General features: G+C 39.5%; 2 protein-coding genes across 2 annotated transcripts; both read left to right on the forward strand.

Annotated features, from left to right (window-relative positions):
- The first annotated feature begins 3,690 nt into the window (after positions 1-3,690).
- LOC124284143 (eukaryotic elongation factor 2 kinase-like) lies at positions 3,691-52,235 on the forward strand. The gene is given in 13 exon segments (XM_046720200.1): positions 3,691-3,841; positions 11,823-12,448; positions 17,167-17,204; positions 34,578-34,749; positions 35,516-35,562; positions 35,564-35,660; positions 37,251-37,511; positions 38,498-38,734; positions 38,978-39,100; positions 39,842-40,030; positions 40,275-40,399; positions 40,840-41,018; positions 43,832-52,235. Coding segments are annotated over 12 exon segments (1,977 nt in total). The 5' UTR covers positions 3,691-3,841; positions 11,823-12,049; the 3' UTR covers positions 43,942-52,235.
- A 3,606-nt stretch (positions 52,236-55,841) lies between these two features.
- Positions 55,842-71,505, forward strand: LOC124284144 (NACHT and WD repeat domain-containing protein 2-like). The gene is made up of 12 exons (XM_046720201.1): positions 55,842-56,304; positions 59,550-59,586; positions 59,922-59,983; positions 60,243-60,295; positions 61,265-61,323; positions 62,103-62,234; positions 63,966-64,168; positions 65,114-65,281; positions 65,824-66,010; positions 66,817-66,971; positions 67,488-70,346; positions 71,067-71,505. The coding sequence occupies exons 2-12, from the start codon at positions 59,556-59,558 to the stop codon at positions 71,286-71,288; spliced, it is 4,131 nt and encodes a 1,376-aa protein (XP_046576157.1). The 5' UTR covers positions 55,842-56,304; positions 59,550-59,555; the 3' UTR covers positions 71,289-71,505.
- Positions 71,506-144,179: the final 72,674 nt, after the last annotated feature.

Genomic DNA, 144,179 nt, shown 5'->3' on the forward strand with positions numbered 1-144,179 from the left:
GACGCTTTTAGCAATATTCCAGCAATATCACGGCGGGGGGACACCAGGAATGGGCTTCACACATTGTACCCATGTGGGGAATCAAACCCAGGCCACCGGCGTGACTATCTAACGATTTAACCACTGTGCTACAACACCACCCCACACAATCCTTGTGTTACAATATCAGGTAGGTAGCTTGCGCAAACATTACAACCCCCGTGAGTGGGCCGGGTTTTACGCCGCTTATAGCAATATTTCAGCAAAATATCACGGCGGGGGACACCAGATATCGGCTTCACACATTATACCCATGATGTGGGGAATCGAACCCAGGCCTTCGGCGTGACGAGCTAACGCTTTAACCACTGGGCTACCCCACCTCCCCTTACAACCAGAGCGCTACAATATCAACACAATTGCAATCTACTGATTCTCGGCAGCCTACAGGCTTGGTTTGCGTGGCTAATAGCTTTAATTGTCCTAAAATACTCAGTGAACCCGAACTATCACGTTCACTACGTATCAATAAAGAGTTGGTGTGATGGTTAAGGCAGTACAAGCATCGTTGAAGCTGTTTGACTGCAATATGTAATTATCGCGTCTGGACCAGACAGTTCAGCGAGACATCAGGAATGTCGAATTACGCAACTTGTATATGATAACATGCTATCAACCAAGTCACTGATCATGACCCAGTGGTATCTTATCACAAGTCTGGGTTAGTGGGCATCTATATTGTTACCCAGAATCTCCACTGACTTCACGCTGTTAGGGTGTATATATGTGCAAGGCAAGATATTTTTTTTTTATAATTGATAATTTTTATTTCCTGCTTCACCTGTTACAGAAAAGGCCGTAGAGCCAGGGAACTCTAAGGTCCTTTGCAAGAAGGTTAATTGATCACAAGAAAAACAGGATTTTTTTCTAACAAAGCACAAAACAACAACACCAGACACCACAACACATTCACTCACCAATCACACTTACAAGCTTCAAATATTTACATTAAGTTTAAGTTCAAGTCCATTCAGCCTATATTTTTCATTAGGGAACAAGAAGAAAGAATTCAGAAAATCATTTAAAATTTGCAAAATCATGATATAACATCCACTTTTTATAAAACTTATCTTGTTCACTTTTACTGAAGGATATATTCTTTTCAATAAAATACCTATCTTGTAAATAATGTCTAAAATGTTTAAAACTAAGAGTAGTTTTTAATACCTTACATTTATATATGAAGAATTTAGCTAACAACAATATTAAATCAAACACATCATCAGTATATACATTTGTTCTCATTCCAAACACAGTAAGTTGCAGGTCCAATTTCATGTTGTGAACATGTTGACATTTATCATTCAATAATTCTAGAAAACATTTCCAAAAAGCTTGCACATGTTCACAATACCAAAACAAGTGGGGGATTGTTTCAACCTCACATTGACACAAGGTACATAAGTTGCTTTCAGCTAATTTGATCTTAAATAGAAATGAATTAGTTGATAGAATGTCATGTATAATCCTGAACTGAAACCATTGAAGTTTAGTAACCCTTGTAGTCTTTAAAGGTTATACAAATATTTTTTCCCATTCAAGTTCAGCAAGCATACAATCCTCCCACTCATTCATGAATTTTAAGTTTACATCAGATGCAGTCAAAACATAGTAATAACACTTAATTTTCGATTAACTGTATTACCATCTAACTGCTCAAAAGAAGTAGGTTTCATTATCTTTAACTTAGTTTGATACCTTTTAATAGCCATGGTAAGACCATTATAATGGAGAAAATTTATGTCAAGTTCAAAAGTGTTCTGAAATTCCTCGAGAGTACGATATGTTCCGTCTAAATTGATAAAATCACGAATCTGACTAACTCCTCTTTCAAACCAAGCAGAACAAAAAAACCCACTTCTTTACCAATTTGTAAGTGCTTGTTATAATAGATTGGTTCTGTGATGAATTCATCAAATGAGCATGGTTGATTCTTATGAGCAAACTTGTCAAAATCAGAAATACAATCAAGCCAAAATTCATTCTTAATATCTTTGGAGAGTGTACCTGGAAAGAATGACTAAATACAGCTAAATTTTCCATTTTGGGGGAGGAAGCATAGCACAAACATTTCCATTTGGATACATAGCCAATATCCAACAACTTTCTCATCCAAGACAACTTTAAAGAACTAACATAAGAAAAAGCTTCAACCATACCAAGTCCATCAACCATACCAAGTCCACCCTCTTTAACAGGCTTACAAGCACCCACTCTCTTGATCTTATCAGGTTTACCACTCCAGTGAAATTTAAATAGTACTTTATTTAATCCATGCAGGATGTTTCCTAGGGGGTTTTGGGAGGGTAAGAAAGAGATAATTCAATTTTGAAATCAGTAATGATTTTATAATAGCAATTCTACCAAGTGGTGTAATTATTAATTTTCATCCACCTGTTGATAATTAACTGAATCTCAGATAATTTATTTTCAAAATTCTTTCGATCCATAACATTTAAATCTGTTGAAAATATTACACCCCGGAGCTTAAAATATTCTGGATTCCATTGTATGTTCAAACAAGGTAAGTATCTGATTGAACTGTTCTTTCTGTGCAAGGCAAGATATACTCATGGAAACAAATAAAGGAACATACGAAAGTGCAAGGTTTCCTATACTCTTTTCCGGGTTTCTTGTCATGCTTTATATTGCACTGTGGGTGAAAATCTGGAAATAAATAAAGGAACACTTCTGCTTTCATGTTTTCCCTTATACGTTTCCATGAGTATTGATATCTTTGAACTGTTAAAATCAATTTAAGAACATATCCTAATCTCTGGAGGGTACAAGTGGCCATATTTTCTAATCCGTCACAATGGGAACATTCATAAATTAATACAAGTCCATCACTTCAAATTCCAAATGTATGTCAGATACAACAGAAGATTTATTATGTATAGGACTGTACCAATTTAGTATGAGAATGTGACAAGATGGCGTTTGGTAGTGACATTTAATTTCCGAAACAGAGTAACAGACACAATTCAATAAATAACATAGGAAACCCATGAGTATTAAAATTAAAATTTCTTCATTTCAGCTGAAAACGCTGAGTGCAGTTGCCATTTAAAGCTGTAATTAGAATTTGGGTGACTTACTTTGCTTTGGAGATCGGAGATCAGGCTCGCTGACTTGGTCGATGCATGTCATGGAATCCCACTTGCGAAGCTCAATGCTCATGATGTCAGTCACTAGATTATGTCATCCAGACGCGATTGTTTACATTCCGCTGTTATATATATAACTGGAAACTTGCTGAAACTTGTTAAGCAACAAATAAATAAATCCGTTTGGGATGCGGTTATCTTTGGTTTAAGAAGCTTAGTTCTATCCTCTAAATAGTTTGTTTTCGTGATTCAAGTTCCATATACTTTTTGTTTTGGGTGGACAGTTTATTTAATGATTTTTAATTCAATTGATACGACAAGATAACCCATTATCATTGATCACGCTAACCGCACGTTGTCCTTTAGACCGTCCGTCAGCAGAACAGGAAATCTGGTCTGACCCGAAAAGGAAATGACCCAATGATTATAGACCTATTTTTACACCAATCTGTTTGTCGGGTGGCAATGAAAAGGACACTGAATACTGTAGCAAAATACAATACATGCAGTCACTCGTGACATTTCGCAACTGCACGGGCCTGTCTGCCGCAACGAGTGCAGGCTGCATGTTCTAGAACAGATGTGATTATCTGAAGGACAATAGGTTGACAAGTTGACCACACCCACCGCCATCTGTAACAATTACGGAAGTAAGACATATGTATTTGGACTCGAGTATCCGTAGCTTGACAGAGGTAGGAACGTATTTTCTAGACGAGAGAGAGAGAGAGAGAGAGAGAGAGAGAGAGAGAGAGAGAGAGAGAGAGAGAGAGAGAGAGAGAGAGAGAGAGAGAGAGAGAGAGAGAGAGAGAGAGAGAGAGAGAGAGAGAGAGAGAGAGAGAGAGAGAGAGAGAGAGAGAGAGAGAGAGAGAGAGAGTATTTATTTTGTCTGATCGCTGCATGATTAGTGGTGATAAGCACAGTATAATAAACGCTCCGCATTACGTTGCAATGGTATTTTTAAACCTTACCTGACGGACACACTGTATTCCAGGTGAACTACAGTAAGTATTAGATTTGTTTTGTCGAGGCCAAAAGAGAGAGAAATAGCCGTTGTTGTACACCAAGCCAAGAACTTGTGACAATTACTGTTTAGTACACAGAACATTTATTTTCAGGTAATATTTTCATACCATTTAACTTTGTATCGATACCGTCGGTGGTGAATTATGTACATTTCCCACTACACACGAAATCCTAGTCTATCTCAAAGTCCCTGAACCATTATTTTTCGTTCTATCCAGCTTTTGCTATAAGCCCTAAATGAAGCAAGTCTAGATCTTCCTCAGGTTCGGAATCTCCCAACTCACGGGGGGCTACTTTTTAATTTGAAAGGTGATACACTCCATTACATGATCCTTCAGCCACACAACACATACATGTCGGTATATTGTCACTGTTTTCACACTAGTACACGTTCTACTCTGCACGTAAGGCATTTCTGCATGAGCTTCTTTTCTATATATAGCAACGTACACAATCCGCTTTTTGATCAATACCAGCTTCTGCTCATATACCTGTAAACTGTACTGCGTATTTAATACACACATGCACGCACAAACACACACACAAGCACAAACACATTAATTAGATTATAAAATGCAAAGACGATCGGTGCAGGCAAGAAAAGCTAGTTGAAGTAAGGCTTTGTTGATATTTACCTTCTGTCTGTGTCTTGGACTTTAGTCAGTTGGAAATGTCGAGCATATATATACCATATGTCGCATGCTGGGAAAATTGAACAAGGCCATACGAAACACCCGCACGCGCTTGCACGGTCACACACGCACGTGCGTCACTCTATAAATTTCTAAGATGCTTAAAGATCAAAGGCACCGGCAGTACTTTAAAAATATCAGACGATAAAGTACACATTTTGTCTTACGTCACACTGTAATGACGTCACTACGCCACGTTAGTCCACCCTGTTGGAATCAAACGTACCGTAACCGACGTCACGATGCATGTCAGTTGTCATTTCTTAGTACAGTCTCTTATAGTACAACTGGCTCCCCGTTTCTTGGTTTGCAGTTGCCTCTCTATGCCGACGTTCTTCGTGATTCAACTGTACTGTAGTTCAGGGCAAAACTGTTATTACACTGTGGGATTTAGAGCGAACTGTACATCTATTTCTAAGCAACGAGTCGTTAGAATATCGACACTATATTTCGGTTTCATGGTTAAACCCCTCACTTCATGGGACAGCAGTTGAGCGCTTGAATCATACTGAGTAAATAACCGGTTTGTCCAAGATGGGACGGACTAGTCTCACCAAACAAATGAAAACCAGAAAACGCGCACAGTGCATTCAAAACATGCTTGCTATTGTGTTCAGCGCGATGTGGCGTGGTTGCCGTGGTGATGTTGCGATGAGCACCAGACCTTACAGCGCATGCAATTACAATAGCTGAATCCCCACATCAAAGGGCAATATGGTGCAGTTGCCTTGTTTGTTTCTGGACGTTGAACAAGAACGCTCAATAACCCGGATGTGGTTGTTGTTAACGCCACACTCCGCAGTATTACAGATACAAGATGGCGGACAGTAAATACTCGAGCTTGGACCAAACAAATTAGTGATTGACATCATGAGCATCTATCCATGTCGGGGTTCCAATGTCACGCAAGGTCACCTAACCTGACCACCCAATCCACCTCTATGAGCAACCATACAGACTTGACAAGTTGTATGAAGAGGAACACTGATTATGGATGGACATATTCTTTGTTGCAACAAATGCGACGTGTCGGTGTATATATTGTAATAAAGAAGTTATCTATCCACAAAAAGTGTTCCTTTTCATCATGCCAGCTTCTACATGCGACTTAAAGAAGAGCTGCACTAACTGAATTATACATCTTACCACGGGCCGTTGAGAGAGAGAGAGAGAGAGAGAGAGAGAGAGAGAGAGAGAGAGAGAGAGAGAGAGAGAGAGAGAGAGAGAGAGAGAGAGGAGCGAGAGAGAGGGAGGAGAGAGAGAGGGAGGGAGAGAGAGAGGGAGGGAGAGAGAGAGAGAGAGACAGAGAGAGAGAGGGAGAGAGAGAGACAGACAGACTTGTTGTACACCAAGCCAAGAACTTGTGACAATCACTGTTTAGTACACAGAACATGTATTTTCAGGTAATATTTTCATACCATTTAACTTTGTATCGATACCGTCGGTGGTGAATTATGTACATTTCCCTACTACATCTCTGCATTTTTGTCACAGTATAATAAACACTCCGCATTACGATCACTGACATGATTAGTTGTGATAAGCACAGTATTGTGACAATTATAAACAGAACATTTATTTTCGCATTTTAACTTTGTATCGATAATGGTATTTGTAAACCTTTTGCCTGATCGGACATTAGTTGTGATAAGCACAGTTATAAACCAGGGTGAACGTAAACCTTAAACCTACCTGACGTATTAGTATTTGTGTTTTGTCGAGGCCAAAAAAGAGAGGGAAATAGCCGTTGTTGTACACCAAGCCAAGAACTTGTGACAATCACTGTTTAGTACATAGAACATTTATTTTCAGGTAATATTTTCATACCATTTAACTTTGTATCGATACCGTCGATGAGAGATGAACATTATTTGTAAGCTATATTTATGGTCAGGATCTTTATTTTTGTCTGATCGCTGATTATGTGTGATATTCACAGTATAGTAAACACTCCGCATTACGTTGCAATGGTATTTTAAACCTTACCTGACGGACACACTGTATACCAGGTGAACTTCAGTAAGTATTAGAATTGTGTTTTGTCGAGGCCCCCCCCAAAAAAGGAAATCGTTTTTTAACGATGACTTCACAATGTTCTGCGAAATCACATATGTGATCACATAAGTGATGCCTTCTTAACTACGAAACCGAAGTATGGCTGGTTTGGCGCTAAAAATACCCAACACGCAACAGTCTCAGCACGCTAAGATTGTTTCTTTGTGTTTGTTGTTTAGAGCCACTCTCAGCTATATCATTATGTCGGCCTGTATATTTGTAAATTATCGAATCTGGACCCAACAAACCAGTGACTCACATAATAAACAACATCCAATGCCATCGGCGTTCGATGACACGGGAGTGTACCAAACCACTGTGCAGGTGAGCCTATAATTGACAACTCAATCGATTATATTTAAGTCTTTTTATTACGACCAGCACAGGTGCTTTAGATCGACATCTTCGATGCTCGATTATTCAGTGTATCAGATCTTCATTTTCATTATTTCTTGTAACAGGAGTATATAATGGAATAGAGTCAAAACACACAACAGAATCAAGGATGAGAATATCAAAGATGGAGTGTATGGACATATTAAAGACAATTATAAGTAAGAGCGTGTATGGACTCTAATTATTGATATATCTGAAGAAAAAATCCAAAATATAAACTGTCTTTGGTAAGATGAGTATCGGTGTTTTATCATAGGAAATACAACAGAAACATGCCCATATTTGTAAAGTATTTGAAGCTAGCCGTTGTCTTAAAATATCCATGTCTGCATTGTGGATCATGGCTAAAATTAGTTCCATAATGAACTATCTGCAAATGTAGGTTGCATTGACAATACAACTTCATAACTGTCACAATATCAAAGATGAAATTTTCTTTGTGCATGAAATTTGACGCCATTGACCTTGACACTGAGACTATAGTACCTATAATGACTTGTTTACGCCGAAGCGGGCGGAAAAACACGTGGTGTCGTCCTTATCGTTGCGCATGCGTGAATAATATTGAGCTATTTCCGTGTTGTGGTTGCAGGGAGCATTTAAGAGACCTCTGTTTCAACCCAACTACTATTTCACCCTGGAATTGCCAACAAGTCTAATGCAGACTGCCAACCGCCACAACGTTTATACTTGCAGGTGAGATAGGTTAAATGACACTGGATAGGTTAAATTAAGTGCATTTTGCTGAAATCTGGGATGAATATTCAGGTCAGTGATCTCGGTCGGGAGTTTGGTTGTTTACGATGTGTAGCAGACTAGAAAGACTGTACCGGTGTCTTGCCGACCCGGGGGAGGGGGGGGGGGATTAGAGCGTGGCTGCGTCAGCAAGACTACTTTAGCTGCAGACCCGCCGTGTTGTCATCTGATGATGTCACCTTCTTTGCAAGTGCAGCAAAATAGATATATTGATTTGCTGTTTTTGTGTTGTGGGAGCCTCTTACAGAACCCACGTTTCAGTAATTTTTCATTTCTTTGTTTAAACGCTTATGGTTAATGTGAATTTTTTTCAATGTGTTTATGCACTTTGTGGTTTGACAGTAGGTTAATCATTTCCTCTTGAGAATGATGTGTGACATCAACAAAGTTAATGCCTGTCGCTTCTGTCCAGCATTAGACTAATCAAATACTCATTTTATTGATGGGAAGACCTTTGGGAGTTGTCCATTGGTTGAGATGAAGGGGTCATTGTTGGTACACAAGTACCACAGACGTGTACATGTACCCCAGGTACCTTTCAGTATACAGAAAAGTACCTGAGCCAAAACCTGAACTGAACCGAAAATGATAGACAAATCCTTTTTCTTCAAACCAAAACAGAAACTGGCGTATTGCGTAGTTACACGTCACCCATCTATGAGTGTATGCTGGATTATGGCGTGCATCACGGATTGTAAGAGTACTGTATGTACATCACTTTGTATCTTCAATTTTTCTTATATAGCACTTTTGAGTTTTAGTCCTGCATATAACTAGACGACTTTGCACTATACCAAGGTGTGCTCGACGTTTAGCTGGCGAATCCATTTTCTTTGTCGCACTTCGCTAGGCAGAGAGGCTCAACGGATTTAGGCAAAAACGAGGATGGAAACTCAACCTATCGACTAATACATGTGCATGGATTGCTGAAATTTTCATTTATGTTTAAAACGAAACATTTATCTCCCCTAAAAACGACTCATTTTATTACTTAAATGATCTGAAACATAGAGACCCTACCTACTCTCCACCATTTGTCGGCCATACTGTTATGGTAATTAGCGGTTGAATAAAAAGTGGAAACGCATTAAAACGGATTTACGAACAAATACAATTTGCTAAAAGTTTGTCCCCCTTCCCCCGACTTCAGAGCGTCATGTAATCACAGTCCGTTTAATACGGTTCCGTTTTTTGATACAAATGCTAATTACCAAAACCAATATTTTTCAGCTGGCTTACAAAGGACACTTACTTTAGATTTTACATGAATCTTGAGAATTGGGATATAATGTGTGGCCTGGCCGAAATTGTGCCATCTTACCCTAGCTGTTTGGGTTGTTGCTGATGTGATCAGCCACTAGTTTGAGTCAAAATATTTACAAGTTGGACTGATAGAGACTGGGACATCACACAACATGTTCTTGTTTTCTCTTGAGTTAAATCATTCATAACAATTGCATATTTCAGTATCTGTTTCGTGACTATTGATGGCTCAGGGCTCCAGATAAGGGCCATATCGGTGTATGTACGGATAAAAAATATGCAATATGCACCAGATACGCACCACAGCAATGGTGTATGATCTTTGAATCATTTACAGACGTATTTATCTGAAAAAGTATTGTTTTATTGTTCATTGACCTGTTTACACATGAGTAGCAATGTTGTGGTGCATATATGAAATGAAACACAAGATTACTGATACTCCATTAAATTCTATTCACAGGGGTGGAAATAACTTTAAGATTGCTAGTGTACTCCTGTACAGTGGCACATGTAACATCACTTGCCCTGATAATTTTTCCACTGTACCGGCCGTTTTCTTGTTGATTTTTTAAATAAACAACATGATTAACATTGGAAAGTCAACTGGACACTGGTACAGTGTGATATACAAATTTGCTTGCCCGACAGAAAAAAACACTGGACTCGGACGTCGGGCAATGGGTTATATCCACCCCTGCATTCAGTACTCAAAATGTACTCCTACGGTTTTCCAGTACTCCTATATTGAAAAAGTAAGGAGTATGTACTCCTGATGCTGAAAAATTATCTGGAGCCCTGAAGGCTGAGTAGTGATGCAGTTTTCCTAGAAATTGATCACTTGATCGCAGGTATCACATTAACATATTGTTCTGGTATAGGATGAAATCTGTGGGAACAGCTGCTTGTAATTGAGGGGATCAGCTGACGGCTATCAATTATTTTATTGTGTTTGCTATGGATAATAAGTGTACACCTTCTTACCATGCCATGGATGTTGGATGTAAAAGCATACAGAATCCCAGGTTTCCAGTAGGGTATGACAGGTACATATCACATGGTTGTAGCCATACTTAGCTAAGAGTTTGCAGCCAATTCCATATTTATGATTTTTGCAATGACTAAAAACATTTGTTTTGGTGAAACCGTAGACATTAAAATTTATTCACATTTCACACTTAAAATGTAATTTAGCCTCAAATTCACACATTGATTTGATAAATTGTTGACTGATGGACTGTTTCTCTATGAGCACAATACCCGTGAAGGTCCGTGTTAGAATGAACCTTCAGTAACCCATGCTTGTCGTAAGAGGCGACTAACGGGATCAGGTGGTCAGGATTGCTGACTTGGTTGACACATGCCATCGGTTTCAAATTGCGTAGACCGCCGCCATATAGCTGGAATATTGCTGAGTGCGGCGTAAAACTCAACTCACTCACTCAATTGCGTAGATCGATGCTCATGTTGTTGATCACTGGATTATCTGGTCCAGACTCTATTATTTACCGACCGCTGCCATATAGCTGGAATATTGATGAGTGCAGCGTAAAATTAAACTCACTAACTCACTCTGTGAGCACAACAACGTTTCAGATTAACTTCGCACTAATTGTAATTCTGAAAATAACCCCATTATTGGTAAAACAAGATAGATGGCAAGAAAGGTTGTGTCCACTAGTCTACAGTCAGTTCACAAACCTTAATGTGAATGTTGGTGTTGCTCCTCACCTTGTATGAACAGGTTGTTGGATAGCTTAGTGGTTAAAGCTCTTTTGTGCGAAAGGTCTGGGTTCTATTCCCCATGGTTTCAGTGTGTAACGCCTATTCCTGGAACATTTTTAGTGTTTCAAAACTGCACTCACTCACACTCATTAATTTTTGGATAGACAACTTCTTTGTTGCAGTAGTAGTTGCGACGTTTCGGTGTAGATCCTAACACCGTTATCAAGCAAATGATACACAACATTTGCACAAGGAGAAATATATACAGGGCGGGTATAGGGTTTATACAATAGAAGAGGTTGATGTACGGTGTGTTGACTTGAGACTTGTTTTGATAAGAAATGATTGAAGCCTGTAGACAAACTACTACTGCAACAAAGAAGTTGTCTATCCATAAAAGTGCTCCACTTCATCATGCCAGCTTCTAAATGCCACTTAAGGAAGCAGAACTTAATGAGTTAAGTTTTGTACCCGACAGTTTTACTCTATGCAGGGATGAGATTTAACTGCAGATTGTATCAAGTCACTTTAGTAATACATGTCATTACAGCATATGCTTTAATCATATGGTCCCTCAAAACCCTTGCTAACTTTCAGAGTGGTATTAGGAATTGGGGCTATAGTTTGAGCTACTTTTAATGTTTTAGTGAAGAAAGACGACTTCCTCACTCATGCATATGTTTTGGCACTTAAGTCAGCTTTGGAAAGTGCATTCCAGATAATTTGGCCAGAGTAATATAAATTGATGTTCTTGTGTTTTTAGGGAGATGGACAACGATCGCTTCCTGCTATCAAATCTTCACAATCGGTTCCTGCTCTTGGAACTACTTTAATGCCTCGGTCTGACCATTGCCAAGGCTCAGCGAATTTAAAGTGAACAGCAAAAGGCTAGACAAAGGACAGAAATTTGGAGACTGAACACAACAGGTATTGAAAACAACAGGTATTGAAGACATCAGCGCAGTATAGAAGCAGCAACTAAACAGCAAGATGACTGACAGCGATGATGAATTTATGATATTCCCCATCACTGATTTGGACGCCAACTATGATGCCTCTCAGTCGGAACAGGAAGACAGCGGTGGCGACCACCAGAGCAGCGATGATGACGAGAGACCCAAAGTCTTCATGTCCCTGCGGCAGAGGCGTCTGTCGAAGGTCTTGGGGACGAATCCCCTGCCTTTGCTGCAGACCAGCATCCTGCCGCCGGTTCCCAACGTGAACAAGCTTCACTGGCTGTCGGCCATCAGAAAGGCCAAGGAAATGCAGGACCCGTGGGAGATGTTCCACATTGAGGACACGAAGGTCGAGAAATGCATCAGGCATCGCTACAATGCTATCAAGAAGAGTTGGGTGCAGGATGAAGTTAGCGTCAAGATTCAGAATAAGGTGAGTTTGCGGTTAACCTTGATCAGAGTCTTAACTGTAGAATGGTCCAGACTCGATTATTTACAGACCGCCGCCATATAGCTGGAATATTGCTGAGTGCGGCGTAAAACTCACTCACTCACTTACTTAACTGTAGAAACTGACTAGTCGTTTCTTGAACAGTACTAGTTGTTTCTTGCTCAGTGTTTTAAAAGGAAAGGTGGGTCTAGGAGGCATGCTGAGGGTTTGCTGCTACTCTTTTTGAGTCTGATCTTGGGACCCACTCGATTATTATTTTTTAGCTTTAGTTTATGAAAAGGATCTTATGGATTTCATGCCTGATTGCAAATACTGTATATTGGACCCGTGAAGATCTGGGTTAGAATTGGTTGTCAGCAACCCATGCTTGTCGTAAAAGGCAACTAACGGGATCGGTTGGTCAGGCTCTCTCTGACTTGGTTGACACATGTCATGGTATCTCAATTGCGTAGATTGATGCTCATGCTGTTGATCACTGGATTGTCTGGTCCAGTCTTGACTGACTGACTGAGTTTGGTTTTACGCCGCTTTTAGCAATATTCCAGCAACATCACGGTGGGGGACACCAGAAATGGGCTTCACACATTGTGCCCATGTGGGGATTCGAACCCGGGTCTTCGGCGTGACGAGCCAACGCTTTAACCATTAGGCTACCCCACCGCCCCCCAGTCTTGATGATTACATACCGCCGTCATATAGCTGGAATATTGCTGAGTGCGGCATTAAACACCAACCAAACAGTTGACCAACCAACCAAGAACTATCAAATGTTTCAATCTTGTAGGTACCTTGACTAGTTCTGGTATTTTAGGGCTGGAGCTAGTTCCTAAAAATCTTGAATGGAAAGGGAGAAATGTTAAAAAGTGAAAATCAGATTCAGATCCACAATAATATGCCTGTAAAATCCTCTAAATAATGAATATGCATACAGCGTACAATTGTACCTGACTTATGTCCAGAAAGTGTTTCTAGATTAACAGGGTATGGAATAGCAAGGTTAACACATGCCTCTTTACGTGAGCAATTGTTTGCTGAATTACGGTATTTTCTGCATGGTGTTTTACATGTTTTGCATCAGAATTGAATGCACCCAGACAAATTGTTATTTGCAGCTAGCAGCTGACTTGTGTTTCTGTGCACATTGTTCTCTCTCTGTGTTTCCTGATGCAACATATGGTGTGCTTTCGGAATTATTTCTTATGTAATATATTCATTTATCACTCACGTGGTCACGAGGACACAGATGGCGAGATACCTATACAGTATGTTACAAGTTACTTTTACAAGGTTGGCCTCGTTTTATTTGTTTTGATTGGATGACCATGACCTTGCAAAGGTCACACGTGTGGGTGAAGTTGTATTGCATTGTTTTCTGGATATTTTTATTAGGTGGCAAAGGGGTCAACTGCAGCATTTGGGAGGCTCACACGACTTTAACATTTTCTATGTAAATAAGGTTATTGATTCAAAGTTGCAGTGGGGACTGTTGGGTAGTCTAGTGGTTGAAGTGTTTGCTCGTCACGCCCGTGGGTAGAGTGTGTAACGGCCATTTCAGGTGTACCCCTGCCGTGATATTGCTTGAATATTGCTAAAAGCAAAATATCTCCGGTTAGAGAGGTGTTAAACAATACTTAAGAGTCCTTATGATCATGATGTTAAGCGATTAATTATTTTTTCATGTTGCACAGTACATTTAGGATTTGCAATGTAAGTCCATTTGGCAGGAAAACTGGAGAAAACATTGTATTTTGTTCAAAACTGGGATTTTGTTCTTGCTATGTTTTTATTTTCCAAAATGCAAAGGTAATTAAACATTAAACTTTAACATCCAATGCGAAAGTGTGAAAGAGAACGCAGTAGCCTCTTCTGCTACACTGGCCCTGTGATCAGTGATATCCATGTCACCTGACTAGGCTATGAAAGTCGTACAGCGTAAAATGATAAATTTTAATTCCAGTTTGAACAGTTTTGTTGACATTTGTTGCAGAACTGGAGTAGGCTATCTGCAGGTTTAGATAAATCTGTTTACTATTTCGGTGCAAAGGCTGAAAGCACTCTTTTGGGCAAGGACATTTACCTGTTTCCAGTCGCCACCTGTTGTCGACATATAATCAGTTTGAAAAGCCAATGCCAGTCTGTATCCGTCACGTGAAATTTTAATAATGCAAATGACTTTTGGTTTAACTTGTGTACAAGATTCAAGGTACTTCAATGTGCTACGAGGGTTAGTAGTCTAGTGGTTTGAGTGTTCACTCATCACATGACAGGACCAGGTTCGATTCCCCACATGGGTAGAATGTGTTAAGCCCATTCCTGGTGTCCCCCGCTGTGATATTGATGAAATATTGCTGATATGTGCTAAAAACCTCTCACTCACTCACTCACTCACTCACTCACTCACTCCTGCACTCACTCACTCACTCACTCACTCACTCACTCACTCACTCACTCACTCTCACTCACTCACTCACTCACTCTCACTCACTCACTCACTCACTCACTCACTCACTCACTCACTCACTCTGGTATCCAGTATGGTTGTAGGAGGCATGTACTTTATTGAATGGCAGGTAGCAACATGACACTGGAAATGTGCAGTAGCACCGGTATATTCAGATTTGAACTTATAGAAATGACAGGGAACAGTTTTCTATTTCTGACTGCTAGTTTTAGCAATATGTCATGCTGCTGTTTGGGTTGTAGATTGCCCATGTGGAAACAATTAAATAATTTTGACCATTTAAATTTCCATGACATTTGACATATTGTCCATTTTATTTATTTTTAGACTTTTTAATGACTGTATGCCAAGCTCAAAGCAGTATTTTTTATGTATGTATTCATCTTTTGGTGTCACACGTTATACTTGAACATCTGCTGTGGTAATTTTTGATGACATTAGTCGCTGGTTTGTGTCAAAATTATATTTAGTTTATGCCTTGACAGGGGTGTGTTGTAATTCTCTGACCTGTCATAAAGAGACCAGTGAAGAAGAATTGGGTTTAATGTTTAATTTTGCATTATTGAATTGAATGTTGTAATACCCCTGAATTAAAACTAAAATAACAAATTATACCAATTTTGATATAAGTATAACCATTGTTGGCCCAATTACTCTCCAAGGCTGCAGAGTTACAATTCTAGATAAAGTCACCCTCAACTTGTACTATGAAAGAAAGAACATGTTAATACAGGCTTCATATATTTTTTAAAATATTAATGAGGATTTTTAGATTTCAATGATATTTTGTCTAGATATAAATTATGTTTGAATAGCATACAGACATGTTCATGATTGGGTCAACATGTGTTCAGATATTTTTCTTTATAATTACAAAATTAAAAAAAAAGTATTTTCTGAAGTTTTTGATGATTAGTCAGCGTCCTTGAACTAATCTCAAGGGATTACATGTTGCTTAATACAGAGGATTACATGTATCACAGCTTCTGTTGAGATAAGAAGGCCTATTGACCACGAACTTCCAGAGCAGCTGTGTCTCCATTGGTGTGCCATATTTGTTCTGATTCTACGTAAACCGTGTCACAGTTTCAGTGCCCACATGGTGTTAACATAATCAAGACCATTACTGTAAAAATGGCCATTGTATCTTTGACCGAAGGTGTGTCAATGTCTGTCACAAGTCTTCAAATAGCCAGGCTGTGTGACGTATGGCACAGGCTCGCTGCTATTGAATGGCATGATCCTCATTGATGTTTTGGTTCTGGCTCCGATCCATTACGGTTATAATGGTCTTATGTACAGAAGGGTGACCTATTGTCACTGTTCCATGATAATCACATTAGTGAAAGATTCTTTATGACCGACCATGAATCTGTCGTATTAAGATGATTACTGCTACAGTATTTTATCCCCTGAAAAGTGGAAGTCTAGATTATTAATCCAAGACTTTGCTCATGCAGTCTTGTTGAGATCAAATCTTTCACTCCAATATAATACCTCTTTGTGTTATGATACAGGGAAAGCTCAACAGAAGTTTCTGTTAGGTGAACTGTGATTGGTCACCCTATCTCAACACTCACTCTTATGTTGAAAACTTCTCAGTCTCAGATACTTTGGATTGACATGGGTCAGGTCCCTCTTTATACAGCACGTGGGTCACATGCCTCCACGTATCAGTTATACCTGACTCGTCACAATGGGTAATGGGTTACCTGGCACAAAAACAATGAATTGTGTAATTCAAGCATACCCTTTACCATCATCAGTAATAGTTTAAAACTGAAAGAAATAGTTCAAAATAAAAACCACAATTTCACGTCAAATGCAACTACAGTGGTGCTGTTACTGCTAATGGAGCTGCTTCTATCTTTGGTGCTGTCGTTTATGTCCCACCCTAAAACACTAGTGTCCAACCCCAGCCCAGCCCATCACGCCACGCCAGGCCACCGCACCACACCACAACGCCATGCCACCCCACCACCACTGGGCTATACACCACACACACCACCACATGGGCACTGTGTACCACCAGGCTCAACGCAGTGTTGGTTGCTGTCATGCCAAGACCCGGGTTCGATTCCCCACATGGGCACAATGTATGAAGCCCATTTCTGGTGTACCCCACCGTGATATTGCTGGAATATGGCTAAAAGCTTCGTAAAACCCAACTCACTCACACTCATCTCAACATGTATGGTCCATGTATGTTACGTTGACCCTGTTGTTTTCTTGGTTCCAGTCCTTCACCCGTGGAGCGATGAGACAGTGCTTCAGACTGTAAGTAGACTCAGCCTTCATCAAATCCACACGTACATTACCATGCTTCTCTTACCATTAGACCGCCTCCGTGGTGTAGTGGTTAGAGCGCCCGCCCGGAGAGCGGAAGGTCACGGGTTTGATCCCCGACCGCGTCATACCAAAAGACATTAAAATATGGTACTTGTTGGTCCCTGCCTGGCTCTCGGCATTAATGGGTACAACAAGGACTGGTCGGCTCGGAGTCAGTATAATGTGTCTGAGTGGGGTATTCATGCTTCACTGCGGCATGGTATCTCAGTGGGCTAGCACTATAAAACCAGCTTAAGTCTGGGCTAGTACAAGCAGCCGCACATACACATACACACGCATGCACATCATCATATGAGCGAAGTATTCTCAAGCACGTTAAACCCATTTCACCTTACCTCACCTCACCTCACCTCACCTCACCTCTTACCATTAGAAAAACAACATTTTAATGATAAGGAAATGTTTGAAATATGATACTCCAACTTTTGAGATATAATCATATTACTGACATCTGGACTTGTTGTCGTTCTCACACTTGGGAAGTTTGGACTTTGACATAATCCAGTATGGAGGAATGAGCAACAAGTCCAAGTATGTAATTCAATTAGACTATTTTGCTCTTTGCATGTATTATGAATCTGTGATGTCTATTTGTTATTATTATGAACAAATCTGATAATTTTCTTAATTATTTAAAAAAATTATTTCTTAAGTTACTCAAAGGGCAGTTGAATTAAGAGATGTTAGGGGGTGAAGTCCTTTGATTTTCATGACTGTTGTCCTATTTAAGCACTTTATGATGAACCTGTCACCATGGTTACATTGTTTATGATACAAAAGCAATGTTAACTGTAGCTTTTGACAACCAGATTGTCCAAACATATACATGATGATTTACATAAGTAGTGGTGTGAACGTGAGCGGTATGATTAACATAAGTAGTGCTATGAACGTAAGCGGTATGATTAACAAAACAAACCTGAGTATTCAGAATTTGAAAAGGATATTATCAACGTCAAAGGAAGCACATACTTTTATTTTTTATATTTTTTTATATTTTGTAATTATGAAAACACTATTTATATTTTTTATATTTAGAACATCAAGTATTACCTCTCTCCTAGTAAAAATAAACAATCACAGAGCAAGAATATTGATGAAAAGTATTGTTCTTCTAAAACCATGTCAAGTTACACTTAAATAATACAGGCACTCTAGGCTTTGTTTTGTATGCCCTGTGGCACACTTGAAAAAACCCACATTTTTAACCTGTATTTTCTTAAAATGAATATTCATAATATTTGAAGCTGATTTTTACACTGTTGGATAATGGAACCCAAAGTTTTGCTAATCTACACGTAAACACATTGATGTCTAGATGTGGGTTATATGTTGATTTGATGGATGTGTTTGTACTGACATGTCACGCCTGACATGCTGTATAATTGTTTACAAACGTCATCTCCTGAGAGTCAGTGACCGACAGTAATCTGGCCACATGGCAGGATCTCTGACCCCAATCCAAGATCTCTGACCTCCACGTGTCAGGTCAACAGCCTGCAGTGTTGACCATGTTGGTCGATGAAGTTCACCTCTTATCATGTTTGTGAAGTGGCACACGCCCTACTGAACAGCAGATGACCCGAGGTGTCTGTTTATTGATTGCAGAGTCGGCTATTTTCCATTTGAATTCAGAGTTAATGGAAAACATGGAACTTTATTAAATTGTGTTTTAGTCTGCATTCAGTTTGCCAACACAAGATAAAGGCACTATGGTGGAGGTGTAGCATGCAGTTGTAGACTTAGGGCAGTGGCGTAGCCTAGTGGTGAAAGCCTTTGCTTGTCACGTCAAATACCTGGGTTTTATTCCCCCACATGGGTACTGTACAGGGATGCCAACCACTCCGATTTGGGGAGAGTTACTCAGATTTTCAAATACAAAATCTGCTCTCCAATTTCTCTTTAAAAAACTCCGATTTTTTAGAATAAATTCTGAATATATTTTTACGGTATACAATTTCGTAAGTCACTGGTGATTTATTTGAGTGAACACTGGTAAAATCATTCAGAAGCATAGCGTGTGATCCTTTGAGTGTCGATTGTGTATATTGCGTGTTATTGACGATGAAATTTCACAAAGTTTTTCCGAATGCATGTCATAGTCCGACCACGCACTCACCCCCAACTCGCACCTTTGGTGCTCAGGCCTGGATTTCAGCCAGTCATGACTCTGTTTTCCTTAGATTCAGGGTTTGCATATCTGGGTACAGTGTGTGAAGCCCATTTCTGCTGTCCCCCACCATAATATTTCTGGAATATTGCTATAAGTGGTGTAAAGCCATACTCATTCACTCAGTGGTAGACTTGTAGGAAATGTCTGCTATAATTTGTTGGACCGGTGATAAATTAAATGTCCCTGATCAATTGTTTTTACAGTTTTAGGCTACTGTTAATCTTACACTATTATATTAAATGCCCACCAAGAAATGGTACACCACCAAAGAATTTAGTGCAGATTCAGAACTGTTAAAAATGAATATTATTGTTTCATTGGGCTGATATTGGGAATCATGGGAGAAGTTTATCAAAAATGTACAACAGAAAAAATGTATTATTAGATTGAAAGTGGTCTTTTCAAACAGATAGAAACTGCCTGTTCTCACACAGATCAATTTCTAGTCAGTTAATCATTCTGTTCATTTTTTCACTTTAAAACCTATGAAGATCCGGGGTAGAATATTGATCTTCAGTAACCCATGCTTGTCGTAAGAGGCGACTAACAGGATCGGGTGGTCATGCTCGCTGATTTGGTTGACACATGTCATCAGTTCCCCATTGCGCAGATCAATGCTCATGCTGTTGATCACTGGATTGTCTGGTCCAGATTATTCACAGACCGCCGCCATATAGATTGAATATTGCTGAGTGCGATGTAAAACTAAACTCACCCCCACTCATTTCCACTTTAATATCTCAACTTGATAAACATTTGAGGCATTAAGGCCTTTCAGAGCAATTTTTGTTCTCTGTTCTGAATATAATAGGATCACTGTAGGTGAATGTCACTTGTCTCAAACTAGGATTATCTTCATAGTTCCATGGTACCCACTAATAATTAACTGTGTTTATTGACATAATTCAAGTTGTTTATTTTTGTTTCCTGGTTTCTATTACCCACTTTAGATATTAGTCAGATTTTATCTGATAAATAACTTCCCCTGCTTTAAAGGACAAGGGACTATATTCAGGGCGAAGTTCATGCTGACAGTTCTAGATCGGGACGTCCTATTGACGAGACGTCATGCTGTATTGAGCTGACATGTGTCTCTCTTTATGCAGACATGCTAAAGAATCGGGGAGATAAACAAGCTGTTATTGTATACTGTCTCACTGTGAATGTTGCACTCTTCCCAGAGTATAGAGGTCGCCATTTGCATGTTGAGGAGGTGTAACACTATCTGGTTGACTGATTATGTTGGTTAGAGATGATTTTTCACACAAAGGATGATGCAGTTTGTGGCCTTGACACTTGCAAGCAAGTGCAGTGATATGAATATGATGTCGTTGGTAGCTTGCTGCCATTGCCTGGGGCGCACAAGTGACAAATTTGAGTCTTTCATGACAGTTTCGTGGCCCTGCATAACATTAAACAATGAGATGAGGGCAGTAGATCAGAAGTGCATTTGTTAACTAGATAACCTTTTTCAGTTAAGATAGATAAGTAAGGTGTTTTTAATACTTGAAACCATGCTCCTAGACTGGGAGTTTATCTTTGACATTTTTAGGCAGTAATGCACCTGGGCATCCTTTCACAAAGCACTAAGGTGATCGTAAGTAGGGGTGGGTATTGCAGATAATTTTCATATTGCGATATATTGTGATGCGAAATCATATATTGCGATATGTATTGCAATATATTGCATAAAGTCTCTTTTAACAAAAAATGACTCATAATCGCGTTAATGCTTTATAATAAAGCAAAAACACAACAAATTCACAATGCTTGATTAAGCTTTAATAACAACTTTTAATCATGACAAAATAAAACCGTGAACTTTTTCAACCCAAATGCTGCCATGCTTAAACCTTTGTCCTAGTATTTGTTCGTTGTTGGGTGTCACCATTTTACAACAATCGCATGACTTCTGGTGTGAAAAACGGATATATCCGAAGATTTCCGTGTGTTACAAAGTTTTCCTAACACATGTCAAAATACCGGTTTTCAATCAGCGTGTATCGCAATACGTATCGTTTTGATGACTGAACCGGTAAATACCGGTAAACCGGTTATATTGCACAGCCTTAATCGTAAGTCACTAAGGTAACCTTAGTGCAATGTTAAAGAATGGGAGTTAAGGTTAACCTTAGTAAAGGTTGCTTCTTGAAAGGAGCCCCAGGTCTTTTGTGCCCAACTTGCACAGACAATTTGTGTCATTAAGTAATATTAGATCTAGACATACGACCATTGTCTATTGTATTGGCAAATAAAGTGTATTGCAAAATAATGTGATACAGGTACCAGTTTTGTGATATGTACTGCAATATATTTAGAGCGTATGTGTTTGACACTAAGTGACACTAATTGTACATGCAGATCCTATTTTCTACATACTAAGGCCCAAAATATATGTTATGGTTCTGAAAACAGCCATCTCAAAATTAGGTTGTATAGTTAAGGATTCTGTTTTCTTTTTTGTTATACAATTTATAGCATGAAAAGTATGCTGTTTTGTCAATTAATTACAAAGGGAAACACAAGTTTTTAATGAAAGTCTGTGAAGATTTGAATGTAAACCATAGCGATAATTAAAAAACCTTCATTTATTGTTTTATCCAGTACACTGGTTCTCAGAAAAAAATATTGTAATATGTATTATGTGAAAAGTGTGTTGTGGTATACTGGTTATAGCATGCAGTTCAAGTAATTCTGGGGGTGGTGGGGTAGCCTAGTGGTTAAACTGTTTGCTCATCACACCGAAGACACGGGTTCCATTCCCCACATGGGTACAATGTGAAGTCCATTTCTTGTGTCCCCATCGTGATATTGCTGGAATATTGCTAAAACCGGTTTAAGACCAAACCCACTCATTCACTCACCTAGTAATTTTGATTAGCCTATAAAAATGATAATGGCGATGTAATTGGGAGAGCAATTGTTTAATGATTATGGTCAATGCTCACCATTTGGGGAATAACTAACATAATTATGGTTGATTGTCCTAGTCCAATTAGCTTTGTAAGTCCGACTCCTCTGTTAAATTTTTAAGTCAGCTTGTTGGAAGCTACTTGTTCAGACTTTTATGGGCACAATATGTCTCTGCCTGTGTAAAGTGTATTGTGTTTGAATTACAGTTATCAGATGCTGTGCTTCTCATATAAATTTTGTGAGATTGCACACCTTGACCACAAAACAGACATTTAGTCACTGAAATGAAAATTTTAAATTTTTGGCACTACTTACCTTTTAAAATATTATTGAAAGGAACCCTAAACTCCATTTTGTGGCATTACTTGCTGTTTAAAATACATGTATTGTTAAAACCAACCCAAAACTCCAGAAATCTCATCGTTTCAGTCATAGACTTGCTTTGTTTCTGAAGAGAATATTGGTATATAAGTTATAGACTTAATGTGAACCAAGTGAAAGAAATAACTTTGAGTCCATGGTTAGATAGTGTTTGGACCCATGGCTTTCCTGCTGTTACAAGTTTATTGCATGTTCAACAGTCTACTGATACCACCTGTGGAAGGTCTGTGTCTGTTAAAAACTACAAGTTCAGGTTATATCCCCCTTTTGTTCAGGACACATTCTTACAGGTAGTTGGAGCTAGGTATTGAATAGAACCTTTGTTGGGATTCTCTCTGTTTGGAATTGGTCCAAGCTTGTGGCAGAAGGAGACTCAATGGATCATGAAGTCAGGCTGACTGACTTGCTTGACGGCATGTCATCGTAGCCTGACAGTGTAGATCGTTGTTTATAATGTCAGTCACTGGATTATATGGTCCAGACTCGATAATTTACGGGTCACTGTCATGTAGATGTAATTTTGCGGCGTTAAACATCAAACACATATGCTCACACTTGTGAAGATCTGAGTTAAAAGTGGTCTTCTGCAACCCTGCTTGTTGTAAGAGACGACTGACGGGATCGGGTGGTCCTGGCTCGCTGGTAGTTTCATGCCATATTCTAATTATTTAACTAGATGTTCATAATGTCAATCACTGGATTGTCATGTCCAGATTTTATCATTTACAGACCACTGTCAAACAACTGGAAAATTGCTGAAACGGTTTTGAATAATGCACAAACAAAAACGCTAAGTTGTATTAAAACCATCCTGCAAACAGCTGAGGTCTATCACCAAGCGCCGCCATATAGCTGGAATATTGCTGAGTGCGGCGTAAAACTCAACTCACTCACTCACTATCACCAAGCGAGTGGGTCACCATAGCTTTGAGTCTAATAAAATAGATGCTTTTTCAGGGAAATGCATCGTGTAATATCTCTCTGTGTCAATTTTGCAAAGGGTATGCTATAGAGTGCAATCTAGTCTCATTTTCCACAGCACTGATAGGAATCATGATTATAATCAATGACTGTCTATATTGAAATGGTATTTAATCACAGCTAACTCAAATTGATTAGGCGATGATGAATGGTTGGATTGATAGATAGATCAGATGCTACTGCATTTTGGAAGAAATAACCCCAGCTTTGGGTTATGAACAGTCTCGCTGTGGTATATCTCAGAGTAGATGTCAAATATTTGGGGGACAGGTTAGGTAATCCTTTATGTGCAGAGTCTTGCTCTTTTTATTCAGGAAACCCAGACAGAGCACAAACAGAGGAGTTGATTAAGTGACAGTAGCTTTTGAAACCGCTCCTTGAATTAAGAGCAATTGAGTACAGAATGAAGTATCCTTATGTCAGAATGACTTTAACCCATCCTGTACTGGTACCCCTTGTCACCCAGTTTTACTACCTAGGCCAGTTAGGATGTTTCTTGTTTTGTATTTATTCTTCATGCCAGGTGTACAACATAATGAATGGTTTTCATGTTTTGACCAGAAAATATTGATTTTAGAGACGTTAACCATAAAGTACATGTTTCATGTTTTATTACATTTTTTATCTGAAAATTGTGATTTTAATGATGTGAGAAATAAACACAGGTTAACATCTGTTTATAACAAAATGAAAGGTTTTCATGTTTTATTTGAGTTTTGTTTTGACCAGAAATTAGGGATTTCAATGACGCGAGCCAGTAAATACAGGTTAACATCTGTAGCAATGTCTGTCAATAATATTCATGGCTTGTTCTCCCTGCAGCATTTGTTGGGTAAGATAAACAATGCTGCCTTGTCATATATCTCATATATAGTATTGGTTGCATATATTTGTGATTCTTGAAATACTTCTCATCAGGATATATGTACCTGTTACGCATTAGGCAAGGAATGCTTGTTGCATTATAAAGCTAAAATACCTGTTGCATATAAGGCACGAAGTATCAGTAGCATACAACATGGAAAATGGATATTGCATATTAATCGAGAAATACCTGTTGCATATAAATCGAGAAATACCTGTTGCATATAAATAGAGAAATACCTGTTGCATATAAATAGAGAAATACCTGTTGCATATAAACAGAGAAATAACTGTTGCATATAAATCGAGAAATACCTGTTGCATATAAATCGAGAAATACCTGTTGCATATTAGGATTGAAATGTGCATTACTTATTGATAATGTGTCAGGCAGTGACTATCTGTTGCATATCAGGATATATAAATTAGCTGTTTATGCAGCTATAGTTACATCTTACATATCATGCTATAATTATCATATGTATATGAAACTATAGATATATGTCACATACTAGGCTAAAAATATCTGTGACATGTTCGGCTAGAAAAGACTGAAGTATGTTTTATTTTAAACAGAAATGCAATTGATAAAAGACTATTGCTGCAATAGCCTGGGTGTCATGATTTGACATTTATGTATGCTATAAGTCAGTGGGTAAGTATGGGTTTATGCCACCTTTAGCAATATTCCAGCAATATCATGGCTAGGGACACCAGAAATAGGCTTCATACATTGTACCCGTGATGGGAATCAAAAGCCGAGTCTTTAGGATGACAAGCAAACACTTTAACCACTAGGCTACCCCACTGCCCTGTGCGAAAAAAAGGCATTAGGGAAGATAAGAACACTTGCTCATGAATTCAGGATTAATTTTGAGGAAAATAAAACTATCTGTCAGGGATGTTTATTTACATTTATAAAGTTCACTACAGCAGAAGGAAACAACAACAGTTCGTCAGTGATAGGACTGCAAGGACATTTCCTTAGTTGCAGTTCTTATCAAAGCTGACAGCTGCCTGATACCTGCAATACTAGACCCCTTCCATGCTAGAACCCAATGGAAACTGGGTTAGAACTGTCTAAAAGCAAGCTGTGCTGGGATGGCCACATGCACATATTTATAAGAGGCGACTAGCGGGATTGACACCTGTCATGACACCCCAGGTGTGTAGATTAATGCTGATGCTGTTGATCACTGGCTTGTTTGGTACAGACTCGATTATTTATAGACTGTCGCTACAGCTAGAATATTACTGAGTGCAGCATTAAACAGCAAACAAAGAAAACATGCACTGACAATAGACAGATGAAGCCATCAGCATTTGGCTGAGACAATTCTGCAGATCGCAAATGGTTGGTTCCCAGACTAGAATCGTCCCTCAGCCAATGCTTTGTTGGTTGGTTGCAAGTCGTGGTACATCAGATAGATATTCAGTACCTCGATATTTATACTGTGTCCCACACCGTGATATTGCTGGCACATTGCTAGACTAACAACTCGTCTCTGAAATGAACATGTTTTACTGAAAAGTTCATAGTAAAAAAAAATATAATATAATGAAAAAAAAAGCCCTGAGACTTTCTTCATTTTCAGAAATCTAGACTTGCCACATTTTCTAGACTTGCGTGGGCTTTCTTGGATATATTTGCTTCAGGGTCTGTATGACAGACTAGCACATTGCCTAAAGCAACGTAAAAGCCAACTCACTAACTCACTGACGATATTTATACTTCCAATGTCTGTCTGTTTGCCTTGCCCGGACTTGACAATTTGTAGGTGATCATCAGAGAGTGGAAATACTGCCGAGTGTGTCTTAAACAACAAACAAACAGTTTCCCCATCAAATGTTTTGTAGCATATTAGTCCAGCTCCAACACATAGATGTCTTCTGAAAAAATGTTTATGAAACCAAAATAATATTATGAAAATCCACTTGCTCATATTAATGTTAGTTGTGTTTAGTATTCAGCTTGTGAAACTCATTTCTGTTTACAGCTTTGTGTATTGAATTCTGAACATCTGCTTGGTATGACTAATGCTAGTGATATGTATTGATACTGTTCAGTCGTGACGATGGAATAATAGTTTCTTTATTAATATATAAAGAATATAATTCAAAACATGTTTATCTTTTAGATTAAGTAAGTGTTGTCAGATGCCTTCAGGGTTGCTCAGATGCAGCGATGAATACATGATTGATTAGGAAGATAGTATCTGGTGACCTACTTGCTCAGGTGTTGCCTGAACAGTGCATGTCTTTAACATAAACAAGACGTAAACTTCACGTGAAGGAGATTTATTGGATTACGACAGTCTCCTGACACCAGATGGCGCAGTTCAGTCACCTGATGTTATTACCTTGACATTTCTTCTGCGTTAATTGACAGTATCGATGGACGAATCTGTTGATAAAATATTGTCTCTATATGCATTAGAAAGGAGGTGACTGAGTGTTTAAAGAATTTCGGGTTCTGTCTGATCAACAAGATCAAGCGCCGAAAGTTCTGTTTTGTAATGTGAGATTGATTAATGAATGCTTAATGTTCAGTGAACACAACATTGTTTCAAGTGTTAAAGAGCTACTGATTGGTTACAGTTCATGTTACTTCAACATGGACGTAGATTGATGAGATTCTTTCGTGTTTGTTTGACATTAAAGTGAATAAATCGTGTTGCCGAGTCTGTGTCCAATATTGACCAGTGTGCAACTGTTTTTGCGAATTGTGATCAGTGTCATTTATGTTTGTAACATTTTGTGAATTATTCTTAAAATAAAGACTTTCATGACTTTGCAGATTGAATCATCAACACAAAACGTTACAGAATCTCATACAAAATGAGTGAAATTTATGAAAGTGTAATACTAGACATTCTGTCAGAAAACATCCAAAATATTGGACAGTTAGCCAGTCACAAGCTGTGGAATTGTTTGCATTTTATGTATTCAGTATTTTAGATTTAGTCAATATATTAGTGGGTCTAGTTCTTGTTGCAAACAACAGTACTGCATTGGCATTTGGTTTGAATTAGCTCAATCCACACTCTGTGTTTAAGAAACAATCATCTAAGCACAAATACTCTCTACTGAGTGGGTATGAGGTTTTGCAGCCTTTAACAACATTGCCACAATGTCATAGTGGTGGGGACCAAAAAAGGGCCTCACACATCGTACCCAAGTAGGGAATCAAACTGGACCTTTAGCCTGCTGAGCAAACACTTTACCCAGTAGGCCAACCTACCACCTGCTAATACATATGATAAAAGTTCACTATGTAGAACAGGGCCATGGATCACCAATTCTTTCATCAATAAGATCATGTAAACAAAATCAAATATACTTCCTGGCAAGGTTGTGAGTGTTACTAATATTCATTCTGAATCAATAAATTTGTACTATTGTATCAAGCCTATAGGTACTTTATGGGCTAGGGCCTAAAATGCCACTGACTTTTCATAATGAACATCTTCAGCTATTTATGCTACTCACAGGCCTGAGTGTAGTCAGCATTTGTACAGAACCTGTTAAATGTGCAAGGGCCGGTGGGGTAGCCTAGTGGTTAAAGTGGCTCGTCACGCCGAAGACCCGGGTTCAAATCCCCACATGGGTACAATGTGAGAAGCCCATTTCTGGTGTTCCCCTGCCGTGATGTTGCTGGAATATTGCTAAAAGCGGCGTAAAACCAAACTCAGTCAGTCAGTTAAATGTGCAAATAATAAGGTTTCTGATTATTTCCTTTATTAGATGCATGTATTTCTCTCAGACTCTCTTTAACCACTGGTGCTTAATCAGAAATGTAAAAGGAAATAAATGAGAGAATTCAGTGCATAAACCGAGACCTGGCATATATTTGAGGAAATATGGTATTCAAATTTCCATTATTTTCTTGCACAGTGAAGTCAACACAGGTTTTTCCTACATGGAATGCAACTCAGATTCAAGAGATATGTAATGTGACTGAATGAGTTAGAGTTGTGTTGTCAGCTATTGGTAAGCCTAGTGCAGTCCAGATTAAATGCAGGGTTGTTTCCGTTTGAAATATGTTGACTGTAGCAAAACACAAGTCATGTGATATATATGCTACTTTGACAGTACAAGTTAACATTGTATCCTATTGAGTGGTGTATAATTTAAAGAGAAATCATGAAATACATTTATTTTATTGATGCCTCAAATGTTGAAAATACTACTTGACAGAAGTTACACACACTATTCTTTTGAGAAGTATATAATTTCAATAAAAAATACTATTCTTGATATAAATTTTAATTATACCTCAAATTTTTAAGTCAGCACATTATGAAAAACGATTTTGCATCGTACAAGGATGCCTCTGCAGGCTTTTCATAATTTCAGATAAATTGGACATGGTCTACATGTTTCATCAGGTTTCTTTCCAGCTTAGTTAGATAAGATAAGATATAACTTTATTATCCCATTATTCTTTTTGTATCAAAGATGGCCTTCAAATGAATACATACAAAATTCATAAAAATATACACAATAATTACATGCACAAAATGAATGCTGATGATTCCATACAATTAACCACACAGATAAAGTTGCTGAGTTAATAGTTATTGCATGCATGATTGGTGCAAAGGATTGGTATCCAAAATGTTTTTATTTCCAAAGACTTAAGTTCTAGACAATTAAAACATCCCACACTAATGCTAAATTGCCCATGGTATGTCGTCGTAGCCCATGCTAAAGTCAGAGTGACATGTCCCGCAGTGGGATGTTGTTGTCAGTGCATAATGCAGTGTTGCGTCTAGAAAACCTGGGCTTGGTATTTTGTATGGAAACTAGATATTCTTTCAGCTACCGCCGAGATATTTTCTTGATCAAGACTAGTAACCTAAAGGAAAAATATACATCATGCATCAGTGTAGTTTTTGTGGCGTACCATTCCTTGTTTATTTCTCAACAGACTGAAGCATGAATATATTTTTCTAGCATTTTCAGGGACAGTTTCTGGGATACAATCCCAGCTCCTTTCCTGAATATCAGATGGTCATAGTACAGGAATTATCTTCCTCATAGCCTAACCAGAATGGATGGCCACCTTTGGGCTTAAATGTTATTCGACAAAATTATAGTAATGAACGTGTCAAGTGTATTTATCATTATAGCATGGAGACAGTTGTTACTTGATAATCAAGTGAAGTTCTTGAAAGGCTTTTAGAAGTAGAACGAACATGAATGCATGACATGTTTCTATGGATAACAACTTCTTTATATTCTTTATACGACGTTTCAGAGCTACTTCTTGCTCCTTCATCAGGTTAGAAATTGCTCTGAAACTAAGTATAAAGAATAAAAAGAAGTTGTTTTCCCTAAAACCGTGTCATATATTGATAATCAAGGATAGTAGAATGCATACATACGAAGAAAGTGATCATTTTGTTCCATGAAGATCACCACCAGAATTTTGTCAAATGAGACTTTTTCCTTATATTGCAAGATATTGAAGGATTTATTCCGTCAGTCTTTACTTGTCAAAACTGTGAGATTGTTTGAAGCCTGTCATACGACAGCTGTGTATGAAAAGCTTGATGTTTTCTATCTAGATCAGTTGAAAGACCTAATAACAGCACTGTCGGATGAATAAAGACATTTTTTGTGGAAGTGTTAGCAGGTTTCTACAGTCCTATGTAGAAATATGATTACAACAACTTTTAGCAGGTTTCTGCATGTGGATACAGGTAAAAGTGGACACTAAGCCGGGTGATTTAGGGAATCAGGTGAAGTAAACAAGCAGAGCTCCAAGGCTTTACCGTAAATAGTGTGGTCGTCTGGACAAGAAATACTACAGCTGTGGACAGCTGTCTATCATTATATATACTGTAGTTATTCAGGTTGTCTATCATTAGATATACTGTAGTTATTCAGGATGTCTATCATTAGATATACTGTAGTTATTCAGGTTGTCTATCATTAGATATACTGTAGTTATTCAGGTTGTCTGTCATTAGATATACTGTAGTTATTCAGGATGTCTATCATTAGATATACTGTAGTTATTCAGGCTGTCTATCAGTAGATATTATTCAGGATGTCTATCATTAGATTAGTTATTCAGGTTCTCTAGTCATTAGAGGATATATATACTGTAGTTATTCAGGTTGTCTATCATTATATACTGTATATACTGTAGTTATTCAGGCTGTCTATCAGTAGATATACTGTAGTTATTCAGGCTGTCTATATACTACACTGAATCATGTTAGTTCTTTCTTTATTTTACAATGAAATCATGTAGGCTGTCTGTTTTGTTACTCTGAAATCATGTAGGCTGTCTGTTTATGTTACTCTGAAATCATGTAGGCTGTCTGTTACTCTGAAATCATGTAGGCTGTCTGTTTATGTTACTCTGAAATCATGTAGGCTGTCTGTTTATGTTACACTGAAATCATGTAGGCTGTCTGTTTATTTTACACTGAAAACATGTAGGCTCTGTCTTCACACTAAAATCTAGTAGACTGTCTTTACACTGCTATCTAGTAGGCTGTGTCTTCACACTGCTATCTAGTAGGCTCTGTCTTTGTTTTACACTGAAATCATGTTGGCTCTCTCTTGAATTTACCTTGAAATCTTATACGCTCTGTGTTTGCTCAAATCTAGTAGGCTCTGTCTTTTATTTTACATCAAATCATAAAGGTGCTGTGTTTATTTCTGACATTCAGGTAAAAGTGGACACTAAGCCGGGTGATTTAGGGAATCAGGTGAAGTAAACAAGTACAGCTCCAAGGCTTTACCGTAAATAGTGTGGTGGTCTGGACAAGACGTGCAACAGCTGTGGACAGCTGTCTATCATTATATATGCTGTATTTATACTACATTCAATCATGATGGCTCTCTTTCTATTTTACACTGAAATCATGTAGTCTTTATTATACACTGCAATCTAGTTGCCTCTGTCTTTACTCTAGAATTGTGACGGCTGTCTGTTTATTTTACTCTGAAATTGTGATGGCTGTCTGTTTATTTTACACTGCAATCATGTGACCTCTGTCTTTACTGGAAATCCTGTAGGCTATCTGCTTATTTTACACTGAAATCTGGTAGTCTTTATTATACACTGAAATCTGGTAGTCTTTATTATACACTGAAATCTGGTAGTCTTTATTATACACTGAAATCTGGTAGTCTTATTATACACTGCAATCTCGTAGTCTTTATTATACACTGCAATCTAGTTGCCTCTGCCTTTTCTCTGAAATTGTGAAGGCTGTCTGTTTATTTTACACTGAAATCTGGTAGTCTTTATTATACACTGAAACTTAGGAGGCTAGTACTCCTCTGGAAAATTATGCAAACTAATCTGATAAATAAAGTGTTTCCACAGTTTTATGTGGGCAGTATATTCTGAATGGCAGCCAGTGTTAATAGGTTATATGTTTACAGGTGTTATATCTTGTTATAATAAGGGTGGTGGGGTAGCCTAGTGGTTAAAGCATCTGCTCGACACACTGAAGACCCGGGTTCGATTCCCCACAAGGATACAATGTGTGAAGCCCATTTCTGGTGTCCGCCGTCGTGATATTGCTGCAATATTGCTAAAAGCGGCGTAAAACCATCCTCACTCACTCACTATAATACGGTGGTGGGGTAGCCTAGTGGTTAAAGCATCTGCTCGTCACATTGAAGACCCGGTTTGATTCCCCACATGGGTACAATGTGTGAAGCCCATTTCTGGTGTCCCCCGCTGTGATATTGCTGAAATATTGCTAAAAGCGGCATAAAACCAAAACTGACTCTTGTTATAACATGTACGGTAATAGACCCATGGTAACCTGAGCCTGGTCATTCCCCTGTACTGTAAACATCTCATTGAACCTGTGCTAGCCTGACAGGATCTTTGTCAGCTAAAACTGCCCATTGATAGTAGGATGAACGATGACATCTGGGGTAAACTTTATTAGAGTTGGGTTGAAGGGATTCCTTTGTGTCAGACAGATGGAGTATATGTCAAGATTTTATAAATTGTTTATACTGCTGACTTTATAACTTCATAAATAAGTTTTGTTTAAGGCATTAATAGCTTGTACGTTGTCAAAAATATAACAATTCCTTTGCTGGTAATAGGATATCTGGTGAAAATGGTTCTTGTTTAAAGGTGGTAACAGTTGTCAATCATTATTGTGTAAAGATCAGCAGCCTCGAGGTTGTAAGCTGCAGGATTTGGGTGTACAGTGTTGCATCCACGCTGCGCAAATTGCGGGATTCCCCACAATTAACGTATATCTCCCGCAAAAAATGAAAATCGATGCGTGACCTGTCACGCAACTCAGGCACCTGCATAACGTGTGGGTCTCGTGGACGCATTTACATATCGCAAATCAAAAGCGTCTTTGGTAAATATATAAACAAGGCTGCAAATCGTGTTGATAAACTCTTCAGTTTGTTAAACCAAACCAGTTTCATCATTCTCTCTCTTTTCATGACAAATACCCAAAGCAGTTTTTTACGGACAGACGGAGCCTAATACTATTAACTTCATCTTAAATTACGACCTTCACTTTCATTACTTTTTATGTTTGATTTGATAATTTGCGGCGGAGGATTATGTCACCTTAGTGACAATGCTTGTTTTACCTATATCTATTTTCTGTTTTGCATACTGATTGCTATTTCCGGCTCTGTATGGGAGACAAATGCACACAGTGATCTTAATCCCTCATGTAACACAATGCAAAACAAAAACAAATATTAGAACTGAAAAGGTAAACAGTCTTGTCTAGTGGTGTTTAATTGCAAATTTACTGTCTTTACTGACAAAGTCGTCTTCTCTTGTTTGTTCACACAAAGTGATATGTAATGTCGTTTTCTTACCCCTGAAAAAAAAGTTTCACGAAAACACAACTCGTAGATAAGCTGATATCCTTCTGCAGACTGCTTTTTTGGGTCCTCAAAATTGGGCTTATCTACGGTAATATAGTAAGAAATTAGAGAGACGTTTATTTCACTGTATATGTCACAATGTTGAGCCAAAGGTCAGGTAAGAAAACTCATGTGAATAGTTAAGTCAACTTAAGAAATATGGTAAATGAAATGGCATCAGCATTACAGTAAATACCTATCTTTAGTCAATATGTCATCCCCCACTGCTTGGTGCATCAGGTCCCCCTCTTTTGTAACAGTTAAGCATTATTGGGATGTCCCCCCTCTTAATCCCAAATTCCTGGATGCAACACTGGTGTAGGATCCAGTAAATCTTAAAGGTCTTACAATTTGGAATAGAACTAGTACAAGTTCTGCCTGACTAGCAGAGTTTCATTTGGTGTGGCACAGTCACAGGTATATCATTGCTGAGTGCAGTGTTAAGTAAGATGCAAATAAACAGATAATAGTGATAACATTAAGGTATGTTGGCAGTTCAGTCGCTGGTCTGAGTATAGAAGCATTGTATTCAGTCAGAGGTAATTACTCGCCTTATGACAAATAGAAGATTGCAACACTTGTGTTTTGCCATGTTGATGGTTCACTACCGCCATACCTGTACAGAGAGCTCTCTACTTACAAGGCTCCACAAACACTCCGCTCTCCGTGAGAAACTGTTAAAAATCCTTAAAGTCAGCAGGACAGCGCTCTTTCAAATATAGTGCGCCCTCAGTCTGGAATGCTCTCCCAAATGAACTCTGCAATTCCTCTTCTCTAAGTTCATTCAAGACCGGTTGTAAAAACTTTCTTATTTAAACAAGCTTTCCTTTAATGTGTACATTTTTTGTGAGAGAAATGTGCAAAGAGTCCTTTCAGAGATTAGCTATCCGTTATTATTATTATTATAACAACAACACAGTGTCAAAAGAAATTGATGCCTTGAGCCAAATATGACTTGGTTGAGTCAAACACTTTTGGCAGAAGCTGCATATATAGCTTGATGTCCAATCAGTTATCAGTATAAACAGTGAACACACTGCATCTAAAATTCGACGTCTTGGCAATAGCAAGCTTGTTGAAGATTATGGAATTCTCTATTGTTTCAGGAAAAAGCTGTCAACATTCTCCAACAAGGCGGACTGGAAACATGCTTGTAACTATGTGGCCAAGTCCTACATAGAGAAGGTTGATCGTGAGGTGTACTTTGAGGATGTGAAGCTCCAGATGGATGCTAAACTGTGGGGAGAGGAGTACAATCGTCACAACCCACCGAAGAAGGTAGGATGGATGTATAATATACATTGACATGTGTTCCAGGACACACAGCTACACATAGACACACGAGTTACTGTACATTGACACATGGGTTTTCATAAATGTGGAAGGCAGTGATGTAGTTTAAAAGCCCTGTTCTAGTAGTTTATATGCTTGCATTTAATATGAATATCACCTTTTGGTGTAGTACTTGGGTGCAGTGTGTGATAAACACAATGTGTGATGGGTGCAGTGTGTGATAAACAATGTGTGATGGGTGCCCTGTGTGCACAATGTGTGATAAACACAATGTGTGATGGGTGCAGTGTGTGATAAACACAATGTGTGATGGGTGCAGTGTGTGATAAACACAATATGTGATGGGTGCAGTGTGTGATAAACACAATATGTGATGGGTGCAGTGTGTGATAAACACAATATGTGATGGGTGCAGTGTGATAAACACAATGTGTGATGGGTGCAGTGTGTGATAAACACAATGTGTGATGGGTGCAGTGTGTGATATGCACAATGTGTGATGGGTGCAATGTGTGATATGCACAATGTGTGATGGGTGCAGTGTGTGATAAACACAATAAACACAATGTGTGATGGAGTGCAGTGCAGTGTGTGATATGCACAATGTGTGATGGGTGCAGTGTGTGATATGCACAATGCGTGATGGGTGCAGTGTGTGATATGCACAATGTGTGATGGGTAAATTGGGAGTCCCATGACCCATATACCTGTTAATAACACCAGAATAATAGAGACTGCATCCTTGCTCCAGGTGGACATATTCCAGATGTACATCTTGGAGTTCAAAGAAAGAAAGGGGTCCCCTTTTTCACCTGGAACACTTCATCGAGGGTGACTATGTCAAGTACAACTCAAACTCCGGATTTGTGGAGGAGACCATCAGACTGACACCACAGGTAAATTCTTAATGCAAACACACAGACTTATGAGATGATCGTAACAGTAAGACCATCATAGCTCTAATGCTCCAACACAGATTAATATATCCATAGCATTAAGGCGATCTACAAGATTCCATTCTTTAATATCAATTCACGATAGTCATAACACTTGTAGCTACCTTGTAGAACCGATCACACTGTTTAAGCACAGAAAGCCTGAGTTTGATTCCCCTCCTGGATACAATCTATAAAGCTTATTTCTGATTCTGATTTCATATTACCAGAGTATTACTAAAAATAATGTAAAACCATACTCTTTTCATTGACAGTATATATGAACCCTTAAAGGTCACATGCAACCAAAAAATCAAACATAATTAAAACACAATTATCACTTATTCATGACATATAATATACATTGCTGATTATGAAAAAACATATAAACAAAATTATAAGCGTACAATCGCAAATCAAAAGTGCAATATTTTGTACTTGGGTTTACTTACCAACAAACGAAGCAGCCGGGATACCGAATCCAGTCAGAGCAGGTGGGTGTGCACTCAAGTGTAACGGCTGGTTCATTTGCAGATGCCTCATGGCTCATTGTGTGTGTATATATAGAGATGTTGGGTTCTGCAATCAACAGACAATAACATGTCATGTGTACAAGTATGTGTAATTACATAATGTGACAGAGACCGAACTCGGGCCATAAATCAATGCGTTTTGTTTATGGTGTATAGCCTGATAGGTGTTAAGTTCAAATTGCATGTGGTCAGTGATTGAAGTTGTGTATTGAATATTGTCATTAGCAGACAGGCAGGCAGACACATATGTGTCAATAAAACAGACATTGAGTTTTGTCTGTGACAATGACATATCTATATCACAGTTAGAAATTCTGTCAACGCTAAATAATGACATTGCTTTTAAGTATCAAACTGAGAAAGTGACTCGGTAAGAAGAACGTGTGGTGAAATAGACAAATGAAATTATATAAACAGTTAAATCGGTAATCTACTGTCATAACATATAAAAAGCTTGTGCCTGTGAATATCAACAAAACATTAGAAAAATAGCTCACACCAAAGCCTTCACCGAGTAATCACCGGACAACCCGCTTCCAAGCTGCGCAGCAACCTATTTCACTGCGCGATGAGCGCAGCTATGCCCAGCCCAGCCCAGCCCAGCCCAGCCCAGCCCAGCCCAGCTCAGCCCAGCTCAGCTGTTGAAACCAAAATTAGTGAATCGTTTGAACTCCGATTTAGCACGGTTTTTTTCATCGCATTATTTTTCAACTTTGTAAGTTGAATTTGCATTTTTGATGATTTGTTTCGGTAAGTCCATTCCGAAAGATATCAGAATCTGCAAAGTTGTGTTTTACGTTGCATGTGACCTTTAATATATTCTTGGGCAGAGGGGAAGCGGTTAAAGCGTTTGTTCCTCACACTGAAGACCTGGGTTAGATTCCCAACTTGTGTACAATGTGTGAAGCCCATTTCCATCCCCCCGTTGTAATACTGCTAATGTTGGCATAAAACCATACCAACTCACTCACCCATAGTATATTCTAAAGCTTCTTTACCTCTGAATCTTGTTTCCCAGGCCTTCAGCCACTTCACGTTTGAGCGCTCTGGCCACCAAATGATCGTGGTGGATGTCCAGGGCGTGGGGGACCTGTACACCGACCCCCAGATCCACACCGTGGAGGGCAAGGAATACGGCGACGGCAACCTGGGGGTCAAGGGGATGGCGCTGTTCTTCCACTCCCATGTCTGCAACACCATCTGCCACAGTTTTGGTCTGTCGGAGTTCGATCTGTCCTCCCATGAGCTTAACAGTCACAAGGACTTCCTGGCCAAGCAGGTGATTGACTGACAAGCTTATGTAAAATCTGATAGTGATGTAATCCTGGAATGAGTTTAGTGAGATGATAATCCAAATAAGTCATGCTTGGTGATTTGACAGAGGCAGAAAATGAAAGATTTTTGGGTTGTGACTACATCAAGATGGTGATGTGTTACTGATGTGGAATATTTTGGTTGCTAGTCGGTGTAAATCTGGAGTATTGTGGTTGCCTGTTGTCACTCTTGTGGCCATAGTGAAAAAAAGGAAGTGTGTTACGGTGTAGTAGTTTGGATGACATGTGTTGTTAAATGTGATTTGAATCCTGGCAATCCTGAAATTTTCACATTTACACTTTCCTTCATCAATATTGTCCAAAATTTGAGAAGCATGATGTTATTAAAGCAACACAAATATCATATCTGTTAGGTCTACAGGTCATTATTTTTCAGAATAGCCTTTTCCTTGACTTGCTAACATAATCACAGCATGTCAAATGAATTGTCCATAGGTGGATCCAGAGGGAGGTGGGATGCAGGGTGTGTACCTCCTTCTGTCTTGAAAGTTTATTAAATGACCATTGAAACTTTTGTGAAAATGAAGTTCGCACCTCCCCTTTCTCAAAAAGCTGTATCCGCCCGCTGAAATGTTATAACAACATATCAGAAAAACATCATTTCATTTGTTTCATTTATACAATAAGATCCGGGGTAGAATAGGTCTGGAACATTATGCTTGAGTCTTCGGGTGGTCATAAACTAAACTCACTCACTCACTCATTAATACAAATATAGCTGGAATATTGTTGAGTGCGCATAAAACGCTTGCAGATATAATGGAGTCTTTAGCATCTACTATTTGTCATGTCTTGTCAGAGACATAACAGGTTATACATGTTTAAAATATTTTGAGATGACAATAAATTTCTACAGTCAATTTGTTATTAACATGTTTCTAGAAGTTGTCCTAAGACTTGTTATTCAACCCTCTCTATATATCCTATTCAGATCAAGTTTGCCCAAACCCGGGTCCGTGGTAAGGAGGAATTCTGTATGAGCCCCTCCCCCAAGGAATCTGTCAATATCACCCAGCTGCTGCGCCAGAGGTCAATCTCATCCTCTGGTAGCCATAGCGATGACCCATCCAGTCCCACATCCAATGATGATCCGATGTCAATTGACAGTCCAGTGGGCCGTGTACGATTGAGATTTGTCAGTGAGTCTGACAGTGTCTCCATGAATGAGGTTAGTTCTTAGAAATTAAGATGAATTCTTAGAATTTAAATAAATCAAACTGAACAATTGTTTCCTGTCTTGCTAAAGGATATGTGGCAAGGATGAATGGTATTCTATTTTTGAATCAGTGTCATTGAAAAAGTCACGACAAGTACCATGACAAGTATCTATGTTCAGCATTAGGAGCTATGGCAGTACATGGATCGGTATCAAAGATAGATAGATTTCTGATTTCTTATATTTGTTGGTTAGGAAGAGGATCGAGAAGCCTTTTCACGAGCACAGGCAATGCGTGCGAGGCCATCTTGTGTGAATATGGAGCTGGATTTGAGAAAGTTATCCAATCTACGCATTGGAGATTCTGTTTTGGGAGATGTGAGTATATTTTCACTTCCTATTTTGATGATGTTTGCTTAATGTGCAGGACCCGTGAATATCCGGGGTAGAATAGGTCTTCAGCAACCCATGCTTGCCACAAAAGGCGACTATGCTTGTCATAAGAAGCGATTAACGGGATCGGGGGGTCAGGCTTGCTGACTTGGTTGACACATGTCATCGGTTCCCAATTGCGCGGATCGATGTTCATTTTTTTTATGCTGTTGATCACTGGATTGTCTGGTCCAGACTCGATTATTTACAGACCACCGTCATATAGCTGGAATATTGCTGAATGCGGCGTAAAACTAAACTCACTCACTCCTCACTTAATGTGGAGAGTAAAAGGAAAATAGCATGTCATATTCGAAGTAGTGGGATCTAATTATATAAGCATGTCATGTTGTAAGCAAAGGGAGGTAAGCATGTCATATTCTTTTTATCACAAGTATCATAGATGTGCCTTAATTATTTATTACCGAATAATTTTAAAGGGATATGTGAACAAGTTTGTCGGCCTGCCTACCATATATTGATCAACATTGTTTCAAGACTGTGACTAAGAAATTCTTATGTTTTGTCTATTAGCCACATTCAGTAAGGAATAATAAGTTATATTTCCTTCACATGTCAGACATCATAGCAACTTCCCTACCAATAGGTTACAGAAGGCTTTGAATTCTGTGATTAAGAATATATCGTTCTCTGTCTTTGTCTGTAAGAAAGGGCACTCTATTCTAGATCCATCATGAAATGGCCAAATATCATGAGCTGGGACGCTTTGCTATGAACGAGAATGAGATTGACTGGGAATCGTCCATCTTCCATGAGGAGCATGCTGCCCAGCTTGGGGTTTTGGAGGCCATCTTGACTCTTGCCAAGCTGTACCTGGGGATCCAGAGAGATGTACTCGTCAACTGCTATGTGGAGGTGAGAAGCCGTTCATTGAACATTTGCTCTATTTGTTTTCAAGTTGATAAATTTGATGTTTTGACCTTGCTAATTTACCATGCTAATTTACCATTTCAAATATGACGATGATGATGATAATGATGATGCTTACCTGTGTCATTTCAAATATGATGATGGTGATGATGATGATGATGATGGTGATGGTGACGATGAGAGTATGGCAGTGTGACAGCTATCGCTACATGATGTTGTGTGTTGCCAGCAAACCACAGAGAACATTGACAAGGGAGTGGACTATATGGCCGAGGCAGCAGAGGCAGGGGATCGGAGTGCCATGATCTTCATGGCCAAAGCATTTGAGACTGGCATAAACTTAGGGGTTAGGAGGTAGGTAGACAAGATATTCTTTAAGAAATTGGTAATTTCAAGTTCATTGTTGAAAGTCCTTTTGAAAAAAAAAGAGGTTTATTCGTGATAATTGAAATAGTGAAGTTATTTTTGGTCAAATGGTTGCATAGCATGAGAAGGATATAAGGGAGGTAACTCTTTAATCACAATCTGTTTTTAATGTTACTCTGTTTGCCACTGAATAAGAATGATAAAAAGGGGTGTTGTTAGGAGGTAACTCTTTAATCTACATTTGTTTTCGATGTTACACTGTGTGCCAATGATGGGGGGTGGGGACTCTTTATCATCTTTTGTTTTCAATGTTACACTGTGTGCCAAAGATATTAAAGGTAGGGTTGGGTGGTGGTAGGGCTTCAAGTTCAAAGGGGGGAAACTCTTCCAGAGACAATCTTTTTTTCAATGTAAATCTGTGTGCTCAGGAGTATCTCCTGGGAGGACTCTGTTCACTACTACGATGAAGCTGCCTCTCAGGACACCCACGATGAGGGTGGAGAGTATGATGCTGCCATGGACGACCCTGTCTACATCCTAAAGGCCAAGCAGGCCGAATTGCTCCGGACCGGAGGCCATGGCCTGGACAAGAACGCAGAGAGAGCAGGTAGTGGCTGTTTATGCTTGTTATCCCCCCCGGCATGTAATGCGGGGGGGATATAGTCGACGCCTCGTCCGTCTGTCCATCCATCCGTAATCATTTTGTTTCCAGAGCATAACTCAAAAACTGTTCAATATTTTTCAACAAAACTTGGTAGATATATCAAACAGAATCTTAAGTAATGCCTTTTGCCATTAGCAGATCTTTATCCCCCACAACGCGTTTTGCGGGGGATATTAAAATGGACTCTGTCCGTTCGTGCGCGTCCATCCGTCCGTCCGCGTAATATTTTTTCTTTTCCGGAGCAGAACTCTAAAACCGTTCAATGTTTCTTCACCAAACTTGGCACATAGATACATCTGGTGGTGTACTGGTGCCTTTTGGTAGTTTTGGAATTCTGAATAAAATATTTTTGGCGTTTCCGTGGCAACAAGTTTGACTTAGACTGAAATTGTGGTAGTGCTCTTTTCCGGAGCAGAACTCTAAAACCGTTCTCTATTTCTTCACTAAACTTGGCACATAGATAGATCTGGTGGTGTACGGGTGCCTTTTGGTAGTTTTGGAATTCTGAATCAAATATTTTTGGCATTTCCATGGCAACAAGTTTGACTTAGCCTGAAATTAGTGGTAGTGCTCTTTTCAGGAGCAGAACTCTAAAACCGTTCACTATTTCTTCACCAAACTTGGCACATAGATACATCTGGTGGTGTACTGGTGCCTTTTGGTAGTTTTGGAATTCTGAATAAAATATTTTTGGCTTTTCCGTGGCAACAAGTTTGACTTGCACTGAAATTGGTGATAGTGCTCTTTTCCGAGCATAGCTCAAAAACCGCTCAATGTTTTTCAACAAAACTTTGTAGATATATCAAACAGAACCATAAGTAATGCCTTTTGCTATTTGCAGATTTTTGGCATTTTATTTTTCCGGTTTCCATGGAAACAATTTGGACTTAGTCTTAAGGGGGTGGGTTTCATTTCGAGCACAACTTGAAAACCGCTTTAATATCTTTCAACAGAACTTGGCAGATTTATGAGTCAGATCTTGAAGTGGTGCCTTTGCTATTTACACAATTTTGGCATTTATATTTTTCATGATTTCCATGGAAATGATTTGGATTTAGTCTAAAAAGACATCAAGCTGGACTTTAAGTAACAGTCAGATGGTTTGTTCTTTCAAATATGTGGGGATATGTCATCTTCTGATGACTCTTGTGTTAAAGATGTTGTGAATCTGTACTATGTGAATCTATACTTTGTGTATGTTCTGTTGGTTGAAACATAGAAGCATAGAACCTTCTTAACTGTGCCCGTTGTGATATTGCTGGAACATTGCTAAATGCAGCGCGTAAAACATACTCTCACTCACTCTTTACTGTGTCATGAGAGGCAAAGGGAATTTGTGATTACAATAAGAGTAGAAGGTGATATTATGACAACAGGTTCCCAGTGAAGATCCGGGGGTAGAATTGGTCTTCAGTAACCCATCTTGTCACACGAGGCCATTGATGGGATTGGGTGATCAGACTCGCTGACTGGGTTTATGCATGTCATCATCTCCAGTTCCATAGATCGATGCCCCTGATGTCAATCACTGGATTGTGTGGTCCAAACTTTTTTCTCCAATGTTTTATCTTCAGTACCCTATAGATTTCTTTGATGTCAGAATGGTTCACCCGTTACTCCAGTAACTGACCTGCTGTTCAAAGCTATGTTAACATTTTGTCATTATCCCCATAACGCCGCTTTTAGGGTATTAAATGGACTCGGTCCGGATCCGTCCGTCCATGCACTTTTGTCTTTTCGAGCAGAACTCTAAAACCGTTCACTATTTCTTCACCAAACTTGGCACATAGATAGATCTGGTGGTGTACTGGTGCCTTTTGGTAGTTTTGGTATTCTGAATAAAATATTTTTGGCATTTCCATGGCAACAATTTTGACTTAGACTGAAATTGGTGGTAGTGCTCTTTTCCGGAGCAGAACTCTAAAACCGTTCACTATTTCTTCACTAAACTTGGCACATAGATAGATCTGGTGGTGTACTGGTGCCTTTTGGTAGTTTTGGATTTCTGAATAAAATATTTTTGGCATTTCCATGGCAACAAGTTTGACATAGACTGAAATTGGTGATAGTGCTCCTTTCTGGAGCAGAACTTTAAAAACCTTTCAATACTCTCCTTCCACTTTTCTATATACACACCTAAATATTTGACATAATCATAACTCGTAGACATAATCATGAAGAGTATTTTGGGGATATTGATGACTTTGTCTTCTTGTTTTACTTACATTCAGGTTGGTTGGGTGGTCTGTCTAATGGTTGAAGTGTTAGCTCATCTGGACAAGACCTGGGATTGAGTCCCAACATGGGTACAGTGTGTGAAGCCCATCTCTGGTGTCCATCTGTAGTGATGTTGCTGGAATATTGCTGAAAGTGGCATAAAATACTCCCTTCCTTCCTCACTCACTCACTCACCCATCCACATACATGTGTACAAAGTGAAGTTTGTGAGTGAGTTTAGTTTTAGGCCACTTTTAGCATTATTCCAGCAATATCACGCCGGGGGACACCAGAAATAGGCTTCACACGAGTGAAGTTTGTGGTGGAGTACATTTGTTCGAGTACTCACATGTATGAAGCCCATTTCTGGTGTCCCCGCCCTGATATTGCTGGAATATTGCTAAAAGCGGCGAAACTCCATACTCACTCACTGTACAAAGTGAAGTTTGTAGTGGAGTACATTTGTTGATATGTTGCCAGGATACCTAAGAATTAACAGATTATCTGGTATTAAAATGGTTCCTGTTTTCTGTCACCAGCGGAGTTGTACAACGAGGCTGCAGACGAAGCAATGGCGGCCATGAAAGGCCGTCTGGCTACCAAGTACTACGAGATGTCCGAGGAGTGTTACGGCGAGATGGAGGAGTAGGGACCCTCGGAGGCTGCTGAGACAGGACCGTGCGACACATCACAATTTGATCTCAGTACGTGGGAGTAGTTCTACCCATGTAGTCTGCTCTTGCTATAATACAATTATCCAGTACGTGTCAGTATTTGTCCTGTCGTCATAGATACAACAATTGTATGAAAGACTGGAACCACAAGACTATAATTTCAGAAATGGAATCATCTCAGTGCTTTTGGTCGCAGTGTTAATCATGAAGATGTTACAGGTTGAAGAGACTTGTTGAAGAGGACTTCTTTGATGTTTTGAGACGTGTGACTGCAATGTTTATTAAGCGGAATATTACAGTGCTGAAGATAGACACTTGATGCAGTCATGCTGAACTGACCCTGGAAGTTTCAGACATTGACTCAAGGGGTAATCGTTACCACGTCATTTGAGTGCCGACAATAGAAACTTGTTGATTGAAACATATTGTACTAAACGTGCAGGTTTCAGACAAATTGAAGGGCTAATCGTTGCCATGTCAGTTCAAATCTGGTTTCAGACATATTGGATGGCTAATAGTTGCCTTGTCAGTTCAGTGCTGACGATAGACACTTGTTGATGCAGTCATCTTGCCCTAAGCTTGCAGGTTTCCTACGTAGATTGAAGGACTAATCGTTGCCTTGTCAGTTCAGTGCTGACGATAGACACTTGTTGAAGAATGTGACATCACATGTAAAGCCAGTAGTATTACATGTAAACTGACTTACCCTGAATGTGCAATTGTGACTGATACTAAGGTGATGTTGGATAATTCGGACATTAAATGTATCGATAAATATCACAAGCCAGCACAGGCTTCGATGATAAACAGCCAGACTGACAAATTTAAGAGATATATAAGCCTGGTTTTCCTGGTCCAACACGTGTGTTATGCTTGATGGTGACGTGGCACTTTCAGGATATTGGTGCTATGATAAGGAAGGTGAGCTACGGACCTTAACGGATTTATGTTTGACAGTTAACTGTGAAGATCTCAGCAGTGTATGCTGAAACATTGCTGAAATACTGAAACCTTGATGAAATGCAAAATGTATGCTGAGAACATACTTGGGGTTTCATGTATGTGTCCTTTGAGATGAGAGAACACAAGACTTGCATCACGGCAGAGATGCTGAAGAGGTATTGTGACAAAACGTCCTCAATGGATGTTCACACAGTTGGATTATTAACCTGTTAATATGTTGAGTGAAATTTTGAAAAGTCTGTTGATGTGCTGAAGACTTGATTCCATGTCGACATAATTACTATAATCGTGCCATAGGTTGTTTGTTCAGTTAGTTGGACACTTTTACTGTTAGAGTTCAGCTGTATCATACACTGTTTTTGCAGATTTATCATACTCCAAACTGTTGCTTAGCAACAGAATATATGAATGTATTACGGTATGTCATAATAACTTTCAAAATATTTTTTAACTGTTTTGACAACTGAAAAATAAAGTCAAATATAGTATTCTGGCTGATAAATGGCTTATCGATGGGAGAATGTTGGTTGATAAAGGAATCTCGTAACTGTCTTCCAAAACTGTTCATTGATATGGATCAAGCTAAATGATTCGTAGTGTAAATAGTGTACATAGACTTTCTATATGTTTAAACAACTTTGGAGCTGTTATATGTGTTCAGCACGTTGTTAGCATGTGGTTCATTTACTGTGGAGGCAGGATTGACTTACAGAGTTCCGTGTTTTCATTTTTCCATGTAGAAATTAGGTACTGGAGCTAGTACCTTAATTCAGGAAGTGAAAACAGTTGCTTGATAAAGTGACTCAAAGCAAAGTTCATTGAGAGAATACAGATGTTGAAATCTGTAATTCAAACCTGTTTTCACTGAGACGTTCACATGCCGCCAAAGCACATAGCTTTTACTTTAATGCTTGTTTGTGCAGTGGATTAATATATCTTCAGTTATGCTTACTGACACTGAAATGTATTTTAGTTAAAGTATTGTCACGTATGTTTATGCAGTTTTCATATATTTTGCATTTGATGCATTGATTGACAAATTTCAGAATTCAAAAACTAAAGTTAAAATTTATTCTCAACAAGCCACTGCTTTTTCTTTGATAAGTTCAAACAGAGATAATTCATAATGAATGTTAGTTTGAGTGATCTGAATATTTTGAAATTTTCCAGTTTCAAATTTCAGGGAGATTTGTTTTAGTCCAAATGTCATTTTCAAACCAAGATTACTTACTTTTATAAAGACAAAGAACCTGTCACCAAAGATTGAATGTTGTATATGAAAATCTCCCATTCCATAATTTGATGTTGTATCATGTTAATTAATGTGTTTCTAATTAGCAATGGCCTTAGATTTAGATCTAAAGAGGTGCATAATTTCACCTGTTTGTCAAATTGGGTGCCAATAATAATATCGCCAAGAAAATAGACAATTTTCATAATGCTACCTTTTAATCTGTAGCAATTTTAACATTTTATGAATTTGTTCCCGTAAACTTCAAGGTAGAATTGCTTTGCATTAAAATGTCAAAATTATATTTTGAGTGATACTTATTGTATTTCTTTAAAACTTTTCATAGCATGTTTCTATAGATGCCCAAATTTAATAAATATGTGATTGCTGTACATTTTGTGGATATTAAGTTTCCCTGACGTATAACTGTTTTCAGTGAACGCTACTAACTGTTTCATGAGTTTATCCACTTTGCAGGAGTTTGTTTGTTTACTGCAGGGGGTCGGTGGGGTAGCCTAGTGGTTAAAGCGTTGGCTCGTCACGCCGAAGACCCAGGTTTGAATCCCCACATGGGCACAATGTGTGAAGCCCCCTGCTGTGATGTTGCTGGAATATTGCTAAAAGCGGCGTAAAACCAAACTCAGTCAGTCAGTCAGTCAGTTTACTGCAGGATATTGTTTATACTTGGAACAAATTGTCTCTCTCAGATATTCCTGGCTCTGTTGACCATAATCATGGCTTCACTTGGCAGATGTGTTCAGTGGATTCACAGAAAGAGGTTGTGCTTCTTGTCCTTTGTTTTTCAGATCAAAATCTGATGTTTTATTACGTTTTATGACTTTACTCAACATTCTCATGTCTGCAAGTTCTGATTTAGTTAATCCTGACACCATCTGTGATTCTGACGCAGCCAGTACATTTAGTTGTTATTCAGGTACTTGAATATGTTATTGATGCTGTCGGGGTGGCTGTCGGTGCAGGTACGACACAAATGGACTCCAGTACCCTTGTGTTGATTGAGAAGCACATTTGCTTGACAAAAAGGATGAGTGTTAAAAATTGCACAAGTAGTTTCTGTGCACTGATGTTGGTTAAACGTGAGCAAAAAGGATGACACAGAAGTGTTTAAAAATACACAAGTATGGTTTCTGTGCACTGATGTTGGTTAATCTTGAACACAGAACGTTGAAGAAATGTACCTGTCCCGATATTGACCCCATCATCCGTATTTAGAAGATAAAGCTACTCTGTTTTCAATTTTGCGGTCCTTTATCTTTGATTTAAGACAGCTAAATGTAATTTAAAAATCGAGTATCACACAATGTCGTGCTAGAATGACCAGTAATGGACGAAAGGGGCATGAACTCTTTTAAGGGATGACATTTATGGGTACTAGCAGCTTATGGATACCTTGATGTTTTGACAGCTTTACTTGTTGCTTACATTGCCTTTCTGCTATTTTGTTACTTTTAGCGCACAAATTTTTTCTGGAGTATATTTGCAATTGTTACTTGACTGTCTTAAGTCATTGTTCATCATGTGCATTGTTGTCTGTAAGGTGCGTTTGTGTGACATGTATGTGATTTTATACTGTTCGTAGTTTTCTGAAAATATTTCATTAATGTGCTCTGAAGAGAAAACTACTCTCAGATGTAATTTGATTTTGCTGAAAAAGTTGAACAAATTAAAAATGTATAAAAATTCTAAGAGATAAATATATTGTGTTTTGAACATTTGATGTTTCATTTTTGCAATATTTACAGCGATATGATATTACATATGAACTGATATTAAGATATGTGATTTTGTTTAATTGATCCCATGTTAGTTAACAAATAATCAGATATCATAGGTGCTTGAGAAGCATCAAGATGTATTGCTAACATCATTAAAAAATTAGATTGGATATGTCATAACAGTATGAAATGTAAAGGAGATGTATTGATTGATAGCGAGTTGAGATGGTGGACTATCAATGTTCTAGAGAAGTGTGTACTGGAGGTTGGGTTTTAGCACTACAGAAGGCGACCATCCACTGGATGAGTGGTTGACACAATTAACTGATGAACACTTGGTGACACAATGGACTAGCAGTGTTCTAGAGAAGTGTTTACTGGAGGTTGGGTTTTAACACTACAGAAGGCGACTGTTCCACTGGATGAGTGGTTGACACTATTAACTGATGAACACTGGGTGACACGATGGACTAGCAGTGTTCTAGAGAAGTGTTTACTGGAGGTTGGGTTTTAACACTACAGAAGGCGACCGGTCCACTGGCCATATGGTTGACATTTGTCTGGGGTAGATGGGTCGGTACGGTTCAGTTGAAGCTTAAACTGGTTTAGGAGTGTTCAAACTGAGTCCACTTGATTGTTGACAATTGCTTGACACACATGTTCAACAAGGCCAGAGTTTGTTTGTATCAGGAAGTTGCTCTGAAGTCTTATGACTGATTGGTAGCAAACGCTTACAATTTGTCACAAATCTGAGGCTAGTGGACTAGTGTTTGGTAATACATGCTTGTGGTGTTTTGAATCTACTGTGGTGTTAATGGCGGTTTTGGACATTTTTGTATTGTCAGCTGTCCAAAGACCTGCCGGATCTGACTTTTGTTGGGATGGAGACTGAAGCCTCTGTAGCACTTTTGTGGTCATATTTTGGTGAAGGACGAGCAGTGCCATCAGCATTGATGGAGTTTGTTGAGACGAAGGTTGAAGGTGTAAGATGTACATTTGCATGTACACTGTGTATAATTAATAGCACAGTTTGTTGATGTTGGTATTGCACAAAAGGGCACCTCCTGCACAGTTATCAGCTATAAATAGTGCATCGAAGTAGAAACAGTCATAACTGTACATTATGCACAGTCAGGAACCAACCCATGCATGTTCCAACAATTATTGGGAAGTGATGTGTGAAGTCTTCAGAACTCTCTGTAAAACTTCAAAATGAATGTCATGATTGAGAGAGGTATGGCTAGTGTTAACTAACAGACTTAGAAACTGTGACAGATATTGAATCTGTTTTTATAAACAAGACATGAGGAAAGTGTGAATGGGATAAAATCTGGCTTGGTTAAAAATACTGCACCCATACCAACTCTGATATAAGATCCTAACATCATGTAGTAAAGCGTGGACTGCTTATTTAACTCTTGTGGGTTATCTAAGTATGTACGCCTGGTTGGTGTTGACAGCAAATGCTTAGATACAATGACCCAGGTACTTGATGACCTGGACGGCTGATGGAGACGTAAGTGGAGAAGAGCACAACACATTTTGTCAATTTTGTACACAAAAAGCATTAATGGATCGGGTTGAGATTTCAATAGCGTAGCCATTATTGTGTAGTTTGGAGTACTGAATTGTCTTTGTTGGTCTGCTTGTTGTGACACACGTAGTCTATGTATCTCCACTGTAGTTAAATCTGTGGATTATGACTTCTTTGATTGGCATTCTAGAATTTGAGGAGATGAAGAATGAGGACAATTTTTATGGATATACAACTTCTTATTCTGTATAGGCGATGTTTCGAGATAGATTCTAATGTCGTCAAGCAAGTGACAGCGACATTAGAATCTGTGTCAAAATGTCGCCTATACAGAATAAAGAAGTTGTATATCCTTGAAAATTGTCCTCATTCTTCTGTGGATTATGGTCTGATGGTTTGAAGCTTGAAGTGGAGGGCGAGGAGGCGAATGGTGGAAGTGAAGAGTTAAGAAAAATGAAAAAAGTAAAAACATTGAACATATTCAAATGTTAAATTTGGCTTTGTAAATGTTTCTCTTTCTTTGTATTTTTGGTTGTTTCGAAAAGCATCCAATATTTGATAAATTTGAAAGTGGTTATGTTGTTTAAATATTCTACTTGAAAAAAGTTAAGGAAATTCCATTCCTTTCATATTACTGTGTGACATGTATCATAGTAGCATGAAAGAATAAAGAATTCTTCACTTTTTTGAGAAAAATATTTGGTAATTTGTTCTGAAACTTTGCCTTGTTCATTTACTATGTCTGGTTTTGGATACATTGATGTGTGGTTTGACAGCCGATGTAATGGTGAAGGACTTCAATATGTTTATGGAGTTAAATATTTTTAATTGGAAAAATGATATTCTGGAAATAACTGGTCACATTTCATGGTGAAGGTATCAATTGATCAAAAGTTTTGTAATTTGTGATATTAGGAATGATTTGAATTAATTTCTTTAAATGTCTTTGGTGGTTTTGTCATAATGATGAAGCTGAAAAAGAGTTTAAATTAAGTCGTTGTGATTATTTAAACATTTTTTCAGGTTCATTTAACTTTGACATAATGAATTTTTTTGACAAATGTTTTGTATTGTGAAAACCTAATATGCTTGTGCATAGTATTTTCTATAATGGGCATTTAGAATTGATATGAATCTTGCAGTAAATGAAATTTTCAGAGAAAATGACTCTAAAGCAAGATTTTGTTTATTGTTCGATTCTCTGTGCATAGTGTGTAGACGTTTCTGTTTTAGTTTTTTAGCTGTAGTTTGTAGCGTGTGAAGGTGTTTCTAGGTTGCTGTTAGAATGATTTTATGCAAATCTGAATACATCTGTATAAAACATAATATTATACTACCCAACTTCGAAAGGGATGTATAAAAAATCCTATTCCATTGCTGTTGTGAAACCAGGGACTGTGTGGATATGTATACTATAAATGGCGTAGCCTGAAATGTCAGATCCGCAGCAATATCGGATACTGATTAGCATGACAACATTTCAAAACCATCATTTCAGGAAGCGAAAAATAATCAGCAGAAGTTGTGTGGTATATTTTTGCAAACCGTATTAGAATTCCAAGGGTCTGCTTTCAGTTAGACCTGTCAGGTTTGGTATCATATCCGTAAGGAATATTTGTGTTGTAAGAAGCCAACTGGCTCAAAGTATGTCCAGAAATAAGGGGCAGCATAATAGGATTTAGATATCATAAAAACAATGGGTAATATTTGGGGAAGCATCCTTGATAAGGCAGCGTGTTGTGTAACTATTCTGTAAAGTTATATACCCTTGACCCAGCTGCTGGTTTGGCTTTGCTTGGGAAGTGAATCCATCTCCACTTTCCTATCACAAACAGCTCTGTCTTTGAAATCAACAGCCAATCAAAATGCCACTCCTACATTTCAAAACCTCATATTCAATCTGGTTGTAATTGAGATGGCAAGTAAGGTTACGCTGAGTACTGGCAATGTGTCCTTGTTTCAAACGTGTACTAAGCGCGAATTGTTGGACTTGAGTTTTGTCATTTGAACTGTATAAATCGGGGATGAGGATGGAGCTGAGGGTGGGTATGAGTGATGAAAAGAGGAAAATGAGCCGGGGGTCTTGGTGGCTGCAGGTTTAGACGATTTGTAAGAATGACCCCAGCACGATCAAATCCGCTGAATTCTGTGGAAAATTCTCATCCCTGATAAATACAAAGCTTTGGTGGTGAATGGATCAAGGGTGTTAATCAGAAAGGAATGGCGGTATGATACCTTTGAATATCGAGGATGCTGTGAAGTTACGATCAGTGGATGTGTTTGTATTCAGATTTGTAAACTCCTGTTTGGTTTGATGATTTGGACTTTTGTAGTAACTAGAGAAGCCATTTTGGATGACCGAGCCTGTTGTGGAGAATTTACCAGACCTTCATGGCAATGCAGCATTTGGGCAAGCAGAGGAACCACCTTGGCCCCAATGTAGTATTGTTAAGTACTTGAGTTATTTAGTGTGGTTTTCAGACAGCTTGTTTCATGAGTTACTGTGGAAATATTTGCAGGCTAATGGTTGCTTAAACACAGTTAGTGTCCAGTGATACTGGATGTTATGTTACATTTGGTTTTGGATCAGCCATTTTCCAATTTGGTGTTGTCGCACATTTGTACTTTCTCATCTGTGTATATTGACATATAATGCTCAATACAAACTTTACCTATTTTTTACATTTACATTTTGCTATGTTACTGAGCTTGTTCCGATGGGATGTTGAAGATTCACTGTCAAGGTGTCTGTATCTCTTAACATGCTATTCTGTATTCCCATATGGAAATAAACTTCCAAGTGATTACCTGTGTTGGTTGTTTTTTATTATGACAAGCACCAAAGTGGTAAGGGTGCCATGCTTGGGGTTTCACCAAAGTGACAAGGGCACCACGCTTGGGGATTTCACCAAAGTGGTAAGGGCACCATGCTTGGGGTTTCACCTAAGTGGTAAGGGCACCACGCTTGGGGGTTTCACCAAAGTGGTAAGGGCGCCATCCTTGGGGGTTTCACCAAAGTGGTAAGGGTGCCATGCATTGGGTTTCACCAAAATGGTAAGGGGGCCATGCTTGGGGGTTTCACCAAAGTGGTAAGGGCGCCATGCTTGGAGGTTTCACCAAAATGGTAAGGGCCATGCTTGGGGGTTTCACCAAAGTGGTAAGGGCGCCATGCTTGGAGGTTTCACCAAAGTGGTAAGGGCGCCATGCTTGGAGGTTTCACCAAAGTGGTAAGGGCACCATGCTTGGGGGTTTCACCAAAGGGGTCAGGGCGACATGCTTGGAGATTTTACCAAAGTGGTAAGGGCACCATGCTTGGGGGTTTCACCAAAATGGTAAGGGTGCCATGCTTGGGGGTTTCACCAAAGTGGTAAGGGTGCCATGCTTCGAGGTTTCACCAAAGTGGTAAGGGTGCCATGCTTGGAGGTTTCACCAAAGTGGTAAGGGTGCCATGCTTGGGGTTTCACCAAAGTGACAAGGGCACCACGCTGGGGTTTCACCAAAGTGGTAAGGGCACCATGCTTGGGGTTTCACCTAAGTGGTAAGGGCACCACGCTTGGGGGTTTCACCAAAGTGGTAAGGGCGCCATCCTTGGGGGTTTCACCAAAGTGGTAAGGGTGCCATGCATTGGGTTTCACCAAAATGGTAAGGGGCCATGCTTGGGGTTTCACCAAAGTGGTAAGGGCCATGCTTGGAGGTTTCACCAAAATGGTAAGGGGGGGCCATGCTTGGGGTTTCACCAAAGTGGTAAGGGCCATGCTTGGAGGTTTCACCAAAGTGGTAAGGGCGCCATGCTTGGAGGTTTCACCAAAGTGGTAAGGGCACCATGCTTGGGGGTTTCACCAAAGGGGTCAGGGCGACATGCTTGGAGATTTTACCAAAGTGGTAAGGGCACCATGCTTGGGGGTTTCACCAAAATGGTAAGGGTGCCATGCTTGGGGGTTTCACCAAAGTGGTAAGGGTGCCATGCTTGGGGTTTCACCAAAGTGGTAAGGGTGCCATGCTTGGGGGTTTCACCAAAGTGGTAAGGGTGCCATGCTTGGAGGTTTCACCAAAGTGGTAAGGGTGCCATGCTTGGAGGTTTCACCAAAGTGGTAAGGGCACCATGCTTGCTTTCTAGGTTTGTTAGTGCCATGCCATGCATGTGGGTTTTTCCAAAGTGATAAGATGTTCGAATCCTGGATCATGTTGACCTTTTCTCCCATATTAAGCTGACACCCGTTTGATATAACTGGAAATGAGTTATAAGCGATATTAAACCCAACTTACTCACTGACCCAATGTCCGTGAACACATGGCATGTGTCCCTTTGGACATGTGTTACTTTTAACAATGACAGTATGGATTCATTGTTGGGAACACGACATAGGAATAGTAAACTTACAAACAGATTGCCACAGTACAATCAGGTTGTCAAGGTTACACAAATAATCAGTACCAATTTGGCATTCAGCAAAGACGTCTACAAAAGGCTGAATGTATAAGCATCCAGCCTATACGACAATTGGCAGTCAGCTGTTAACCCTGGAATCACCACTGACACTTTAATCAGTACCTGGTGTATGCTCCTGTCATGGGTGACATTTTTGTGGCATCTCCTGAGACTTCTGATATTCATCATTGGGATCCGATTCCTGGTGCAGCGGGGCGGTGGGGTAGCCTAGTGGTTAAAGCGTTCGCTCTTCATGTGGAAGACTCGGGTTCGATTCCCAACATTGGTACAATTTGTGAAGCCCATTTCTGGTGTCCCCCGCCGTGATATTGCTGGAATATTGCTTAAAAACAGCGTAAAACTATACTCAGTCAGTCCTGGTGCAGCATGTGGATAAGTTCATCCAGGGTTTGAGTGAATGTCATTTTACATTATTTAGCAACATTCCAGCAATGTTCCAGCAATATCACAATGTGGGAGACCCGCAATGGGCTCCATACATTGTACCCATTGGGAAATCGAACCTCGGGTCTTCGGAAAGACAAGCGAACGCTTTAATCACTAGGCTATCCCTCCAGGATTTGAAGAGGAAGGTTTAGTTCTCACTTGGGAAACAAGGTAATCCTCAAAGGTGTTCAGTTGGTTGCAGATCAGGGTTTATCATTTTTCGGAAATGCATTTTGAACCAGGTGGTGTTTAATCGCTGCCAATGTGCTTAACGTTTCTAGACTTATCACCACTTGCATATATTTTTCGACACAACTACCTCTGATATAAATGGAACAGTGTTCACGTTTGCGTTACACCTAACCCACCCATTTACTCAGTATAAACAAACAGAAATATATTCACATGCATATATATATATGTATGTTTTTTTATTATTTCTTTCAAAGTTATCCGAGCAGTAGGGTTGTTGAACAGTTTGGAGGCCTTAAATCTAAAACAATATGACCTTCCTGAATTGCACTAACCTGCCAGTTTGGCTTGATAGTAATGAACACACAGAGTTTGAAAATTATACATAATTAAAATAACATTAACATCTAAGGTGTTACTCTCATGGGATACCATTCTGCATCAGGATCTGACAAACCCTCATTGACAGTCACATCAAGTAATCCATCATTGAGCTTTAAGTGTTAATTCTAAGAATATAATGCCACCACATCATAATAATTATGCAAAAGTATGCAAAGTTTCATATATATTCACGGATAGTACTTTGTTTAATATATTGAGAACAATAAATATAATGAATGCATGCATCGGTCAAGAAAAAAACAGTATGATAAATTTATTTAAGAATAAAATAATAAAGTCCTTTTCTTGCTCATTATTCAGATGATATTCAAGAGATCCATCTTCACAAGTGTTGAATAATTTTATCTGAGTCATGGATACATGCGCTTATTCACAATAATTCAGGAATGTACTACAATAGTGAATAAAAGCATACTTTGGAAAATATGCCAGTGAACAAAGCAAAATAATTGACGGGAGGTCAATAAGGGAGATATTAATGAGAATAATCCGTATAATAAAATTCTACTTATTTCCAGACTTTATTATTTACCAGCATCAGTGCTGGAATACAGTCATCGCTGCTGCCATTATCGTCACTTCTTACGAATTAGGGGATAGTTGAAACCACAGGGGTTTGAATCACTGTTTGGACAATATTTAAAAAAAATAAAAATCTAGACTTTTGTAATCGTATATTGTTTTTATATGTTATGATTAACCAATATTTCAAATTTGAACGAGATCGGTGAAGAAATGAATTTTAAAGAAAATTCCACCGCTACACTCATTACATAAAATACACATGTATTTGAAATATAGGTTAATCATAACATATAAAAACAATATACGATTGCAAAATTTAGATTTTTATTTTAAAAATTATTGTCCAAACAGTGATTCGAACCCCTGTGGGCTAGCGCTTTCATGACATAGAACGACATAAAACAGCATTCAACGCACTCCCAAACAAACTAATGCAATCACATATTTTCTTGGAACACTTGCACTTTGGTTGTGACATTGTAATATGTTAAAATAAAACAACACAAAGCATGTTCAAGGCGTTACTCCTTATAAACATCACACCTGTACAGCTAAATCAAAGCGATCGCAAGTTGTCACACCCAAGAGTTGCCTCCCTTAGAAAAGACAGCGATAATGTTTATACATTACCATGACAACATAAAAGCGATTAGACGGACACGCACAGCGCGTCGAAGAGATAGCATCTGCATATATAATTTGTTGAGGAAATAGAAGCCAGAACTGGTTAAAAACTCTTGGAATATTAGTTGAGATATTTGCTTGATACTATCATCAGCTGATCACTCGGGCACCTGTCGCAAGTCTTGATTGCCAATATGTGCTTGGTTGATTGACAGATTTTGCGAGTCAGCGAGTGACACTCTTGTACCAGGGGTAAGTGTCCAAAATTGTTTGAGTTCATTATAAATTGGTCTGTATTCATTCGAGTATATATACTTATTATTTGCTTACCTTTGTGCAGATGTCTAGCGATGAGGTTTTGCACGCACAGTTCACAGTGAAATGAACCATTTTGCAATATATTATACTTCATATGCGTAAGGCAGTTCCGGATCACTAACGAAACAACGACTGCATGCGCCTACGCGAAAAGATGTCTCAAGCGCCTAAGGGCAAATTTTGTCTTAGCAAAGTTTCATGTTACTCACACCAAAATACCAATTCGATACGATGCTGATGTATTATAGAAAACTGACAAAAGAAACGCTCCACGAATCATTTCCGGGTATTCCGGATCACGTGAAAAAACAAGGCAGTGTGAGGTTACTAATGCACGTTTGGGGCAACAAGGGGATGTGTCAAACAGTAACACGTGTTTAATAGAACAGATGCGTGAAAACTATTTTTTATGATGTCTCGATTACCAATAACAAACATTGCAGTTGATAACAGCACCTATGTAGATCGTTTTAACACTTGCTGCTCATTACAACACACACATATTCCTGTATCAGGATTCCAGGTACCAACTTGAACTGAAAAATATTCTCTTGGGGTTTATATAGTATGACCAGAAATTATTGAGAATTTTAGGAATATGTTTAATTGGATTTCTAGTATAAACAACCTTGACCAGCTATCAAGTGCTTGGTTTCATTCAAGAGAGACAACTCCGTTAATCCTTTTTCATTAGTTTGTGAAGAGTTATCCCCCTTTGTTTACTTGCTAGCAGACGACATTTTCAGTGATCCTCAGTATGGATGATTTAGAGAAGAGGAAGTTGATTTTAGAGTATTATAACAAGGACATCAGATCAGCTAAAGTGATTTCAAATAGAACAGGCATCCCTTTGTCCACTGTTTATCGTGTTTTGAAAAATATTGCAAATGGATATGGCATTGAGCACCAGGGAGGCTCAGGTAGGCCCAGAAAATTGACTGTCGGTGACAGGAGGCGGCTTGGTATTCTTGTTTCTAAAACAAACGAAGGAGTTTAGAAAACTTAAGGCTGGATATGATTGATAGAGGAACTGTGGCTGTCTGTAAGGAGACAATTAGAACTGATCTGCATGCAATGGGTTGGCGGAAAAGTAGGAATTCCATCACCAATCATGAAACCTGATCAAAAGGAGTGAAGGTTGAACTGGTGCTTACAGCATAGAAATTTTAACTGGGACAATGTGATTTTCTCAGATGAAAGTTCTGTGTGGCTGTTTCCTAATGCACTGAAATTCTGGACCAAACAAACTGAACAACCTTTGTATCAGCACCCAAAGTACAGTCTGAAATTTAACGTGTGGGGTGGCATATCTGTGTTAGGGGCAACACCCCTCTGTGTATTTGAAGGCAATATGAACAGTGAGCGGTACACAGATATTCTCGAGGGACATTTACTTCCATCTGCTCACGTGTTCTATGGAAATTTTTGGATTTTCCAGCAGGACAACGACCCAAAACATCGTTCAAAGCATTCACAGGCCTGGTTTCGGACCCAAAATATGACATTATTAGATTGGCCAAGCTATAGCCCTGACCTAAATCCAATGGAAAATGTTTGGGGACTTATGAAGGAAAGTGTCAATAAGAAAAATCTGACAAATATTGCTGAAATGAAAGAAGAGGTGGTCCGATATTGGGACAGCATGGACCACGACTTTCTAACTTCTTTGATCAGTAGTATGCCCCGCCGCATTGAAGCCTGCATTGCTGCCCATGGTGACTTGACAAAATACTAACTGTTCACCTGTCTTTGAATCTGGAGTTATGTTCTGCTAATATTCACATTTAATATGTGAGTAATGAGTGAAAAAAATATAAAAAATTACAATCTTAAATTCTCAATAATTTCTGGTTGTATTGTACATAAGCGGTTTAAGGTGCTGATCACTTATGTATCGAAATTAAATCACATTCAGAAGTTAAATGATACTACAAGGCCGTGCTGTTTGTTGCTGATGATTTAGGTGAAATTCGCTATACGATGATCTGTTGTGAGTCTGTACTATTTTAACATATTGACGTGTCACTGACATGCAACTTCATCTTGTAAATTATAACTATCAAGACAAAATAATCCATTTTTGGGGGAACTCTTTATTCAGTCATTTTGAGTCATGTAAAACTCCTCACACCATCAATCACTGGATACAGATGTACATGTTAGTTAACAAAATTAATGAAAGCAAATAAGGAACATAAAAAATTAGATCTCATTGTTAACTCAAGTTAATAATAATATATGCTAATTAAGAGTGGTTTGAACTGTCTGTGTGAGTGTATCCTCATGTATCTGTCATATTATCAAAGTGTCTACTCTCTGTATTCTGGTGATCCGGAACTGACTTAACCACGTGGTCCCACAAATTGCTTATTTCTTAAAAAATATGGCAGATGTAAAACAGATTTTGTTGCTATTTATAGGTGAAATGTTTCTGTATGCAATGGATTGTTAACATTTAGCAAGATGCTAACGACAGGTGACCACGATGATAGGTATCCCCGTTACAGGGAGCGCAAGTAGTCTTCCGGTTCAGATCACGTGAAAAAAATATATCACCTTGAAGAATACTGTCACAACTTTGAAATGACACATTGTGTGTAGAAATCCACCGAGGTTTACAGTTTCTAGGTGTTAATGTACGTGGCAGTGATCCAGAATACCCGTGATCCGGAAAAGCCTTACGCACTGTACTCCAGACCTCTAAAAGTTCTGCTATAAATAGGCAGAAATCTGGACGTTGCAAGTTATAGATCGAGTTTCCATGCTTCTAACTGATGGATGAAAAATGTACATTTGTAAATTGAAATAAATCTCAATGTATTGTTTATGTCATACATTCGCTTACGAATTTTAAAAGGTTGTGAGGCATTTCATAGTTTTTAGGTGTACCATGCCTATTTATTCGTTAAAAAAGGCTGTTCAAATTAAGGCATCAGTGTACATTAAGTGTATTCATATGAAAAATGAATTTATATGAAATTTGAATGTATTCATATGAAATTTGCTTTTGTTTTTTTCTGTCAAGATAAAACAATTATGAGATAAAATTTTGGTCTAATTTTCTTACATCCACAGTTTTTACAGTTACATTACAGTATTTTGTGATTTAATTATTTTCAACACATGCCTAACTCATATTATTTGATTCACCTTTTAATTTTTATTATTGTGTTTTTCAGTTTACAATGTCACAGTTCAAGACTTCCAAGATGAAATGTAAGTGTAATTAACCTAAGTGAGATTGCAAGCTAGATATCTATATAGCTGGGCCCCGTTTCACAAAGCTCTCGTAAGCCTAAGTTCTCGTAACTTTTGTCGTAGCGTCGTACCTCCTATGTTACAGTATAGGAGGTACGAATGCTACGAGAAAAGTTACGAGATTTTCTCTACTTTCCTCGTAACATTCGTACCTCCTATACTGTAACATAGGAGGTACGACGCTACGAGAAAAGTTACGAGAGCTTTGTGAAACGGGGCCCTGGATGGCAAGTGAGTGAGTGAGTGAGTTTCCATCAATGTTTGTTTTACCTGTATTATCTGATTCTCTTCAGCATCTGCCCCTCCAGCAAAGAGGGTGTCCTCGTTTCAGATAGCAAACAACACACCTGGACAGGTGAGTGATTGCTTGCACCTCACTTATCGACACTGATACACCTGTTTAGATGGTTGTAAAGTGTAAGATTATGGCAGGAAATAAAGGAAGATCCTACTTCCTATAGTGAGCACCTTTGGGTCTCCTAGGAGTTTTCTGGAGGCTGACAGGTAACAGATGTCTATGGGTTTACATAAATAACTTGTTTTACAGAATAAGAGTACATTATGTCATGTTGTAGGAACATTGTGAATAAAATTTTGGGTTTGAATTATTTCAGATGGCAGTTCTGGGTAAGAGTACTGTAAAAAATGGTACAAGAAATTCGAAAGGGTGAGTAGCCTTTTATCTGTATACATTCAGTTGTCTTACAAGTGAGCTCAGTGAACACTATTGTGGTACACTATTTACTGTAAAACAACTAAACAAATCTATTGTTAACATAAAATCAGGCTAATGTCTTCAGTAATACTGTTCCAAGTAGCCCTTCTTCTGCACCCTAGTAAGGTGAGTGAGTGAGTGAGTATGGTTTTATGCCGCTTTTAGCAATATTCCAGCAATATCATGGCGGGGGACGCCAGAAATGGGCTTCACACATTGTGCCCATATGGGGATTCAAACCCGGGTCTTCTGTGTGACGAGCAGACACTTTAACCACTAGGCTACCCCACCTCCCTGCACCCTTGTAGGGGGCCTCTATTGACCCATCTGACTAAAGAATTGCAATTCACTATGCAGAGTTGTGTCCCTTGACCGCACTGAGATATGTTTGTGGGTTCCGTTTCCAGATCACCCTAATTAGGCCTAATTTTTTTTTTTGTGGTTCCGATTACCCGACCGACCCTTGAATTCTGGTGCCGACCCTATTTTTTTAAGCAGACTGAATAAAATAAGCTTTCAGATACCATTATTTTTTCCCGGCTCCATCAGATATCGGTCATTCTGATAGAGAAAGTTGATATGATGGCCGAAAGCTTGATTCAATAAACAATTACACATTGATACATGTGTTATTAGTTTGTACTTTCCTTCTAATAAAAAATATGTAAAAAAAATATTCCTACCTACCTACCCTAAATTTTAATGAGGTGTAATCGGAACCACAACATTTTTTTTATTTGGCATTTATGTTGGTCAGCATCAGACCTGTGCTGATGGGTTTCAACAGATGGTAAATGTCTTTCTTTAACACTGACTATCACAGACTATACATATAACTTATTCTGGTCTTAGATGTGATAACACTTTTTGCTGCCGAGACAGAATAGGTACCGGTAATGATAATTATCACTTCCCTTCCAGGAGCTCAGCAGCTAAGCAGGCGAAGGAAGAAACAAGGACAAAAGCAGCTGGGACAAATGGTATGCTGGGAAATTTGGGAATTAATTATTCAATCAATGTAGGTTGTTGTCCTCATGTGTATATAATTACCTTAAAATATTCCAATGACCTTGGCTTCATTGCCCCTATGGTATAACAGTTATGACCATCAAATATCTTGTCGTTGAAATATGGATGCATTCATGATATTGGAGTATTGCTCTTTATTGTCACAGGTATTCTAAATATTTCATACAAGTATTTACAATATCTTCTGTCTGATCTGGGTGTCATTGTACAAAGGGATCTTAGCGATAAGGTGATCGTAACTCCCATACCATAACATAGACTTACGACTGGCGTAGTGCTAAGGTTGCTTTGTACAACGGAACCCTGGTTTGTATTACCCCCTGTGAGGACCTAGGGAACAATGTGTCTCCAGACTGATTGGTTGTTGTTTAACGCCGCATTCAGCAATATTTCCAGCTATATGACAGCGGTCTGTAAATAATCAAGTCTGGACCAGACAATCCAGTGATCAATATTGTGAGCATCGACCTACGCATTGGGATACATACGATGACATGTGTCAACCAATCCCGATCCCGTTAGTCACCTCTTATGACAAGCATGGGTTACTGAAGACCAATTCTAACCCGGTTCTTCACGGGTCTCCTGTGCCCAATTACGAGTCATAAGAGACAATTAAATGAGGATTATGTTGGTAGTACAGGTTAGTATTGGTCCCAAGCAACCTCAACAATGTTTAAAATAAAGTCTCATATGATAAGTTAAAATGTTGTAATTTTTCTCTGTGTAGACAAGCAGCCCAAGCCACAGTACAACGAGGCCTTGGAGAAGCAGTTTGATGCCATGTTAGAAGGGGACATGTCAGACCTTCCCCCACTTCCTCGCTCCATCGTCCGCATCTTCATCAGCTCCACGTTTTCAGGTAATCTGTCATATATGTACAGGTATTAACAGGTGATCTCTGTGTGTCATACATTTACAGGTAACTTCATATACCTACAGGTGAGCTCTACGTGTGTCATATATACTGACGAGAGCAAATAAGGGAACATGTGAAACTACAAGTGTTCCTTTATTTTTGTCAAGGTTTCTTCTGAAGCTGTATATCGCACACTGGGTGAAAATAAATAGAAGAACACAGCAATGAACTGGCGTTCCCTTATTTGTTTCCCTCAGTATATACCTACAGATGAATCTCGGTGTCATATATCTTCAGGTATTGACAGGTTACCTCTGCATGTCATACATCTACAGGTAATGTCATGTACCTATAGGTAACCTCAAGGTGTCATACTTCTACAGGTAACCTTCAGGTGTCATATGTCTACAGGTAACATCACATACCTAAAAGTGACCTCCATTTGCATTTTTGTCTTTACCTAACATCCGTATGTCAGGTATCCTGTGGGTAACCACTTTCACGTGCCTGGATGGCTGTATACCACTCAGGTAACCACTTTCACATGCCTGATTGACTGTATACCACTCAGGTAACCACTTGCACATGCCTGATTGGCTGTATACACTTACATGCCTGATTGGCTGTATACCACTCAGGTAACCACTTTCATGTGCCTGATTGGCTGTGCCCTGATTGGCTGTATACCACTCAGGTAACCACTTTCACGTGCCTGATTGACTGTATACCACTCAGGTAACCACTTTCATGTGCCTGATTGGCTGTATACCACTCAGGTAACCACTTTCATGTGCCTGATTGGCTGTATACCACTCAGGTGACCACTTTCATGTGCCTGATTGGCTGTATACCACTCAGGTAACCACTTTCATGTGCCTGATTGGCTGTATACCACTCAGGTAACCACTTTCATGTGCCTGATTGGCTGTATACCACTCAGGTGACCACTTTCATGTGCCTGATTGGCTGTATACCACTCAGGTAACCACTTTCATGTGCCTGATTGGCTGTATACCACTCAGGTAACCACTTACATGTGCCTGATTGGCTGTATACCACTCAGGTAACCACTTTCATGTGCCTGATTGACTGTATACCACTCAGGTAACCACTTTTATGTGCCTGATTGGCTGTATACCACTCAGGTAACCACTTACACGTGCCTGATTGGCTGTATACCACTCAGGTAACCACTTACATGTGCCTGATTGGCTGTATACCACTCAGGTAACCACTTTAACGTGCCTGATTGGCTGTATACCACTCTATCTGTGGTCATTAAAATATAGCATCATAATGTCTTGATAATTGCTGTATGTAGTCTTACAACCTTGCCAGACACAGATCGAAGCTTGTTTTGTGATCTCATTGAAATACATTTATCAGGGTTCTCGGGGACAGCATAAATAGGAAAATACATATACTGAACCAAAAAAGTTACGGATCATGAATGTGTTTTGGGATATTTTTATGTAATTGTGTTTTACGTATCCACTGTATATCCATCAGATTATTAGTGCTCCATACTTTCGTGTTTAATCAACCAATAGATTTTTTGCACTTGTGAAATAAGACATAGTTGTAAATACATTTAAATCATTATATATGTTGCCTTTCAATCTTTATTTTGACCATAAATATTACCGTGAAATTAATATGTTGAACCTACTGTCCAGCAAGTTATTGCTGTTGAGACATTGGCATCATATCACCATTTAATTCCTGCTGTTGTAGATATGCGAGCTGAACGTAATGCCCTGTCACGTGATGTGTCACCCATACTGAGGTCATTCTGCTCAAACCTTGACCTTGACCTTCAGTTGGTTGACCTTCGGTGGGGCCTGACTGAGGATACACAAAATGATCACTCAGCTGAGCGCCTGTGTCTGCAGGAAGTGAAGAACTGTCAGAATGTCTCACTTGGACCCAACTTCATTGTAAGTCATTGCTTTCAAAATGTAATAAAGGGGGAGACAACAAAAAAGCTAAGATTAAAATATGATGTTTATTTCCTGTTGTGTGATATTTATGATGCACAAATACATGGAATTATAATGTCTTTATCATTCTATGACATTTCTAACAATAATCAATTTAATGTAATGCGAAATGTGTTCATGTTATTTTGATTTAAAGACAATGGCTGCCTTATACATATACATGTATTTCCAAGGCTATCAATATTACACAGGGGGACATTTTAAAGGGACTTCAAACATTGTACATATTGGACAATTAATGTCCTGAAATTGGCCTTTGAAATGCAGATTAAGACAAATCTACAAGCTAAACATTTAAAATACACACTCTCATATATATAGAGTGAAATGATCAATGAAGAAAGATGTAAGGCTTTGTAATGTAACTCTTTATTCTGTCAACAACTTCAGCTTATATATATCCGTATCTCCCCTGTATCCTCATACAAGATGACTAAACAGATTGGGTGGTCAGGATCCGAAAGTTAGTTGATTCCATGTCATCATGCTCAGACTGGACATACCGTGAAGGTCTGGTTTAGAATATTGATCTTCAGTAACCCATACTTGTCGTAAGAGGTGACTAACGGGGTCGGGTGGTCAGGCTTGCTGACTTGGTTGGCACATGTAATCGGTTCCCAAATCGCAGATCGATGCTTATGCTGTTGATCACTGGATTGTCTGGTCCAGACTCGATTATTTACAGACCGCCGTCATATAGCTGGAATATTGCTGAGTGCGGCGTAAAACTAAACTCACTCACTCACTCAGACTGGACATTGTTCATAATATCAATCAGTTGTTTGTCTAGGGCACTGTATTGTTGGAATGTTGCTGTGTATGGTGTTAAATAACAAATAATCAAAACGTAATCTGATGTTTATGTATGTCACTTGTCTCCAGAGTATACTAGGTGAAAGGTATGGTTTTCGGCCATTACCCACGGAGGTGCTGTGTCCAGAGTTTGAGATGCTGCGATCAGCAGCGTCACGCCGGGGTCTGGACGTTTCCTTGTTAGACACCTGGTACAAGAGGGATGACAACGCTATTCCACCTGAGTTTGTCCTACAGGTACGTCTGATTACCTCTACGTGAGTGAGTAGGATTTTACTCCCCTTTTAGCAAAGTGCCAGCCACCAAGAACACCATGTATGAATTTCGTAAACTGTACCTTTTTGGGGAATCAAACTCAGGTCATTGGTTTAATAAATGACCATTAAGCTTCCCTTACAACCCCATTTTACCCTTGGAACATTAATGTTACTGTTTATGTGCAACAGGATTTTGTAAAAGGTGAACTATAACGCATGGAGGGACTGATCGTTTGTTTGTTTGTTTGTTTGTTTGTTTGTTTGTTTGGTGACAGCAGCCTGTATAGAACCAAGTCTGGACATACAATGTCCTGATCATTATTGTTGTTCTCGACGTATCGTCACTCAATTGATATCTAATATTTGAAAAGGGTTTTGTTGACTGTACATAGTATTTATCAACAGGTACAAAATTAAACATTGTGATTGACCAAGTCCAATCATAAATATGTATTTCATGACAAATATATTTTTGTAAAAATATTTTAAACTTAAAACATGTGTGTGTTTAAAACATTGCAGCCAATCAGGTCCCAGTTTCCACATTTTGGAGACTACAGCCCAGGATGTGAGGAGCTGCGACAACGTGCCTTGGAATCATGGCAGACAGCGTTCACATCGATGCTGTCCATTGTCCGTGAAGCTGCCAGTCTGCTGCACCAAGAGGGGAAGCTGTCTGAGGAACAGAGACACATGTACTTTAAGTCAGGTGAGTGTGGTTTTAAGCTGTTTTGATAAATATTCTAGCAATATCTTGACATACATTTATAGACCACCTAATATTCACTTTAATGATGCTATGTGCAACGCGTAGTCCCTGGTTAACTCAAGCGGCATGTGCGGCACTAGGTTTGCAGTCATATCCCACCAGGTACCCATTTAGTGCTGGGTGAACAGAGAAAATTTGAACAAATTCACTTGCTTTTAAGCAATCCTTCTTCTCTTCTTTCTCTCTCTTTCTGTCTTGATTGTTTCAAAATTTATTTTACCAAATGAAATCATTTCTATAATCAGAAAGATATCAGAGAAATTTCTCATTAGTATTTTGTGTAGGATTTCTCTGAGTAACGGAAGCTGTAATTGTGTTAAAATAACAGCTGTTCATTCATTCATTCATTCATTCATTCATTCATTCATTCATTCATTCATTCATTCATTCATTCATTCATTCATTCATTCATCATTCATTCTTTCATTCATTCATTCATTCATTTATTCATTCATTTAGCTATAGACATATGTAACTCAAACTGTATCTCATCAGTTAATGGCTGTCCTCAAACATGACTCAGTCACTACTCACATATGTTTATCCCCCAGTTACATTTCTCTTCCCCAATATCTCTTTTCCTAATACTTAATGTCTTCTTTGAATCTTTGATCTTCTTATTTGCTGCCTGCTGCATCACAAGTCATTCTCCCCTACTTTGATTACCTTTCTGCAGATTGGAAAGTCTTAGTTTGAAGGAACAGTAATTGTTTCATACCATTAAAAACTATTTGTTTTAATTTCAGTAACTGAATATGAGACATCAAAAGGAATATTTGAGGCTCCTAAGCCAAGCTCTCATTGTCTTCTGTATCAGCGGAAACTCACGGGGCTAACTGATGAACATCTGGAGGACAAAGATGCTCACCGATACATCAGTATCACCGATTCCCAGGGAAAGGTACGTCATTTATTCCATACAACTGACACTGAGCGCATCGGATCAAGCAGTAAGCAGATGACTATTTAACTCCCAGAAAGTCTCAAGATGGAACTGAATCTGTGATTATTCTTTAGAATTAGAAAGACTGGTAACAAATCAACATACAGGGGAATTTCAAATTCTGCATATAGTGTCATGACAATGTAAGGCTTCAGTTTGAAAAATGTTTGATTTATGGAGCTATGATCCTGAAATATTAACTCTGAGTACTTCACTATGTATATATTCTTTTGAATATAAACTTACCCAAACTGAAGCACCGACAAGACAGTTTCCTAAATATAGTACACAGTGCAATGCATTCAAACATTCAAAGACGAGAATGGAAATCTTTTTATTTTATGTTATTTCCCCTAAGTATCGGCAATAATTTTTCAAACATCTGTTAACCATAAACTACAAGTCTGTCCTAAGTTTCAATATATATGTATATATGTAACACAATTAAACTAAATTTGTAATGTTGATTTTCAGAAAACAGTTGACAAGGAAATAGCTGCCTTACAGAAAGCCTCTATCTCAAAGATTGAGAAAATCCTTGGCCCACAGAACTGCAAAACCTTCAAGGCTCCCTGGAAAAGTGGGGGAGTAGACCCTACAGCTAGTCCTGAACACAGAGCCTACATCCAAGATTTCAGTCTCAAACTGACGCAGGATGTGTCCAGTATGATCATGCTTGCCAAGAAAGAGCGATCGACTCACATCCGACAGAGGGAGTATTACTGTGGCTTGGATGAGACTCTCCATCATCTTCATTTCTGTAAGTCCAAGTGTGAGACCTTCTGTGGCCAGGAGGACATCCTCCAGAAGGTCAAAGATCACATTTTGTCGGGCCAGTCTCGACAGCCTCTAACCATCTGGGCAGAATCTGGAGCTGGCAAAACTTCAGTAATGGCAATGGTTATGAACAAGCTGCGGTCTTGGATCAAAGGAGATTATATTGGAATGATTCGGTTCCTTGGAACATCGCCTTCCACACTCAACATCTATGATGTGTTATTTGATGTTTGTGGGCAGATAGCCGACTGCACAGATACAATCATGGAGCCAATGGGATACAGGACAATGGCCAGCCTCATTGAATACATTCCAAGGTTTCTCCGCAGCATGTCTTCCACATTCAAAGATCCAATCATCATACTCCTGGATTCTATTGACCAGTTGTCAAGTGAGAACGATGCCTACAGCATGTCATGGCTTCCTACCAATTTGCCTTCCAATGTTCATCTGATCATCTCAACCTTGCCAACAGAACATAACATCTTGTCCAACATTAAGAAGAGACTGCCAGAATCAGCAGTGTACATGGCAGTGCCAATACTTCCAGAATCCACTGGCAAGAAGATCATTGATAAGTATCTGAAGCTAAGGAAACGCAGAGTTACTGATGACCAAGTTCGGTTCATCCTTGAAGTCTTCTCTGAAGCTCCTAGCCCTCTGTACCTGAAGCTTCTCCTTGATGAGGCAATGAAATGGTCCTCCTTCAATCCTGTCAGTGACTTGATGCTTGCTGGATCAATTAGGGAAGCCATTAATGTTCTATTTGACAGGCTTGAGCAAAAGTTTGGGGAGGTTTTGATACGCAATGCTCTTGGATACATCACAGTTGGACTCAATGGATTATCTGAAATAGAGCTTGAGGATGTTTTGTCTTGTGACAATGAAGTCCTGGATGAAGTGTACAGGTTTCATGACCCTCCAGTTCCTGGCATGGTGAGGATTCCTCCAGTTCTGTGGGCCAGGATCCGCTATGACATCAAGGAGTACCTTGTGGAGAGGATGTCCCAGAACAAGATAACAATGTACTGGTATCACAGACAGTTCATCATGTCAGCTTTGGCTCGATATGTTCAGGACAAGTTCCTGGACAAACTCCACTCAACTTTGCTTCAGATATACCTGGCAGAAACAGGGGTTAAGAAGGACATTTATTTGTCCCGAAGGAAGAAAGACTTCAAGGATGCAGACAGACAAGTCACTCCACAGCCAACCAGTGTCTCGAATCTCCGGAAGTTGAAATGTGTAACTCATCATTTGAACCATGCTGCAAGAGCAGTTGATGAGGACACATTCAAGGGCTTGGTATATTGCAATATTGACTTCCTCAGTACCAAGATCACTGCCTGCTCTACTGTAGAGGTCATCAATGATATGAACACATTCCTGAAACAAAGAAATGACAAAGAAATTGAAAGCCTGAGGACATTTCTTGATTCACACAAGAACAAACTGAAAAACCGATTAGTTCTTGCAAGAAGTATTTTGGTGTACCTGAGACCCGATGAGGACTGCATCTATCTGAAGAAGCTTGTGAATGATGCCTATGATCTCCTGACATCAAGTAAAAAGACTCTTCTGATTCCCACATTCCCTTGTCTGGCCCACAGGACACCAGGTGTTGTCACCAACACACTCTTGGATGACCATCAGTACAGATGCTTTGCTGTCAGTAATGACAGTGGTCAGGTCTTCACAGCAGGAGGGAATGGCAAAGTTGAAGTATGGTCAGTGAAATTTGGACATTTGGTCAAGTCCCTTGATGTTGGCTTTGATGCAGATGAGCTTCATCCAGCTGGCAGTGGTATTGCCTTGTTGTACAACAAGGAAATGAAAGCTCTGAAAGCAATTAGATCAGACTCAGGAGAATCTGTGTTAGAGGATATCATTCCGAAAAATGTTCTTTCATGGTCTCTGTGTAGTGATAAGCTGACCTTGTATGTTTTGGCTCAAGACAACAAAGTTTCTTTGCATCAGTTGGACTTGAAGCAGGGTGTGGCAAAACAGACAATGCTTCAGAAGATGTTTGACTTCATCAGTTTGAGGACAGTCCTGAGTAGCTCTGAACGGTATCTAGTCATCATGGCTAAATGTACACCAGGAGACTACCAGTCAATCAAGGAATCATGGAAGAAGTCAGGTGCCTTTGCTTCCCAACCTCACCCATACCGTTTTGCAGCTGTGGACTTAAGTCAAGGAACTGGCAACATACAGCATTGTCTTAGGAATCTGTCAAAGATCCCCACCCTTGGAGAGACGATTTCAGCCTACAGGGGAAACATGATGATAATTGCAGCACGTCGCCATGGAGTATTTTGGGACATTCCAACAGGGAAATGTGATCAGCAGATGTCTAAAGGGAAGAAGTTGGGGATGGTGTACAGACCGGACTGGGCTGGAGAGAGCCAGTGCAAAGGAGCTAACACCTGCTTTGTGCAGCCTCCAAAACAACAGTTCCTGGCTGTTGGGTCTGAAGATGGCTACCTCATCATCTATGGCTTTGAGTCTGGACTTCCAGTTGGGATGAAAGCCCCACCAACAAAACATAACAAAGCGGTTAGTGTTCTTCTTGTTCTTGTGAGTGAGTATCTTGAATTCTAATTGAATTTTGAATTAATATCACAGCAAGTCCATTTGATGGGAAGAAAGCATGAAGTGACCAGGTCATTGGCCTTGTAGCAGGGGTATAATGGTAAACAGGTCCCAGAATGATGACATATTATGAAATAAATACACCCATGAGTGAAGAAATGACACTCGGAGAAACCCATCTCTTCCCCATTATTTGAGTAAGTGAGTTTAGTATAACATTGCTTTAAACAATATTTCGTAAGACTATTTCAGTTATATTTCGGGACGGTGGGGTAGCCTAGTGGTTAAAGCGTTGGCTCGTCACGCCCAGGACCCGGGTTCGAATCCCCACATGGGTACAATGTGTGAAGCCCATTTCTGGTGTCCCCCGCCGTGATGTTGCTGGAATATTGCTAAAAGTGGCGTAAAACCAAAACTCAGTCAGTCAGTCAGTTATATTTCAGTTGTATTTATAAGATTGGGATATGGGCGACTAAAGGGATTGGGTGGTCAGGCTTGCTGACTTGGTTGAAAAATATCATCATCCCTCTGCATAGATCCATGATCATGATGTTAATCACAGGAATATCTGATCCAGATTATTTACCGCCATACAGCTGGAATATTGCTGAGTGGGCATTAACCAACAAACAAACAAGACAAACAAAAGGTATCTAACTATTGATTCATGTTACTGCTATGCAGGTTGTTGATGCAGCTGTGAGCCCAGATGCCCAGGTGGTGGCGTCGGTCTGTGAAGAGGGAGTCATCAAGCTGTGGAATCCCAGCACCGGTCTGGAGGTGGTGAGTCTGCAGATTGGCGGAGATGTTAGGCAGCTGACCTTCACCCCGGACTCCAAATACCTCCTTGCTCTCCTCATTGGGGAATCTTCAAGGATGCTTGTCTTTCAAGTACAGCTGTGCTAAGATTTGACAGGGACCTGTTACTTCAGCAATGGATGATTGTGATTTGTTGTGGCAAGGGGATGCTATAAAGACTGGCATGGAAAATGGACCTGGTGTACGGCTTGAAGAGTCAGCGCTGTAACCACGATGCTACCCCAAACCTTAAAGTGTTTTGGAGATGATGATCGTGATAAATCACTTTGAACTTCCTTTGTCTTTCAAGATGTCTTTTGTATGTGTGTGAGTTAATATTTAACGTCACAATGGCAATATCTCAGCCATATCGTGACGATCTTTTGTATGTAAACTTACAACTTGTCTTACATTAGGCTACCACTTACTGTAGGTAAATAATAGTGTCTTCACAGTCGACCTCTCTGTCTGAAACTGACAAACCCTCCAGAGTAGTTGTCTCTGCCATCGTTCAAAACTTCAAAAAGCTTCTAGATTCTCAGTACATGCAGGGCAAGCATTCAGAGCAACACATTTTGAAAATGAACATAAACAAACAGTTCTGAATGGTAATAAAGAAAGCAGCATTTTGTTTTGTTGTGGATATTATATACATGTTTGTGTCAGGCATCGGCTTCAAGAAGATACCATCAAAGGAAAAGATCTGTTTTGTTTAAAAAAATTATCAACTCATGAGGGTCAAGAAATGAAGCTGGATCATTTAATACACTCAAGATCACAGATCATGTGTTGAAGGTCCTCTTGTTGTTTACCTGAGGTGACCATCTTCAGAGGGTTTGTCTGAACTCCATGCTCCTATTGGAGTGATCGTATGCCTAAGGGGATCATAACTCCCATACTTTAACATTGTTCTATGATTGTCAAAGGCTATGACTGCTTCGTAAAATCGGGTCAAATATTTATGATATTGGCTAGATACTTGTTATTATTCCATTTTTCATGAAGGCAATTTCCTCTTATTTCAACTCACTTTGGAAACTTATTGCAAGAGATTTGGTGAAATTCACAACACAATTTAATTTGGAAACAGTATAATAACCCTTTTAAATGTGTTCTGAGTATTCTAGCTAATTCACACAAAATTTATAGTCAAGTTAATGTTCAAGATTTCAGAAACAATTACAGTGAAGCCGTGTTCTTTTATTGACATTGATAGAGGAACATGTTTACCCTTTGATGGACACTGGTATTGTCACTGGTTTATTGTCACCCTGATGTTATTGTCAGTGATCTGATATAGGAACATCTTTACCCTTTGATGGACATTTCACTGATTTATCCATTGATGGAGGAACATCTTTACCCTTTTGATGGACACTGGTATTGTCACTGATGTTCAGTGATCTGGTCATATACATTTCACCACTATTTTGACTTTTATGCCTCAGGAAATCTGATACTCAAGACTGACCAATCTCTGGTGCTGATGTTGCTCTCGAGCTCTCCAATATGAATTGAATTAGAAACTGAATAAATGTATGCATCTGAATATGTTCTCCAAATTGACTTGAATCAAAGATTGAATTAATGTATTCATCTGAATATACTTCACTGACCTTCTGATGGTGTTGAGCTATGTTTACAGTCTGTTGAAGAGTTCTCCAAATTGACTTGAATCAAAGATTGAATTAATGTATTAATCTGAATATACTTCACTGACCTTCTGATGGTGTTGAGCTATGTTTACAGTCTGTTGAAGAGTTCTCCATATTGACTTAAATCAAAGATTGAATTAATGTATTAATCTGAATATACTTCACTGACCTTCTGATGGTGTTGAGCTATGTTTACAGTCTGTTGAAGAGTTCTCCAAATTGACTTGAATCAAAGATTGAATTAATGTATTCATCTGAATATACTTCACTGACCTTCTGATGGTGTTGAGCTATGTTTACAGTCTGTTGAAGAGTTCTCCAAATTGACTTGAATCAAAGATTGAATTAATGTATTCATCTGAATATACTTCACTGACCTTCTGATGGTGTTGAGCTATGTTTACAGTCTGTTGAAGAGTTCTCCAAATTGACTTGAATCAAAGATTGAATTAATGTATTAATCTGAATATACTTCACTGACCTTCTGATGGTGTTGAGCTATGTTTACAGTCTGTTGAAGAGTTCTCCAAATTGACTTGAATCAAAGATTGAATTAATGTATTCATCTGAATATACTTCACTGACCTTCTGATGGTGTTGAGCTATGTTTACAGTCTGTTGAAGAGTTCTCCAAACTGACTTGAATCAAAGATTGAATTAATGTATGCGTCTGAATATCCTACAAGATATTTCTGTGTTTAATTGGATGGATAGACAGCCATTTCATCATGATGCTTACCATTGTGTTCATAACAAAGGAATTGTTTCATTTCAAAAGGTGGTTGGTTTCCAGAGTGGATTAATGACAGTGTAAGGGTCTTGTCGAGTAAGCATTTGTCACTCTTGTCATGAGTTGTAGAGATATATATTTTAATATAATCCACCAAATCCTTTTCCACAACAGTGAGTGAGTGAGTCTTACAATTATTTTATCCAACCAATCCTTTACAACAGTTAGGGAAAAGAGTCTGAATGCAGCTTTTTGGATGTCATGGCCAAAAATGGACTTCACACATTTCACAAATGTTGGGAATCGATCCAGGACCTTCAGCATGACAAGTCAACACTTCATCCACAACACTACCATAATACACAAAAACAGGAGATAGATGAATTTAATGTTCTAAAAATATTTTAAGATTTTCGATGTTTAATAGATACCATTGAAATATTCAAATACTCGAATATATTTCTAAAATGAATGTTTAAATGTGATATCCATTTCATCAAACCAAAAACAGGGTTTGTGTTGAAAACAAAATAACTGTGAAATCTGTATGATGATGGTGATTTGGAGATTTAACGTCCGCTTTCAGATATAATACGCATTTCGCACACGGGCCCATCAGGCCATGTATTGAAACCTGCAGCGGGTGGGTGAGGTGAGTTTAGTTTTAAGCCGCACTCAGCAATATTCCAGCTATATGGCGGCGGTCTGTAAATAATCGAGTCTGGACCAGACAATCCAGTGATCAACAGCATGAGCATCGATCTGCGCAATTGGGAACCGATGACATGTGTCAACCAAGTCAGCGAGTCTGACCACCTGAACCCGTTAGTCGCCTCTTACGACAAGCATGGGTTACTGAAGATCAATATTCTAACCCGGACCTTCACAGGTTGCAGCGGGTGGATGGCTATATGGCTGAAATAGTGCCGATGCGACGTGAAAATATAACTCACTCACTGTAACATCTGTTATATTTGGGATTACACCTTATCGTATTCGTAGTCACTTATTGTAGCAGGTTGACAAGTTGTCACGTCATCAATACAGCTATGAAAATATTGATCGCTGACAGACAGACAGACGGACAGATATTTTAATTAAATTTTATTATACCAATGGCTTTTCATTAGAAACAATCTTATACGGAACGTCTTCCATGGACCCACAAATTCAATCACATATCTTAAAATCAGTCCATCTAGTTATAATGACAACTAGGCGCTTTAACTGAGCAAGTCATACACTAAAACCTATACTACTATGGATCCCGACTGCAGATGCCATGAATGTATACAACCATCATGATTTTAATTTTGCGACTACATGTCATTCCATCTACTTTCATTTTAGATATTATCTTTTCTTGTCATGATACTGTTTCATATATCTATGTATATTGGAGCGGTCTTCATATAAGTTCTTTCGAGCTTGTTGACCACTCCAGTTCATGAAAATTCTGTCTTTGCTTTTTCATGAAATAAATATGTTTAAACCAGATATTTTATTTTAGCCTCACCTCATACAAGTTAAAACATATATACAAATCAAATAATAAAATACATGTGATGAGCCATCCCTTATGGGATTATAAGAGACTATAAAAGACTATACACATGAACATAAAATATACAATACAAAAGCCCCGTTCACCTGTTTGCACACTTATGTATAAATACACACACGAGCAAACTTTACATACGTGTGTAAATGTGTCATGTGAACGCATTTACTCACGTATATATAAATATACACTAGGAGCATATTTACATATGGTCAGGACCAGGTGCAAAAGTATATTTACATATGTGCAAATTTGCACTGTGAGTAAATTGTGTCATGTCATCTTCATTTAAAGGAAAAGTTACATATTCCAGAAGCTAAACATGTGCATGTGAATGGGGCTAAAGAAGTATACATTAATAAAAAGCATACAGTCTAAACATGTGTTATAAAAGGATTGTAAGATATTAGGTCTATAAAAACGATTTTCTAACTTCTAAAACATATATGGGCTTGACATAATAAAAGCCAACTGATCAGCTTCAGACATGCTATAGAAACAGCATTTAAAGTTGAACACAAAGATAACATATTTTTTGTGACATTTTTGTATAGGGGGCAATGTAAAAGTACGTGTGATTCATTCTCTACATCATCATTACAATTAAAGCAAACTCTTTCTTCTAGGGGTGTATTGTATCGCTATAAGCCGACGCTGCCCCTCACTAAGACAGCTGTCACTCACTGAGACAACTGCCACTCATTAAGATAAACAAAGTCATCCGTGACTGGACAATAAAGATAAAGGTGTTCACAAACTGTACAACTAGAGTGTTGTCTGAATACCGAGGAGATCGTCGACTTCAACAGACCGACAGCCACATCACAACAGTGGGCAATATGGAAATCCCACCCATCACACCATTCAGTGATTTCCGATTCTTTGCAAAAGATTGGTCATTAGATGACATGGATGTAGAGAAATTACCAAGATCCAGCACCAGACGTAAATCGGACATCTATGACCTTTGCTCACGTCGACGAATTCTGTGCAACAGACTGAAGAATTTGCAGAGGAGAAGACTTGCCTCAAAACATAAGGACAACGCCTTGAAAAGGCGACAGCATCAACTGCAACAAAAGCTGTTGGAGATTATGTCTGATGACACCGAAAGCGAAGAAACAACAGTTGTGCAACCAGTGGGTGTAAGTGTTGATTTCTCACATAGTGCAGACATAGGCGGAAAGCACTGCTGCCCTACACATGCCACAGGTTCGTCTTCAATTTGGGCAGAATGTCTGCTGGATGACCATATCTTGGCATCTAGTCGTGACGATAATCAGGAAGTTGCCCTTTGCTCCCTTGAGGAGAAAGTACAAAAGATACGCCACCCTGCTGAGAGTTGCCTCAGAAACGATGAACCAGAAACCAACGTCATTACTGTGTTATCCACTGAAACCTCAACTGCCGACATCACTTCACTTCAAGTGAAAGACATGTCTCTACAAAAGATTCCGAATCGATACCTGTTTGTTTCATGAAGGATGTGTTACGTTGTACTGCTCTGACCAAGAATAAATGCATTGGAAATTGCGATTTGCTTTTGTCTGTCATAATAATCTTATAATACATGGACCGGTATGGATAGATAAATATGGAAATGAATGGTAGAAGAAGTTTCCACACCGATTTAGTGTAAAACACGTGTTTGGTAAGTGCGTGAGCCTTATAACAACAGACTAATCAGCCACTGTGTGGTGAGTGAGTGCGGACTTTGTCTGACATTCAACAATTAGCCTGGTCAACAAGCTTAACCCTCTTTCAAGAACATTCTGGAGTCACAACACATCGGAGCACAAAGCCCAAACATTCGAACAGACAAATGATAAACGTGTCCCAAATGTTTTCAGTTTGATTTATTGTACATTATTCCGATATTTATAACAAGAAAACAACGTGTGTAAAAAGCACAGTGTCTATCGTAAAACAAAAGCAAGTGTCGTGTCCCATTAACACCAGGAGCACTGGATGCTCTTCTTAAAGAATCGCTTTAAACCTTTAGAGACTGCTGCACTCTTCTTCCGTGGCACTTGTTTCCGTTTGGTGGTAGACAAGAAACAGGGACGACTAGGTGAGGTTTGGGTGGAAATATTTCGTATTTCAGGCTTTGAATTTCCTCCTGTGTGTGTATAGACTGAAGAGCGCCGGGGACTGAAACGTCTGAAAATCTCTGTGTCTCCTGTAAGTTGTGCAGAAGTCTTAATGTCCACTTGGGAAAGGTGATCGTCACTGCACTCCATTGCTCCAGACGTCAGCTCTATTTGCTCATCTGTGAATTGCACCAACACAGAAGGTGGCCTTAAGACTTCCATCAGATGTTGCTGAAGTAGCTGTTGTCGTCGTTTAAGGATACAATCCTTCTTCTGTAAGATCTTCATTCTTTTCTCCAAACTCTTCAGTCTGTGTTGTAGCATCTTCCGTCTTGTGTGAAGATCGACAATGCCAGTCCTTCTTTTGTATTGTTTGTGCCAATATTCTTCCCTGCTATCGTCTGAGGAATTATCGGTCTTAGATTCTCTACTGGAAGTGTCAAATGACATATGGAAGTTACTAGCCATGTTGTAAAGAAGCTGGTGATGGAGATGCACAGTTCGATGTGAAGGGAGTGAATGTCTGAGAACAAGTGTTGAGGAAGCCCGTCTAAGCCTTTTATACCCCGTGGCGGGAGTGACCCAGACAGAAGCAGAGAAATTGGTGCTTGACACCTCAGACAGTGAAATTGCCTATTATCATTTAACCTGTTTCTCAATTGTCCCATAGAAGACGTGATTTCTAAACAATAAGAACATATCAAGTGCAACGCCACTGGCGTAGTCCCACACATATCCCATCAGCAAAGTACACTGTGAGAGCACTGCTAAAATTTGCTTCCAAAAGCCCCTTGTAAAACGATTAAAGAAAACACACTCTCAGTCTTCCTGTGGATAATTGGGCTGCTCTCAGGATACATGATGTGGGCATTGTCTTATCAAACTTTGCTTGTGAAGAATGGCCAGTAGTCTCAGCATTTTCCAGCCACATGTACCTCGGATAAGTAGAGGAATCACGTATCTGTGTGCGCTAAATGCATCCCAAATAATAATGTCCTCAATATGCTGTACTTTGACTTCAAGCGTCATTGATTTACCTGAGACAAGAAAAGTATTTCATCTGAAACGTGGTGACGGTGGAGAAAAGGTACTTTATCAGACCATGATGTGGAAAAAGGTGTTCACTGCTGTTGGGGAGTAGACGAGGGTACATCAATCAATCAGCGTAATTGTTGAGGGGATTATAATTAGTAGTGCTCATCTTAAACGCCAGTGTGTCAAAGGTAGAAACGTGGAGCTGGCGGAGAGCTTGTCACGCCATCAGTGGAGCTGTCAAAACAAGCATCATTAATAGTTGTTGCTGCCACTCATTAAGACAGCTATATTCGTCGTTGATTGGAGTATGTTGGTGGCGTTGTCTATAAAATGTGTAACTTGCCTGTTGTTTTCATATTCTGTTTTTCCCTGCACAGATCGACAACCACACAATAAGACGTTAAGGACAGTGGGCAATATGGAAATCCCACCCATCACGCCATTCAGTGATTTTCGATTCTTTGCAAAAGATTGGTCATTAGATGACATGGATGTAGAGAAATTACCAAGATCCAGCACCAGACGTAAATCGGACATCTATGACCTTTGCTCACGTCGACGAATTCTGTGCAACAGACTGAAGAATTTGCAGAGGAGAAGACTTGCCTCAAAACATAAGGACAACGCCTTGAAAAGGCGACAGCATCAACTGCAACAAAAGTTGTTGGAGATTATGTCTGATGACACCGAAAGCGAAGAAACAACAGTTGTGCAACCAGTGGCTGTAAGTGGTGCTTTCTCACATAGTGCAGACATAGGGAGAAAGCACTGCTGCCCTACACATGCCACAGGTTCGTCTTCAATTTGGGCAGAATGTCTGCTGGATGACCATATCTTGGCATCTAGTCGTGACGATAATCAGGAAGCTGCCCTTTGCTCCCTTGAGGAGAAAGTACAAAAGATACGCCACCCTGCTGAGAGTTGCCTCAGAACCGATGAACCAGGAACCAACGTAATTACTGTGTTATCCACTGAAACCTCAACTGCCGACATCACTTCACTTCAAGTGAAAGACATGTCTCTACAAAAGATTCCGAATCGACGAAAATCAGTGTTCTGTGACATCAAGTGTTTCATAAGAAATAGAATAGGATGCTGTGGGTGTTGTTGAGATATTAGCGTTATATGTAGATTTGTTTGGTGAAGTTGTCTGTTATACCTGTTTGTTTGATGAAGGATATGTTACGTTGCCCTGCTTTGACCAAGAATAAATGCATAGGAAATTGCGATTTGCTTCTGTCTGTCATAATAATCTTATAATACATGGACCCGTATGGATAGATAAATATGGAAATGAATGGTAGAAGAAGTTTCCACACAGATTTAGTGTAAAACACGTGTTTGGTAAGTGCGTGAGCCTTATAACAATAGAATAATCAGCGACTGTGTGTGGTGAGTGAGTGCGGACTTTGTCTGACATTCAATAAAACAATTAGCCTGGTCAACAAGCTTTTTGGTCGAACGACGCGATGAAACATATTATTCCTAGATGACTAAAACTCCAAGACCCGGGTTCAAATCCCCACATGGGTACAATGTGTGAAGCCCATTTCTGGTGTCCCCCGCCGTGATGTTGCTGGAATATTGCTAAAAGCGGCGTAAAACCAAACTCAGTCAGTCAGTCACTGGAAATCAAAACAACGGAAAAATAATTTCTGTCTTCGTGGAATATCACCAATTTTCATAATAATTAACAGAAGAAGTCCTTGTCGAAGAACTTGCGATTGTTTACAGAACAATATGCATCTACAGTTTTGAGGAGAAACCTTAAATGTCTTGAAGTGAGTAAACTGTGAGTTTCTGTTGCAAACAAACGGCGAATTACAGGGATTATATGAACGCTTTAGAGCACCAGATCGCCAGTCATAGTTTGGCGAAATGTGTGATAAATGGGACTGTTTACTGGCATGATCTTTTCATTTACATGCGTTTCCTACAGTGATTATAATTACGTCGTTACGCCTAGATGTCAACACTGTTTGTGTTAGGAATTAACAGACTAAGAATGTTTTGAAAACAGTACCGTTAATATTACTTGTACTAGGAATTGATATATACCTACAATCTTTTAGTACAATACCGTTTACATAACCAGTACTAGGAATTGGAAATAAAGCCATAATATTTTAAATACAATGCCGTTGATATTATCAGGACATGTTTACTAACGAATTCATACACATTGTACCAGAATTTTGATGACAAATCAACTAGGTCACCTAGACCGATGACGTAAATGATATATAAGAGATAAGTTTAAACCTGGTCATGGAAGAATTGGTTCATTAGGTCGAAGACCATGGTTCGAATCCAGTGGTACCTACGCCACAGGGTTGCCGGGATACCGATGAAAGTGTCGTGAAGCCATAGACTATCAATTTCAAACTTAGAAAAAAAATGATATTGACTTCCGTTAACTGACTGACTGAGTTTGGTTTTACGCCGCTTTTAGCAATATTCCAGCAACATCACGGCGGGGGACACCAGAAATGGGTTTCACACATTGTACCCATGTGGAGGTTCGAACCCGGGTCTTCGGCGTGACGAGCCAACGCTTTAACCACTAGGCTACTCCACCGCCCGTCCGTTAACGACAAGTCATTTTTCATAAGGTTGATATCGTATGAAACAAAGAAGGCTTTCTTGGTGCAGTCTACACGTCTCCAGCAACCCATGCTTCAGCAACTCATGCTTGTCGTAAGAGGCGACTAACGGGATCGGATGGTCAGGTTCGCTGACTTGGTTGACACATGTCATCGTATCCCAATTGCATAGATCGACAGTCATGCTGTTGATCACTGGATTGTAGACTCGATTATTTACAGACCGCCGCCGTATAGCTGAAATACTGCTGAGTGCGGCGTAAAACAACAAACCAAACCAAATACAACAAGCAATTGGAACGTTACATACTTTTTGTGTGGGGTTACACTTTCTCAGGAAAGTACAGATTCTAGTGCCTTGGTAGCTGAGTATCTACGTTTTGGGGTGAGTCCTAACGATCTAACCTGCTCATCCACCTACTCAGCCATAAAAGGTATTCAAAGAAGTTGGAACAGTTGTGAGTGAGTGAGTGAGTGAGTGAGTGAGTGAGTGAGTGAGTGAGTGAGTGAGTGAGTGAGTGGTGAGTGAGTGAGTGAGTGAGTGAGTGAGTGAGTGAGTGAGTGAGTGAGTGAGTGAGTGAGTGAGTGAGTGAGTGAGTGAGTGAGTGAGTGAGTGAGTGAGTGAGTGAGTGAGTAGGAGTGAGAGTGAGTGAGTGAGTGAGTGAGTGAGTGAGTGAGTGAGTGAGTGAGTGAGTGAGTGCAATATCACGGCGGGGGACACCACACACATATAGTAGTTAGTTTAAACTTTCCTCCTTACACGGAAGACTGGGGTTCCGTTCTAATGTACAGATGTGTGAGCGTATTACTGCTAGAAGTCTGCTGGACCATTTCTAATTCGGCTAATCTAACTCACGAGTTCTTACAACAATTGTCGACTTCTGACCTTGGCTATAAATAGTAGCGTATAGTGAGTGAGTTGGGTTATACGCCGCTTCTAGCAATATTCCAGCAATGTCACGGCGGGGGACACCACACGTGGGCTTCACACATTATAGCCATGTGGGGAATCGAACCCGGGTCTTCGGCGGGACTGGCGAATAGAGGTGTGACGATACAGAAATTTCACGATACGATACGTATCGCGATATCTTGGAACGATACGATTCGATTCGATGCATATCACGACATGCTATCTTTAGTTATTTTCTTTCAAAAAGTATATTTTATTTTAAGTATAACATTGTAAATTTTGATATAACCGTCAATTTCTGGTGAAAATTAACAATTTTAAAGTCAACGATATATATCACGATACGAAAAATAGTATCGATATATTTATCGTCAGATAAAGTATCACGATTATCGATACTACGATATATCGTCACAGCTCTACTGGCGAACGCTTCCTTAGTTGGCTGTCCACATATGCTTGCTCTCTGTCTGGGATACATATTGTGTTGCTGTTTAATAACCTGGGCCCTTATTCTCGAAACGTTCGTAGCCCTAAGAATTCTTAACTTTGATCGTAGCCAATGTGTTCAGAATGATCTTAAGAAGTTCGTAGGGATACCGAACGTTTCGAGAATAGCTAGCCAGTTCTTGATATGCCTTCTAATGGTGACCTGTGATATCACTAGTGTTTTCTCGTCCTTTGACGGCATGGGTTTAGTAAATATATATGCACTGTTTAGTCTAGTCACATACACTGATAAAGGGGAATAACTCTGTCAGCCTTATGGATTGTGATAAGGCCACTGAAGAAATAGTGCCTCCGTTTAACAGAACGCGAAGTCAAAATCCCATGGAAACAAATAAGAAATAAAAAAAACATAATTTTTCAAGTCAACAAAGCAGCTTCAAAATAAGAATAGGTATTACTTTGTGTACTCCATCCCCAAACAAAAAAACCCAACCCAATAACACAAAAACAACCCACAAAAACTACAAAAAAGAAGAAAACAAAATACAAAATTACTTAATTATATCCGCTATTTCTTGATGATATTTCAGTAAGTCTATTGGAATTTACTATGCATAACATCAGAAATGATTTGTTTCATAACTTTCAACATATTTTAGTTGTGTAACAAATATTTAATGCCAGCTGGCGTTTAGATATAATTCACGAATTGTTGCTTGCACCCGTTTGAGAAAAGTATGCAGTAAGTAAATATGTATGACAGGGAATAAGTTAACTACACGTTGGGCTATTCAGAATCCACCAAAATGGACATGGAAATTACTAGGGGTAAAACAGTATACCGTGGTATTAGTAGAACCGCGGTATTTTGCCTTCGGTTCGGTATACGGTAATGCAATCACAAAATTAGGTATTTTCGGTTTTCGTACCGTCATTTCAATCTCATCATAAAATGACAGTTTTGTTCATTCAAAATAACAAAGATTATGGTTATTTTGTATCCATGTTATTAAACAATGTAAGGTTTGACTCTTGTCAATTTTCTGCCTTATGATCATATCTCATATACCGAAGCAAGACGGAATGAACCGATGGCCGTGTACCGCAATACGCTCCGTACCGTGGTAAGAGCGTACCGTTTCACCCCTAGAAATTACATCGTTAATGCTATGGACCCATATTTTATTTCTTCGAAGTCAGGGATTCCTAGTCGAGTTGCTTCCCTTGGCCCACGCTCATCAGGTCCTACCAGCGTACAGAGAAAGCTTCACGCAACACCACTAATGCTTGACATATTCCAAAGTTTCCATATTCCAATGATTCCATATTCCAAAGTTTCCATATTCCAATGATAAATACACGTGCAAGTAATCAGTGAGTGAGTGAGTTTAGTTTTACGCCGCTCTCAGCAATATTCCAGCTATATGGCGGCGGTCTGTAAATAATCGAGTCTGGACCAGACAATCCAGGGATGCAAGTATTTAGTCTATGTGTTTCATGTCTAGTTGTGCCTCTCTGCAGAATTGAATATTTCATTGCTTTCATCATAGATTTTATTTCTAAGTCTGGCGTGTCAATTGCAGTATTTGAACACATATTCTTGAATTAAACACCTGCACATTCTTTAACTTTGTTAGAATTCGATTTACATTTATGAGAATTATTTTCTCTGTAGAATGCACTGCAACGTTATCTGGGCCTATGGTGTTAGTTATGTTGTTCGAATGACAGAAGAAATCTGAGTATTGCAAAACACACGTCTTTCCAAAACATAAATTAACATATAAAGTCATTTATACCGCTCTGCAAATGCGAAATAAACGAATCTGTTAAGAAATACAAATCACCAAAATGAGATATTACGGAATTGTTTGAAATAATACATGTTTTATGATGCCAATATGTTAGAGAGTTACAGCCATTGATGATATTCAAGCAAGTCATGACAGGTGACACCAGTGAGTGAGTTTAGTTTCACGCCGCACTCAGCAACATTCCAGCTATATGGCGGCGGTCTGTGTCAAACAAGCCAGCGAGCCTGACCACCCGATCCCGTTAGTCGCCTCTTACGACAATCATGGGTTACTAAAGATCAATTCTCTAACCCGGACCTTCACGGGTTCAGGTGACACCAAGAATGTCTTCAGCAACTCTTGCTTGTCGTTAGGGGCAACCAGTGCTTGTCGTTAGAACTAGTGGGCTCGCCCGGCTCGGGTTGACAGGTCGCAGACTGTTTTGATGGATACCATCGTATCTCAATTGAATAGATCGATGCATATTTTGTCATTCACTGGATTGTCTGGTCCAGACGCGGTTATTTACAGACCGCCGACATATAGCTGGAATATTGCTGAGTGCGGTGTTAAACAAGAAACCAAACCAAATCGTATCCCAATTGCATAGATCGAGGCTTGTTGTCATTCGCTGGGTTGTCCGGTCCAGACGCGATTATTTACAGATAGTTAGGTGGAGTAATGCTGAGTGCAACAAACAAACAAACAAACAAACAAACAAACAAACGAACGAACAGAAGAGAACAGAAGAGAACAGAAGGTGTCCCGGTCGTGGATAGAACAAATAAACATACAAGACAGATTTCACTAAAAATGAGTTTCATGAATTGTACAGCTAGATAGAATAAAACCCGGTCGTTTAGGTGACGAGCGACACCTTGAACGACTTCACTACCTTTCCTTCCATGAACGTGTTTAAACGTTTCCAAATCTTTGCACTGCATGAGTCTCTTAAGCGAAACTATATATAGATTAATTTACCATGGTAACAAGTGCGAATAAAATCATTAAGTCTATGGCGTCTAACCAACTCGAACATCTGGTTCATTCAATTTAACCACCATCAGTGTTTCAATATCAAACGGTTTTCACATAACATCTAAATGTATCTTTGACGTGCATGTCAGTGAAACGCCTGTGGCCGGGTGTTAAAACCTTGGAGTCAACTTTGTGTGCAGACTCTTTCAGTGTTGTCACAACCCCTAGTGTACTACTGTCCACAACCCTGTGCACTTGAAAGTACCCACGAATCCGTTGGTAAATGACCAGATGGTGGCCACATGAATACGTGCATAAACCTAGTTGCGGGTACAGCAATGGGCAGTAAACTTGGACAAAGTACTGTGACTATGTGTCCCAGTCCACCCAGCTGTGAATGGGTACGCCGTAAGGATGGGAAAGCCGCAATAACTTGGTGCGCCTAGTGACTGCAAGAGTTGTATGATCCCCAGAGAGTTAAAAATTGATAATACGATGTGCCGTTGAGATTGACATCCAATGACCGAGGGAAAAACCAAGCGCCTTGAGCATGTACTAGTTGCGTGAATATGTGCGCAACAAATATCACATACAGATTTGCATGTCAGTGAAACCCCGTTCATCCGCATGGCAGTGATTCCCCGTTTATCTACATGTTAATGAAACCCCTTTAATCCGGTCACCCGCTTTCCAGGCGGCTACTGCCAGGATTGTCTAAGACAAATAAAGAATCTGCTGTTTTTTTAGTATGTATTTTATTCGGCCCGTGACCTATGAAATATACATTGTCTTGTCTTTGTCAGATTGTATCTTGATGTTAAGGAAACTCTTTGCTTCGAGAAATATTTATCTAATATTGACGTTAAAAGTACAGAATTGACCATGACACGTTTTCGTCTCAGTTCTCACATGTTTATGTTTGAGAAAGGTAGATGGAGTGTACCAAAAATACCATTTATTGATAGGAAATGTCCATTTGTCCACATGACATTGAAGACGATTATCAGGTATTACTTATTTGTCCTAAGTATCAGGAAATGCGTCAGCGATATTTATCCTTTACTCTCCTTGAAAATGCAAATATGTTTAAATTTGTCGGAGTGCTGAAAAGTGAAAATGATGACGTTATGTTTAACGTTGCCAAATGTATTTATTATGTTATGAATGAAAGAAATAAACATGAATACTTATAAGTGTATTCTATATATACCGTTGCTCTTGGATAGTGTCATAATCATTGCATATTAATAACAATTTATACTGTGTGTATAATCCTGCCATGTGCTGAAGATCAGTATGTTGTCAATGACATGTATTATTTTGGTTTTTGACCTAATAAAATCTTGTCTTGTCGTGTCTTTGTCAGTAACAGATCAATGGAAACAGACGCTGTTCCCATGATCAAGACGGTGTTTTGTACGTTCACCTGTTAGTTTGGGTAACAACGGTTCACTGTATGAAAATAAAATGTTAAATATTTCAATATTTACGTGAATTGTTTTGATGTTCCTATACAAAAGATGATTTATGATCATGATTGTAAAAATCACAAATTTGTAACAACGGGATCTTATGTGTTTGTTTTAATGCCACTCGGCGATACTCGACCTATTAAACATCTGTCTTAAAATAATCAGATCAGACAATCCAGTGATTGACATCTTGAGCAGTCATTTAAACAACTGGGTTAGATGCGTCAACCAAGGCAGCGAGCCTGAGCACCTGATCCCGACAAGCATGGTTGCTGAAGACCACTTCTAAACCGGATCATCATAGCTTAAGGATATTTAGTTGACAAATACTAAATCAGATCAAGCAATCCAGTGATTGACATCTTGAGCAGTCATTTAAACAACTGTGTTAGATGCGCGAACCAAGTCAGCGAGCCTGAGCACCTGATCCCACCTGTCGCATACAACAAACATGGTTGCTGCAGACCAATTCTAACCCGGAGCATCACAGCGTAAGGATATTTAGTTGACAAATACGTACATTAGATTCGATCATCACTGCACTTTCCATACTTCAGTACAACTATATTGTACATATACTTCGCTGTTCTTCCGCTTTCATATTCCGTTTGAGGAGATTTGACAGTACACGTGTTACGTACATTATATCATAGTATCCATGATGCCGATAATCCATGGTATAAATATATACCATTCAGTTCCCTCATAACGCACCGTATGTCCTTTTCTTGTAATTCTTATTTTCATGACATTTTGTAGCACGAGTCGCTTGGTCAGTATCTGACAGTACATCATTATTTGATTTATTATTCCTTAAGCTATTTCCACTTTCGATATATCATTTTGAAAAAAATGCAATCACAGCTCCTTTTATTTTTAAAAATATTTCCAATACATTTCTTACATTTTCATTATGCATTTTCAAAATTCCGTCAGGCTAGTTCTATAGTTCATAAATCATCTCCCAACGTACTTCTTTATGTCTAAATCAAACTCCGCATTCTATTCACATTATTACATTCCATAAAAATCGCAATTTTCTGTTAGTTTTGTAGTATATTAATAATGATTTTGCAATAAAAAAATGCGAAAACTCATCGTGTCTATATCGTTATACAATTTATTTTAAACATTCATATCTAATTTTCATTAATTATGCATATTTCGAATATTTCTTTTGTCATTTCATTAATCCATGAGTAAATATTCTTCAAACCGTTTCAACATTCGAATACATTGCTATGAATAATCAAATCTATTCAAACCGCATCTACACAGAGAATTCGAGCACTTCATGTAAAATGTATCAGTTCAAATATCATTGGATTGAATATATTTGCACATGAAAGGAGAGATGTTTTATGCAATGAACACGAACATGTTAGTCTAATAATTTTATGCATGATAATCCTGAACTACATTTAGTGCATTGCTGAAAGTTAACAGCATCATTCATGCATCTAGTTTAGGATAAAGATTTACTCATGTGAGAACAGATATGTAATGTATATATATATAACCCATTATGATTTAAATAACAAAGAACTTGAATATACAAATACAATCTATCACTAACTTTGTTATCAAGCGATCAGTATAAAAATTTGCGAACTTTAAATTTGATGGAATGTGAGGGTCAGATAGAACCGACGTCTCGTTAAATTTTAACTCACTCACTCTACTGGTGTTTTTTTCAGCGATTTGAACAAATCTGTGAATCGCTGCATTTGGGTGCGCCAGACCGAACAACTCCAGGAGTGAAAACACCTGCCTACGATCGCCTTCCCTATGCCATTTGATATAAATAGTATCACGGATGAAACTAAATTACGTGTATAAAACTGAATTGTATTGAACACTTTGTTGTAGATTGACTTGAAACACGTCAGCCGTTGACCTTAATAACTGTTGGACATGTTAGAAAATTTCTGTTATGAATAATTACTATTTTATACGAAGTATTTTTTGCAAGTAAATCTAATCATGACTGCAGATTGGGGCTTGTCAAATTTAGCAGAAAAATGTTTTCTCAGTTGTGAAAAGAATATTAAACAGCTGTATGCTGGTTAAATGTTTGAAGAAGCATAACGCCATTTTCCACACAGCATCAACATAATCGTTGTGTTTGTATGAGAAATGTACAATGCGTGAATTATCACTTTGTATCATTTTCTATACATCTAATCAGCCAAAGGCTCACCCGAGCATGAAGCGAGCCGATATTTCAAACAATTTCGTCCTTCAAATCATTATTATGTTTTTATGGTGGATACATTTTTACGTATGTAGAGCAATCGACCCACAATCCAAAATTTCCATGTGCGCAGTTTCAATTTTAGTCCTCTTATCGAGTAATTATTCACGCTTAGAAATGTGCATTGATACAATATCCATTATAATATCCACACCTGAATATGAATTTTCTGAAGTAGTACTTTTGAAATAATCTATAATTTACATTGGTAATACTTACTAATATACACATGTAGTTCTGCGCATAGCTTATAGATACATCCAAATATACAAGTCGGATATCTGTTTGCGTGTCAGAATCACGAATCCATGTTAGTTATCGATATTCTTTGAAGAGATGTCGCGTTAACCAGGACGCTGAATTTCATATCAAATCTAATACTTTTTAACCTCAGGCATTTTTAGGGCATACGAGCTGCTTCAATGAAGCTGCAATTGATAAAACATTTGTAACAAAAAAGGGCCGAGTTTTCTCTGTGTAGTTGGCTATCAGCGAAAACCTCTCGCTGAGTGACGTGCGTTGTTAACACTAGACACAAACATACGAACACACTCGGACCCTGCTCGACAATACCATGGAATATGTTCGGAAACGTTTGAAAAATTGCAAAAGAATGTAATTTTTATTGTTTATTTCCAAACGTATTTCACATATATCACCTTGTGAAAATCATTTTCGACATGACCGATGTAAAACTACATACAAATTTTTAAAAAATTTAGTCAATATATTTATTATTATATACGTTCTTTTTGACGGTGGTCGTGTTCGGAAAGTATTCCTTTTCCGTCGAACCATGTTTAACAACAAACGTAAAACCGTTAAATCCATAAAGTCTGTAAGTGCAGTTTAACCACTAACAGGTGAGTTTCTTAACATATGGCTTTTAACCATTCTCGGCGTTTGGGCGATTTAATTGAAAATATGCGACAACCTCGAACTGGTGATATATATATACCATATTTCCCGGCTGGATTTAAACACTTGTGGTGACAAATTTGATACAAGTCTGTGGCAAAACATATTTTTCCTCTTTCACTTTCTACACGTTGTAACGGTTAGACAAATAATAGCGTTAATAAACAAGAAGAGGAGGAAGTTGGTGTTTTAATTTGTTTCTCTAGCTTGATAAATCTACAAATAACCAACTGAAGTCTACTTCTCTGTAAACAAACATCAGTAAAGCGATAAAAGCCTCGAGTATTAGAGGAGACTCCCAGTTTTGATAGCGTTTAGTGCAAACCCGAGAAATGGCTGCCACCATATTCCTAAACCCGAGACAGTTTAAATAGTTCTTATTTGCCTGCATATCATAAATAGAAACAATTACAATTCTATAATCACTTTGTTTTTATTTTTAATTTTGAACATGTGCAAAGGTTTTATTTCCTTGTGAAATGATCGGCATCTTGATTAGACAAAAATAACAATTTACAATTAACAGTATGATTATTATTTTTTCAAATTACAACATTGTAATATCTTATCTGTTTCAGATCTGCCGTCATAATTTTCTAAATGTAGCGAAAAGGAATCAAATTTTACATATGAATCAAATATTTTCTGTTCAATATTATGATGTCAATCAGTTTCTTAAATGAAAACATTGTTGTTGCTTTATGGGGGAAATTAAATTTGAGGGTGCAGATTTGTCTTACATCGGAATTTTCCATAGCTCTCCATAGACAAAAGATTCTAATTTGAATAATGGTAAAGTCTTTGATTCCGATTGTGCTCTTTCACCATTGAACAAATATTTCTGGCGTTTGTAATACGTGTAACAGATTGGCATCAACATAATCGAAAAGTTTGACAGTTGGTCATTGTAAAATGCACAAATGTCTTTGTAACAAGTCTGAAAGGAAGCATGTAAATTACTACTGAAGAACTGAAGCATTGAATGAATTAGAATTGGTTTATTTCATGCAAAATACTCTCGTTTAAACATTATGGCAGTTGCCAGCAACGGGCTATCTTTGGAGCGTTTGCACATTAAACAGCTTTGTGAAGTACCAAGTCATGGCGTCCTCAACGTTTAATGTGAATGCTGTTGATTAAATTTGTTTGAAGTGATTCTTTTAAATGATACGGTATTTGAAATAGATCGATTATCTGATGTTTTGTCTCATAATCATTCTTAATGTCTGTAGCACCATTACTGAAATAAATGCCAACCCCGCCCTAAATTTCACGCGCTGCTAATAAATATAATTTTCTCAAAATCTCGATTACAAATCACGAAACAACCTAAAACATTCACCATAAGCAACATATTTTCTTTCCGCTTTTATTAACACGTGTAAACGCCATTGAGATCCTTTACCTCACGAGGGAAACACTCCTGAGGGTGGGTAGTATTTGTCCGTATAATTCAGCCACTTAGAGACCAGCCTGGGGTATTGGTCAGTCGTAACCTCGTTTGACCTATAGATAGCCTGATGGTCAAGGGCCAACTGGCCGGGAGGGTACGGTCCGCCGTTATTCGATCCCCGTGACGGCAAACATCGAGGGCGGCGTTACAGCACGACAAATTCAACTTGCTGTAACGTACGAGGGAGAGAGACCGACCGAGCAAGCGGCGAGCATGCACGAAGCAAGGCTAATCTCCCGGGGGAGCGGCGCTTTGAAGTTATAATCTGTCCTTTGATCTGTCAACCGCTCTGTGCATAATGAATTATAAAATAGTGCAAGCTCTTCTAACTCTAATGGCCTCCGAGAGCGACATAAAATCTTCCCGGAAAGCTACTACTCCAGTATAAGACTGATGGAAGCACACAGGCAGTACTCCTCGTTAGTCAGCGTCTCGATCAGGGACACACGCATATTGTCAACAGCCCAATGTATCACCACCCATCCCCCCCCACCCCACCCACTTGGAAGGGGATCTCGGGTTTGAACAACACTTCAGGGTCCCCAACCTCCCCGTCGTTGGGGGTTGACCTGGTACAAACTGAGTGTCTCGACCCTCACACACGTACCCCCACCCCTGGGACAAACCCCGTTGACGTGGACGGCACTTAACTTCAGCGTTCCTCCCTTCTCGACTCGCAATAAAACATCAAGTATTATGCCCGTGAAAAATACAAGGCTGTCTCATAATGATATTCGTGTTAGTGTGACTTTATGGCCGCCCGTCGTCACAACCCTCCACTCCAGTGAATTAGACAAAGAACAGCAATTACATATTAATGACGACGGTCAAGCATAATGGACAGTCCATCTGGCCGGTCTGTAATTCCTATATACATTAAATTCCGATAATCTTATACCGCTCCCATGGTTCAAATACGACCTTCGTACATGGAGGCCAATAGCTATAATGTCAAACGTTGTCAACAAATGTTACTTTTTCCCTGTGTGTGCTATTAATCATATCAGCAATTTATAAGTGTCATGCATACGTTCATGCATACGTTCATGCATATGGAAATCATGCAGGTAATATATTTATAATGTATGCATGAGATGGCCCAAGACCAATTCATATGTGATGGAAATGAATACGTGTTTTTATTATCACGCCAGGTAACTGGGCTCGATAAGAGAGTAATGCCCCATCAGTTGCCTTGATGCCCATGATGTTTAGATACTATCGTAATATGTATCAGATATATGAAATATGATGAATATATGTTGGGTCAACATTTGCTCAAATAATACATTCAGAACAATGCCAGCATAATTTAAAATGACTTGATATTAGATAAAAATATAGAAAATGAATGAATGCATGTATGAATGAATAAATGCATAAATATAAAATATATACAGCCATGAATATAAAAATACCCTAATAAATGAATGAATGAATATTAAGATAAATGAAGGTGAATGATTGAAGGAACAAAATAAAGTAAATAAATAAATTTTAATAAAAAATCACACCAAAAAAAAAAAAAAAAAAAGGTTAATAAGTAATGAAACAATTGCCCAAGCAAACGGTACACCGTTTACACTGTACCGTAAATACTGCGTTAGTAGTTACAGTGTGTTTGCTCATATGGTAATGTCATCTGGAAATGAATGAAAGAAGATGCGTGAGAGAGACGGGACCAATGAATGGCGTCCTTATTACCTGCCTACGATTGCCAATAAGTGACTACTACAAGTTTACCGGCCCTAGTTTCGTTACGATCCCGATCGAGCGAACGCCCGATTCTCTCTCCAATTTGTGAGGTTTAATTAGAAACACAAGTTGCTCGTTTTCCGGTCATTAAAGCTCGCATATTCCATCTGAGTGGCTCCTGTGTGGAGCTTCAGCGGCTGATCATAGAGCCCAGGGCTCTTGTTGTGATCAGAGATGGGAGGGTGGGGGTAGCGAGGGAGGGGGCACGAGAGACGGGTCTGTATTAAGAGGGGTAATTATGACGAAATTTATAAATTTCCAAATCCTAAAATATTGAATCCTGACTAAATGACATATATGTATGAATAACTGTGAACGAATTAACCATCGAACGTGCATACAAGATGGCGTCAGTCTTTTAGTATTCTTCACTAAGCATCGTGCTGGCTTTATATGGTATATTTATTACATTTGCTTTATGGAACAGCTTTTGTTCTTCTGACGTTGCTTTGTGTGGAACACAATCTTATTGTATCTGCCTTAATCCTTTTGATTGTTTCTGTTGAGAACAGTTAACAAACGTATCGCTGAGCAAACTTGAAAGGACATTGGCCAAGACCATGGCGGCCATGAGTTGGCCAACTTTATTACGGGGCGAGTGATAGTGTGCAGGGCCACGTTATACTGAGCTCCCCTTCCCGTTGCTGCTTGCACGGCTGTATAAAAGTTGAATCAAACTCAACACTTGACATCAAACAGCCTGAATAACGACAGTGAGATGCTTGATTAGAACGGATCCCCGCTGCTGAAAAGCGGAACAGGGGAGATAACTGTGACTGGCGTTGCTGCGCGACGTTGAACATCAAACGACAGTGTGTATACTGGAAGAGCAAGGGGAGGCAATCGATCCACTTTGATACTAGATGTAATTACAAAGCAAGTCCCAACCCTTTCTCAAATCTTTCTTTTAAGCACATTTTGCTCCTGCATGTGTATTGAAACGTCCATGTCCGTGTTTCGCTAACCGTGGAACCCACAGACTCTCTGGCAACTGTAGAAGACTTTGTGTCTCGTCTCTCATGACTCCTCCTCTCTCCGCATTCCACCTCGTTTGTAACTCCCAGCAAAACCCCTCTCTACTTATTTGTCCGGGAGCGAATACCAACCACTTAATAAATACTTTATTATACATCGACACGACATTCTATTACCTCTGCTACTTCCGGTAAAGTCCGATGTGAGTATATCCTCGACTGTATGTAAACCGGTTTTTGAATAAAACTGCAGGTTTCTCTTTACATGTTTGATCTTCATAGTTTTAGGCTTTAAATTTGACGATGATTGAAGTCAACGAAAACATAGCAGATCAACTATGCAACCTTTTTTGTTTTCTTGAAATTTCAATATTACAATAGTTCAATTGTTTATTTGATATCAACTAAAGCAGTTGTTGTCACAATTGTTTGAGACATATAACAATTATCTCTACAGCATAGAATATGAGTAGTTACAATTCAATTCTACTATTGCTCTGGCGCCATTATTGAGATACATTGTTGCAATATTATCGCCATTTGTTGTTCCAAATTAGAAGCAGTATTGTTATGCCACTGATATAAAATATTATCCCCATTGTTATGCCACTGATATACAATATTGTCGCCATCATTATGCCATATTGGTACAATAGTATCCCCATTGTTATGCCATATTGGTTCAATATTGTCGCCATCATTATGCCATATTGGTTCAATATTGTCGCCATCTTTATGCAATATTGTCGCCATCTTTATGCCATATTGGTGCAATATTGTCGCCATCATTATGCCATATTGGTGCAATATTGTCGCCATCATTATGCCATATCGGTGCAATATTGTCGCCATCATTATGCCATATTGGTGCAATATTGTCGCCATCATTATGCCATATTGGTTCAATATTGTCGCCATCATTATGCAATATTGTCGCCATCATTATGCCATATCGGTGCAATATTGTCGCCATCATTATGCCATATTGGTGCAATATTGTCGCCATCTTTATGCCATATTGGTGCAATATTGTCGCCATCATTATGCCATATTGGTGCAATATTGTCGCCATCAATTATGCCCATATTGCCATATTGGTGCAATATTGTCGCCATCATTATGCCATATCGGTGCAATATTGTCGCCATCATTATGCCATATCGGTGCAATATTGTCGCCATTATGCCATATGCAATATTGTCGCCATCATTATGCCATATTGGTGCAATATTGTCGCCATCATTATGCCATATTGGTGCAATATTGTCGCCATCATTATGCCATATTGGTGCAATATTGTCGCCATCATTATGCCATATTGGTGCAATATTGTCGCCATCATTATGCCATATCGGTGCAATATTGTCGCCATCATTATGCCATATTGGTGCAATATTGTTCCATCATTATGCCATCATTATGCAATATTGTCGCCATCTTTATGCCATATTGGTGCAATATTGTCGCCATCATTATGCCATATTGGTGCAATATTGTCGCCATCATTATGCCATATTGGTGCAATATTGTCGCCATCTTTATGCCATATTGGTGCAATATTGTCGCCATCTTATGCCATATTGGTGCAATATTGTCGCCATCTTTATGCCATATTGGTGCAATATTGTCGCCATCTTTATGCCATATTGGTGCAATATTGTCGCCATCTTTATGCCATATTGGTGCAATATTATTCCCATTGTTATGCCATATTGGTGCAATACTGTCGCCATCTTTATGCCATATTGGTGCAATATTATTCCCATTGTTATGCCATATTGGTGCAATATTGTCGCCATCTTTATGCCATATTGTCGCCATCATTATGCCATATCGGTGCAATATTGTCGCCATCATTATGCCATATTGGTGCAATATTGTCGCCATCATTATGCCATATTGGTGCAATATTGTCGCCATCATGCCATATTGGTTCAATATTGTCGCCATCATATGCATTATGCCACATCGGTGCAATACTATCCCCATTGTTATGCCACATTTGTTCATTATTGTGGCAATCGTATTCCCACAGCAATGCTATTGTTATGTCACATCTATATAAAAAAAACCGCACAATTGTCGCCAATGGTATGTGCCACTTGAATGTAGCCCTGTTGCCATTGTTATGAAACATACTGCAGCATTGTCGCCACCGTTTTGAAAAGCTATGCAACATTGCCATTGTTATGCCACATTATGTAGCTCCGTCGCCATTGTTATGAAAATTAACTGTAGTATTGTCGCCATTGTTATGCCAAAGCTATGTAACTCTGTAGCTATTGTTATGAAAATTAACTGCGGTATTGTCACCATTGTTATGCCACATCTATTCAGCTCTGTCGCCATTGTTATGAAAATTAACTGTAGTATTGTCGCCATTGTTATGCCAAAGCTATGTAACTCTGTAGCTATTGTTATGAAAATTAACTGCGGTATTGTCGCCATTGTTATGCCACATCTATGCAGCTCTGTCGCCATTGTTATGAAAATTAACTGCAGTATTGTAACCATTGTTATGCCACATCTATGCAGCTCTGTCGCCATTGTTATGAAAATTAACTGAGGTATTGTCGCCATTGTTATGCCACATCTATTCAGCTCTGTCGCCTATGTTATGAAAACTAACTGCAGTATTGTAACCATTGTAACGCCACAGCTATGCAGCTCTGTCGCTATTGGTGTTATGAAAATTAACTATGGTATTGTCGCCATTGCTGTGGCACATCTATGCAGCTCTGTCGCCCTTGTTTTTAAAATTAACTGCAGTATTGTCGCCATTGTTATGCCACATCTATTCACCGCTGTTGCCCTTGTTATGAAAAAAATTACTGCCGTATAGTTTCGTATTATGCCACATCTATTCAACCCTGTCCCCATCGTTATGCCACATCTAAGCAGCTCTGTCGCTATTGTGATGAAAATTAACTGCAGTATTGTCGCCATGTTATGAAGAGTAAGTACAGCATTGTAGCCATCGTTATGCCACATCTATTCAGCTCTGTCGCCATTGTTATGAAGAGTATAACTGCAGCATTGTCGCCATTGTTATGCCACATGTATGCAGCTCTGTCGCTATTGTTATGAAGAGTAACTACAGCATTGTCGCCATTGTTATGCCACATCTATGCAGCTCTGTCGCCATTGTTATGAAAACTAACTACAGCATTATACCCATTGTTATGCCACATCTATGCAGCTCTGTCGCCATTGTTATGAAGAGTAACTACAGCATTGTCGCCATTGTTATGCCACATCTATGCAGCTCTGCCGCCATTGTTATGAAGAGTAACTACAGCATTGTCGCCATTGTTATGCCACATCAATGCAGCTCTGCCGCCATTGTTATGAAGAGTAACTGCACAGTATTGTCGCCATTGAAAGAGTAACTACAGCATTGTCGCCATTGTTATGCCACATGGACATCTATGCAGCTCTGCCGCCATTGTTATGAAGAGTAACTACAGCATTGTCGCCATTGTTATGCCACATCTATGCAGCTCTGCCGCCATTGTTATGAAGAGTAACTACAGCATTGTCGCCATTGTTATGCCACATCTATGCAGCTCTGCCGCCATTGTTATGAAGAGTAACTACAGCATTGTCGCCATTGTTATGCCACATGGACATCTATGCAGCTCTGCCGCCATTGTTATGAAGAGTAACTACAGCATTGTCGCCATTGTTATGCCACATCTATGCAGCTCTGTCGCCATTGTTATGAAAACTAACTGCAGTATTGTCGCCATTGTTATGCCACATCTATGCAGCTCTGTCGCCATTGTTATGAAAACTAACTGCAGTATTGTCGCCATTGTTATGCCACATCTATGCAGCTCTGTCGCCATTGTTATGAAAACTAACTGCAGTATTGTAGCCATTGTTATGCCACATCTATGCATGGCAGCTAACTGCCCATTGTTATGCCACAGCTTGCTCTGTCGCCATTGTTATGAAGAGTAACTACAGCATTGTCGCCATTGTTATGCCACATCTATTCTGCCGCCATTGTTATGAAAACTAACTGCAATATTGTTATGCCACATCTATGTTATGCCATTGTCATCCACAGCTATGCAGCTCTGTCGCCATTGTTATGAAAATTAACTGCAATTGTCGCCATTGTTATGCCATCTGTTGTCGCCATTGTTATGAAAACTAACTCTATTGCAGCCACATCTGTCGCCATTGTTATGAAAACTAACTGCAGTATTGTAGCCATTGTTATGCCACATCTATGCAGCTCTGTCGCCATTGTTATGAAAACTAACTGCAGTATTGTAGCCATTGTTATGCCACATCATGTTTCTCCTCAATGTTATGCTACATTGGTTAAGTGGTGTAGCCAATGCTTCCAGGCCCCACTGTGTGTTATGCTTTGGTTATGCGGTCTAGCCAATGCTTCCAGGCCCACTGTGTCTTTTATGCCGTCTAGGCACAACATCGGCGACTCTGTTACGGCGTCACACGTCGTTGTTTCAGTGGTGGTCTGCGTCTTGGCGTCACACACAGATCTGAAGCAATCGCTGCATTATTCATACAGCAATATCTTAGTCCAGCAGACTACAGACAATGGCGCGGTGGGTGTCATCTGTCATATCAAAAGTGCCCACTCAACGGCAACATATGAAAACGTTATATGGGGGAAGCAAAAGCAGATTAGAATGAAAGAAATGACAGGTGGGAATAAAAATGGATCCCTTGGTAGTCATAGACTCCGCTCCTAAATTTGCCTGGAATAGACAGCAGCAATCATCACACGATAGGAGCTAGCAAGGTCAACGGAATGGCTTATGTTGAATGTGAATTTAAAAAAAGAAAATATGGGAAAGAAACTGTACTTTAGATAAAACTGAAAGTACAGAGCAACATGTAGATAGTTGTACCTTTAGTAGTATCTGACAAAGTTCGAGATTAAACAAAACATGGAGGTACATATTACTAGTCGTACCTTTAGTGGTATTGCTATGAGGTAAAATGGAAATCTGAGTGAGTGAGTTTAGTTTTACGCCGCTTTTAGCAATATTCCAGCAATATCACGGAGGGGAACGCCAGAAATTGGCTTCATACATTGTACTCATGTGGGGAATCGAACCCGGGCCATATGCGTGACGGGCGAACGCTCAAACCACAAGGCTATCCCACCGCCCTTTGGAAAACTGAGATACACCTTTATCTTGTTCTATAAAGCATGAGTTCAGCTCAAATGTTCATAATATCAAACTTCCACCTGTCAGCTTATTGAACTTATTAAACTTTTAAAAGCATTAGATCGCTTGAATTTTGTTTCCGAATTTGAGTTTCGCAGAACTTGTTGAACGTTGAGTGGCATCAAGTAAAGTTTGATGTAACTCGGGATTATCCCAAACTTCGAGAAGGCCTGAATGCATTGCACAGTTTCAATGAATGAGTATGATTTTACGCCGCATTTAGTACTATTCCAACTGTATCCCGTTGGGCTTCACATATTTTACCCCATGGGGAATCGAACCCGGGTCTTCGGCTCCATTTACGGACCTTTTCACCACAAAGCCCTTCAGTGACAAGTTTCATAGCTTAAGATTCATGGTTTTAATGAATTCATTCAAGGACATGACCAAATTCTCCTAAAATACTCGTATAAAATGGTTCAAAGTCAACAAAATGTTTATGACGTTAATTCCATAAAAATTCCAGATTCGGGTTATTGACTTAAGTTGTTTTTATCTATAAAGTTAAGAGCAAGGTTGCGAAGTCGTACCAGCGCAGGTGACAGTTCGAGTAACGAGGGTAGCAGGTCGTTCATAGAATAATACATGTCATACAATCGTGAGTGATGTTGTCGCGGACGCCGTCTGGCACGGCATTCCACGGCCTTCCGCAGACACAACAGGGTTGTAAGGCAAGGGCTGGGGCCACGTCAAATAACGGCCAGAACAATCCCGAAATACTGAAACTAGCCGCCGATGACAACATGCCATGGTTTTAGATAACACAGGTCAGATCCTGTTCACTGATGATCAGACCGGAATCTATGGGAAACATTCATTATTGCGCACCATTAAATTAATCCTTCCACACGTCTCTCTACTTCTGCAAACACGCAGTTGTTTCACAACCCACCCTGTTGCCTTTCCGGTTGGGAAAAAAACATTTTACGAAACGTTTTTTTACTTAAATCTATATGAATATATGTGAATATGTGCATTGCTTTGGGGTGAATCATCGTATTCGTACGTGACACCATGCATGTTGTAGGTGTCTCGCATTCTGTTTTGAACGTAGGTGACAATGAGATATTTCTGAAAAACAGATTACTGGTTTGGAATAAGATACCAACATACATAGTAACAACCATTACGGGGCTTTAGGCTAAGGGACATGTTCAGGTGTTCCGAGGTCTACATTGGTGTTCAGAATACCGATCCTGGTGTTCATGCCATTGAGGGTGTCTTTTATATGTTGACTATACTCATGGAAACAAATAAGGGAACACATGAAAGTACAAGTGATCCTTTATTTATTCCCAGAATTTCACCCACAGGGCGATACATACCTTGTGAAGAAACCTGGAAAAGAATAAAGAATACTTGTACTTTCATGTGTTCCCTTATTTGTTTCCATGAGTATATACGGAATTAAGAGGTCTTGGTGCTGAAACATTAAGAGGTGGTGATGTGATGAAACGGAATGTCGATATCAGCGATGTGGATAGAGACATCATGGATGCAAAAATAGGCGTCCATGACGACGAAACGTTGCATTTGGGTGTCCATAACGGAGTACTTGCTGTTCATGGCGTGGAATGTGGAACTGGTGTTCCTAGGGCAGACATTGGAGTTTTTGGCGTTGAATATGAACCTGGGGTTCACAGCGCAGAAATTGGACAATTTAAAGTTAAAGTAAAGGCTAAGCAGAACCTTTCCCCCCCCTCTCTCTCTCAAAACTCTCTCTCTCTCTCTCTCTCCCCCACTCTCAACAAACCCCCCCCCTCTCTCACTCTCCAGAAACGTTGTGTAAACAAGTAAACAATAAAGAAGAAGTTGATCCATGACAGTTTGTCTTATACTGAAGCATTTAAGTTAATTAACGGATATCACACTTTGTATACGTTACCATGACATCACTTTGTCAACGAAGTCATCTTTTTAAAATAATCTTACCCTACCAAGCACACCAAGACTATTCTGGTCGTGCCAACTAAACTTTGATATAATCTCTGCACTGGGGTCACTGAATGATAGACTATGAGGAGCCCTTTGTATACCCTCACGGGGATGAGGAGCATCTCTTGTAGTCCATGCCGTATCTAAAGAAGTAAACATCTAGCTAGACTGTACGTAGTCTCTTAAAGTATAGAAGTTTGACAGAATGAATAACTGAAAAGGAGCCCAAGGAGAAGAGATAGTCAGATGCGGGCCCGGGATAAATCTGAAATCTAGACTTGCTTCTTTTTGAGCTTTGGCAGATTAGGCTGGGCTGAAGGGAAAATATTACAGTGTTAGAAAACGATCTGTAGAGAGTAGGGCTAATCATAGATCCATCCTGCCCATGTGGAAATGTGGTGCAAACATGCTCTTCATTATTTCTTAGAATGTTTATTATACAATTAACATAGAAATATCATGTTTAAAGCTATTCAAGATGTCTGTGATTGTAATTATGTGATTACATTATTTGTTCATTTAAACGGCTTTGAAGATCTGACAAATCCTAAACATGAGATTATATTTAAAAAATTAAAATGTACATCGGTATATAAGCAATTCAAAACGTATTATAATATACTCATGCCAATAATGGTTGTCACCCCCTTCAATTTTATTTATTGGAGAGGGATGTGGGGTGGGGTGTGGGGTTGGGGTGGGGAGGGTGACAACCATTATTGACATGAGTATATTTCCCCTTAACTGTCAATCTCCCTCTGTGTCTGTTTCCAATGACTGCTGCGCAGAAATTTGTTATTGTAAATATTCTTAGAGAGGGGTTTTATAAGTTGTAAGAACTTGTCACCGACCCTTTTCATTTTGTGAATAAAATATGTTAAAACTAAACAAACTAAAATATTAATGTTCACTAACTTTAAGATGGACTAACATCAAGAATGTGACTTTGATTTAACGACACTCTTTGTGTTAAAGCGATGTGGCAGCTTAATTGACAAACGCCTATCACTAAATCTCTCAGGGTTCATTTTAAATTTTTAAAAATAATATTTTCTATCAAATTACATATTTCAGAGACGAAACTATAGCCTTATATTGGTGACGGAGTTGAAATAAAAAAAATAGGATTCGAACCCACGCCACTGGGCTGCAGCGCAGCAGAACTAATTACGACGCTACAGCAGGGCAACCAGTGCCATAGTTAGAATGTAAGTCGATGTACATTCACATAGTAAACTATTCTGTGTAAATATGCATATTGTATTGTCACATGTCATGCTGAGTGATACGCGTGCGAATGACCAGTACTATATTTCGACATGATCCGTGTCGGGCATTCACCTTGTTGGAAAAGCCGATCAGTATAACTGTATGTATAAAATGGGGCAATGTTTCCTGCTTGTATAGACTGTTAGACCTCTAATGTATAATTTGTTGTTAAACGCTGACAATATTCCATCTATATGATGGCGTTCTGTAAATAATCGAATCTGGACCAGACAATCCTGTGACTGACATCATGATCATCGATCTACCAACGGGGATACGATGACATGTGTCAACCAAGTCACTGAGTCTGACCACCCGATCCCGTTAGTCGCCTCTTACGACAAGCATGGGTTACTGAAGATCAGTTCGGACCCGGATGTTCACGGGTACATCCAGTGTACCAGTATAATGTCAAAGACCAACTAAAACGTACACACAACATATTTCATGAGGAAAAGGATTGTCAGCTTAAAGCGTAGAACATAAATACTTATTGTATCAAAAATAGTAACCAACCCTCCTGCTATTAAAATATATTTGATAGGAGATTTTATTTGTATACTATTTTTTGTTATATTTTTATATGGAAGTGGCAAGAAAACATACAGGACGCTCGTGATAAAATCGTCGCCTTGTCATATTCATACCTTTGCTTTTGCGTTTCATCAAAGATGAAGTGAGCAAAGGAGGGAGGATTTACGTCACTTTTAGCGATATTCCAGCAAAATTACTGCTGGGGACACCAGATATGGTCATACCATGTGGGCAGTGTGTGAGTGAGTTTAGTTTTACACCGCTTTTAGCAATATTCCAGCAATATCACGGCGGGGAAATGGGCTTCACACCAATGGGCCAATGTGGGGAATTAAACTCAGGTCTTCAGCGTGACGAGTGAACGCTTTACCCACTAGGCTACCCCACCGCCCCTTATGTCATCGAGACCCGATGGCCAATGACGTGGAGGTGGGGTGAGGTGATATAGGGGTTTAACGTCGTGCTTGAGAATATTTCGCTCATATGACAACGTGCATGCGTGTGTATGTGTATGTGTGGCTGCTTGTACTAGCCCAGACTTAAGCTGGTTTTATAGTGCTAGCCCACTGAGATACCATGCCGCAGTGAAGCATGAATACCCCACTCAGACACATTATACTGACTCCGAGCCGACCAGTCCTTCTTGTACCCATTAATGCCGAGCGCCAGGCAGGGCCCAACAAGTACCATATTTTAACGTCTTTTGGTATGACGCGGTCGGGGATCGAACCCGCGACCTTCCGCTCCAATGACGTGGAACTAAAATCAAATCATTGAGCTAAGCTCGATCCAATAACCTGTACCACAACCATACCCACCCCATGATTCCTCAAAACCAATCAGAACCGTTGAAAAATCTTATGACAAATAATTTGTAAAATCTTTAAAACTAGAAAACATATAATTCTCTGAAAATAAACTTGAAGTTTTCATCAGGGGACATATGTTATGTTTATTCCAACACAAACGCATGTATTCCATTTGAAAAGAAACACAGTGATTCCTTTGTTTAAAACCGACGACCAAAGTCGCAATGAACATAAAATACACTCAAAGGTAAACTTTAATCATCTCAACAGGTAACCTTCTGAAAATCGCATCCTCATCCGTCTTCTACTGTGATAAAGTTACATTTGAAGGAAACAGAAGGAGAAAGGAAGGTCGCAAAATGAGATGATGAAAGATGTGCTTTTACCTGCTTCGATCTTAAACAAGAGCTTATTTATCGCTAGTGAATAATGAATAATTTGCACAAGCTAAGGTAATGGGACGCTACATAAAACATGTGATAGACAATGCCTCACATGCTGCGGTGCCAACGACAAAGAGTTCAAAGTGCCTGCACATCATATTTTCTCTTTGTGAAAGGTTTTAGACATGAAAAATACAGTGCTGTCGTTGAGATTAGTCAGTTTATACATCTTCCCTCATTTGTTACATATTGTTTCAATAAATAACCCAAACGAAAGCCTTTTGTAACATTACAACCACATCAAAACATCTAACATGGCTTTCATGGGTCAATTGTTTCATCATGGTTATTTCATCAGCTGTTTAAAGTCAAGTTGTGGAAGTTTGCAGATGAAACAGCCCACGCCCACAGTTTCAACTTTGTCGTTCTTCGTGCATTGATGAACTTTTTCAGCTGGGCTTCTGATCTGTCTTTTTTCGAAGAGTGTTGTTGTTAAATATGAAAGTAACATGGAAAGCAATAAACATTTAAGATTCGTATTGTAACAGGCTTTAAACACTCTATCTAACACCATGCCTCGACCTAAACTACTCAACATATGTAAAGAAGCATCAGGTTCATTATCACAGCTCATAACTGTAATACTATTAAAGAATCCTTCATTTCTTTTGAGTCGTATAGCGAGTGAGTGAGTTTAGTTTTACGCCGCACTGATGAATTGTTTCTGGGCGGCTTTTTGAAGCCCAGGACTCGGGAGTGTGGTGATCGAGAATTGACAGTTATGTCAATAAATTGTAGGTTTTCTCAATGCAAGAAAGGTCTTGATGTGAGTGAGTGAGTTTAGTTTTACGCCACACTCAGCAATATCCCAGCTATATGGCGGCGGTCTGTAAATAATCGAGTCTGGACCAGGCAATCCAGTGATCAACAGCAAGAGCATCGATCTGCGCAATTGGGAACCGATGACGTGTGTCAACCAAGCCAGCAAGCCTGACCACCTGATCCCGTTAGTCGCCTCTTACGACAAGCATGGGTTTTTGAGTCGTATACATATCATATAGTAAAAATAAGAATGCTAAACTACTTTTGAGTATCTGATTCTAATTGTGAGTACATAGATCTAATATATACTAAAAGGAAGTTAAGGACATCGATTCTTTAATATTATGTATAATGTTAGAGAATCAGTTTCCTTAAATATTATGTATAATATTAGAGAATCGGTATACTTAAATATTATGTATAATGTTAGAGAATCGGTATCCCCAAATATTATGCATAATATTAGAGAATCGGTATCCTTAACATATTTTGAGTAGTATACATATCGCACAATATCTAAACAAAAATCGGCATCCTTAACTTCGATTGAGATATATATGTATGTATTACTGGAGGCAGTTACGTATACCGATTCTTTAATCATATACTGTTGAAATGAAAGACCTTGATACCTATGAAACTGTAAGCAACAGTGACGTGGTTCTACCGTTGTTTAGTGCTAGTAAGGTTTTGCAGCACAAATGTATCTTAATCGTCTTTCAGAATGGTCATAAATGTCAGATATATTTATATGTTAATCTTAGTTTCAATATACCTTTTGTCTAACATGAGTGCAATGGTAATGACAGTCGGCGTAACCTGTCATTGTGTCGCTCAGTGAGGCCGTGTTGTTGACGTTTCTGAGGCGTGTTTTGTGTGTTTTGTTCAACAAAGGACATCCTCCTCTCTTGGCAGTAACAATGTGACACATATTTCATATTCAAAGCCATTAGAGTATAATTCTTCATAACGTACAACATACTGTCTGCGTCAACCTTGGGCGTCATAAATCACATTTTATCATTATTCTGGGCGACTCTTGGGTGAAAAGGAATAAATGCCAAGGCGAAAATTTAAAAATGTGATGGTTTACAGTTCTGTGGTGTATGTTATATGGCAAGCACTTAAATAGAGACATCATGCACTGATTCCAAGCACTGCTTAACCCGGGTACGAGACACATGTAATATCCACAAGAAATTAAGTTATTTGTGTTTGTTTGTTGTTAAACGCCGCAACATTCCAACTAAACTGACGTAAAAAAGAAAGTACACACCTAGTGTTTGGGGTGTAATTGGAAAGTGTTGTGATTTTGACTGGCAACTTCGCAATTGGGCACGATATCTGTGGTGTTTTGGCAACATATTAGGAAAGTCTGTGACTTATATATCACTGTCAAAACTCTTTTCAAAACATTTACGTCGCTCTTTGGAAAGTAATCCAAAAGCACCAAGTGTGTACTTTCTTCTGTTCGTCAGTTTATATGCCGCCCTGTAAATAATCAAGTCAGGACCATAAAATCCAGTGATCAGCATCATCAGCATCGATTTAGGCAATTTGGGATACGATGACATGTGTCAACTAAGTCAGCGAGCCTGACCATCCGATCCCGTTAGTCGCCTCTTACGACAAGCATGGGTTGCTGAAGACCATTTATTACCTGGACTGACTGACTGAGTTTGGTTTTACGCCGCTTTTAGCAATATTCCAGCAACATCACGGCGGGGGACACCAGAAATGGGCTTCACAAATTGTGCCCATGTGGGGATTCGAACCCGGGTCTTCGGCGTGACGAGCCAACGCTTTAACCATTAGGCTACCCACCGCCCCATTATTACCTGGATCTTCACGGGTTAATTAGGTGATACTTAACTTCTATTGCGTAATATGCAACTGTGCTGTTTTCAGCGTAACTTTGTTTTCCTGCACATAAGTGCAAACTGGTAGTTATAACACAAGACCCGTTTCACAAAGCTATCGTAGCACGACTGTCGTAAGTGAGTGAGTAATGTTTTACGCCGCTTTTAGCAATATTCCAGCAATATCACGACGGGGCACACCAGAAATGGGCTTCACACATTGTACTCATTAGGGGAATCGAACCCGGGTCTTTAATCCACTAGGCTACTCCACCGCCCCTGTCGTAAGTCTATGTTACAGGGCCTAGATTTTCGAAGCTCTCTTAGATAGATAGTCGTAAGTTAATGTTAATGTATGGCACTTACGACTATCTTAGCGCTAAGAGAGCTTCGGAAATCTAGGCCCAGTATAGGAGGTACAATAGTCGTAGCGCTACGATAGCTTTGTGAAACGGGGCCCTAGGCCTAGATTTTCGAAGCTCTCTTAGTGCTAAGACAGTCGTAAGCGCCATACATTAACATTAACTTACGACTATCTATCTAAGAGAGCTTCGAAAATCTATGCCTAGGTGCCATGCTCAGAAGAGCGTATTCACTGTGAAGTGTTGTAGTCACAAGTTGCTTTCGGTCTTCACTGGAAGAGAAAGCATAGTTATCTGAAAAGATGGAGGTGTTTTTAGTATACACATTAATGATAAGAAATCGTTGGAGGGGCGGTGGGGTAGCCTAGTGGTTAAAGCCCATCATGCCGGACACCCGGGTTTGATTCCCCACATGGGTAGAATGTGTGAAGCCTGTTTCTAGTGTCCCCCGATATTGCTGTAATATTGCTAAAGCTAAACTCACTCACTATGTTACAGGTGCAACAATTATGAATGACCCGTCTTGCTGGTGAGGCTGAATCCCTAGGCTTTTATCTTTATGCAACTAGTTTTAAAACATTCCGTGATATATTGCTAGTTATTATACTTTCCCTCGATGGCAGTTTTTGAGGTATAGCAACAAAACAACGTGTATGTATCACGGCTTTGTATATCTGTGATATTATAATCTTGGGAACCAATTAAAAAACCCAAAAAAACCCAACTTGTTCCAGTCACAGTATGGCTGAAATACTGTTAACGTGACTCACTCACTGACTCTTTCTCTCACTCACTCACTCACGCACGCACGCACGCACGCACGCTGTCAAAACCCACCCACCCACCCACTCACTCACTCACTCACTCAGTCACTCACTCACTAACACTGGTCCCGTTACAATCCCCTGTAGTAACCCATAACACTGCGCCCTACACATTCTCTAATAACACTGCCACTTATCTGGGTGCTCAATGAAACGCTTTGAAGCCATGAGGTGATAAGCTCCGCTTGCCGTTATCTAAGATGATTCGTAATTGTATTTCTGAGTAAACTCTTCAACAAAGAACCCTTTGATAATAAATCTTTCTTGTAATATATATGTCTGGTATGATATGTGTATATTGTATTGTCCAGTTGTCTTCCTGTCATCCAAAGGCTACATCTGACTTATGACTGTGATTGTCCAAATGTGTTGTTGAAATTGCTCTTTACAATCACGGGATCGGGATGTCATCGGTTCCCAATCGATGCTCATACTGTTAATCACTGGATTGTCTGGTCCAGACTCGACCATTTACAGACCGCCGCCATATAGCTTCTTTTTAGAAGTTGGATAGATGAAGGAAAACCAAGTTCTATGTATAGACAAATTCTTAATTGCAATGGGTGCGACGTTTCGGTGTAGGTACTAACACCGTCATCAATTGCTTGATAATGTTGTTAGTACCTACACCGAAACGTCGCTGCTTGATAACGGTGTCAGTACCTACACCGAAAAGTCGCACCCATTGCAATAAAGAATTTGTCTATCCATAGAACATGGCTTTCCTTCGCCGCCATATAGCTGAAATATTGCTGAGTGCGGTGTAAAACTCAACTCTCACTCACTCACTATAAGTGAACACCGAGCGGGCATTTGTTTTCACGAGTGTCATATGTACTGTGCTGCCTGCCGCTGTAATGGCAGAATGTAATGTTGTAATGTTACAAATACAAAAATAAAATAAAATAAAATAACAGCATTTTATCAATTATTTGTTGTTACCTGAAGCTCTTGTTCCAAAAGTACCAGGCGTTAAACCCAAGGGAAGATAATCCGTCAGTTAGCATGGCCTTTACTGTGGTGAAACTCCATGGAATAGGGACGGTGGGGGAGCCTAGTGGTTTAAGCGTTCGCTCGTCACGCCGAAGACCCGGGTTCGATTCTCTACTTGGGTACAATGTGTGAAGCCCATTTCTGGTGTTCCCCGCAGTGATATTGCTGGAATATTACTAAACAAATTCGTAAAACCCAACTCACTCACTCAATACTTGGGAATATGCTAATATACTGTAACATAGGAAGAACACCATTCCATCAAAATAAGGATAATTCCATATTGACAGGTATCATTATATAAAGACATTTAATCCTGAGAGGATAATAATGACAGGATAAAATGAATTAATTTATCTGTAATGGCGGTCCCACCATCGTACTCATGCTGATAGTCACAGGTACCCTCATAGTACAATATAACCATTTCTGTTTACAATGTAATGTATTTTCCAGTTCAACAGTTAATATGACATCCATTAATTTGAGACGCCATGACAACTGCTGCTGTGCACGCATTCTAATCTCAGTATGGAAGTTCTGACTTCCGGTTGTATGATGGCCTCGTTGGCAGTGAGAGAAATAGGTCGTGTTCGTTACCTAGGTCGGAAGTGAGTGCGACGAACCTGTCAGTTCGATCGGAGTCAATGGAATCACACTACTGTAGCATTAATGTATAATTATACAAATCTGTGTGTAGGTCAGGGGTATAGCTTAACAAAACTGCCGAGGGCGGACTGTCTCTTTATCCCCGGTCACTCAGGCTAGCATGCTCGTTCATTTAACCAACACTATGACGAACTATAACACGAAATGTCTTCGGCGGAAATAAGGAGGATCAGACAGCCATCAGAGTATAATATAGTTACCTTGTTTCTTGGACCCTTTAACGGTATCCTGGTTCAGCTGGCCAGCACATCAAACTGTTATCAGACTGGGCATTGGGTAGCCACCCGTGAAGCTCCGGGTTAGAACTGCTCTTCAACAACCCATTACGACAAGTAAGAGGCAACTAATGGGATCGGGTTTGTCAGGCTCTCTGACCTGGTTGACACATATCATCGTATTCCACAGTAGATTGGTGCTCATGCTGTTTATCACTGGATTGTCTGGTCTAGACTTGATTATTTACAGACCCCCGAAACATAGTTGGAATATTGCTGAGTGCGGCGTAAAACAACAAACAAACAAACAAACCAAACATCGGGTGGCCTTGTGGTAAAGGTCTTGTCTCATCACGCTGAAGCACTGGGTTCAAATCCCAACATGGGTACATCATTGTGTTCTTTCTCCTGATGTGATGTTAAGAGCGTCGTTAAGCTCACTCAAACACAACTGCGTTAACACTTAACCATAGACGAGATACCAGTTCCAAGTTTTTTTAACGTGCAATGTCCATACGCTGACATGGCTGTTGATGCAGCGTCAAAGGTGGCTATCGAGCGGTATTTCCAAACGCTGGTAAACCTACAACAGACGTTCGTTGTATTATTTGGTACCGTTGTGTGTGTGTTCTACCCATTTGCAAGATTTTCAAGAACGGTTTGATTGGTTGTTGTTTAATACCACGCCCAGCAATATTCCAGCAATATTCCATCTATATGAAACTGAGTCTGGACCAGACACTCCAGTGATTGACCTTACGAGTATCGATCCACGCATTTGGCACAGCTGAATATCAACCAAGTCAGCGAGTCTAACCACTCGATTCCCTTAGTTGTCTTTTACGACAAGTATGGCTTCCTGAAGACCAGTTCCAATCTAACATCGATCTTTATAGTGGCAGTTATATTACCTACACAAAGGTAAGTCTATGGTGACGTATATTTGGCACGTGTTGCAGAAAGTCTTCAAACCATCATGTATTGTTCAATGGCTTTCTTTAAGTGATTATTACTCCTCAGTGGCTAACATGCAACATTAAAAGCTACTGTCAATTACTTTTAGGATAAGCTCATTTGAAATGTTTTCACAAACCATGCAAATTCGTTTCCCGTTTCAGATTTCCTGTTTGACTTTTGCATTATAAAATAATCCCGTTTATAGCATTCACACGTAGGGCAGGATTTAAGTCGTGTTTAAGATTGTTCCATTCACAGAACGTACATCACAGCAGAGCACACCATGTGGGGAATCGAACCCAGACCATTGCCCTGACGAGCGAACGCGTTAACCACTAACAAACCCAGCGTCACTTAGAAACAGTGCACAAGATTATCTGTTTAGCCAACTGTCAAAGAAAATGTCTACCATATTATTTGATAACGTTTGATAAATCAGTTGTCCCCCATCGATCATCTTTTTTCTGTTTAAAATTAAATTTTAATATAACCATTTAAAAAGTTGGAGTTAAATATTTGTACAAGACCAACCACCAACAACTCACGACACCCGACCAACGATCTCGTCCTCATTGGTAAAAGTGTCACGTTACCCACACGGATAATAAATCAGTTTATAGGATCGACTATTTTTATCAGTTAGAAATATGTATAATCTATAAACGTTACTGAATCGAAATATTTGTTTAAGACCTAGTACTGAACGTCAACCCAAATATCCATTGTACTACATGTCGTAAACTCAAACCATTACTCATATGCTAAAACATCAACACTATTTTCAAATGTAGAAATGTCTTTTGAATTCAATAATGACTATACTAGTATATGAATACCCCAAAATTAAATATATATTTTACCCAGTAGGCTAACGACTATACACTGTATATGGAAACTGTAAAGAAGAATGAGTGAGTGAGTTTAGTTTTACGCCGCTTTTAGCAATATTCCAGCAATATCACGGCGAGGGACACCAGAAATGGGCTTCACACATTGTACCCATGTGGAGAACCGAACCCGGGCCTTGAGCGGGACGAGCGAACGCTTTAACCACTAGGCTAACCCACCGCCCCTATAAAGAACATATATCTTTATATTCAGTAATGACCATATATGGAGAGGACGAAGGTAGAAGCATGCATATATTCAATAACAAATATATATTATGGAATGTAATACTCTTGATGTAGACATGCCTAATTTTCAGTATACGGAAACTATAATGTCTTTATATTCAATAATGACTTCACATGGAAGTAATGAAAGTAAACATGTCTTTAAAGTCAATAGTGACCATATATGGGAACTTTAAAAGAAAATATGTCTTCATATTAAATATTGACCATATATGGAAACTACCATGCACTAAAACTAATCTTTTGCAATGAGAAACAGATGCGGTGAAAATCTTCCCAAATGCGTTCATCAGCGAGAAACAACCTTCATCACAGCGAGGCCACGAGCCTCCAAAAGCCTCCCACCCAATCTGAATCGTGCCTCAGACCTGTCTACAAAGAGGGGTAGAGCCTCATTTGAATATGACATTATGTATTGTTTCTAGCTGGTCCCGTGTTCAATGTCTCCGCCGAGGGAGATGCAGGGCCGTTGATCTGGGAGCAGTTTAATCTAATTCTACTTCAATATCCCATAATTGGCCATCTCCCGAATCATGTGACAAAACAACGATCTTCATCTCCAGAGGAAAGAGAAATTTAATATTTTTCTGATTTCATCTGCCGCCCTTCTCGTCTTATTGCTTGATATCTATTGCTTGTAAGGATCACAAACGTCGGCGCCTTTGATGTGTGCTGTGATTGACAGTTAAGGTGGTCGTTGGACCCGGGAGATCACGCGCACTCGGGGATACGGTCGTCGTCCCTTTTCGTTCCTTCCGTCTCTTCTCTTCTTTCCTTCCAAGAGAAGTCCTGTAAATTATAAACATATACGTTAAATTTAAGATCGTTTCGTTGATAAGTTGTTCCAAAGCTCTGAATAACTTTTATGTCAACAAATCTGTGATTTGGAACGAGGGTTTCTTTTCACTGACGTAAGGAAAACAGAAAATCAAACGTTTGTAAAGCGTAAGTCTCTCATAAATAAGCGTGTCCGTGAGTACATCTGTGAGGTGGCAATCCCAGGGATTCCATGTATCTATATATGCCGTGGGAACAGAGTATAGGCAAACAAATATAACCCTCACCCACCAATAATGCACCCGTCAACATTTGATAACCTCTCACACTTTACCTATATCTAAATGACATTAAATGAGATTTGATAGATTAATCATAACTGTATTATTTAAAATCTAAACCAATCTATCAATCGTCTGGGTGCATGACTGCTCTATTCGTCGAAACCGCAACATTTCGCAGTGTAGAGCAGCGTCCTTTAGGTGTTCCAGAAAACTAGGGGTTCGAATCTCAGATTGTTTCTGGGTTTGTCAGTACCATATCGCTACTCGTGGTTTCATCAAAGAGACAGACCCGTGAAGATCCGGGGTAGAATAGGTCTTCAGCAACCCATGCTTGCCACAAAAGCGACTATGCTTGTCGTAAGAGGCGACTAACGGGATCGGGTGGTCAGGCTCGCTGACTTGGTTGCCACATGTCATCGGTTCCCAATTGGGCAGATCGATGCTCATGCTGTTGATCACTGGGTTGTCTGGTCCAGACTCGATTATTTACAGACCGCCGCCATATAGCTGGAATATTGTTGAGTACGGCGTAAAACTAAACTCACTCACTCACTCATCAAAGAGATAAGCATTCAAGGCTAGTATTACTTCCGCTCTCATACCACATCAAACTGAAACGCCGTGATATAAACGCAATGTTTCTCATTGACAAGAATGAAATGTGCTTCACACATTGTGCCCATTTGGGGAATCGAACCTGGGTCTTCAGCGTGACGAGTGAACGGTTTAGCCACTAAGCTAACAAATTGAAGTATTCTATAAAGTCGGTATACTGGATATACAAAGTTTAACTGAAATCGAGATAACGCTTATGAGTTGAAAAGTTAAGCTAGAATCATGACGCATTACCTAAAACCTAATGTCCTTTGTACATGAAGATAACTTGAAATAATCCATTTCTTGTTTGTTTGTTTGAGTGAGTGAGTGAGTGAGTGAGTGAGTGAGTGAGTGAGTGAGTGAGTGAGTGAGTGAGTGAGTGAGTGAGTGAGTGAGTGAGTGAGTGAGTGAGTGAGTGAGTATAGTTTTACGCCGCTTTTAGCAATATTACAGCAATATCACGGTGACCAGAAATGGGCGTCACACATTGTACCCATGTGGGGAATCGAACCCGGGTCTTTGGCGTGACGAGCGAACGCTTTAACCACTAAGCTAGACCACCTAACGACAGCTTGTTAGTATGGCATGGTCGTTTTACATAGTCACAATGAAACATAATGACTGAAAATTTTGGCTGCTTTTCGGACTATGTGGGTATCTCACAATATCGTCAATATACACGTTAAGTACATTACAAGCATGGTCTAAAGTACAGTACAAATTGATTGATTTCTACCACAAGGCAAATTGCTTGTAAAAGTCACTGCTGTTTTTGACAGATTGACTGATTCCTCTTATAAATATATAACGCACTCGCCAGACAATAATCAGACTGTCATCTGCTGATCAGATATCATTTCAGGTAATGCAAATGAGTGGTGAAAATTACATGAATAGCAAATGAATGGAGATATGTATCTGGCGTTCGAGAAGAGGATAAGTATTTCCCGCTCAGTCGGAACAACACGAATTGAGAATTCAATCCACGACCTTAGCATTACTGACAAACATTAAATGGTAAATAAACACAGGGTGAAGTAAAAAAACAACAACCACACAGTTGAATACATTTTTAAACTCAGCATTAAATCATGATTTGTGATCGCGTTGTGTTCAAGATGTTGCCACTTTCCAGAAACATCTCAAGACATATATGTTCATGAAAGATGTGTTTGAATAGACTCCAGTCAATGCAGAACTCCTAGAAGAGCTATTGAGCAGTGATCACTGGATACTTGCGCTATATAAACCCACAGTTATTATTATTGTTATTTACTACGAGTAAAACCAGTATAATCAGGCTTAACAATCACAAGAATCAGTAGAATCGATAGAATTGGTAAACAGGGACATCAATCAAAATCAAAGAATTGGTAGAATAAGAAGAATATGTAAAATCAGTAGAATCAGGAGGGTCAATAGAATATGTAGAACGTTTACAGCCAGTAGAATCAGGAGAGTCAATAGAATATGTAAAACGTTTACAGCCAGTAGAATCAGGAGGGTCAATAGAATATGTAGAACGTTTACAGCCAGTAGAATCAGGAGGGTCAATAGAATATGTAGAACGTTTACAGCCAGTAGAATCAGGAGGGTCAATAGAATATGTAAAACGTTTACAGCCAGTAGAATCAGGAGGGTCAATAGAATATGTAGAACGTTTACAGCCAGGAGGGTCAGAATATGTAGGAAACGTTTACAGCCAGTAGAATCAGGAGGGTCAATAGAATATGTAGAACGTTTACAGCCAGTAGAATCAGGAGGGTCAATAGAATATGTAGAACGTTTACAGCCAGTAGAATCAGGAGAGTCAATAGAATATGTAAAACGTTTACAGCCAGTAGAATCAAGAGGGTCAATAGAATATGTAGAACGTTTACAGCCAGTAGAATCAGGAGAGTCAATAGAATATGTAGAACGTTTACAGCCAGTAGAATCAGGAGGGTCAATAGAATATGTAGAACATTTAGAACCAATAAAATTTGGAGAGTCAACACAATAAGAATATTTAGAACCAGTAGAATCAGTAGGTCAAAAGAATCGGTAAAATCGCTAGAAACAGATGGGTCAGTAGAATCAACAGATCAGTAGAATCGGTAAAATCGCTAGAAACAGATGGGTCAGTAGAATCAGTAGATCAAAAGAATCGGTAAAATCGCTAGAAACAGATGGGTCAGTAGAATCAGTAGATCAAAAGAATCGATAAAATCGCTAGAAACAGATGGGTCAGTAGAATCAGTAGATCAAAAGAATCGGTAAAATCGCTAGAAACAGATGGGTCAGTAGAATCAGTAGATCAAAAGAATCGGTAAAATCGCTAGAAACAGATGGGTCAGTAGAATCAACAGATCAGTAAAATCGCTAGAAACAGATGGGTCAGTAGAATCAGTAGATCAAAAGAATCGGTAAAATCGCTAGAAACAGATGGGTCAGTAGAATCAACAGATCAGTAGAATCCTGGGACATAGAAGAATCCGTAGCATCAATACAAGAGTCGGAAGAATGGGTAAAATAAAACGAATCAGTAAACTCGGAAGAATGAATATAATCCAAAGAAACAGAAGAGTTAGTGGAATCAACGCAATCTGAGGATCATGAGAATCGATTGAATCGGAAGAATCTGTACAGTCAGTTGGGTCCGAAGATCAAAGAAATACGTGGAATCAGAAGAATCAATAGATTCAAGGATTAAGTTATTTCAAGATTGAAAAATCTATAGATTTCGAAGAATCAGAAGGATGACCAGAGTGAGAGGAAGCAACTATCTGAAGAATCAGTAATATGAACTGTTGGAAGACCCGGTAGGATCACAGGAACCAATGGCAGCAAAACGAATCAATGGAATAAGTAGAAAGAGTAGAATCTGCAGTGCCAGTAGAATGAAAAGAATCAGTGGAAAGACAGAATCAGAAGAATCGATAGAATTCGTAGAATCAAAGGAATCAGTAGAATAAGAAGATTCAGTCACTCAATTGAATAAATGTGACATTTTATACTATCTTACAAATTAGGTGAATTTATTGATTGACTACAGCATACATAGATATTTTGAAAACATGGTAAATCTTTTAAGGGCGTGTTTTATAGGTCAGTCAATCTTTTTCGTGTAAGCCCGATAGGTTGCAAGCTTTATATTTAGATAGTATTGAGTGCATGCCCAACTTTTTTTAGCATCAATCTTTTTTTTTATGATGGTAGCTACGCCCATGGAGATGGATGTAATAGGGCAACACTTCAAATGTGTTATTTTGTCTGGACAAAAATTATAGATTAGTGCCAATTTCTCGTACACGTCTATGTTTGATCCGCGTGTTTGATATTGTCTGTTTAACATATCAAACATCACACTTAAATAACATATCGATAAAGTGAATATTCATGCGTAAAAAAGAGACGTCTAATGCCTTGAAACCAGTCCATCGCTGAATCCGAGCAACGAACGACAAAGAGTTACATTGCTACATTCTTTGTAACAGTGAGGGCTCTGGCAGATGCTTTAAACTCTATATCAAATTTCTTGATTCAACATGACATGTTGGAATAAAAAATCAAAACGAGGTCCTATATAATTGAAGAGGATCAGAGTTGGAATAATTTCATTATGACCTTCAGTTTAACACACGGCAGCCTCCAGCCCTCTTTCCTGTTACCACAAATGTAAATCAGAAAAAATAAAATGTCCCAGCACAGAATAAAGTTTGTTGATGACCATGTTAGAACTGCCGATATTTCTAGGTTTGAACAGCATATGATCTGACACATCCACAGGCTGCTTCAATGCGTCCATTAGACGTGGGTTTGATTCAATGGCGGGCCCGAGCCCTCGTGTTAGCTTGGAGGGGTGGCCCATACAAAACAGCCCTCCATCTGACACGATCAATAAGATTTCTTCAGTAAAAAACATATCGCCCGGAGCAATGCACGGGATGTATAAAACATAATACTAGCCCAACTAAAGCGATTTTCATGTAGTATTTTCTTCTCGTGTGTATAAATGGCCACTTGATGTTTTATGTATTGGATGGGGCTTGGGGCGGAGAGTATGGGTTAAAGTCATCACGTGACCCTACTCTCGAACCATCCGTGCCAGCGAGGACAAAGCTGAGTATGGAGTGCTTTGCTTTACATTTACTGGTGCTTTAGTCTGCTGCTATATGTTGAATCATCTCACTTGTGCCTGAGTGACTGTCATTGAAATGCCGGGAGTTGCTTTTGTCCTCTCGTGAAGTAAATATAATAGTAAAATGATGTGTATGAGATCATAAAACTAATTTCAGTGTGAAGATGCACTTACAAAACTGAAAAGTATATAGCAAAAACTGTTTCCGAATAATTGCCTTCTTCTGTCCTTCACCAGGCCACAAGTTGAATAAGCAACATCTATTAGGTAGATTTCAAGGGGTTTTATGACCCGCGAAGACATGTCATATCTTACACTTGGAACACCTTCGCTGAGGCTAAAAGGTCAGAGGCTTAGATTTAGAGCTATGTAAAATATGCACAGTGTCCAAATTTTAGATATACAGCCCGTGCTCATAATATTCGATCTTCTGATGAAAAAAGCGATAAATCATTACAAAGCACTGGGAAATACGACCAGGAAATATGATTTCTTGCATGAGCGATCAAAACAGTATTAATACGCAATTACAGAATATGATGAAATTTCTATATGACAAAATATGTCATTCTCCGTAAACTTTGTAGAGAAGACCTAGTCCTTTAAAGGCAAGAAAGTAATAGAACAGATTTGACAGGCATCAGAATGAGATTTGTTAGGGTGTTGGCTGAGTGAGTGAAGGTCACGGCGTCAATCACGCCCGTCGTCTGGAACAGCACGCAATTAGGCAACGTGTTCGTCAGCGAGTTAGCCGTTTGATTTCTAGAATTACGAATATGAGCGCATTGTGTTTTAGACAATATCTCCCAATTTCATTTCAGATGCAATATCAGATATTGTAATTATGAAATGTGGAAGTCCCTAATGACGCCTACCGCAAACCCTTTGACGCGCTGTGGTATCTCTTGGGTGGAGAGGTGTTCAAAGGGAGATAATTCTGAAGCATCAATAACGGGATCAATTGTTCCGGTCTAGGGTCCCGGGGCATAGGCTGACCCCCACATCTGCAGGTGGCTCCCTCCCTCCCTCCTTCCTAGGCCCAACGTCAGTGACGGTACGACTAGGGAGGCTGATTCACCGTCTCAAAGAGACATGATTCTATCGGTCTTTATTCACGTAGCCATGCCGAAACTCTGTTCTGATTTTCTACGCGATGAAGGGGAGAGCGGACGCTGACGTCTACCCAGCTGTTGAGGGGCAAAAAGGTGTCCCCCCTAACGCCCTCCACTCCGTTTTCCTCCCCCGTGCACGTGGGCGAGAACCATGTGGCGAGGAATCAAGGGGCAGATCACTCGGTGCAGAAAGGCGCCGAGCCGTGTCGCCACCCAGTATTACCCAGTGAGAGATGACATGCGCAGCTCGTGCTGATGTGTTGGGCTATCGAAAAAACTGTCTGTGACTTGTGAAGAATGTGTTTTCCCGACTGAGAACAAAATGGCAGAATATTTGTTATAAATACAGCGTGCGAAAATAGCCCACTTCACAGGCCAATCCAAACACTAGTTTAAAGAATACCCAGGAAAATCATCATTGTAATGCTGAGTATTTTCAAAGTTCAAGAAGATACCTTAAACCCGAAGAAACCTGGGCACCAAGAACTGCCATGATTTTTTAAAATCATATTGGTATTTACCTGGTAGAGGAGTTATGTCCCTTGAGACGGCTTGTCTGAATGCCTTGGCGAAAGGTTCTAGTTCAGGTCACAGACCAAACTACCATTCATAGTTTCCGTGCTGATAACTGGTGGTCACCACATTCACTTGCTTCCAGACATTCAAGCCCTCCCAGTGTTTAAATGATATGAAAGCAGGACGAACTAAACGTAATCGGTACTGGACCACTGTTGATACTTAATAGTGAACATGGTTTTATGTCGCTTTGGGCAATTTTCCTGCAATATCGCAGCGAGAGACAGAAACGGGTTTCATGCATTCTGCGCTGGAGGGGAATCGAACCCGGGTCTTAGAAGAAACTAGCGAACGCTTTAACCACTAGGCCACCACCCCGACCCCTCTTGGAACTTTAGAAACGATCATGGCAAAGGATTTCACTGTACACAAATGATTCATGTAAGACGTCTTATGGCTGACTGTGTTAAACCATTGCTTCTATTTGCAGTTTTACATTGATGATGGTCAAATGAGTTAAGGAAAGAGCAATAAAGGTTTCATCTTCAATTATATCGTAGCATCGCTGTAGTTCTTGAGTAATGTAATGTTACATTGGTTTAACGTCAATGTCTGCATGAATTACTGTACTTACTGGCAGTGTGTATCTCTCTCTCTCTCTCTCTCTCTCTCTCTCTCTCTCTCTCTCTCTCTCTCTCTCTCTCTCTCTCTCTCTCTCTCTCTCTCTCTCTCTCTCTCTCTCTCTCTCTCTCTCTCTCTCTCTCTCTCTCTGCGTATGCGTATGTGTGTCTGTTCTCTGACATGAATACTCCTCTCAGACACATTACACTTCGAACCAATAAAATCCTTCGGCACGTTACCACGAAGTATACATATATTTAACCTCATATTAATGACAAAATGGCTTCTTCTTCCTGAATACAATTACTTTTAAAGACCAATGATATAACCAGAATTGTACAATCAATCGACTCTACTTTTAGCGGAGACTTGTGTGGATGTGGAAAGGGTTTTGTCATTTCAGTTTACACATTTAAGATTTGTTAATCGTGAAATATCTCAGTTCGGAAGACAGTCCGACACCGCTGTGTCGACCTCTGATATGTCGAAGTCATGGTTGTCTCGAAGAAAGGGGTTAGTCTATTCGTATGCTTTCGTTATTAATCATTTTTCTGTTTCAAACCTTGAATAAACTCGAAGTATACTGGACAAAATAAGTTAGGGATATTGGTATTTTTATGATTGATATTTTATCAGTGTGTCAATGAATAAATAGATCATTATTCATAATTTCAAAATTTACATATATCCCTAACTATTTTTGTCCAGTATATCTACGTCGGTTCGTTTCAGGACTGTTGGGAACTCTTCATCTGTCGGAACGCCACCGTCCTGATTAAGGGGGTTGTCGAGGCAGTGAGTGGAACCCATGGCTGTAGGCTGTTGTACTAGTTCTGTAGCAGCACTCTAATGTTCCATTAATCCCAGGGGAACAGAGGTTCCGGAGCCTTCATTCCTTTAGTCGTATCGACTGCATCCCTGGGAAATGTGTGTTTAATACTCCACAGTATCAGCACAGGCCCAGGTTGTGATGCCTGTGTGGGTTGGTGTTCTGGGCATGTAGTTCGTAGTGTCTGTTGTAACTATTAGTGTCAGTTGTAACTGCTAGTGTCTGTTGAAGCTCCCCGTGTCGAATGTAAATCTGATTGGTTGGTATAACTGTTGTCTGTCGTAAGTGCTAGTGTCTGTTGTGAATCCGTGTGGCTGGTTTAAGTGCTGGTGTCTGTTGTATGTGCTTGTGTGAACTCCTACTGTGTGTTGTAACTAATAGCGTCTGTTGTCAGTCCCCTCGTCTGCTGTAAATCCTAGTGGCTATTTCAACTGCTCATGTCTGTTGTAACCCCTAGTGTCTGTTGTAAATCCTAGTGTGTTTTTGTCTTCCGTGTCTGTCCTAACAAATAGTGTCTGTTGTAACTCCCTGTGTCTAGGAGCAGACGCTAAAATGCATTATGTAATTACAAAGTATTGTCATTTTAAATGTTTGTGAAAGTTTCCAGAAGATGGCTGTGTGTTGTTACGGTCTGTTATGTGTTCTAATGTTCTAATGTGTACTAATATTTTGTAGCTATGGATCAGAGGATTTTGTAGTTTGTTTTGTAGTTCGTCTGTGTTACAAAGGCGGTGGGGTACGTAGCCTATTGGTCATAGAGTACGCCGTCACACCGAAGACCCGGCTTCCCCACAAGAGTACAATGTGAACAGCCCATTTCTGATGTCTCCCGCCGTGATATTGCTGGAATTTTTTCTAAAAGCGCCGTGAAACCCATCTCACACACTCATGTCTGGCTGTTATATCGTCATGCGTGACTGTCACGTATGTTACAAGTTGTGTCACACTGGTACTTTGTAGTTGGTCCCAGTGTGAGGGTTGTCATATTGGTGGTACGTGTATTGAATATTTTGGGCATCACAATGCCTACTGGCCCATGGATAACTGTAATTTGTAGTTGGCGCTTTAAAGTTTCAGTCGTGTTGGTATATATGGTAGTAATTGTTGGTGCTAGGGTAATGTGTTGCGTTTCATCGATCAACTCTCTCCTGGGACATCTTGTGTCACGAGTGAGTTTGTGAGTGGGTGAGTGGGGAGGGGGGAGGGAGCGAGCGAGTGAACTTTTACGAAGCTTTTAGCCATCTTTCAGGAATATGACAGCGGTGGACACCAGAAATGGGTTTCACACATTGCACCTTTGTGGGGAATAGAACCCGGGCCGTCGCCATGACCGGCGAACACTAGGCTACACCACTGCCCCTCAGTAAACGATAGGGGATGATATGTGGACATACATTCTGGGGGACCCAGCTACATCACACATTTTACACCTAAATGCACCAATCAGTTCAGTTCTCTGTTACTGGTGTTAAAACTACGGAGCTTTGATCCGCCCACTGGTAGTGTTTGATAAAACTTTATATCATAGTATAAATATGTAAGGAAAGTAGCTGAAGTGTATCAATTGTAATATTCTACATGAATAACACACATATTGCACACATTCACATGCGACACACATTTACATCACATATTATTTTGTCTTATTTAGGTTAATGTTTGGAATCGGATGTTAATTTAAAACGTTTGGTAATATCGTTGGTTTTAATTGGTTATATTGTGGCAATTTGTGATTTTTACGTAAAGTTGCGGTATTTTGTATTCCGTGATATTTGGTAATAACTTGTGTAATTTATAATCTTTGATGAAGTATTTTAGACTTGGCAATGGCAATTTACAATGCTTCACTGTATTTGATGATAACTACTTGTATCGGATTGAGGGACAATTTGATAACTAATAGGATTTTGTTTCGTTTCATGATTCGTGGTGTTTGTGATCAGATTGTCCTTTGTAGTACGTGAATGTGGGTTTTCAGTTTGTAGAGAACATTTGAATAGAGAGATAATTCGTAATTATTCCAAATAATTAACGACAGAAAGTTAAGAGAATGAAGGTTTGATGGCTCTTATATCCCGAAGAAAACGTTAAATACATCGGAAATGTTCCAAATAGATAGATAAATAAATCATTCACCGAAGTGTTTGAATGTTCTTAAATATTACCAGATGCCTTAAATACGTTTCAGATGTTTAGAGAACAACAAAAAGTTGTCTGACAAAATGAGTGGCCTGTATGCTGTTTTTCTACTTTATGTGTTGGTTTTCAATATCTCCTCGTCTGAAATAACACTGTGATGTAAAAAGCCTGATTAACGTCGTGTTGCATGGCATTGCTGCAGTTGTCGACGTCTTCTTCGGGAGCACACGTGGACGCATTAATCACATATATTACGTCATAGTAACTCGATACTGTTGTGAACGGAAATGCAAGACTATTTATGCTTATTTCAGTTGCTAGTCCATGCTTGAACATTATATCTCGATTCGGCCGTTTTCATTTTCATTTTTTGTTCAAGGGAGTCCTAGGTTAGCTTGGAAATTGAATATCAAACATATTTTCCAAATCTTTGAACATGATGTTTTAATGTTGGTTAAAAAATTGATTGATACACACAATTTGTATAAGTGTTTCCTCACAAACTGAACACATTAACAGTTAAAGAACATTCAGATATTCAAAAACATCGTCGCTTTCCCATTGTGATTCACATACACCCTGCGTGATGCAGCTGTTGGCGAGGGAACTTGCCGATTTCATGGATGATGGTATGTTAACGCTGTATTTAATACGTTTTTTTAAAAATTCTAGATATGTATATGAAAGTCCAGATTTTTATATTCCATTTAACCTTCCCATTTCATTCAAGAAAAATCGTAAAAAGAATGACGTAGATGTAAATTAGTGTCAAGCTGGATGAAGATGTTACACAGTGAAGATGATCTTCTTCATGGTTCACCTATCTGCACAGCCAGAGGAATCTGTCAACAAGGGACTGTGACTAACCCGATTCTCTGTCAAAAACGGACATCATTCACTTCATCAATTAAGTAAAACCTTTCTAAACTGGACCAGTTAATCGTATTCTTGATTCTCCCTTGTCCGGATTAATCAGAAGTCCGGTTTAGACAGGTTGCATTGTACATATAAAACTAGAAGTTGCGTTTAAAACAACTAAAGAATTATGAGTAAGATAAATTTTATATTTATCAACAGATTTAAAATTTACGCATATTTCTCTCGACCTTCATAATTTAAATTTATAGGAATTCCTGAAAAAATGATAAAAAGAAGAGTTATCATAAAGTTCAAAGAGGCGCCATGGTACTATTAATACTAGAATGGCATTTATACTTGATGAGGGCACGTTGTCTCTTACCATGGGCCCTAAATGAGTATGAATATAATCAATTTCAGTCATTAATTAAAGTTTATACTATTGCAACGACACACGATAATGTTGATGCCATGTCATAAACTTACTACAGGATTATTTCAAATGACCCTTAAGACGCCCGTTAGTATTTCATCTTTACATGTCATATCTTCTTTCGGCGGGTTACCACTAATTCATCTAATTACTTTTGCCATTTATTGTTCCGGCACGATTTTTACTAATGATATCATGTCTTGGGTTCCTATTATTTAATCAACTTAAACTAATTCATAGTTTAATTGTATACATTTCCTTGAATTATATTAGTCCACCGTGAATGTTATAACAAACGAAAAGTAGGCAATAAAACAAAGTTTCCCATTGCGATTCTTTAATGAACTCACTACAATAAAGCAGGGGAAAAATCAAAGTATTCTTGCATCGAAATTCTTTGAATAACTAAACACAGAGATTCCCCGGTGGTACTTGCTGTTTGGTACAGTGTTGACGAAGTAAGGGCATAACGTTGATGGTGTCTCGAGGTACATGCACAAATGAATCGCATAGATTCCTCGAGCACCATTTCTGCTACGCAATGTATGCTGAACACTAGTCCTATCCATTAGGCAAATAAAGATCGCAGAAAATTATCCGTTAGTTGGTAAGAGAAAGAAAACATAGAGTAACATTGGAAAATTCTATTGTGGAATATTTTGCTACCTCGCCAAATTGCCTGTGCATTGGAAACAAAAGAGCATACATTTGGTTTTGCTTTCGCCAGATCCGCTACAGCTGTGTTTTGGAGGGAAAGCGGTACAAGTACAATATCGAAACAAAAACAGGTGTCTCGCGCCTTCTCACCCCGTCTTTAGTGCATCGGGCTGGGCCGCAGCCTGGATAACCACACCCAAATACGCCACATGGTCAAGTAGAGTTTTATACAAAGGGAGACAACCGGTACGCATACAAGGAAAGTGAGAGTGAAAGCACGTGAGTCCGCAGCTGGCACGAGCGCGGCACGAGAGCTAGCAATAGAATTGCTAAATTACATCCAAAAAAATATAAATGTTTATTTTGAAATACCAGGCACCTTTGCCTTCGATTCTTAAAAACACGGTTTAAAAACCGATGTCATAATTTCAACCAAATGAGCCCTTTGATGATCGTCGTTGATCTAACAAGACGCATTTGGGGAAACCCGACGCGTCCAGATCCATAGCAACATACCGATGCGCGCCAAGCAAGCTGATCAAAGAATATTGTTCTAATTTGTAGAATATCATCACAGTTTATTTTTTGCTGGCGAACAGTAAATAAACTTGATAATTCCGTTAAGTCGACACTTCAAACATCTTACTGGCCCGAGGATAGATGGTCCGTTTCTCTTTGATCTATGCCGGTCTACCTGTTTTTCCCATCCTACCTCTATAAGATAAAAGACTTCTGCTTACCCCAAAACCGCAACCTTGTTGACACCAGTTTCCATGGTTACCGACAAAATGGACGCGGACCCCATTTAAATATAGATCACGGAAGTAAACGTTTAGGTAACTCTATTTGCATATGAGTCAAATATCAAAGGAAAAATGGCTGGCTTTCTTGGCCGAGGCATCGGACTGTTTCTTTATTGTGATGGTTCCGATTGATCACCAGACTGAACGGTCTATTCCGTTTGTTTCTCAAAGTGGAATAACTGTCACACGAATGTTTCACTAATCTATCATAATTTGGTAGTGGTGGGCTTTCAGGGAAAATTGTGTATAGAAGTTAGTTTGTAAAAGCCCTTTGCTACACATACAAATCGCATTTCTTCACATACAAACCACACAATGAACAGAGACGAAAACGATCCCAGAGTAATAACAAACCAAATTTTGTTAGGTTCTTATTGAAGTGGGTTCTGTGATATCGTTAGTTTAGAAGATTTGCGGTCTAAATTTACAATAGTAATGATCATATTTCTAGAAATAACAGATGTAGTATTTAGATGAAATAGCTACTAAGTTCTCTGGTTTGACATTTTAAGTTCACAAATTACCGACAGTTACAAATCGATAATACGGAGACCGATGGTTATAGGACGTGTACGTACAAGTGTTGACACACAAGTACGTATGTACACATGACATGGTAATATTGTTGATGTTTGATGAGAACTGACTGTCAGGGTTAAAGAGTTTCACTGTTCAAGTGAATGAGTGAGTGAGTTGAATAAGCCGCAATATTCAAGCTATAATATGTAAGGTGACACCAGAAACGTGTTTCGTATAATAATGATAACAAAAACAATAATAACAATAACGACGACAAATATGATGATACTGATGACAACGACAACGATGATGACGACAATGAGGATGATGACTAATGACGACGACAATGGTAATGATGATGACGACAATGAGGATGATGATGACGACGACGACGGCAATGAGGATGATGATAACGACGACAATGAGGATGAGGATTATGACGACGACAATGAGGATGATGCTGATCATGATGCTAACGACAAAGCTGCTGGTGGTGTGGATGATGACCACAATGAGGATGGTGATGATGATGATGATGATGATCTGATCTCTGTATGTAATAATAACAGAAGCGACTGAAATGTTTACATGTTCGTATGAAAAATAACAATGTACTTCCAGCGGACAAAACGGTATTTGTGTAACAGATTAAGGAATTTCTTTGTGGCGGATAACTATTGTTGAAGTGTCATTTGCATGTGAATTCCTGATTGAATATAGCAACTGTTGAGTGGAGGGTAGACGTACTTGGAAACACGAGTACCACTCGGGGGTACAATCGCAGGAAATGACTGTGGTCGTGTGATCACGTGGTCTAATTTGGTCCCTAACGCTGACTTTGATAGGAGGAATGTGGAAAACTCGGTGAGATACGTCGTTTCTTGCTTTCCTCAACTTCCTGAACAATAAGTCGTCACTTTCAGTGTGGTCGGAAATCATCGCTAGATTAAAGTTGAGATTATTATGGTTTACTTCCGGTCAGTCGTTACAGTCATTGACAGTTTCGTATTGTACGTGGCTCATGTGAACCGTATAACGTGGGACATTACATGTTAAACAAGGAGAAGCTCTGAAAGTTACATTCTCCATCTGTGAATATTGATGTGTAACTTCACAACAAAACCTGCCCTCCAGGCATCATTATGTGCCACTATCGTACATCAAATTTGCTTTGTCATCTCTTGAAGTAGTCAGGAATAAATACAAGTTATATTATTCATATTGTACGAATGCATATATGAACATATTCTCCCTGGTTGCGAAAAATACATTTGAACGTCTAAAAATAATAAATTTGACGACGAATGACAAATCAGATATAATCTCTGATCGATCTGATAAGACACTGAATTTAAAGTACGATCATTTCCGTAATAAATGTCATCGGCCGGTGTCAATTGGGACATGACAGCTGTCCGTCAAAACGTATCACGTGACTCGAAGGAAGTCTCGTATAGTAACGGCAAATACGGGTTTCAGTCGTCAGTTACCAAGTATTATTATACTGAACACAAACTGGTTACCCTCGACATGTTTATTGCTTGAGGTATTAAAAGGGCCTTTGCACCAGATAAGCACAAACGGTCATGAGTATCGGACGAAAAAACAATTTCCCTTACAACAGTGAAGGGAGTTTGTTGCATGTGCATTTTAGCTGTATAACAAATGAAATAACGCAGCACAATGTATGGAACTTTGCAGTAAGCTATGTTGTCATAGAAACCGCACCACGAATTGTAACTGTTTTTATTGGAAAAATGTAAATGGGTATTAACTCCGATTTTTCAAAAAGCAAAATACTGACAAATATATATCTTTATGGTGAAGTATACTATCAAAGAATGAAAAAAAAACACGTTTTGTCTCCGAAACATCAATAACTATGATAATAAATTAAGCATACATAGCTCAAGGGTGAATGTCAATCATTGTTTGTACATAACACAAATAGTCAGCTTTTGGCATATTGATATTTGCCACTTTTACACAATTATGAACTTTGATTGCGTTCCTCTCAATACGTCAACTCTGCCTAAAGGTGTAAAAAATACCGGGGCCTCTCAATGCATAAAAGATTAAACTATTCCTCTGAGATTAAAAACGTGATTAAAGGTTTTTTTCATAATGGAGTTTCGGTGATATACCATAAGTAGAATTAACTTTTTACCTTTTTATAATATATCGCTATCATATTGAAATCAACTCATATCTGAAACATTTATAATCTGCAGTATTATGTTTTCTTGATTTATATACATTTTCGACTTAGCAAACATTTCCGATAGTAATACATTCTCGATTACGATGCAACCTCCGCTGGTGCGTGTACCAATGTCAAAAACTAATTCTCGCATTCGAGTGAGTGAGTGAGTGAGTGAGAGTGAGTGAGTGAGGTTTTACGCCGCTTTTAGCAATATTCCAGCAATATCGCGGCGGGGGACACTAGACATGGGCTTCGCACGTTGTACCCATGTGGGGAATAGAACCCGAAAGCTTTAACGGCTAGGGTACCCCACCTCCCCATGCTTCCAAAGGCACAGAACGTTTTTTGTGAAAATTGGTACGAATGAAATATTGAGTCGGCTCTGTACTTGATTATATTCTAAAATATATCACTAAATGTTTGTCCGATATACACATGATAGTTTGAGACTGTCATCCATTTCACGGACATTGTTCTGGTACGAATCACCATGGACACAACTAAATCTAATCAACCTGAAAGGTACCACGTATTGTACATCTACGATATATGCTAATTTCATTATTTGTTGTATGCCAATTATATCATTGTGATGGTTGTATAAGCGTGTTGTACACGTCTTAAATTGTTATTATGATTATAATACATAACACAGTTCCGTTGTAGACGCGTTGTGCACGTACTAGACTGTAATTATGATCATATGTACATGACTGCATCCACCGATTAAAACAAGAAACTCAACATCATTATCTTGTTATCAAGTGAGTGAGTGAGTTTAGTTTTACGCCACACTCAGCAATATTCCAGCTATATGGCGGCGGTCTGTATATAATCGAGTCTGGACCAGACAATCCAGTGATCAACAGCATGAGCATCGATCTGCGCAATTGGGAACCGATGACATGTGGCAACCAAGTCAGCGAACCTGACCACCCGATCCCGTTAGTCGCCTCTTACGACAAGCATAGTCGCCTGTTGTGGCAAGGATGGGTTGCTGAAGACCTATTCTACCCCGGATCTTCACGGGTCTCTTGTTATGAAGGTGATAGCTAGTCTGTCACACAGACCATGAAACAAATATACCCAATGCAAGTCTAGAATGTGTGGCAAGACTAGGTTACCACATTTCAAGATGAAGAAAGTCTATGGGCACCTTTTTATTGCATTTAATTAACACAATTTAGAACCCGTTTTTTTGTAGAATAAACTGACGTTCAAAAGAAAGTACACACCTGATTCTTTGGTAAAATATTTTCTTTAAAACAGCATTAATATTTAAAAATGTTTTGATTCTGCCTTGTCACAAACATTAATGCAAGTGTTTCCAAAACCCCACAGATATCGCACCCAATTACAACATTGCTTGAAAAATATTTATTTTTTGGGAGGGAATAGTCCCAAAATACCAGGTGTGTACTTACTTATGTACGTCAATATATGTCTATTTCGGAGGCCAGATGTTAGTCCTTGTGATGGCCAGTCTTGGACTCCATAATTACTAAATCTCTCAGTTAGCAGTAGGCCACAATCAGCAGGTATAATTCCGCCATTATGATACATTCGATATGTGATATCTTAGTTAGTATGGTACCTCGACTAATACAAAGTCTAGTTTAACTAACACTCTTGACTAAACTGTCAGGCAAAAGAAAGTATACATTTGAAGGTGGGACTTTGCTAAAAGAGTGAGTGAGTGAGTTTAGTTTTACGCTGCACTCAGCAATATTCCACTTATTTGGCGTCGGTCTGTAAATAATCGAGTCAGGACCAGACAATCCAGTGATCAACAGCATGAGCATCGATCAACGCAATTGGGAACCGATGACATGTGTCAACCAAGTCAGCGAGCCTGACCACCCGATCCCGTTAGTCGCCTCTTACGAGAGGCATGGGAGATAAATTCTAACCCGTTTCTTCACGGGTTTTGCTAAAAGAAATTACATACGTTAGCAAAACGTCACTAGGTTGAAAATGGCCACGATACACTACACGCGAAAGCTCCAGTACACAACCAGGATACTAAGTACACCTGCACTGATTAACAATTTCCTTTTTGTTTCATTTTAAGCCACGAAGTATACCGTCTTTTGCCCGGTAGTGTAGCTGACTCAACATGTACATGTTATTAGATTTGTTTTCAACCGCAAGTTATGGTAACTGTGACGTGTACTTCTTTTCACCCTCTAGTTAAATATACTACTCACACTTTGCTAAGGATCACACAAATTCGCAACTTTACTTAAACGTAGATTTATAATTTGAAATTGTGTCCATTTAAAACTAGATAAATAAGGATATGGTAACGCATCTTTAGGAAACAGCCACTGTAAGCTAACCGTATGCACTTGATGAGTAACCATAACAATTGTTTTCATGGCACCAATCAACCATTTTGCAAATCATGGCAGGGGTCATTGACAAGTACACAACACCTGTCAATAGCAGGAATGGGATCCACAGGATTCAGTGATATGCTGAAACCTAGGATCCATGCTTACAATAGGCTTAGATATTTAAACCAAATTTGACCCCACATCATAGTTTTCTGTTGAATCAATGATTTGATCCCTAGCAAAGTGTGAATAGTATAGATAACCACTAAATATTGACTCTTGACTAGTAAACATTATCGCTGATAAATATTCTCGACCACTATACATGCATAATTGATTTGATTTGTGTGTTTCGTTTGTTTGCATAATAAACATAACATACATGTATGTATACACATGAGAATTGTTTATTGTATTTCAAAACTTTCTTACTACGAAAAACATACAATGTGGTAAATTTGCCCATTTGTGTTAATACTGGTCTCGAAGGAATGGTTTCGTTTGCGTAAACTAGGACTTAAAAGTCTTTCCTTGTGATGTTTGATCTATACGCACACCTATATTTACAGTCAAAGAAAGAGATTGTATTATTTTCAATGGTATATTGAATATGCATAAAATAGAAATAAAATGTGTCTATTGACCTAATACTTGACGTAAACCCCGTCAAGGCGTTGGTATATCTACAATAAGATTAGTGTGATAACTTCGCCCTCTTTTATCGCGAATTAACTAGTTCTCTATAGGAGGTTCCTCCAAAGTTCCCATGAAGATCGCATCAATATTGACTTGACACATCTATCAGATCAAAATGAGAAATAAATTATGTGGGTCGAGATAAAGTAATATCCTCAGTGTTGATGACACGGTGAGATATCGATGATTTTCCGTAAGTTGTTTCCCCCGCTCGCTTTCCGCCCTCACTAAATCTCCCGTCTGTTCAAAATCAAGAGGTGAGATCAGATATGCGTTGGAGTTCCGCTGTTAGCGGCGAACTTGGGGTGCTTTGTCAAAGGAAGGACCAGGCTAGAATTTCATAATATCTCGGTCTCTCGCGACGGGACGACCGTTTTGTCAATAACGGGTCTTGTAGTGCATCCATATTGCTTTCTTCGGCCCAGTGCAGTGCAATAAATTTCTGCGAAAATAAATAAACGGATAATTTTCAAACGGCGATTGATCGTGCCGCTGTGAGGGGAGCGAGCACGTGCGGACAGGTGTGTGGTGTCGGCGGATCATTGGTAGTGTGATCTATGTCGATACATAACTAACTCCTCATAAAGCCACGGACCCGCTCTACAAGCGATAAGTCAATACCGGGGGACTTTAATCAAACCCTTTATTGCGGACAATATCAAATCTCGGCAAGAGTCGATCAGGCGGAGTGACTTACGTGCTATAACAATACGCGCGACACTGCGCACACACCCGTGCTGTGTTGGGGAGGTCAATGGGTTACAACTTAATATGGCTGTGCGAATGCGGGTACGGGGCGGTTTACGTTGTCGCGAAGCACGCCTCCTTCCCTGTCTCGCTGTCGCAAACAACGGACACGTCACGTAACGATAACCTGCCCCCAAAACATGAATAAAAAAACCAAACATGATTTTAAAAAACCAACAAGACACCTTCCATTCTTTACGACATACCCGTATTGACTTACAGCAGTATGCATCAGCGCCATCCGTGTCCCGTTCGAAAGTCGGTTAGGGTTGAACGTCAATGACGTTGTTTTTCAACGTCTCTAACTCGGTGTGTTGTTGCCGTATCGCTGACGCCCGCCAATACAAATATTTCCTCTATCGATCTTCCACGTGGGTTTCAAGTGCAAAGCCATTCGTATGTCACGCTTGAATACCGCCACAATCGATACAGCGATATGATCGCGCCAGTAAACTCACGGCGGCTCGCTGGCAATAGAAAGCGCCAAAATACTTAGCTGTACCACGAACTATCTTGATTGGCCTGGATCTATTAATGGGGAGATAACTCATTTCACACCTGGCTCAGTCACTGAAGTGTCATTGCAACCTGTTTGACTTATCTTATTTTATCATAACCGTATGTATTTGACACGTGGCATAACTACTGGAATGTATTTGGAGCAGAATATCATAATAAGCTGTCGCATTTAAATAATTCCACATAAATCGAAATTATTTCGTCCACGGTTTCTTTGATGTCGCATTGTGACTTAAAGCAATATCTGGTCTGGGCCATTCATTTATCTGGTATATATTAGAACTTAAAGCATTATATTAGCATGCCAATTTCAATTGTTTAGATTGTTATGATTAGTGAAAGGGTTTTGTCGGTGTTATTTGAAATTAGAAGAACATTGTACCTTGGCCCTCGATACTCCTGGGACCCGTGAAGATCCGGGGTAGAATAGGTCTTCAGCAACCCATGCTTGCCACAAAAGGCGACTATGCTTGTCGTAAGAGGCGACTAACGGGATCGGGTGGTCAGACTCGCTGACTTGGTTGACCACATGTCATCGGTTCCCAATTGCGCAGATCGATGCTCATGCTGTTGATCATTGGATTGTCTGGTCCAAAGTCGATTATTTACAGACCGCCGCCATATAGCTGGAATATTGCTGAGTGCGGCGTAAAACTAAACTCACTCACTCACTCACTCGATACTCATGGAATCGCCAAAGTCATATTCTAAACTGCCCATCGATGCTTATGATGTCAATCCTTCGATTATTCGATTATTTACAGATTGCCCTCAGCTAGCTGAAATATTGCTGAGGTCGACGTAAAACCGAACAAACAAACAAAAATTCCGGGAAAAGGACAGTACACACTCGAAAGCCAAAAAAATATGAAAAAATATTACAACGTTTCTAGGCTAAAACTCTGAAGCGGTAAAGCGATAATCAGGATACTATGATACTCATGAACTATGATATCCGTCTCAAATAAATACATTAAATTCCCCAACAGTTTTTGTTTATTTTTTTTCCATCTTAAAAAATGGGTGTGTATTTTCTTTCGTTCGACAGTTTATGTTCATTAAATAATGCAGGTATACAACTGTACTGAAGTCAGATATGATGTTCAGTCTGACTCCTTATGACTATTGGATAACAGACTCAAAAGTCATAAGACACATTGTTAGTTAGTTGAGAGTAGGATTGTTGTGGTTGAAACAATTACATCAAACGTGCAAGAGGCTCATACGGTACTATAGTATGTTGTTAGTTTTACCTTCCAAGAATAAAATCCCTTTCAGTAATCCCTCCATCTCTTGCCACAACCTTATTCCTTCCTTTATCCTAACCCCTAGCCTTTCTCAAAGGCTGTACTGAGTGCTTAGCCTATGTATGCATTATGATTCTTTCCTTTATGAGGCTCACGCCGAAGACCCGGGTTCGAATCCCCACATGGGTACAATGTGTGAAGCCCATTTCTGGTGTCCCCGCCGTGATGTTGCTGGAATATTGCTAAAAGCGGCGTAAAACCAAACTCAGACAGTCAGTCAGTCCTTTATGAGGCAAGTCTAGATAAGCGGACAGTCTTAGGACCCTAGTCTGTTATGCATATGTTTTTAGAGATTATCATTTAAACTATTAATTATTGCCTTAGAGACGTGTGCGAGTCTACCTAAACCCCTGCCACTCATCCCTCGAACCCCCTAATCATCTTTCACCATCACTCTAACTCCTTAAAAACCTCGCCCGGGCCATCCTCACTCTCACTCCGTTAACCCCTCAACCCCACCCCTTACCCCTCAATCTGTCCCCCTAAACCCTTCCATCTAACCCCTTTCATTCCTTCCAATAACCCTCTCCATGTGCCATATACCCTTCTCTCCTACTCCCACCCAAATATCCCTTTCGCTACCCCCTTCCTTGACCCCTCCTTTCAACCCCCATTCCCTTCTCTCCCTCTTCCCCAACGCACAATGAGGGCCCAGCCTTATTGACAACAGCCGCATGAAGCGTGTCACGTTGACAATCAAGTAGATTTCGGTGATGACTTTTTGAATGCCTCTCCATGCTCGCCTCGTCAACATAAAGAATGTGTTCTGGTTCAATGTGACACTTCCCTACATCGCACAAAGCCGGTTGGGAAGCAGCTCGTCGGTCTGTGTTGATCGTTGCAAGCGAACGCAAACATCGGGTACCAACTAACATGATATTTATGTAAGCGTGCCTTTCAAAGAGGCAGTAAGTATTGTCATATACAGCGTTTTAGTCACGGAATTCTAACGTAAAGCTCAACAATGAAATGTGAACTGTTCTGAATTCCGTCCTCTGTATTGTACTGAGTTGGTGGGTCAAATCAGAGCTTTCCCTGGCCTCTATAAAGCTGGAGAAATGCACACAAATTGGAATAACTATGTTTTCTTAATGAAAGCATTAAAGGGCAAGATGTATTTCTGTACTGGAAATGAACCTGTTGATACTGAAAGTGCAAGTCGGGGGAACTAATTAAAAGAATGATGTTATATATATCCTGGAAACAGTTGCAGGTTCTGTGAATTCAGTGGATGTTTCCTTGTTATAGAGACGGTAGTGTTTGCATGTCGACGCTGTGAGCGCAAGTGCTTGTGGTAAAGTCAACACTGGTAGATAGATGTGCTTTTCACAATAAAGCAGTTGAGGGATTACGACCTAGTTATAGGGATTTTGTCTCCCTGTAGTTAATGTACAAATCAAATCAAATCAAATCAAATATTTATTGTGCAAACGTTCCATGCAGAAACAGTGACAATATTCTATAAACTACATAAACAAGATATATAATGAATCACATATATATGATGAGCAACAAAACATATAATAATACAAATGTGTATAATAATAATGGCCTAGCACAATCAGATCTTCTATATTTGTTTAAAGTTGTACATGTGGTAGCAAATAATTTCTATACTATTTGGATCATTATTTCTTAAAAGGAGGTTAAATTTTTCAGTGGTAGTATAAGTCTGAGAAAGTTATTAATTTTAGAGGAAAGGGAGTTAAATAAGGACTTTCTTGCATCTGAATATTTAGTGCAACACATGAAATGGTGTTGTTCATCCTCAAGGACAGAGCATTTATCACACAGACGGTCCTCCAAAGGTACATGCAAGACAATTTGAGATAATAATGAGAAAATTGTTTGGGTTGAATTTTTCAATACTAATCGTTATATATCAGTTGTATCTGGACTTGTCAAGGCTAAAACCCCCTGAACGATGCATCGCCCTTGTAATAACTGTCATCTTGTTAAGGGGAACGATTTCACGAGTTTTTGTTGACGGAATAAGTGAGTGAGTGAGTCATTTATCGGTGTAATCTCCAAGGGATGTTGTTTTTACAAACTGTATATAAGTACGTATTTGCATTAAATTGCTATGAGAAAAATACAGCCATCGTGTTTTGCATTGAAATGAGCAAGACAAGAGAATTTAACAATCTTATGGCAATGGCATTTTTGGGATACCAGAAATGGCTTCACACGTTGTTCCCATGTGGGGAATCGAACCCGAACCTTGAACGCTTTAACGACTAGGCTAGCCCACCGCCCCGTTAACTGCTGTATGTAGAACTACTGATCAGTTGAACCAACTACTGTCTTGAAAGTAAATTCATTAAAAAACACTCATGTTAAGTATTTGTCATTTTGCTATGACCCAAGCTTTTTCACAATCGAAACAAAACAATTATGCGGTAATTTTGAACATTTAGTCTCCACATAGTTTTATAGCCAGTCTTCATTCAGGAAAACCTGTCTTGAAAGATGAGTGAATATTGTTTTACGCTGAGTGTTTAAAGCGTTGGCTCGTCTCGTCGATTCCCCTCATGGGTACATTGTGTGAAACCTATCTTTTGTGTTAAAAGACATTTTGTCCCTCGTCCATGAACACTTCAACCTCGACAGTGCGGATTTACCGTTTCTAGTCAAATCCAGGTTCATACACTTCCGGGTTCTCGAAATCAGGATATGTTGTAATGTCGCTTTTCAATAGATATTCCAAATTGTCATTGTCCGGGAAACGGAGTGTCCGGACTAAACAGGTCCGGTTTCTCTGAATGTACGTGATTTGAGATATTGTACCAGGACGTTTGACCACGCGTGGCCTGAAGGTAGTCGATATATCCACTGGTCGGTCACTCAGTACCAACGCATTAATCATTTGTGGTTGAGACAATTTGATGCCGTAGGTTAAAAGAGTGTTAATCTTCCGTAACCGAGATCGTTTTAAAAACATTCCCGTGTTTACACAAACTCTCATCAAATGGAGGGGTTATGAAATGTAGGGGGTGAGGGAAGAGGGGCTGAGAGGGAACTGGTGGGTGGTAAATAGAGGAATTGTCGAGGTTGTAAGAGGCTGAGAGGGAAGGGTGTGTGGTTGTTTGGGGAATTGTCGAGGTTGTAAGGGTAGAGGAGGTGGGTGGTTGTGGGGGGTAAGGGCCGCGGATTTAGAGGGGCTGAGAGGGAACTGGTGGGTGGTTATTAGAGGAATTGTCGAGGTTGTAAGGGTAGAGAAGGTGGGTGGTTTTTGGGGGTAAGGGCTGCGGATTTAGAGGGGCTGAGAGGGTAGGGGTGGATGGTTGTTTGGGAATTGTGGAGGCTGTAAGGGTAGAGGAGGTGGGTGGTTTTTGAGGGTAAGGGCTGCGGATTTAGAGGGGCTGAGAAAGGGTGGGTGGTTGTTTGGGAATTGTGGAGGCTGTTTGGTATAAGGGGAGGGTGGCTGTGAGGGTAAGGGCGAATGGGGTGGGGGATATGTGCGATGATGGTCAGTTGAAGGGGTCGGGCTGTCGTACGGGTAGGAGAGAAATGTTTAGGGAATCTGTGGCGTAAGGCGAAAGGGAACGAGAGGGTGGGTATGCATTTCAATAGAGTACCATTGCGAGGGCAAAGTTTGCATGTCTGAGCGACTGTGTGCGTAATGTCGTTCATCGACGTCGACGTAGTTCATTCCATGGAGCGAGTGTTGACGCGATGCCAGATAGATGTGTCAGTAGCTCCATTAGATGCGTGCCACAGGTAATGGGCAAAGCAGCGTTATTATACCGGGAGGGGGAGGGAGGGTGGGGAGCGGGTGATGAATGAGAGTTTACTAGCACGCATTCTCTAATTAATATTAATTCAATCTGTGTAAAAAAAAATCTAAAATGTTTTTTTAATTACTGGCCATCACTGGGCTCTCGCCTACAGTCACTAACTCAAAACAATAACTGATCACCAGTTGTGCATTAAGTACCAAAGCCATTGTCGCACAGAGGTTAAGCAAATTATTCCTTCAAGGACATGTACATGTATATTCCACAAAAAGTAAATATTCGGTTCATTGTTTGTAAAGTAGTGAGGACTGCTTATTAAACAAAAAAATACATGTTCCCGTGAAGATCCGGGGTAGAATTGGTTACCAGGAACCCATGCTTGTTGTAAGAGGCGATCGGGTGATCAGGCTCGCTGACGTTGTATCTCAGTTTCGCAGATCCATGGTCATGATGTCAATCATTTGATTGTTTGCTCCAGACTCAGTTGTTTACAGACAGTCGCCATTACACTGGAATATTCTGAGTGAGGAGTTAACAACAATAACAAACAAATATACTGTCCGAATACAAATCACTGACTGAGATACAGTTGAGTCAGTGAGTGAGTATGGTTTTACGCCGCTTTTAGCAATATTCCAGCAACATCACAGCGGGGAACACCAGAAATGGGCTTCTCACATTGTACCTATGTGGGAAATCGAACCCGGGTCTTCGGCGTGACGAGCTAACGCTTTAACCACTAGGCTACCCCTCCGCCCCAGTGAGTGAGTATGGTTTTACGCCGCTCTTAACAATAATCCAGTAATCACGGCTGGGGACAGCGGAAATGGGCTTCTCTCATTGTACCCATCTGGGGAATCGAACCAGGGCCTTTGGTGTAACGAGCTAACGCTTTAACCACTAGGCTACCCCACCGCACCAGTGAGTGAGTGAGTGAGTATGGTTTTATGCCGCTTTTAGTAATATTCCAGCGGTATCACACCGGCGGGCACCAGAAATTGTACCAATCTGGGGAATCGAACCAGGGCCTTCGGGACGAGCAAACGCTTCAACCACTAGGCTACCCTACCGCCCCGAGATACAGTTGAACATACTTGCAAATGTTACCAGTTGGTTACAATGTTAGCAACTATACTGACTACGAATATATAACGTAAGAGCAGCTATTTACTGTTGTTGTAATGTGACTAACAGTGGCATAAAACACAATTCACTCACTGTTACCACGGAAACGATTCCTATCAACCGGATATCGACAATAGCTGTAAAATGAATGTTCTCAATACACAATGACCTCCTCTGGCCACAAGATGAATCTGGATCTCTTCCAATTCCCATCAAAGACGGTTTGAAGCGTATCACTGAGCTGGGTAATGCTGCCTGCTCTCCCAGACAGGGTCATGGGGGCTCGATGGCGGAAAACAAAGAAAAACAATGAGCGGATATTTTTTTTTCACAATTGTGAAAACAGTAATTATTTCATTCCCTATGAATCATAGACAGCAACTGCATCTTTGTCTTAAAAGATGGAATCAACAAGAACGGCGAGAATGGATGTTGTGCTTGAGGGCGCTTGAGGATGCATGTTTAACCTCAGTGCTGTTTCATGGTAAATTGTGTAACAGCATGGCACGGTCAGAACCCTTTGAAGTTTACTGCGAAGAGTTACGCTTGACGTCCTTTCAGAAAACATCTATGTGAAAACTGGAGACAGGGCGTTTAGGTACGAAACAGATATTTATATGGGCACTAACTGTGGTCTCCCCCCCTTACCCCACCCCTACTACCCCCTTTTCACGGAAATCGATAAAAATCGAAACATGGGAATATGGCCAAGATGTTTAACTTTTTTAGGTTTAGGTTTAGGTATATCGGAGATCTGGATGTCGCTAAGTATGGTTAGATAGTCAAATGCCTTTCGTTGATTTACACCTGAGCTTGAAACGTATTCAGGGCAAGTGAGCCCCACATGTTTAGATCTCTGTGTACAGATTCGGAGCGACAACAAACTATTCACAAGACTGTATGACAACAGTGATGGGTTCAACTAACAAATATTCATCTTTTGTTTTATGTCGGGCAATATTCCAGCAGCCCCAGCTTTTCTGTTTACATTTCACAACTTTTGAGGTCCTTGCGAAAAGGTTTGTTATCCGTTTAGAAACGTGTATGGTCGACACGTAGAGGTCCAAATTTGACGCATCGATGACAAAAATATGGCTGATGCTATTCCCCATCTTGACTTTAACCAGAAGCAAATCATACAATGGATCATGTTTTAAGAGGATTCTTATAATTATGTTGAGGGTTTTATACCTTTATATCTATTTCATTAGCTTCTTAGTCAATAAATAAGTGCATATTATGGTGACACACAGAATCATTGTCATATTTAAATTAGGTTTAAATATTTGTTTGAAATTTAATAACGTTAATCACACAATTCAGAACTGCATCGGGTAGGGTATGGCAGTATTATCTGTGACGTATGTTGTTATTACAAATAAATAATTCAGTAAATAGTGAAGACACGACGTTAAAAGGGTGAATGAGTTTAATTTTACGTCACTTTGGGGAATATCACGGCGGAGGACATCATAAAGGGCAAGCGAACGGCTTAACAAACCCGGGTTAACCTCTGGGCTACCCTACCGAAAAAAAACGTTTGCATCTGAATATCCTATTCCACCAAACGCTACGAAGGTTATCAAAATGTTACCAAGATGACAACAGTCGCTGAAACAAGCTTAGGTCCAAACCAGAACTGTGATAGTCGTATGGAATATATTACCATCGAAAATCAGGTTTTAGCCAGTTTTAACACGAATGCACACTTTCTTTTGTCTGGCAGTTCAGTTGGTTAAATATTCAAATGTCATCACAGTTGTTTGATTTGACGTTTAAGAAAATAATAAATCATTTACTTCAGTTCGCTGTGACGCTAAGGATGAGTGAGTGACTCGGGTTTAAGAAGTACTTCAGTTAGATCAAGCGTACGGGTGGCCCAGTCGCCATAGGCGTCACAATTCGCCGTGCAGAGTTACGTCGCTTGGGCGTGCCAGTAATTTATGATAATGAGTTCCGATTTTGTTTCTACGTTTCTCAGCGTCATGTCCAAGCGTGTGATTTCTCCAAAGTGGTAAATTATTGCGACCTGCGTCACTTCCGGTTTTCAGTGAACCTCACTCACTCAGTTATATCATGACGTGTCATCTCTATATGGAATGAGTATGCGAGTTTAGTTTTACGTCGCTTTTAGCAATATTGCAACACTATCACTGCTGGGGACACCAGAAATGGGCTTCACACATTGTACCCATGTGGGGAATCGAACCCGGGTTTTCGGCGTGACGAGCTAACGCTTTAACCACTAGGCTACCCCCACCGTCCATACATGGAAGGAACACTCGAAGTAATGTACGTCTTAAAGAATGGTGATAATTTTTATGGGTGTACAACTTCTTTATTCTGTGAAAGGCGACGTTGAGACAGAGATTCTAATGTCGTTGTGAAGCTGTAGTTGTATATTCATAACAATTATTATTATTTTTCATCACCTCAACTTCAAAAATGCCCATCAAAGAAATGTACGTCTTAGTTTAGAACTTTGGTAAAATCCGCCTCCGTGGTGTAGTGGTTAGAGCGTCCGCCCGGAGAGCGGAAGGAGTGAGTGAGTGAGTGAGTGAGTGAGCTGCTTTTAGCAATATTCCAGCAACATCACGGCGGGGGACACCAGAAATGGGCTTCACACAATGTACCCATGTAGGGATTCGAACCCGGGTCTTCGGCGTGACGAGCCAACGCTTTAACCACTAGGCTACCCCACCGCTCCGGAGAGCGGAAGGAACCCATACCAAAAGACGTTACACTATGGTACTTGTTGGTCCCTGCCCGGCGCTCGGCATTAATGGGTACAACAAGGACTGGTCGGCTCGGAGTCAGTATAATGTGTCTGAGTGGGGTATTCATGCTTCACAGTGGCATGGAATCTCAGTGAGCTAGCACTATAAAACCAGCTTAAGTCTGGGCTAGTACAAGCAGCCACACATACGCATGCACGTCGTCATAAGAGCGAAATAATCTAAGTACGACGTTAAACACAATATCATCTCATCTCATCAGACTTAAGGCCGCTGGCAAACCGAAACCCACTATTAAATACATACCTGCCATGTCCAAGGGCTGCAACTCTGTACAGAGAATCAGGGCTAATCTTGGGGTTCGAACCTATGGTCAAAAGTCTGGCACGTCTGAGGAACGTAACTCTGTATAGGGTGAATTATCTCTTCATCAAATATATGTACACAAGTAAATATTCCTTTTTGTGTTTTACTGTCAGGTAGAGCCTCTTTTGGGTACAGGACAGGGCCTAGATTTTCGAGACTCTCTTAGCGCCAAGATAGTCGTAACTATGGGAGACTATTGATGGGGAAACAACTATTGGGATAGCGATAGTCTATTGCAACCAACTATTGCAATACTATTGGAATGGGTTTTTCTCTCCTTGAATTGTCTCATTTGAAGTCATTTCTCAAATGAATGTGTAGTTTATATGAAATAAAAATAAGCTGAAGTAGTTCACGTTTTTATTCACAATTTCAAACTCCGAGTCGCATGTCGTGTTTGCCACTATGATTGTTTAAGAGGTAACAGAGGCGGCTAACTGTAAATCAAAGTGAATGAATATGGTGCTTCCTGTATTTAGCGCTACGCATTTATCAACGGAAGTCAATAACTAAACTATCGATTGTCACACATACTATCGATGCATCGATAGTTTTCCGTTTCTACCATCGATTAATTGCTATCGAAGACTCAACAAGAGCAATCCATTGATAGTTCGATGCATCGCTACAGCGCTAGTCGTAAGTGCCATACATTAACATTAACTTACGACTATTTTAGCGCTAAGAGAGCTTCGAAAATCTACACCCTCAAGGTTAAAGAAAAGTTTTAAAATAAAATTTTAAAATGCTGCTGTTTTGGCTGAATAAGCAAAGATCCTTCCGGCTGTCAGGTGTTCTGGCGTGTGTCAAAAGAATACCGTTAGGCCATGTATACATGTGTATCAGCGATCACTCTAGTGCATATTATGTCACCTAGCATGGGAAGACATCTATTATTGACAAACTTCAAACAGAATATGATGCATTTGAGTTTATATAACCGTTGTTTTATGAAAGCTTGAATCACAAGTTCCTGAATTCATTTTCATTAATCACCTGGTTCCAGTTTTTCCCTTGTCATAAATCAACCTCATTACAATCAGATCTCAGTTCTCTGCACGACAGATGACATTGCAGGACATGTCAGAACGACCTTTACCGAACTTTGACCGATTAATGAATTGAGCCTTGTATAGAATTCAGCTCAAGTTTCAAAATGGCGACTACTCTTTAAATTCTTTTTGACAATTTTAAATTTTGAAAACTGAAGAAAAGAACATTCTGAAATATCTTATAGCCAAGATTGTTTCCGAGTACTCCACATGGTAAATGCAAGGTCTCTTCCGTTCATTTGTTTATCCTACTGAGACAAGAGATATGCGATCATTTTGACAGATTCAGGGTAAAGCTCTGAAACTATGGGAATATCCCTAAGTGAAATATACTGAGTCAAAAAAAAGAAACTTCACAAAATGTAATTTGAAAAATAATGAATAATTTTTCTCTGATGATACATCTATGTATCCGAAATGGGATCCCTATCTTTCGACTAGAAAAATGTTAGCAAAACCCACTCAAACCCATCCATTCGTCGTGCAAATGACGTTAGTGCCAAATCAGGTTTTGCACGTGCAGTCGATCACGTGATCTTCGCATCGAAGTTTTCTTCATATGCACGTGTTTGCATTGGCCTCAAGAATTGAAAAAAACACTTTTAAACCACAGTTCTAACGGTACTTGAAATGCCACGATTGTCAAATGTGCAACGTGAACGTGCCGTTGGCATGTTGCAAGCGGGAAGATCAGTTATTGACGTCGCAAGAGCAATGGGGTGCAGCCGTTGTACTGTGTATGACTTGCGAGGTCGTCTACAACAAACTGGCACCACTTCTGATCGCCCAAGGTCGGGTCGTCCACGTGTGACGTCGTGAGCAGAAGACCGTCAAATCGTCCTACGTCACCTACGTGACAGATTTCTGCCGGCTACACGAACCAGGGCTGAGATGTTTAGAGGTCGACTCTCCTCACAGACCATTCGAAATCGGTTGCGGGCTGCCAATCTTCATTCTCGACGTCTATATCGTGGGCCAATATTGACGCCGTTTCATCAACGTCAACGTCTGCTGTGGGCCCAACGTCACCTCCGATGGACCGAGAGAGACTGGAATCGAGTCGTCTTTAGCGATGAATCAAGGTTTACCCTCAGATTCGCGGACGGCAGGCATAGAGTCTGGAGACGACGTCGTGAACGGTATGCCCAATGTTGTGTACAGGAAGTCGACAGATTCGGGGGCGGAAGTTGCATGGTGTGGGGTGCTTTGCTGTGGGAATAACCGTTCCCGACTTCTGGTCATCCGTGGAAACCTCACAGCTGCTGCTTACCGCGACCAGGTGCTCACCCCTGAACTCGTT

Source organism: Haliotis rubra, unplaced genomic scaffold (genome assembly GCF_003918875.1).
Source record: "Haliotis rubra isolate DU_JTF1 unplaced genomic scaffold, ASM391887v1 Scf33, whole genome shotgun sequence".
NCBI classification, from domain to species: domain Eukaryota; kingdom Metazoa; phylum Mollusca; class Gastropoda; order Lepetellida; family Haliotidae; genus Haliotis; species Haliotis rubra.

Bases quoted from the DNA above. Each gene is read 5' to 3' on its own strand.
- LOC124284144 (XM_046720201.1), top strand. From the start codon at position 59,556: ATGTCACAGTTCAAGACTTCCAAGATGAAAT. The intron at 59,587-59,921 runs GTAAGTGTAATT...GATTCTCTTCAG, and splicing joins CAAGACTTCCAAGATGAAAT to CATCTGCCCCTCCAGCAAAG. The intron at 62,235-63,965 runs GTAATCTGTCAT...CTGCTGTTGTAG, and splicing joins CATCAGCTCCACGTTTTCAG to ATATGCGAGCTGAACGTAAT.